The following is a 144,179-nucleotide window of genomic DNA, read 5'->3' as shown; positions in this document are numbered from 1 at the left end:
TTTATAATATTTTGTTATAAACATTTATTTATTTTCATGCATGAAAGGTTACATACAGAAATACACTCCAGTTTGAAGTCATTTTTACAGCATATCAGAGGCTACCTACATGAGATTATTACCTGGAGTGACCTTTCTCCGAAGGCCCAGCAGAACATTTGTCAATTTAGACCAATTACCATGGCCCTCTAAAAATTGGCATCAAATAAAAATGGGGATTTACTTTCTAACTAATTATATGCACAGAAGGAGCAGTAGATTCCATAAGAATTCTGAATATTGCACAGAACTAAGGAAATTGTGAGGCTGAGTTACTAATATTGGACACCGCTCAAGAGCATAAGTAAAACAGCAAACCCAGGCTTGATTTCTATAGATTATAATTTGCAACCATCCCCGGGGTAAAAGGTTCTCCAACATTAGAGGCAGAGCTTTCAAAGTATGTAGGGGGGACCTACCCAATATTAGGTAGCAAATGTAACCCAATATTAGGTAGGACCCCCAGTATAGATAGAAAAATGTGCCCCCAGTATTAGGTAGGCTGCCCACCTCCCCCCAGTATAGGTAGAAATATGTGCCAATAGTATTAAATAGGTTGCCCCCAGTTTAAGTAGTCAGATGTGCCCCCAGTATTAGGTGGTACCCCCAGTATTAGGTGGCCCCCTCCACAGGTAAGATAGCCAGAGGTACCCCCATTATTATGCAGCCCCCTCCTAATATATAGCCAAAGGTATCCTAAGTATTAGATGCCCCCTCCCCAGAATAGATAGCTAGACATGCGCTCTGTATTAGGTAGCCCCCCTTCTCCCCAGTAAAGATAATTAGATGTGAACCCAGTATTAGAAAGCCCCTCTCCCCAGTATAGATAGCTATAGTTCAAAAAGATACAGCGCTCACCGCCCTTCCCGTGCAGTTAATTTGTATGCAGCTAGCTGCCAAGTAGGTGAAACCCAAAGACTCCACTCAAAGCAATAAAGTTTTTAAATACAGCATCGCATCCAATGCTTTCCTTTCAACGTTGTCACCTGTTCAAAAGACCTTGATAAAAGAGAGAAATATATGCACATAGCGTATGAACCTTTTAGCACAAGTACACCCTGTGTTATCAAACACACTGTGCAAGGGATTTCAATCACCACATGCAGGTTGGGGGTCACACTCCCCCCTTCGTTTCCCTGCTCACCGTCACTCTATGGGCGCCCATAGAGTCACGCCCATAGAGTGACGAAATGCGTAGGGCGGAGCTTCTGAACACGCACGCTTGCTAGAACATACACAGACGGAAACAGCCGGCGCCACAGCAAGGAAGCCTGGAGGGCGGTATGCGGCTTTATGAGATATGCCTTATTGATTTTACTATCTGGTACGCATATATTTGTGTGGGATTTCAACTATATTAAAGAAGTTTTTTACGCTATGTGGAGGCGGATGTTCTTATGTTTTATAGAGTAAACCGTTGGTGGTTATTGATGTGCCTGTATTCAAGCCTATCTTTGGTGAGCAGGGAAACGAAGGGGGAAGTGTGACCCCCAACCTGCATGTGGTGATTGAAATCCCTTGCACAGTGTGTTTGATAACACAGGGTGTACTTGTGCTAAAAGGTTCATACGCTATGTGCATATATTTCTCTCTTTTATCCAGGTCTTTTGAACAGGTGACAACGTTGAAAGGAAAGCATTGGATGCGCTGCTGTATTTAAAAACTAAATAGTATAGATAGCTAGATGTGCCTCAAGTATTAGGTTGCACCCTCCCCAGGATAGATAGCCAGATTTGCCCGCAGTGTTAGGTAGCATCGATCCCCATTATTGATAACCAGATGTGCCCCCAGTATTAGGCAGCCTCCTGCTCAGTATAGATAGCCAAATGTACCCCAGTATAGATAGCCAGATGTGCCTCCAGTATTAATAAAAGTCCAAAATATGGAAGTCTGTGCACACATGTCCTCTTGACTCATTTCCAAACCTCTGTGTAAAATTCATCAAAGGAAATCAATACAAAAAAATATAGCATGATACTATATAAAGCGCAATGTCCCAACAGCAGACTCTTTCCACGTGCTGATCGCTACCATCCTGAAGCTCCCACCAATGCATTTTTAACTAACCTACTTATCAGGGGCTGATTAGTACATCCATAAGCTTTGAACAGTGTTCACACTATATGATGCATTTGTGTATCCCTTTGAACAAATGCATGTTTTAAACATATACCATAAGCAATAGTGTCCAGTTTCAGCCACAATACAATACAATAGAGTGGAAAAGCACACGCGCCATCTGCAAAAATGTCATATAACACACCACACATCAACACTTTACTCCACTGTGAACAATAAAGGGAAAGTCTTGGATGATGCCTTGCAGATACAATGTACGGTGCATCAAAACTGACAGAAACGTGCATAGAGTGAGCCAGCCCTTAGAGGCCTTGTGTTTACATGGAAGAGGAGTGCTTTAACATAGAATATTAACATATTCAGCCGTACTCATAGCTAGCCCAAGGACAAGCGTACACCCAGACTAGAGTTTCAAAGGGAGCAGAGATGCATAATTTTCTAAAAAGTTTATTTAACTATTTGCAGAATATATTTATGACTTAAAATTGCAAATTGCAGCATACACCTCTAAACACTGTTTACATACAAAGATAACAGCACTTCCATTTCACTGCCTGTGACATGAGAGTTGGTATTAAAATAGTATAATGCAAACCAGAATATTAATGGTGTGACAAACAAACATGCACACGGTTATATATAGCAAACCAAAGAGTTGAACCATTGTGTGCTTTTTTGCAGATGACAGTAGTTTAACCATGATAACAGGTCAGGAGATTTAAAGTCTGACAGTCTGTTTCTCCCTGGAACAATTCAATAAGGTTTAAAATAGCGTTGTGCACAATGTTGCATTGCATTCTGCAGCTGTTCATTAAATTTTCCAGAATAGCTTGTAAAAAGTCTGATTTCTGACATTGGTAGTAATTCTGATCTAGGCTCATTGTCAAAGCTGTAAAACCTCCTTCAAATTTACCGTTGAAAGCAGCATGCTGCACAGTGCTCATGCTGTCTGACCATAAAGAAATAATACTATTCCTCTTTTGTTTTATCATCCTGAGAATAACCCCTGGTGCAAAAACTTGCACAAAACAATGCTGCAATTATAAACACTGCATTTCTAGCTGTGGACATACAGGAATTTTGTTTTTTTTAAAAATTGCTCCATACCATCCACTCAACTGCAGATAAAGGTGTCCATTCAAAACACAAAGAACGATTATGATTGCCATTTAGGATCACAAGAGGCCACAATTATGCTTAACTGCTGTTGGACCAACGGCTCTAGTCCCTTTAAAGCGGACCTAAACTCAGAAGTCCCCTCTGCTTTAAAAGCTACACAACATTATAATAACCTTTAAACAAAAAGCATTTCTTTGTTACAGCTGATACAAATATTAAAATAAATCTACACTGTTTCTACTTCCTGATTCATGGAAGCAGACATATTGGTAACAGTCTGTGCTTTCAAATGGGCTTATCTGCCATCTCTGCCATAGGCAGTCATGTGACACAGGTGAAAGATCAGATTACAACGTGTGATTATACACAAATTAGGTGCAATTAGACTAAACTCTCTAAATACATACAGGGTGCATTTCTCTCTTTTTTCCTTCTGTCTTGTGCAAGAGTTCAGGTCCACTTTATAGACCTGAACCTTTTTTTTCTTTTTACATCTCCTGATCACTGTGAGCCAATCACAGTTATCAGGAGGTCAGGAGCCAACATAAACTGCTCCTGACAGAGTTACAGAGCTCAGCTGTCTTTAGACAGCCGAGTTTAGTGCTGACGGGAACTTGCTATTGCACCCCATGTTTGGAATCGGACTGCATTAGAACTACGCTGCATTAGGCTTAGGCAGCCACGAGTGCAGCCTAGTTTTAACTACAGCAGTCCTGAACCAGTTACCATTCCTTGATGCTAAGCTGTGTACACATGTGAGAGAAAAAATCTTTGGAAAATAAAGAATCAATCTGCTGCATACATTTGGCAGGAAGGTTTGAACAACAGATTGTTCTACTGATGGTGTAAACATGCAAAAATGAGTTCATGAAAAAGACCCGAGAATTGTTTCTGTAGTCCATCTACTACCTTCTTTTTCTCGCTTTTGCTATACAAACAAAAGTTAAGAAATATGTGATGATCTCATACACACCTTGTGGAAAGGACATTTATCAGCAGGACGTATGCACCGGGTTGGGTTTGAGAGATTGAGAGACAAATATCCAGGGTTGCTCGGGTAGTACTTTTTAAAACCCGCCCGGATCCAGGTACCCAGATACCCGGATCCGAGTTGGATATCCGGATCCGACCTTGGGGATATCCGAGTGAATTTGGATATCCGACCAAATTACCCGCGGGTACCTGACCTATTCGGGTATCCGGATAGAAAAACCGGAAGTGCCCTTTAAATAGCTTTAAAAAGGGGTTTTAGGGTAAGTGATGCATGTAGCATCATGTTTTTTTTAAAAGGAAACACTAATTTATTATTTGGTGGACATAAAATGAAAAAAATAAAAAACAGCTGTCAATTAACATAAGGACTAGGTTCCAGACAGTGGACGTGCAGCCCGCATTGTGTCCAAAGTCCAATCGCACAACTGGGACATGACAGTTTTTAGCCCAGACACCTCCAAAAAATGACACCGCAATTGTGTTTTGGGTAAATATAGGTGGTGGTATCAGCAGCAGTGGCCTGCGGCACTGTGGCGGTGGGAGCCAGCGCCAGCTTGCTTCAGCCTCTTGAACTCCTCATGCTCAACAACATGTTTTTTGGCCAGATGGGTGATGAAGCTGGAGGTGCCATACTTGTAGGGGTCACAACCTCTGCTCATCTGTAGTTTGCACACATTGCATATGGCAAACTTGCTGTCCAATGAGGGCAGAGTGAAAAACCGCCAGATTGGGGATTCCCCTGCGGCCTGAATGGGATGCTGCGGCTTTTCTCCCTGTGGCGGTTGGGGGTTGAGTGGTGCGGCTGGTGGTAGTGGCAGAAGGATGTGGTGGGTCCCGCATTCCACTGCCACTGTCTGCAATGCAGATCCTCCATGCCAATCCCACCGATGCATCCTCCTCCTCAAAGTCAGAGCTGACATCCCCATCCTGTGGATGGTAGTCACGGTCCTTCATCCCATCATCAACATCATACCCCCCCCCCCCCCCCCCCTCCTCAAAACCCAGAACATCCTCCTCAAACTCCTTGCGGCTAACAGCCCTGAGTTCAATTGTGGCGCCTGGAACGAAAAGCTCGCTGACTGAGGGTAGGCTGCCCGCTGGGGTCGACACTGACACGGCAGACCTTCTGAGGGTGGTAGTAATGTTGCTCCCTGTCCTCTTGCCCTTGCTGCCCCTCCCCCGGCTGCCGGTGCCAGCAGACATAGTACAACTTATACGTGATGTTGTCACCAGATGATGTGGGGTACTTTTACTTTAATGAAATCGGGGTTGGACTTTAAATCAAAACAGCATGGAGTGACAGACCACAGAGTAGAGGACAGACAGTGCACACTATCTGTCTAACTGTCACACTGACAATGCTCAGCACAGCAGCACTGTAGTAATCTGTAGTAAGCTAACACAGTACTACTCTCTCTAACAACTAACTGCAGTACTAACTAACTACAGTATATAATACAATACAATAACACAGTAATCCTATTCCCTAACCCAGTGGTTCCCAACCTTTTCCGGCCCGGGGAACACTGTCTGACCAAATTTTTCTCCGGGGAACGGCGCGGGGGGGGGGGGGGGGGGATGCGGCCCCCGGTTGTTTGCGCGACCTAGTCAACAGTGCCGTGCGCAGCAGGCTATGGGGAGGGGGCCTCGGGTGCGGCTGCATAGCTAGCATAGTTTCCCCAGTGTAGGGAGTTTAGTTGCCTCAGTGTAGCTAGTATAGTTCCCTAGTATAGTGCCCCAGTATAGTGCCCCAGTATAGCCAGTATAGTGCCCCAGTATAGCCAGAATAGTGCCCCAGGATAGCTAGTATAGTGCCCCAGTATAGCCAGTATAGTGCCCCAGTATAGCTAGTATAGTGCCCCAGTATAGCCAGTATAGTACCCCAGTATAGCCCCCCAGTATAGGTAGTATAGTGCCCCAGTATAGCCCCCCAGTATAGCTAGAATAGTGCCCCAGTATAGCCAGTATAGTGCCCCAGTATAGCCCCCCAGTATAGCTAGTATAGTGCCCCAGTATAGCCCCAGAATAGTGCCCCAGTATAGCCAGAATAGTGCCCCAGTATAGCTAGCATAGTGCCCCAGAATAGTGCCCCAGTATAGCCAGTATAGTGCCCCAGTATAGCTAGTATAGTGCCCCAGTATAGCCAGAATAGTGCCCCAGTATAGTGCCCCAGAATAGTGCCCCAGTATAGCCAGTATAGTGCCCCAGTATAGCCAGAATAGTGCCCCAGTATAGCTAGTATAGTGCCCCAGAATAGTGCCCCAGTATAGCCAGTATAGTGCCCCAGTATAGCCAGTATCGTGCCCCAGTATAGTGTCCCAGTATAGCCCCCAGTATAGCTAGTATAGTGCCCCAGTATAGCCAGAATAGTGCCCCAGTATAGCCAGAATAGTGCCCCAGTATAGCCAGTATAGTGCCCCAGTATAGTCAGTATAGTGCCCCAGGATAGCCAGTATAGTGCCCCCCGCCCGTCCCCGCCGCTGTTATTACCTTAACAGCTGCCGCTCCTCCCCTCTCCGGCGCGTGTATATTCAAGCAGCGTATCTCCGGCTGCTCTGTGTGAATGCGGAAGGGAGCAGGGCAGCGAGTTCCTGTAACGGCGATATGTATCGCCGTTACTATGGAAACCAAGCCCTGCCTCCTGCGCATCACACAGAGCAGCCGGAGATACGCTGCTACAATAAACACATGCGCGGGAGAGGGGAGAGCGGCCGCTGCTAAGGTAATAGCAGCGGCGGCCGCGGGGACGTTCGGGAGGGGGGGATAAGAGGACGGCACACCAGGCAACTAGTGTGCCGCGGAACACTGGTTGAAAAACGCTGCCCTAACCTATACTGTCCTGCTGGCCTGCACAGCACACACAGACACAGACAGGACCTAACTGAGTGAATGAAATCAAACAATTACACTAGCTAGCTAAAAAAAACAATAGAACAATAGTGTAGTGAATGTTTTGCACTCAAAGCTTTAGGTTTATCACTGTATATAGGCAGCACTTGCTAAGCCAACAGCACTGGAGCAAGTCTGTCAGTGATCAGCCAGCCAGCCACACAAGCAAGGACGATCTGTCTCATCATGCCAGCCCTCCTTATTACACAGGGGGGGCTGGCCAGGGTTCCCTTCTGTGATTGGGTGCCAGGGCTTAGGCTGGGAGGCCTCTGATTGGCTCAATGAGGTCAGGTGGGGCTGGCCAGAGTTCCCCTCTGTGATTGGTTGCTAGGGCTTCTGCTGGGAGCCCTCTGATTGGCTGGGAGCCCTCTGATTGGCTCAATGACATCATCTCCCTTGTTACAGTACCCGAATCCGGATATCCGTCGGATATCCGCGGGTACCCGCGGGTATCCGGATTATGCGGCCAGATACCCGGATAGAGCCCCAGGTATCCGGAATCCGGATCTGACCGGATAGCGGAAAAATGGTTGGATACCCGGGTTTACCCGGGTACCCGGATCCGGATGAGCATCCCTGCAAATATCTTTCTTCACTATTTTTAGAGGTCTTTTATAAACTTTTTTGCAATAATTATCTGATAATTTGTCGTTGATCATCGTTTTCGTAACATGATGACATATAAATGTGTATGTACAGTCTCAATCCTACTTAGAAAGCGTGGGTGTATCTGTTGAGTGAACTTCAATCTAACTGGTGTGAAAGAAGAAACACAGAATACCAGGAGCGCCAATGTAGTGTAGCAGTTACAGAAAAGAATAACAGCTTGGCATAAATCACTACTTACAAAACTTTGTTACTAAAAGGCATCCACAATGATAACCAAGTGCAATGATAAGCAAGTGGAGAATGCTGTCTCCATGCGGATTTGTTGACAAATATTTTTGGTACTGTTGTTGGCCACTCTCCAATGAAAAATAAGAACCAGTGGACATAATAAATCTCAGGAGGGAGCCCCTATATGCGGGAACGCCCTGGGATGGGTGGGAGGGGGTGCCCCAAAAACTTGTATAGAATAGGACTGTGTACATAATCTATCTTATCTCAAGTGAGGGGGTAGGGTATTAAAACACAATTTTATTGGACACTTAAAAAGACAAAGCATTTCACTGGTATTACCCGCTTCTCTGCTCAAGCTCAAGATCATTTATGGAGTGCAATTTATGTTGGATGAGTTTTTGATTATTGAAATGTCTTTTTGTAGCCCCTTACACACTTCTAGGAGTTATGAATGTTCACCTTGAGCTTGCTGGGTAATCTGTAACTCTGGGAGCTTCAAGTCCTACATGCTATGCACTGATGGGGATCAACCATTCTGAAACAGTCTGTATGCATGTTGGATTATCATGGCTCTGAAAAATTAACAAGCTGACACCTTATTGCATTCCAACAGTTCTGGGTGTTTGGCTAGCTTGCAGGGACAACAAAGCAACAAAGAATGATTTGCATATTCAGGAGTGATGCATTGTGGGAGACATCATATGCTCACTCCAACCTGAATTATGGCAAATACTTTCTGTTTTAAGAAGGCAAACTTTTGCTTTCATTATTAAAATGATTACCTGTTTTTATAGCAATTAATCCAGATTGCTTGATTTACTGATTATTAATTTGTATCCTATTTTTGTTCACTGTTGGTAGTTTATTGGCATATCATTCCATTTGTTGATTGGGTAATTGATAAAGCAATTTGATCCTGATATATCTAGCTTAATGAACTTGTGCAATTTATTTAGGATGCAAATTTAATTGATTGATTTTTCTATCAATCTAATTGTTCAATTAGCCATATGAAGTCTATGTAATTGTTAATGTTATAGTAAATGTATATTGTGATAAACACTGGACTCTGTAAATTAAGTTCATTGCTATTCACAGAAAAATGACAAAACATGCATAAAAATCCATACAAAAATGAAAAAAATGTGCACAAAAGTTCCTATCAAAATAACCCAAAAATGCAAGTGCAAATGTGTTAACATAGGAAATCGCATGCAGAAATTGCTATGAAAAGTTTAAAAGGCCCTTTCAGCAATCAGAAATTACTGCGAAAATGACCATTTTCCTGCAGAGTTGATTCTATCAGTACAAAAATGTTATACTCTGCATTTCATAAGTGTATAACCTTTGTCTAGAAAAATTATTGAAATTCATAATCTGTCCTTAAGATTATAGTGTAATTTACTAGACCTGCTGTTATGGTGAAAAAAAGCCTAATTGTGGACTCACCAAGTAAAACAGGATTCTCACAATCGTGTGAATAACCCATAACATCAAAGGATGATGATCAATGAGATGCTGAATCAGCGCCAAATACAGTTAGTAAGAGCGCCTAGTGCACCTGTTAATTTGGGGAAGGCCATGGCCCACTATGTAGTTATCGGCAATGGCGGCAGTGGTGGGTGCCGTTTGCGGCACCAAGTGCCCGATATCAGAACCACTTTGGCAGACTCACAGCCGCTGCGCTCCACAGCGCCTCCCTTTCGCACATACACACAGCCACTGCAGCCCAGTTTTCTGCAGCAGCTGCCCCACTTACAGGCTCACCGTGTTAGAATACGTTATTTGGGCGCAGGGGGACAATATGGGCACTTCCTTATGTGCACTCATGAGATGCTACTAATTTATGCAAAATTGAAGCAGATTATATATAAATGAATAAAGCTTGAAATTGCACCTGTAACTGCTGCATTTAATAAGTTAATTTCTAAGTTGCATAAAACATAAAATTTGCATTATTTACATTTCATTGACTATCTTCAGTGATGACACATTTGAGGACTCCAGCTGCATTGACCCTGCCCTTGATAAAACACAGTGGACCAACACCAGCAGCTGACATGGCACCCCAGACCATCACTGACTGTGGGTACTTGACACTGGACTTCAGGCAATGTGAGGTGATACGTAGTGTGTGAGCTTCTTATCCTTTGACATCACTCACCTGAGAACATTACTCAGGCGAAAACTAGCTATTCATCTGAGCGATGCTCCTAAGTGCCCTGTGATTGGGAACATCATTTTGAGCTGTGGTGCTGTCCTTAAGCACCAAGGCACTGCTGCCTTGCTGTTCCAGGAGATCCATTGTCCACCACAGCTGTCCACCCCATCTGCCACTAGAGCCAATAGTCTGTCCAATGAAAACTGCACTACAGGAGGGAGCAGAGGGAGGGGTGGGAGAAGATTATTTGATAGCTCTATGCAGAGAAATAAACTTGCACTCTGCTTATAGGCTTACTTTGTGTACAGGTCTCTGGATCATGACCTTTGCAGAGGGAATATGTCTGGAATAGCTGCATCAAATATGAAAACTGTGCCAGTAATGGCATAGCCCCCTATTTACCTTTGGTAAAAATGAAAAATCTAAGAGGGTGGACTATGGGGTGGACTAAACCACATCTTCCCTGTCTAAGTACATATTTTTATGTCAAAATCAACACAAACTGCATTTTTAATTGTTTTGTCCAGCATTTTTTAGTTTTCTACTAGAAACTATTAAAAAAAACCTCGCCTGCTGAAAAAAAAATCAGTACCAAGATTGGATAGGAAGAAGATAAAACAAGATGATAGCTAAACAAATTTTCACATCTCCAAAGTCTGATAAAAAATTATTTTTTTCTTCTGAAGCTGAAATGGTTAATGGGGAAATTTAATAACCCCAAATATGTGCTCATTGAGGATATCATTCCGTTTTCTATTAAGCTGTGTAAGCAATTTATGGGCACTAAGGTGGAATATCTTTGGTTGGTAGAATAAAGGCTAAAGAACAAATTTCCAACCCCTGCTGTGCAGCTTAATGGCTGGCGTTCTCTCGCTGCTTTTCTGTCATTTGCAGCCCTTTACCAGCTTTGCTTGCTTTCTCTTTCCTACCAACAACTACAGTTATGTTTTCCGAGCAATGCTAATTCTTATTGTTTTGTAAGGCAAAATCACACTTATTCCACCACACGGGCCAGTATTTCCAAGGCCGGTTCATCGGTGCCAGACCAGCAGGTACACCACTCCTGCAGCACACTGGATACAATTCAAGAACGGAGACGGCACACCAAAGGTTCAGCATACACCTGCATTGGAGCAGACAAAAGTGCAAGATACACACTTCTAATTCTTATTGTTGTTCTCTACATACAGCACATGCTCTTCGATTTAACCCCCTTTGGCAACCTCTACATACATACCACCTGAATGTTCATTTAGTGTACTGAGACAGTATACTAGATGCGACTAAACAGTGGTACTCCAGCTTCCTGATAGGAGTACCCCATTCAGGATGATACCTAACGTTAGGTACTTGCATTGGTAATGCATTTACAGGTAAGAGCTCTTATTTTTCAGACAAAACCATACAGATATAGTATTGTATACAGATATAGTATTATATGTTACTATTATTTCTACTTTTGGATATTCAGGTAACATTTCTCTACTTACTAGATGCTTTTTCTTTCAAAATAACACTGGTTGCCAGGGTCCACTGCTAGTGGCATTGTTGTGGGATCATTTATTGGCACCTGTTGCAGTGGCAACTTGCTATTATTTATTAGAACCATATTCTGAGAAGACTGGCTTATGGAAATAGCATCTTCTGATTCTGATTAGGGCATATATCCAAGAGAGAAATACTACACACTTAACCTCAAGCCATGAAAATATTTTGAACTTAAGCCTAAATGGGTTTCTTTCATTGAATTAAGAAAAACAGCATTCATATGAAAAAATAAGAAGTGATGGATCCCAATATTTCCAATTAAAATATACAATAAAGAGAAACTGAAAGACCAGTCACTGAAGAAAGCAGCAGTGGCTAAGGGTTGCAAAAGATGGCCAACAACTGTTTCATATTATTTCTCATGCTCCATCAGGACAATCATCTCTATCAAAAAAGTTAGCTCTCCTCTTTTTTGTCAGCCTTTATAGTCTGGAGAAATACTTTCAATTGTTTTCAGATCTCTGGGGCATCTACAACCCACTTTACTTTTATTGGTATAGGGGAATGTGTGTGTGTGTGTATGCTTCTCAAATTGCAGCACACACAACATTACATTAAATGTAGCAATCATCACCACCCACATAGGAATGCAGCAGTCCTTTCTTCCCACATAAGAATACAGAAGTCATTACCTCCCACATAAGAGTGCAGAAGTTATTACTTCCCAAATAAAATGCAGCAATCAGTACCTCCCACATAAGAATTCAGCAATCATTACCACTACCTCTGACATAAGAATTAAATCATTACCTCCCACATAAGAATGTAGCAGTCATTATCTCCCACATAAGGATGCAGAAGTAATTTATCTTACATAAGAATGCAGTAACCATTACCTCTCACATAGAATGCAAAAATCATTACCTCCACATTAGAAATACAGAAATCATTGCCCCTCAAAACCAAGTGCAGTCAAAAATTACAACATAATGCAGCCACAACCAACCCCCCCCCCCACCACCACCACCACCATATGTAGCACATAGTCACCAACCCCCAACCACCCCTTACCATATAACATGTAAGCCACTCCCCATCCCCCACCTAAAACTAGAAAGAATTTCTCAATTCTGTTTATTTAGCCATTTAAGAAGAACATTAAGCACAGCCTGTAGGTCAAATCATTTTTTATGCATACTGAGCAGGGACAGATCAGTCTCTGTTAAACTTTAGGCAAAATGTATCATCCATACAGGGAGGAGCAGGGTAATTTCTAAGCATACAGAGAAAGGCAGCGTTCACAATTATTCTCAATTTTTCTGTACGCCATTTCCTGCATGTACAAATCTGCATGATCAATTTTTGGCAATTTTGTGTGTGTTTATGCAAATTTACAGAATGCAAATTTGTGTATACCAATGACGGTAATTTACATTAAAATGCACCTAACTTTAAATTCACATGTGAACTTTCACACGAAAGTGCAATTTTTTAACATTTCCTTCGACTTGCACTAAATGAACTACCGTAAATGTAATTTGCACATTGCACACACAAAAGAGAAATATCCCAAAATGCATATTGCACATAAGCTCACAAAAAATGCAATTTACACTGCAGTAAATTGGATGTGCGGTCAATGTGATTTTGCAAATTGCATAGTAATTTTATTAAGTGTGAGTTGGCAAAAAGACTATCCCTTGCCCCTAATGCATGTGAGTGATAGAGGGATGGGGAGAGAAGTCTCAACTGCTGTCTGTTCAATCAAATTGTACACTCACCTCAACCTCAACCAGCCTAGCTCTGTAAAAAGTAGGGCAATGCACAAAATTATTTGCATTGCTAATTAATGTAAATGTATATCATATGCATTAAAAGTTAGGAAGCTTGGCCTCTGTGGTGGTCTTTTGGGTGTGAATTTAGCCTCCCATACACAATAATACATTTCACAAAACTGCTGAATTGCGCAAAACTATAATATTTCAGTGTAGATTTAATGGGAACCTGAAGTGAGAGGGATATGGAGGCTTACAGATTTATTTTCTTTTAAATGATGCAAATTGTCTGGCTTTTCTGCTGATCTAATACTTTTAGCCATAGTCCCTGAACAAGCATGGAAATCAGATGTGTCTGACTAAAGTTTGACTAGATTAGCCGCATGGTTGTTTCAGGTGTGTGATTCAGACACTACTGATGGCAAAGAGATTAGCAGGATTGCCAGTAAATTGTATTGTTTAAAAGGAAATAAATATGGCAGCCTCCATAGGAACCTCATGTAAGGTTTCTTTGAGGGCCCTTTAATACATGCACAGACTGACAGGAATTCCAGGGATGTACTTCCTGTCCACCAGGGAGTACATCACTGAACGGGGCGGGCCTATGTATATGACCCTGTCAACACACTTTGGCTATCATTCATAAAGCATTCCCGAATGCTGAAAACAGCTGACTTTACCGAGCACTTAGCAAAATGTTAATTCATAAAAGCTGTTTCCGCATGAAAAGCTGACATTCCGGAGCAGTGCACCAAAACCTGCCAATGGCAACTACAGACAGTGTCAGAGGTGCAAGAAGGGGATGGGGAAACAGTTTGTTAATAATTATCACTATTCAAAGTATCTATAGAAGTAATTATTATGATCACAGGACCAATAGGGAGCTAATGCTGTAGGTGAGGGAGGGCCATTTGAAGCCCCTCTGGCCCAAGGGCCCCGATTCAGTCGCTACCTCGGCACCCCCTATTGCTACGCCCCTGTAGATTATCTCAACACATGTCACTAAATGTCAAATCATAAAGATTAGAGCAGGCGGTATTGATACGGAGAATACCACTCCCTTGGAAGAGGCGATATGCATGCGGATAACAGCTAAGTTAATGGAGACAGACCTCCCAGGCAGCAGCAGTGAAAACAGAACAAAAAAGGCTTTCCAGAATACCCAGGCTGTGTTTTTTAACCTCTTGGGTACCTGTTTTCATATGATTTTTACAACAGAAAGCCTGCATGTGTAACATTTCTTGGAGTTCTTCTAAGCTGTGGCAATTAAATAGATTGTTTAGAAAGACTAATAGATAGATTCAGCACAGATTCAGGGCAAACAGAGGCAATTTTAAAAAGAATGCACATCTAAAGGGAAGCTGGAGCTGCCTCTTCTATTGTAACGCTGTCTCTGGAGTCGAAAATATAACAACTCAGGCAGCTTCTCGTGATACCGCCAGCATAGAGCCGGCCTATTTCGGGAAATCACCGCACTTCTATCGCAACTGTAAACATTTTTATGAATTAGCACACAGAAGTCTAAAATACCGAATGCTGTATTTTCCGGCCCAGATTTTTTTACCGAACATACTTTTATGAATGATAGCCATTGTCACAGAATCATTTAAAATACTGAATCGTGTGGTGCGGTAAACCCATGGCAAACTGCCATACCATGGGATCACCGCACCGCACAAATGTAAAAGCAGCCAGTGGAAGTTGGCTACTTCAGTCAACACTACTACTGTGATTCTTAATAAGCGTCTAGCCTAAGAAGAGCTGTTTGGGAAATGAAACGTGGAACAGCATGGCTTTACATATCTATCAGCTGATTAAACAAATCACGTGCTTCTCCATGAGTTATGCTAGACATGACCATCACTAAAGTAGTTTACATGATGATAACCTCTAAGGCTCCAAGGTACAGTTTAACCAACTGCTTCCGTTATGAAAAATTACAGGTGTATTTATAAAATAGTTATAGAAAGTATGATTTTTCTTGAATGTGAAATGATTCCTGTTTGACAATATTTTGTCAGTTTCTCATGCATGAACATGCCACACCATGTACAAATACAATGATCTTACATATCTGCAAAAACACACCTTAGTTAGTTACCTCATCTACCAGTTATCAAGCTAAATATGTGCAAATAGATTTTTCAGCCCATACATTTTATGATAGCACTATCTGCACTATCTAGCCAGGGCACTATCTGCACAGAGTTTGTATGTTCTCCCTGTGTCTGCATGGGTTTCCTCCGGGCTCTGGTTTCTACCCACATCCCAAAAACATGCAGATAAGTTAATTGCTTCCCACTAAATTGGTCCTAGACTATGATATATACATAGACATATGACTATGGTAGGGATTAGATTGTGAGCCCCTCTGAGGGACAGTTAAGTGACAAGACAATATACTCTGTACAGTGCTGCGGATGTGGAATATGTTGGAGCTATATAAATACTAAATATCAATAATGATTAAATATATGATACAAAAGTATGAATATACAATGAGTTCTTTAAATAAAAAAGCTAAGGTGAATTATGTTGATTTCACAGAAAAATAAATGATGTACTTAAAAAAGTAGGGTATTTCAAAAAAATTATAATTTAACAGCTGCTTCTTTAAACAAATAAAGAATATTTGAGTTTCACTACATAGTAACTTCATGTAGTTCAGTGGGCTCACTGCTGACTGTATGAAATGATGCAATGCAATGGACTGTTTGTTGGTCAATCTTCTTCCTGCATTACAGATGTTGAATACAATACAATTTTGTATACAATTTCTAATTCCAGGAATGGATGATGTGTCAATACTACCATCTAGTGGCGGCAATGGGAAGCAGACGTGTGCTGTGATACACTCCCTCCAGCTGAAAGTCTGGTTCAATGTACAGACATTAAATGCATTTTTACGCATGTTTCTATACAATATTTGTTTATTTTTAATGTTTGTTGGTGTGCAACCTTTGATAAACACCTCCATGATTACTATATCTGTATAACTGCATATGAAAATAACATCCATTATTTCTAAACACAAATATTGTACGTGAAATTAGTTTTATTACCATAGACTGTCAATGGGATGCTTAAAAATCCAGTTTGTATGCAATTTGTATGCAGCTTGGAACTGTTATAATCAAATGCACTTGCTACATTTGACTGAGCTAGTTTCAAGCTGCTACAATTTGCATTCCATTTTTATTTATTTATCCAAAACTAACAAAAACAGCTCAGCTCCACTTTATCCCTCTTTCTGCTTTAACAGCACACTGCTTTTAAACACTCTTCTGTCTACACAGCAACCTGCACCTGACTACTTTCCCACCTGCACAGTGCCCTGCACCTAAATACTTTTCTGCCTGCACACCAATCTGCGCCTGGCTACTTTTCTGCCTGCACACCACCCTGCACCTGACCACTTTTCTGCCTGCCCACCACCCTGCACCTGACTACTTTTCTGCCTGCCCACCACCCTGCACCTGACCTCTTTTCTACCTGCCCACCACCCTGTACCTGCCCACTTTTCTGCCTGCACACCACCCTGCACCTGACTACTTTTCTGCCTGCACACCACCCTGCACCTGACCACTTTTCTACCTGCACACCACCCTGCACCTGACCACTTTTCGGACCACACACCACCCTGCACTTGACCACTTTTCTGCCTGCACACCACCCTGCACCTGACAACTTTTCTGCCCGCACACCACCGTGCATAACCACTTTTCTGCCTGCACACCACCCTGCACCTAACTACTTTTCTGCCTGCACACCACCCTGCACCTGGCTACTTTCCTCTCTGCACAACACCCTGCGCCTGACCACTTTTCTGCCTGCACACCACCCTCCACCTGACCACTTTTCTGCCTGCACACCACCCTGTACCTGACCACTTTTCTGCCTGTACACCACCCTGCACCTGGCTACTTTCCTGTCTGCACAACACCCTGCACCTGACCACTTTTCTGCCTGCACACCACCCTGCACCTGGCTACTTTCCTGCCCACACACCACCCTGCACTTGACCACTTTTCTGCCTGCACACCTCCCTGCTACCTGACCACTTTTCTGTCTGCACACCACCCTGCACCTAACCACTTTTTTGCCCGCACAGTGCCCTGCACCTGACCACTTTTCTGCCTGCACACCACCCTGCACCTGACTACCTTTTTGCCCACACACCACCCTGCACCTGACCACTTTTCTACCTGCACACCACCCTGCACCTGACCACTTTTCTGCCCACACACCACCCTGCACTTGACCACTTTTCTGCCTGCACACCACCCTGCACCTGACAACTTTTCTGCCTGCACACCACCCTCCATAACCACTTTTCTGCCTGCACACCACCCTGCACCTGGCTACTTTCCTGTCTGCAAAACCCCCTGCACCTGGCTACTTTCCTGTCTGCACAACACCCTGCACCTGACCACTTTTCTACCTGCACACCACCCTGCACCTGACCACTTTTCTGCCTGCACTCCACCCTGCACCTGGCTACTTTCTAGTCTGCACAACAACCTGCACCTGACCACTTTTCTGCCTGCATACCACCCTGCGCCTGACTACTTTTCTGCCCACACACCACCCTGCACTTGACCACTTTTCTGCCTGCACACCACCCTGCACTTGACAACTTTTCTGCCTGCACACCACCCTGCACTTGACAACTTTTCTGCCTGCACACCACCCTGCACCTGACAACTTTTCTGCCTGCATACCACCCTCCATGACCACTTTTCTGCCTACACCACCCTGCACCTGGCTACGTTTCTGTCTGCAAAACCTCCTGCACCTGGCTACTTTCCTGTCTGGACAACACCCTGCACCTGACCACTTTTCTACCTGCACACCACCCTGCACCTGATCACTTTTCTGCCCACACACCACCCTGCACTTGACAACTTTTCTGCCTGCACACCACTCCGCACCTGGCTACTTTGCTGTCTGCAAAACCCCCTGCACCTGGTTACTTGTCTGTCTGCACAACACCCTGCACCTGACCACTTTTCTGCCTGCACAACACCCTGCACCTGACCACTTTTCTGCCTGCACACCACCCTGCACCTGGCTACTTTCCTGTCTGCACAACACCCTGCACCTGACCACTTTTCTGCCTGCACACCACCCTGCGCCTGACAACTTTTCTGCCTGCACAACACCCTGCACCTGACCACTTTTCTGCCTGCACACCACCCTGCACCTGGCTACTTTCCTGTCTGCACAACACCCTGCACCTGACCACTTTTCTGCCTGCACACCACCCTGCGCCTGACAACTTTTCTGCCTGCACAACACCCTGCACCTGACCACTTTTCTGCCTGCACACCACCCTGCACCTGGCTACTTTCCTGTCTGCACAACACCCTGCACCTGACCACTTTTCTGCCTGCACAACACCCTGCACCTGACCACTTTTCTGCCTGCACACCACCCTGCGCCTGACAACTTTTCTGCCTGCACACTACCCTGCATAACCACTTTTCTGCCTGCACACCAATCTGCACCTGGCTACTTTCCTGTCTGCACAACACCCTGCATCTGACCACTTTTCTACCTGCACACCTCCCTGCACCTGACCACTTTTCTGCCTGCACACCACCCTGCACCTGACAACTTTTCTGCCCACAAAGCACCCTGCACCTAACTACTTTTATGACTTAAAGGAATACTATCGATGTATGCATTTATTTTTAAATGCTGTATGTTGTAGCACACATCAGGGCAAGTACTAGAAGGAATTTGATTCCTCACACAGCTGTTCCTCTCAGCTGTAAAATCCTCCGTCAGTTTTGGCGTCAGTGTTGGATACAAAATGTATCTAATACTGACTGCTCCCAGAGGGCTAGACCATGTCTGCACAGGGGAGTTGCTATCAACTCCTCAGTTTATAGTTTAATTATCACCTTGCTGAAAGAATCTTGTTGATATGGTGGTAAGGGGTTAAAGATTCTAGCAATGTGTGTTTATTATCTTTGCTTCTCTTGACTGATAAAGATACTAATAATGCTAATTGTAAACAGTGATCTGCCCCTCTCAGCAGCTTGTAAAGTGGATGCAGCCTGGAGTGAATCGCCTCAAGCAGACAGCCAGGCAAGCAGTCTGAGTGTAAACACAATAGCTAGTTTTATTCCAGCAATATTACAGCTCATTTAGTTACCTGTTACCACCTCAGATCAGCCTATTTCTCCTCATGTCTGCTGCATGCTGTGAGTGACACAGTGAAATATATTTGTGAGCTGTGTGACAGAGTAACCAAGCAGCTCAGGGTGACCCAAACTACTATGAGCTGTGTGAGAAATGAATTTTTAAGCAGGGATAGCGAGAGAGAGCCCTGGGTGAATAAATAAAGTGCCCCTAGCACTAGTGGTAATGTGTACACTAATATAGAGTATTAAAAAAAAAAGTCGTTTCAATCGATAGTACTCCTTTAAATATCTTTCCAAGCAGCATATTGGGCATGTGGCCAACACTATAGATTAAAAATAGCATGCATGCACTTCAAAAACTTACCCAAAGTGCAGCTCACAAAGTCTCGGGACATGCCCCATGCAAATCACCCAACTGCTGAGGTTAGCCGTTTGCAAAAAGCAGCATATCTATTCTAAAAATAGCCAAGGTGCTGGGGACAGCTGGCTCAGGATAGATTTGGAGGTCACCACAAAGCTGCTCCATACCAAGGTGACTGAGCCTTATTAACTCATACATATCTTTATTTTATAGGTTCTGATCAGGCCCAAATTTACCTCACAGGAGCCTATAGGCACAGATGTCCTGGTCCTTACAAATCACCAACTAATCATACTGTAAGTGTGCTGGCTGTCCCAACTGTCACTTCTCTCTACCTTCCTTTGCCTGTCATAGGTAGTTACAGGTTCCCCTAAGTATAAGGTAGCCAGAAGAACCCTCAATATTAAGTAGCAAGAGGTGACCCTTAGTATTAGGTAGCTAGAGGTATCCTCAGTATTCAGTAGTTAGAGGTGCCCTTGACAAAGATAGATATTGTTGGTGGAATGCTGAGAGCAGGGTCAGTAACCTCCCATTTAAACTCTCATCAGTACTCCGCATAGGGAAGGAGGGAGGGAGGCACTCAGGGAGGGGAGTGAGCTGCCTATCCATCATCAAGTGCCTGTAGGCACATGCCTAGAGTGCCTTATGGTAAATCCGGCCCTGGTTCTGATTATGTCTTCAGAGTATTGCATACCAAAATAAGCCCTCCTGCTCCTTCTCTGTAGACACAAATTCTGCATTTAGTAGTCTAAAAAGTTTCTTAGTGGTGTTTAACCACTTGAGGACCGTGGGCTTTACCCCCCCACTTAAGAACCAGGCACTTTTTTTCCATTCAGACCACTGCAGCTTTCACGGTTTATTGCTCGCTCATACAACCTACCATCTAAATGAATTTTGGCTCCTTTTCTTGTCACTAATAAAGCTTTCTTTTGGTGCTATTTGATTGCTCCTGCGATTTTTACTTTTTACTATATTCATCAAAAAAGACATGAATTTTGGCAAAAAAAATGATTTTTTTAACTTTCTGTGCTGACATTTTTCAAATAAAGTAAAATTTCTGTATACATGCAGCACGAAAAATGTGGACAAACATGTTTTTGATTAAAAAAACCCATTCAGTGTATATTTATTGGTTTGGGTAAAAGTTATAGCGTTTACAAACTATGGTGCAAAAAGTGAATTTTCCCATTTTCAAGCATCTATGACTTTTCTGACCACCTGACATGTTTCATGAGGGGCTAGAATTACAGGATAGTATAAATACCCCCCAAATGACCCCATTTTGGAAAGAAGACATCCCAAAGTATTCACTGAGAGGCATAGTGAGTTCATAGAAGATATTAATTTTTGTCACAAGTAAGCGGAAAATGACACTTTGTGACAAAAAAAAAAAGTTTCCATTTCTTCTAACTTGCGACAAATGAAATCTGCCACGGACTCACCATGCCCCTCTCTGAATACCTTGAAGTGTCTACTTTCCAAAATGGGGTCATTTGTGGGGTGTGTTTACTGTCCTCGCATTTTGGGGGTGCTAATTTGTAAGCACCCCTGTAAAGCCTAAAGGTGCTCATTGGACTTTGGGCCCCTTAGCGCAGTTAGGCTGCAAAAAAGTGCCACTCATGTGGTATTGCCGTACTCAGGAGAAGTAGTATAATGTGTTTTGGGGTGTATTTTTACACATCACACAAAAAAATAAAAAGATTGTCATTTACAGAGGTATTTCTCCCACCCAGCATGGGTATGTGTAAAAATACACCCCAAAACACATTATACTACTTCTCCCGAGTACGGCGATACCACATGATTGGCACTTTTTTGCAGCCTAACTGCGCTAAGGGGCCCAAAGTCCAATGAGTACCTTTAGGATTTCACCGGTCATTTTTGTTTCAAGACTACTCCTCACGGTTTAGGGCCCCTAAAATGCCAGGGCAGTATAGGAACCCCACTAATGACCCCATTTTAGAAAGAAGACACCCCAAGGTATTCCGTTTGGTGTTTGGCGAGTTCATAGAAGATTTTATTTTTTGTCAAAAGTTAGTGAAAAATGACACTTTGTGAAAAAAAAAATCAATTTCCGCTAACTTTTGACAAAAAATAAAATCTTCTATGAACTGGTCATACACCTAACAGAATACATTGGGGTGTCTTTTTTCTAAAATGGGGTCAGTTTGTGGGGTTCCTATACCGCCCTTGCATTTTACGGGCCCAAAACCGTGAGTAGTCTGGAAACCAAATGTCTCAAAATGACTGTTCAGGGGTATAAGCATCTGAAAATTTTGATGACAGGTGGTCTATGAGGGGGCGAATTTTGTGGAACCGGTCATAAGCAGGGTGGCCTTTTAGATGACAGGTTGTATTGGGCCTGATCTGATGGATAGGAGTGCTAGGGGGTGACAGGAGGTGATTGATGGGTGTCTCAGGGGGTGGTTAGAGGGGAAAATAGATGCAATCAATGCACTGGGGAGGTGATCGGAAGGGGGTCTGAGGGGGATCTGAGGGTTTGGCCGAGTGATCAGGAGCCCACATGGGGCAAATTAGGGCCTGATCTGATGGGTAGGTGTGCTAGGGGGTGACAGGAGGTGATTGATGGGTGTCTCAAGGTGTGATTAGAGGGGGGAATAGATGCAAGCAATGCACTGGCGAGGTGATCAGGGCTGGGGTCTGAGGGCGTTCTGAGGGTATGGGCGGGTGATTGAGTGCCCTAGGGGCAGATAGGGGTCTAATCTGATGGGTAGCAGTGACAGGGGGTGATTGATGGGTAATTAGTGGGTGTTTGGAGGAGAGAACAGATGTAAACACTACACTTGGGAGGTGATCTGATGTCGGATCTGCGGGCGATCTATTGGTGTGGGTGGGTGATCAGATTGCCCGCAAGGGGCAGGTTAGGGGCTGATTGATGGGTGGCAGTGACAGGGGGTGATTGATGGGTGGCAGTGACAGGGGGTGATTGATGGGTGATCAGTGGTTTATTACAGGGAAGGACAGATGTAAATAATGCCCTGGCGAATTGATAAGGGGGGATCTGAGGGCAATCTGAGCGTGTAAGCGGGTGATTGGGTGCCTGCAAGGGGCAGATTAGGGTCTGATCTGATGGGTAACAGTGACAGGTGGTGATAGGGGGTGATTGATGGGTAATTAGTGGGTGTTTAGAGGAGACAATAGATGTAAACACTGCGCTTGGGTGGTGATCTGATGTCGGATCTGCGGGCGATCTATTGGTGTGGGTGGGTGATCAGATTGCCCGCAAGGGGCAGGTTAGGGGCTGATTGATGGGTGGCAGTGACAGGGGGTGATTGATGGGTGGCAGTGACAGGGGGTGATTGATGGGTGATTGACAGGTGATTGACAGGTGATCAGTGGGTTATTACAGGGAAGCACAGATGTAAATATTGCACTGGCGAATTGATAAGGGGGGGTCTGAGGGCAATCTGAGCGTGTAGGCGGGTGATTGGGTGCCCGCAAGGGGCAGATTAGGGTCTGATCTGATGGGTAACAGTGACAGGTGGTGATAGGGGGTGATTGATGGGTGATTGATGGGTAATTAGTGGGTGTTTAGAGGAGAGAATAGATGTAAACACTGCGCTTGGGTGGTGATCTGATGTCGGATCTGCGGGCGATCTATTGGTGTGGGTGGGTGATCAGATTGCCCGCAAGTGGCAGGTTAGGGGCTGATTGATGGGTGGCAGTGACAGGGGGTGATTGATGGGTGGCAGTGACAGGGGGTGATTGATGGGTGATTGACAGGTGATTGACAGGTGATCAGTGGGTTATTACAGGGAAGGACAGATGTAAATAATGCCCTGGCGAATTGATAAGGGGGGGTCTGAGGGCAATCTGAGCGTGCAGGCGGGTGATTGGGTGCCCGCAAGGGGCAGATTAGGGTCTGATCTGATGGGTAACAGTGACAGGTGGTGATAGGGGGTGATTGATGGGTGATTGATGGGTAATTAGTGGGTGTTTAGAGGAGAGAATAGATGTAAACACTGCGCTTGGGTGGTGATCTGATGTCGGATCTGCGGGCGATCTATCGTGTGTGGGTGGGTGATCAGATTGCCCGCAAGGGGCAGGTTAGGGGCTGATTGATGGGTGGCAGTGACAGGGGGTGATTGATGGGTGATTGATAGGTGATTGACAGGTGATTGACAGGTGATCAGGGGGGATAGATGCATACAGTACACAGGGGGGGGGGGTCTGGGGGGGGGTGTGGGGAGAATCTGAGGGGTGGGGGGGGTGATCAGGAGGGGGCAGGGGGCGGGGGGGGGGTAAAAAAAAATAGCGTTGACAGATAGTGACACAGAGTGATTGATGGGTGATTAGGGGGGTGATTGGGTGCAAACAGGGGTCTGGGGGATGGGCAGGGAGGGTCTGAGGGGTGCTGTGGGCGATCTGGGGCAGGGGGGAGAAATCAGTGTGCTTGGGTGCGACATAGGGTGGCTGCAGCCTGCCCTGGTGGTCCCTCGGACACTGGGACCACCAGGGCAGGAGGCAGCCTGTATAATACACTTTGTAAATATTACAAAGTGTATTATACACTTTGTATGCAGCGATCGTCGGGTTAACATCCCGCCGGCGCTTCCGTATGGCCGGCGAGATGTTGCGGCGGGTGAGCGGAGACAGGCGCCGGCGGAGGATCGCGTCACGGATGACGCGATCGCTCCGCCCATGCCCCTACAAGGACCGCCGCCATTTGTCTATACGGTGGTCCTTGCGGGGTCCACTTCCCGGCCGCCAATTGTCAATACGGCGGTCGGGAAGTGGTTAAAATCTCACATTTGTTATAAGCTCACTAGGGTTTAACATGAGCAATTGTTGGCAGTGAAGCAGGTCCTTAATGTAATTGTCACATTAATGGTTGCAAGGGTTGTCTCGACCAAGCGCAGGTTAAATCTATAGTTCGCCTCCTTACACTGCTCTGTGCCACATGCCCCACACCATCAGCCTTCCTCCCCCTCCATAGCAACAGAACACATAATTAGCCTACGGGCTAGTGACCCATCTGTACGGAGCTGGGCCCAGAACTATTACCCAAGAGATCAAGTCCAAATCTTTGCAGGCAACATTAATTGTTCATGTGTATGCACCTTAATTACTCATCTCTTAGCTGGTGAACCACATGCATTGTCTGAGAAGAAGGTATGTGAAGGGTCTAAATTCCTCTAGAAGCCATGCCAGGCCATGGTGGTTATGTAGCTGTGTATTAATTAACATCTAGTGCAATTGGTTTTTATACAAAACATACATTTTCCACAGTTTAACACATTCAGTTACAATCCAATACTATTTATTTCTAAAATCTGCACAATAATTTATCCAAATCCTTCAAAAATGATGCATCTGAAATATCTGATGGCTCGCTGTCATCAGAATATGTATAACAGCCAAAATACGTTTTACAGTTTTTATACAAAATGACTAAAGTTGAGGTTTGTATTTGGTTTTAAACCCTCGCTTGTATTCACAGCTATCCTGCACTAAACCCTTGTCACTGCTGCATAGCCCCAACATGTATCTCCTTCTCTGCCTGTATAGCCATACTGCACTTTTCGTATTCTCTGTCTGCACAGACACACTATAATTCACCATTCATTTGCACATCCAGTCAACACTTAATCATTTATCTGTCTGTACAGCCATTGAGAGCTATGACACATGAATGGCATGTGGTAGAGACACGTGACTGGCTATTATAGAAGTTTATGGAGCTGCAAGTTGTATTCTACAATTACTACAAAGTACATTTAGTAACTTTAGTAGCAACTGAGGTCATCTATAGGTACTACAAGTCTTGGCTGCATCTTACCCATGCATTACACCCCTCAGGCCTAATTCCCACTATTGTTGAATGCCAACAGTTCCCAGTTGTTCCTTTCACTGGGTGAGCATTGGGGTTAGGCTGGAGAAAATGCAGATATGAGAATTCAATAGGAGCATTCACACTAGTGTTTGAAGTCAATGTCTGATTGCAGTTGTTTCAGTGGGTGCTACCTGCAGCAACTTTTGGTCAACTTTCAAACCTATGCAGGGAGTAACAATAGTCCACGTAACCCCGACATCCCAGGGTGCCCCGAAGCTAACGGGGCCTGATCCTGTCACTGTGCAAGGTGTAGAGCCGCAGCATCATCATACATTACCTTGTAGTGGAGCAGTATGTCCTTACTCCTCTCTACCCATAGGATCCCTAGGTGACCTAGGTAACACATTTTTGCTACAATAGGGTTCTCCATTGATATACCAACCAGAACCTTATCCAGGCATGCCAGGCGTGCAGCCTGAGTGGTCAGAAAAGGATGGCAGGAAATGTGTGGCAACCCTTCCTTAACCATTCCAGACCACATGTTACCCTTTCCTCAGGTGTTACCGCTTCCTCAGGTGCCCTGATACAGGTGCCTGATACAGCTGAGCCCATGATCATTTTCTGTTTTAGATAAGCCTCCTCATCTCTCAGTGCAATCTGGCCAGTGGGGAAAGGACTCTTCCTCATCTTTAGGCCATCAATAAGAAAACTGGAGTAATGAAATGGTGGGAGGACTTATTGTAGAATCTGGAAACCATCTTTAAGGGGTTTCACTGAACCTCTAGCAGCTTTCCTGGAGCAAAGTACCCCATTCTTATATCACTGTAGTTATGATATATGCACTCATCCACAAGCACTTTCTTTCTCTGTGCATGTGCTGTTTGGAACTTGCATATGTGCAGTTTAAAATCACTTGTCACCGCTCGGGGAAACTTTTGGGAGCAGCATCAAGAGGCTAAGGATTAGGTAATCTAGCCCGCCATGGGATTAAATCAATAGATTTTTTTTCCCACTTCCAGGGGTGCTTTAAAGTCTTGTTATAAATGATAAATTGATGGGAAGTACAGGAAGTAGTTATGGCAAACTCTATATCTGCATTTAAAGAGGGTTTGGACGCTTTCCTTGTATTGAAGGGCATCCATGGCTATAATTTTTAGGTAATTCCCGGAAGAGTTGATCCAGGGATTTATCTGGAGTCAGGAAGGAATTTCTCCCTTTTAATGCTAATTGGCCCAGGTCTTGTAAGATATTTTGCCTTCCCCTGGATCAACTGGGATATATGTGCAGGTTCAGGGTGATGTGTTATTTTTTTTTTTTTTTTTTTTTTCTGGTTGGACTTGATGGATGAATGTCTTTTTTCAACCAAACTAACTATGTAACTCTGATAGTTTAAAAGAATATTTTTTTTACAGTTTCAAATATAGTGATAAAATGCTAGCACAGCTTTTTTGTCCCTAAATACTGCAAGTATTGAGTTGCTGAGTGCTGAGTTGTTATATTCTTATAATGGAGCTGAAGTACAAAAATGTTCAGCACAGTGCTTTACCTGTTTTTTCATGTCCCTGGAAAAGTGATCAGAATGACTGGTCATGTGATAAGAATGACTGGTCATATGACCACTGCAATTTAATCAAAACAAAACAAAACTGTAATTGTGTGAAGTGTAAACTAAAACAATCGTTTAAACCCTGACATTGAATTTAAATAATACAAAGACATGTCAAATATCAAATCTTAGAAGTAGTTTTGATATATGAGAGATCTGAATTTAATACCAGCAACAAAAGATTAGAAACACTGTGAAATGCTAAAAATAAACACCTTATGGATGAAACATCTCATAGCTAATTAGCTTATTTGGCAGCAGGTCAGTAACAGGATTGGGTATAAAGAGATCATCCCTGAGAGGCTGAGTCTCTTAGAAGTAAAGATGGGAAGGGAAACAGTGAAACATTGTTATTGCAGAGCCATAATCTACAAATCCCATTTTTCTAGATGTAATGTTAAAGAATGTTGAATGTGGAGATTTCATCATCTACAGTTTCTTTGCACATGACATACATGAGCAGTACTGAGTATGGCAGTATTATCAATTCCTCATAACACCAGTACTCACCCTCACAATCGTATCTCCTGAAGCAATTACATCTAAACAATTCCCTGTATGTGTTAGAGAGCAAAATATGTTATCTGGGGAGCCAGTTGCTAGAGCTGTGCAGGTCATACTCAGGAGCTCCCACCTGAGATCAGAGTCCTCTACCTCTCTTCCGTCTACCCTACTATTCTCTTGGGCCTGTGTTCATTGCATTTTCCCACTGAAAACCTGTGGAAGATGCTGTACACACTCCTGTGTTTCTGCACACCCCATTGTGACTTCACTAGAGCAGTGTTCCCCAAGCCTGTCCTAAAGTACCACCAACGGTGCATGTTTAGTGAAAATCCACATAGGTAGTTAATTGGCTCTGTTGAGACACTAATTGCCCCACCTGTGAATGTTTGTGGTTTCCTGCAAAATATGTGCTGTTGGTGGGCCTTGAGGACAGGGTTGGGGAACTCTGCACTAGAGGACACCACAATGTCCTTTCAATATTTTCTATATCTCTCTCATCATTTTCTTTTTATAGACCATACTACCTGACTATTCAATACATCCTCTGGTAGCTTCTGAGCACTGAGCAGGCCAAGGGATACATTTTTTGTTTTGTTTATTTATTTGGAGCCTTTTATACCATGCTAGTAAGTTAAAAAATATAAAACTTTCTGCAAAATAAACAATATTTTAAATAAATATTCATAGAATCCAGAGAAATGTGGGCATGTAAAGCATAAGAATGAAAGCCAATATTGGATGAACATGATCTTTGAGGCTTCAGGCGTCACTGCACTAAAACCATCCTCCATTTCAACATCTTCAGTAGTTTTTATCCCAGTCCATGTCACAGGTTGAAATGTATATGCATTTTTTTAATTCAAAGGATTAATGTAACGATTGGTGTAGCAACACAGACGTCTGATTATTGTGTGATCTGCAGTATCACCAATAATGTAGACACTATACCTGATTATGTGGTGATCTGCAGAATCACCAATAATACAAGTATAGCTAACAGATATACTGAGTGTATGGTGTTTGGTGCAACAGTACTGAATAGTTTTACAAGACCTCACCAGAGGAGCTGGTGGGTACTATCAGAAGCACCTCACCAGTGACAAGGGCTCACTGGTGAGTAGAGTGGTCAGACAGGCTAGGATCGGTAACAGGCGGGCATAGACAGTACAAAATCGGCAGGCAAGAGAGTAGTAATATACAGGCAGAGTCAGCAACAGAATCAGATGGGCCGAAGTACAGAATCGATAAGCAGGAGCAGAGGTCAGAGGTGAGCCAGAGTCATACACAGAATATCAAGTAATAACAATAGTACAATAATCCTAGTCTTGTGTGAAATCCCTGGTTTCCTACCAGATCAAAACACACCGGATACTGTCTAAGGTCTGAGCGCTCACACAGAGTATTCGCAACAGCAGACAAGTTGCAAGTGATTCCTGAAGGCTTAAAAAGCAGAGGAGACCCCACGGCTGCGCCCACTCCAATCAGCCAATCAGGAGCGCCGTGAGTCTCCTCTGACGTCAGCCGACCAGCCGGTCAGCTGACGCGCCTTCTCCCAGCATAAAGGTCCTGTCTGTGCGCGCGCTCGCGCAATACAGCAACCCTATGAGCAACAGACAATCCCATCCTCGGTGTGCTAAACGCCGGAGGAACGGGTGAACCACCCACCACGAAAACCGAGGCAGCTGTGGAAGTCCCCGCAGCTGTCTCTTCAATGAATATTACAGTACCCCCCCCCCCCTCTTGAGGCGTGGACTCCGGACACGGTCTACCAGGTCTGATATGAACCTCTACCTTAGATACCTCCGCATCATACATCATAGGGAGGGGGGGAGAGGAATCCATCTGCACAACAGACTTTACCCGAGACACATGAGAAGATCTAACCCCTCTCAATCTGGAAGGCAGTGCTCACGCTATGTCACCTGGCGCAACCTCCCATTCCTCAAACCGACTTCCAAGTTTCTGCTGAAACAGGCTTAAAGTAGAAGCCTAGTCTTCCCGAATTTCAGCAGCAGCAAGGACCACTTTCTCAGGAAGAATGCCTACCGGGGTAGTGGGCTGTACTGCCTCAGGCTCAAAACATCTGGACAAAGCATCTGCTTTAAAGCGGATCCGAGATGAAAAATTAACTATAACAAGTAACTTGTCTATATATCTTATCTAAAGTTTAGATAGTTTACACAGCAAATCTAGCTGCGGGGCGTGGCCTGCATGGCAGACTGAAGAGACGCATGGCACAGAGCTCCGCTGCCTTTACTTGAAATAATCCGTTGTTACTTCGTGAAATCAATGGGAAAACGGCCCATACTTCTTCCACAGACCTACTAACATACCAGGATGAAACTGGCAGACTGGTGTGCACCTCCAGAGAGGGATTTGGAGGACACAGACCCCACCGCCTCTGCCTGGGATCCGGCGCCAGGCCCGTCCAGAGGAGAAATCTTGCCGCCCCGCCCGTCACCATACGGCTGTCTCATGGCTCAGCAAGCCAAGAATAATAAAGAGAAGGGGGAAAAGAACAAAGGGCTCGAACCTCCTGCTACCCCGAGTACCAACAAATCCAGAACTAAACAAGATAAGGAGATGGCTGAGACAGAAGCTACAGATGATGCGGAAAGACCTCCACCATTCGTGGAGGACATCATGGAGGCAATTAAAACATGTCAGACGACCCTGACAAAGAAAATTGAGCACGTAGAAACTGGCATGGGCCTCATTAGACAGGATATGTTGAAAATCAGGTAGACTTACCGAGGTTGAAAGGCGCACCTCGGACACTGAGGACCCCGTGGCAGAACACCAACAGAAAATTCCAAGCATGGAGAAGCGCATCAAAAACCTGGAGGACCGTGCAGAAGATTCGGAGAACAGGAATCGGAGAAATAATCTTCGTTTGCTGGGCTTGCCGGAGGGTAAAGAGGATAAAGATGTTCCAGCCTTTGTAGAGACACTCCTCCGACAACTACTGCCCGCCGACACTTTCTCTCCATTCTTTGTGGTGGAAAGGGCACACAGGATACCAAGCAAACAGGGTCCTCCTGGAGCTCCGGCACGTGTCCTCATCTTTAAAATACTAAATTACAAGGACAGGGATGCAATTTTAACAGCGGCTCGCCAGGCAGGAGAATTAACCTGTGAAAACTCCCGATTTATGCTGTTCCCAGACTACACGACCGCCACACAAAAGCTGAGGAAAACCTTCATCCAAGCAAAAGCCAAGCTGAGAGAACGCAAAATACCATATTCTATGATTTTCCCTGCCAAGCTCAGGATCCAGCACGAGGACCAAGTTCATTTTTTTTTAAAAGCCTGCGGAGGTGTTTACATGGCTGGATTCAAATCCGGAGCAGTCTGAATGACAAGGTTTGCCTCTGTCTACTCGGCATACATATCATATTGTAAGTACCAGCCATTAGGCTGAATAGCTTCAAGACCCAAATAAGACAGTACACCACCTTATGAGAACTCTTCACTGCCCCTACATGGTCTCACACCCCCCCGAGCATATGGAAAGATCTCACAAAGGATCGCTGTATGTGCTCTGTTACTCTCGACCGTTAATATACTTCTCTTATTAAGTGGCAGGGAGAGGGGCTTGCTACAGATTACAGACCTATCTAAGTTACTGACAGCGCCAGAACACCTCTTAAGATTAATTCCCTGCATAAAAGATATAAATATGTTAGCTATTGACTAATATAAACTTTTGACCGTGTTCTATATCTCGGGGAAGAACTTTAATACTATGGAGTCCCCTCCTATATGCACATTTAAACTTGGAACTATGGCGGGACTTGTATCAACATGGCGCTTAGGCGCGAAACGAGACTGTTACATCATTATGCTGCGGAGATTGATCCGTTACCTCTGGTCATGTGTCTGCTATGCCGCACATAAAAATGTTACACACTAGGCTGACGAAACTAGAGGTTCCACTATATAACACTAAACTCAATGCGCTCTTATATGTGGAAACGGTACCGAGCTTAATGTATATAAGCTTTGTTCAATTAGGTGCTCTTTCTAAGGAGAGATACGGAACCTCTAATAACGAACAATCGTAAGCCTCCGTCGGCCTTAACCACTTGACGACTCAGCCTTTACCCCTCCTTAAGGACCAGCGCTTTTTTTTCCATTCAGACCACTGCAGCTTTAACGGTTTATTGCTCGGTCATACAACCTACCACCTAAATGAATTTTGGCTCCTTTTCTTCTCACTAATACAGCTTTCTTTTGATGCTATTTGATTGCTGCTGCGAGTTTCAGTTTTTATTATATTCATCAAAAAAGACATGAATTTTGGCAAAAAAATGATTTTTTAACTTTCTGTGCTGACATTTTTCAAATAAAGTAAAATTTCTGTATACATGCAGCGCGAAAAATGTGGACAAACATGTTTTTGATGAAAAAAAACCCATTCAGTGTATATTTATTGGTTTGGGTAAAAGTTATAGCGTTTACAAACTATGGTGCAAAAAGTGAATTTTCCCATTTTTAAGCATCTCTGACTTTCCTGACTACCTGTCATGTTTCATGAGGTGCTAGAATTCCAGGATAGTATAAATACCCCCCAAATGACCCCATTTTGGAAAGAAGACATCCCAAAGTATTCACTGAGAGGCATAGTGAGTTCATAGAAGATTTTATTTTTTGTCACAAGTTAGCGGAAAATGACAGTTTGTCACAAAAAAAAAAAAAAAAAAAGGTTTCCATTTCTGCTAACTTGTAACAAAAAAAAAAATGAAATCTGCCATGGACTCAACATGCCCCTCAATGAATACCTTGAAGTGTCTATTTTTCAAAATGGGGTCATTTATGGGGTGTGTTTACTGTCCTGGCATTTTGGGGGGTGCGGAATTGTAAGCACCCCTGTAAAGCCTAAAGGTAGTCATTGCACTGTGGGCCCCTTAGCGCAGTTTGGCTGCAAAAAAGTGTCACACATATGGTATCGCCATACTCGGGAGAAGTAGTACAATGTGTTTTGGGGTGTATTTTTACACATACCCATGCTGGGTGGGAGAAATATCTCTGTAAATGACAATTTTTTGATTTTTTTTACACACAATTGTCCATTTACAGAGTTATTTCTCCCACTCAGCATGGGTATGTATAAAAATACACCCCAAAACACATTGTACTACTTCTCCTGAGTACGGCGATACCACATGTGTGGCACTTTTTTGCACCCTAACTGCGCTAAGGGGCCCAGAGTCCAATGAGTACCTTTAGGATTTCACAGGTCATTTTGAGAAATTTGGTTTCAAGACTACTCCTCGCGGTTTAGGGCCCCTAAAATGCCAGGGCAGTATAGGAACCCCACAAATGACCCCATTTTACAAAGAAGACACCCCAAGGTACTCAATTAGGAGTATGGTGAGTTCATAGAAGATTTTACTTTTTGTCACAAGTTAGCGGAAAATGATTTTTATTGGATTTTTTTACCAAGTGTCATTTTCCGCTAACTTGTGACAAAAAATAAAATCTTCTATGAACTCACCATACTCCTAACGGAATACCTTGGGATGTCCTCTTTATAAAATGGGGTCATTTGTGGGGTTCCTATACTGCTCTGGCATTTTAGGGGCCCTAAACCGTGAGGAGTAGTCTTGAAACCAAATGTTTCTAAATGACCTGTGAAATGCTAAAGGTACTCATTGGACTCTGGGCCCCTTAGCGCAGTTAGGGTGCAAAAAAGGGCCACACATGTGGTATCGCCGTATGTGGGAGAAGTAGTACAATGTGTTTTGGGGTGTATTTTTACACATACCCATATTGGGTGGGAGAAATATCTCTGTAAATGACAATTTTTTGATTTCTTTACACACAATTGTCAATTTACAGAGATATTTCTCCCACCCAATATGGGTATGTGTAAAAATACACCCCAAAACACATAATACTACTTCTCCTGAGTACGGCGGTACCACATGTGTGGCACTTTTTTGCACCCTAACTGCGCTAAGGGGCCCAGAGTCCAATGAGTACCGTTAGCATTTCACAGGTCATTTTGAGAAATTTGGTTTCAAGACTACTCCTCACGGTTTAGGGCCCCTAAAATGCCAGGACAGTATAGGAACCCCACAAATGACCCCATTTTACAAAGAGGACATCCCAAGGTATTCTGTTAGGAGTATGGTGAGTTCATAGAAGATTTTATTTTTTGTCACAAGTTAGTGGAAAATGACACTTGGTAAAAAAAAACCAATAAAAATCATTTTCCGCTAACTTGTGACAAAAAGCTAAATCTTCTATGAACTCACCATACTCCTAATTGAGTACCTTGGGGTGTCTTCTTTCTAAAATGGGGTCATTTGTGGGGTTCCTATACTGCTCTGGCATTTTAGGGGCCCTAAACCGTGAGGAGTAGTCTTGAAACCAAATTTCTCAAAATGACCTGTGAAATGCTAAAGGTACTCATTGGACTCTGGGCCCCTTAGCGCAGTTAGGGTGCAAAAAAGGGCCACACATGTGGTATCGCCGTACTCGGGAGAAGTAGTACAATGTGTTTTGGGGTGTATTTTTACACATACCCATATTGGGTGGGAGAAATATCTCTGTAAATGACAATTTTTTGATTTCTTTACACACAATTGTCAATTTACAGAGATATTTCTCCCACCCAATATGGGTATGTGTAAAAATACACCCCAAAACACATAATACTACTTCTCCTGAGTACGGCGGTACCACATGTGTGGCACTTTTTTGCACCCTAACTGCGCTAAGGGGCCCAGAGTCCAATGAGTACCGTTAGCATTTCACAGGTCATTTTGAGAAATTTGGTTTCAAGACTACTCCTCGCGGTTTAGGGCCCCTAAAATGCCAGGACAGTATAGGAACCCCACAAATGACCCCATTTTACAAAGAGGATATCCCAAGGTATTCTGTTAGGAGTATGGTGAGTTCATAGAAGATTGTATTTTTTGTCACAAGTTAGTGGAAAATGACACTTGGTAAAAAAAACCCAATAAAAATCATTTTCCACTAACTTGTGACAAAAAGCAAAATCTTCTATGAACTCACCATACTCCTAATTGAGTACCTTGGGGTGTCTTCTTTCTAAAATGGGGTCATTTGTGGGGTTCCTATACTGCTCTGGCATTTTAGGGGCCCTAAACCGTGAGGAGTAGTCTTGAAACCAAATGTTTCAAAATGACCTGTGAAATGCTAAAGGTACTCATTGGACTCTGGGCCCCTTAGCGCAGTTAGACTGCAAAAAAGGGCCACACATGTGGTATCGCCGTACTCGGGAGAAGTAGTACAATGTGTTTTGGGGTGTATTTTTACACATACCCATATTGGGTGGGAGAAATATCTCTGTAAATGACAATTTTTTGATTTCTTTACACACAATTGTCAATTTACAGAGATATTTCTCCCACCCAATATGGGTATGTGTCAAAAATACACCCCAAAACACATAATACTACTTCTCCTGAGTACGGCGGTACCACATGTGTGGCACTTTTTTTGCACCCTAACTGCGCTAAGGGGCCCAGAGTCCAATGAGTACCGTTAGCATTTCACAGGTCATTTTGAGAAATTTGGTTTCAAGACTACTCCTCACGGTTTAGGGCCCCTAAAATGCCAGGACAGTATAGGAACCCCACAAATGACCCCATTTTACAAAGAGGACATCCCAAGGTATTCCGTTAGGAGTATGGTGAGTTCATAGAAGATTTTATTTTTTGTCACAAGTTAGTGGAAAATGACACTTGGTAAAAAGAACCAATAAAAATCATTTTCCGCTAACTTGTGACAAAAAGCAAAATCTTCTATGAACTCACCATACTCCTAATTGAGTACCTTGGGGTGTCTTCTTTCTAAAATGGGGTCATTTGTGGGGTTCCTATACTGCGCTGGCATTTTAGGGTCCCTAAACCGTGAGGAGTAGTCTTGAAACCAAATGTTTCAAAATGACCTGTGAAATGCTAAAGGTACTCATTGGACTCTGGGCCCCTTAGCGCAGTTAGGGTGCAAAAAAGGGCCACACATGTGGTATCGCCGTACTCGGGAGAAGTAGTACAATGTGTTTTGGGGTGTATTTTTACACATACCCATATTGGGTGGGAGAAATATCTCTGTAAATGACAATTTTTTGATTTCTTTACACACAATTGTCCATTTACAGAGATATTTCTCCCACCCAATATGGGTATGTGTAAAAATACACCCCAAAACACATTGTACTACTTCTCCCGAGTACGGCGATACCACATATGTGGCACTTTTTTGCACCCTAACTGCGCTAAGGGGCCCAGAGTCCAATGAGTACCGTTAGCATTTCACAGGTCATTTTGAGAAATTTGGTTTCAAGACTACTCCTCACGGTTTAGGGCCCCTAAAATGCCAGGACAGTATAGGAACCCCACAAATGACCCCATTTTACAAAGAGGACATCCCAAGGTATTCTGTTAGGAGTATGGTGAGTTCATAGAAGATTTTATTTTTTGTCACAAGTTAGTGGAAAATGACACTTGGTAAAAAAAAACCAATAAAAATCATTTTCCGCTAACTTGTGACAAAAAGCTAAATCTTCTATGAACTCACCATACTCCTAATTGAGTACCTTGGGGTGTCTTCTTTCTAAAATGGGGTCATTTGTGGGGTTCCTATACTGCTCTGGCATTTTAGGGGCCCTAAACCGTGAGGAGTTGTCTTGAAACCAAATTTCTCAAAATGACCTGTGAAATGCTAAAGGTACTCATTGGACTCTGGGCCCCTTAGCGCAGTTAGGGTGCAAAAAAGGGCCACACATGTGGTATCGCCGTACTCGGGAGAAGTAGTACAATGTGTTTTGGGGTGTATTTTTACACATACCCATATTGGGTGGGAGAAATATCTCTGTAAATGACAATTTTTTGATTTCTTTACACACAATTGTCAATTTACAGAGATATTTCTCCCACCCAATATGGGTATGTGTAAAAATACACCCCAAAACACATAATACTACTTCTCCTGAGTACGGCGGTACCACATGTGTGGCACTTTTTTGCACCCTAACTGCGCTAAGGGGCCCAGAGTCCAATGAGTACCGTTAGCATTTCACAGGTCATTTTGAGAAATTTGGTTTCAAGACTACTCCTCACGGTTTAGGGCCCCTAAAATGCCAGGACAGTATAGGAACCCCACAAATGACCCCATTTTACAAAGAGGATATCCCAAGGTATTCTGTTAGGAGTATGGTGAGTTCATAGAAGATTTTATTTTTTGTCACAAGTTAGTGGAAAATGACACTTGGTAAAAAAAAACCAATAAAAATCATTTTCCGCTAACTTGTGACAAAAAGCAAAATCTTCTATGAACTCACCATACTCCTAATTGAGTACCTTGGGGTGTCTTCTTTCTAAAATGGGGTCATTTGTGGGGTTCCTATACTGCTCTGGCATTTTAGGGGCCCTAAACCGTGAGGAGTAGTCTTGAAACCAAATGTTTCAAAATGACCTGTGAAATGCTAAAGGTACTCATTGGACTCTGGGCCCCTTAGCGCAGTTAGACTGCAAAAAAGGGCCACACATGTGGTATCGCCGTACTCGGGAGAAGTAGTACAATGTGTTTTGGGGTGTATTTTTACACATACCCATATTGGGTGGGAGAAATATCTCTGTAAATGACAATTTTTTGATTTCTTTACACACAATTGTCAATTTACAGAGATATTTCTCCCACCCAATATGGGTATGTGTCAAAAATACACCCCAAAACACATAATACTACTTCTCCTGAGTACGGCGGTACCACATGTGTGGCACTTTTTTTGCACCCTAACTGCGCTAAGGGGCCCAGAGTCCAATGAGTACCGTTAGCATTTCACAGGTCATTTTGAGAAATTTGGTTTCAAGACTACTCCTCACGGTTTAGGGCCCCTAAAATGCCAGGACAGTATAGGAACCCCACAAATGACCCCATTTTACAAAGAGGACATCCCAAGGTATTCCGTTAGGAGTATGGTGAGTTCATAGAAGATTTTATTTTTTGTCACAAGTTAGTGGAAAATGACACTTGGTAAAAAGAACCAATAAAAATCATTTTCCGCTAACTTGTGACAAAAAGCAAAATCTTCTATGAACTCACCATACTCCTAATTGAGTACCTTGGGGTGTCTTCTTTCTAAAATGGGGTCATTTGTGGGGTTCCTATACTGCGCTGGCATTTTAGGGTCCCTAAACCGTGAGGAGTAGTCTTGAAACCAAATGTTTCAAAATGACCTGTGAAATGCTAAAGGTACTCATTGGACTCTGGGCCCCTTAGCGCAGTTAGGGTGCAAAAAAGGGCCACACATGTGGTATCGCCGTACTCGGGAGAAGTAGTACAATGTGTTTTGGGGTGTATTTTTACACATACCCATATTGGGTGGGAGAAATATCTCTGTAAATGACAATTTTTTGATTTCTTTACACACAATTGTCCATTTACAGAGATATTTCTCCCACCCAATATGGGTATGTGTAAAAATACACCCCAAAACACATTGTACTACTTCTCCCGAGTACGGCGATACCACATATGTGGCACTTTTTTGCACCCTAACTGCGCTAAGGGGCCCAGAGTCCAATGAGTACCGTTAGCATTTCACAGGTCATTTTGAGAAATTTGGTTTCAAGACTACTCCTCACGGTTTAGGGCCCCTAAAATGCCAGAGCAGTATAGGAACCCCACAAATGACCCCATTTTACAAAGAGGACATCCCAAGGTATTCCGTTAGGAGTATGGTGAGTTCATAGAAGATTTTTTTTTTGTCACAAGTTAGCGGAAAATGACACTTAATATATATATAAAAATACCCATATTGGGTGGGAGAAATATCTCTGTAAATGGACAAATGTGTGTAAAAAAAATCAAAAAATTGTCATTTACAGAGTGATTTCTTCTACCCATCATGGGTATGTGTAAAAATACACCCTAAAACACATTGGTCTACTTCTCCCGGGTACGGCGATAGCACGTGTGGCACTTTTTTGCAGCCTAACTGCGCTAAGGGGCCCAACGTGCAATGACTACCTTTGGGCTTTACAGGGGTGCTCACAATTTAGCCCCCCCCCCCCACATGACAGGACAGTTAACAAACCCCACAAATGACCCCATTTTAAAAATAAGACACCACAAAGTATTCCATGAGGGGCATGGTGAGTTTATAAAAAAAAATATTTTTTGTCACAAGTTAGCAGAAAAGGATACTTTGTGAAAAAAAAACAAAAAACAACAATTTATGCTAACTTGTGACAAAAAACAAAATCTTCTATGAACTCACCATGCACCTCACGGAATACTTTGGGGTGTCCTCTTTCCAAAATGGGGTCATTTGTGGGGTCTGTCCTGGCATTTTAGGGCCTCTGCAATCATTACATGTATGGCCAGTATTTCTGCTATACTCCTTATATTGGGCATACAGGTAGTGCATTCTGGGCTGAAAGGAAAAATGAACGGCAAACATCCCTTCATTCGCATCGATCAATGTGGATGAACAAATATCTGCCAAAAAATGTGAAACAAAAAGAAAAGAAAGAGGGACATAGGAGCTGCCACCCCAAAAATCCAAACCCACCAGCTCGTATGCCCAGGCAAACCTGATTTATTCATCCATATCGATCGATGTGAATGGAGAAATCATTGCTTGAGTTCTTTTTTGATACAAAGTGCTTGCCAAAGCATATGAACCCCAACACCGCTCCTCGGCCCATATGCCTCGGCAAACGTATCTTTTTTACTGTGGAGGAGAAATCTCGTCCTACAGCGCTGCATGCACTGATTTTGTGTAACCTGACAGAAGCGCAATGCTTCTGTCAGGATGCACCATCAGTGCTGCAGCTGATTGGTCGGTCGGTCTGGATAGAAAAAAGAGAGAAGAAAAACGAAAAAAACAAAACAAAAAGGAGGGGAAGGCGTCCGCCTGGACATAGGAGCTGCCACCCCAAAAATCCAAACCCACCAGCTTGTATGCCCAGGCAATCCTGATTTATTCATCCACATTGATCGATGTGAATGGAGAAATCATTGCTTGAGTTCTTTTTTGATACAAAGTGCTTGCCAAAGCATATGAATCCCCAACACCACACCTTGGCCCATATGCCTCGGCAAACGTATCTTTTTTACTGTGGAGGAGAAATCTCGTCCTACAGCGCTGCATGCACTGATTTTGTGTGACCTGACAGAAGCGCATTGCTTCTGTCAGGATGCACCATCAGTGCTGCAGCTGATTGGTCGGTCGGTCGGTCTGGATAGAAAAAAGAGAGAAGAAAAACGAAAAAAAAAAAAAAAAAGGAGGGGAAGGCGTCCGCCTGGACATAGGAGCTGCCATCCCAAAAATCCAAACCCACCAGCTCGTATGCCCAGGCAATCCTGATTTATTCATCCACATTGATCGATGTGAATGGAGAAATCATTGCTTGAGTTCTTTTTTGATACAAAGTGCTTGCCAAAGCATATGAATCCCCAACACCACACCTTGGCCCATATGCCTCGGCAAACGTATCTTTTTTACTGTGGAGGAGAAATCTCGTCCTACAGCGCTGCATGCACCGATTTTGTGTAACCTGACAGAAGCGCAATGCTTCTGTCAGGATGCATCATCAGTGCTGCAGCTGATTGGTCGGTTGGAAAAAAAGAGAGAAGAAGAAAAAAAAAAAAAAAAAAAACAAGCAAGCAGCAAAGCACTTCAATAACATTAACTTTTTAAACTTTATTAAATATGTTCAAACCAAACAATAACATTGGTAACCAAATATTAACTTTTTTGCTTACCTGTTTTTTTTTTTTTGTTTTTTTTTACCTGCGAGCTGAGGATAAACTTCTCCTCCCCCATGGGTCAATGTGCAAAGTGCAAATCGCACAGATATGTGGCGAAGTACATTATGCATTCTGTCCCAAGTGAAAGGAGAGGTTTCTGGCAGGCCAGTGTATTTGGATCTCTCAAAACCTGATGTTTGGGTTCACACTGCATACTGGCCTATCCGGTCGGTCGAGCCCGCCGCACCGTCTCGCCCAAAATAGATATTCAGAGAATACCACAAGAGTAGCATTCGGCCTAGTAATTAACTGCGTCGCCGTAGACTAATATGACTTCCGGGCCGACCCAAATTGCCGCAGAAGCCACGCAGTAACGGAGGCATGCACTAGCGTTAAGTCAAGCATTTCCGGCGTAGGGGAGGACCGCAAAGTGTGACTTTTGCTAGGCAATTTGCCCTAACGCATCGCGCCAGTGTGAAATAGCACTGAGAGACCCTTGTGTGCCTACTGCTGTGTCTGTAGTTCCCTAGGTTCTAAAAGTGTGTCTTCTCGTGGTACCTCTCATAACACTCCCCTAGGCATAGGCCAGGCTGGTCAGGACAGCGGGGACAGTAAACGGGGGTGTCACGCCTTATTCCAGCCTTGCTGCAGACACGACATCTTTTTCTGGGGTTGCGTTGAGTTTGGGTACTGGGAATCGGGTAGGCGTAATGCCTTCCATGCAGCCGGCTAGTTGCATTTGGGGGTTGGGCTCTGGCACCTTTTGGATAGAGGAGTGCCGAAACAATGTCTTCCTGGAATTGAAGGAAAGATCCAGTTCTCCCAGCCTTACTGTAGAGAACAAAGCTGTTGTACATCGCCAATTGAATTAAATACACAGACACTTTCTTATACCAGCGTCTGGTTTTCCGGGAAATTAAATAGGGCCCTAACATCTGGTCATTGAAGTCCACCCCTCCCATGTTGGCATTATAGCTGTGGACGGCGAGGGGCTTTTCAATGACCTCTGTTGCCCGTGTAATTTGTACTGTCGTGTCTGTGTGAATGGTAGACAGAAGGTAAACGTCCCTCTTGTCCTTCCATTTCACCAAGAGCAAGTCATCGGTACACAAGGCGGCCCTCTCCCCCCGTTGAAGTCTGGTGTTAACGAGCCGTTGGGGGAAGCCCCGGCGACTAGGCCGCACGGTGCCACAGCATCGGATTCCTTCTAACTTTAAGTGCTGAAAGAGGGCCACACTTGTGTAAAAGTTATCCACATAAAGATGGTACCCCTTCTGGAACAAGGGTGACACCAAGTCCCACACAATCTTTCCACTGCTCCCCAGGTAGTCAGGACATCCGACCGGCTCCAATTTTGAGTCTTTTCCCTCATAGACCCTAAAACGAGATGTATAGCCTGTGGCCCTATCACAGAGCTTATACAGTTTCACCCCATACCGGGCGCGCTTGCTTGGGATGTACTGTTTGATGCCAAGGCGCCCGGTAAAATGTACGAGGGACTCATCTACACAGATGTTCTGTTCAGGGGTATAAGCATCTGCAAATGTGGATGACAGGTGGTCTATGAGGGGCCGAATTTTGTGGAGCCGGTCATAAGCTGGGTGGTCTCTTTCATGACAGGTGTCGTTGTCATTGAAATGCAGGAAGCGCAGGATGATCTCAAATCGCGCCCTGGACATGGCAGCAGAGAACACGGGCATGTTATGTATTTGGCGTGTAGACCAATAAGAGCGCAATACATTTTTTTTAGTAATACCCATGTTGAGGAGAAGGCCCAAAAAAATTTTAAGTTCGGAAACTTGGAGTGGTTTTCACCGAAAAGGCTGGGCGTGGCAGCTTTTCGGATGGGCGGTTATAAATTGTGTGGCATATAGGTTGGTCTCAGCCACAATTAAGTCAAGGAGATCCTGGGTGAGGAACAGTTCAAAAAAGTCTAGGGCCGATCCTAGTTCAACTGTCTCCACCTGGACTCCAGACTGGGCGGTGAAAGGGGGCAGTATGGGTGCGGCGGGATCAGGGGAATGCCAATCAGGGTTTGCCAGCACCTCTGGAAAACCAATGGGAGTACGGGCCCGTCTACTTGGTGGCTGCGGATCGGATCTTAATTCACGTACCACCGAACCAGTTTCTACTTCCAGGATGGTGTCCGCCACTTCATCAGGGTCTTCTGCGGAAGTACTGGTGTTGATAGGTCCAGGAGATGCTGCGCTGCTGGTGCATGCCTCACCAAGTAAAATCAGATCAGCGCCACTCTGCTGCCCTTGAGACTGATCTTCCGCCACCTGCAGTCCAGTGACATGGGGTGTGGTACGCCTGGCTCTAGCCGGGACCTCAACCTCGTCATCGGAACTATCGGTCAGAGAGCCACTGCTGTCTACAGGATCGTACTCTGAACCTGAAGATTCGTCGAATAAGTCGACCCAATCATCCTCATCCGACTGGTCCATGTACCTGTAGATGTCTTCATTGGAAAACCTCTTTTTTGCCATGGTGGCCTGCTAAATTTAGGAGGTATTCCTCTGAGACTACCCAGGAAAAGAGCACCTACCTAGCGAAAGGGAGTACTTGAGAGGTAGAAAGCTGTGGTCACTGAGTTTAGATTAAAAAAAAATCAAAACTGATGTTTACAGTGCCACAGTGTTTTTTGCAGTGATCAGAAAAAAAAATTTCTGTCACTGCGGTGGGGCAGGCTGAACGCAGTGCAGGCGAACGATCAGGTCTGATCGGGCAAACACTGCGTTTTTTTGTGGATCCTAGTGACCCTAATATAGATCTGACTGTGATCACTAATAATCACTTACAGATACTATATAGTACCACTGCTGATTAGCGACAGTGATGACGCTAATTAGTGACTGTGGTGCAGTGGGCTGAGCACTAACAACCCTTTTGCTTAGCTAACTGGCCTAACTGTTTGTTACCACTAGTGATACTAAAAAAGTTTTTAGATCACTAGGATAGTGATAGTGATGGTGAGGGGGGGGGGGGGGGGGGGTTGGGGATCAGAGAGCAATCACAAATAATCAAAAACAATCACGAGACAATTACAACACAATTACAGCAATCGGCGCAATCAAAGCCAATCACGGACCAATTGAATCCAATAACGCGACAATCAAAAACCAATTACCTGACAATTGAAGCCAATCACACGACAATCGATGCTAATCACAGGGCAAAACAGCCAATCAGTGGGCAATTGGCACAATCAAAACCAATTACGGGCAATTGAAGCCAATCACGCGCCAATCGATGCCAATCACAGTGCAATTGAGACAATTGTAGCCAAACAAAGCACAATCAAGCCTTACAGACAGGAGATAAGATACACAATGGCAGGGGGGAGAATATACGCAAGCAATGCACTAGTAAGGTGTGGGGAGGATCTGAGAGGGTGGGTGATCAGAAGCCCCTAAGGGGTAGTTGGGGGTCTGATCTGATGGATAGGAGTGACAGGTGGTGACAAGGGGTGATAGATGGGTTATTGATGGGTGATAAGTGGGTGTTTACAGCAGGGAAAAACAGATGCAAACAATGGACTGCTGATGTGATCAGGGGGGGGGGGGGGGTCTCGGGGGATCTGAAAGGGTGGGTGGGTGATCAGAAGCCCCGGGGCAGTTGGAGGTCAGATCTGATGTGGGGCAGTGACAGGTGGTGACAAGGGATGATTGACAGGTGACTGATAGGTGATTGACAGCTGATCAGTGGGCGATTACAGGGAGATAGATAGTATACAGGGGGGGGGGGGTCAGGGGTGGGGGAGATCTGAAGGGGTGGGTGGGTGATCAGATACCCCTAAGGGGTAGTTGGGGGTCTAATCTGATGGATGGGAGTGACAGGTGTTGACAGGGGGTGATAGATGGGTTATTGATGGGTGATAAGTGGGTTTTTACAGGGAAAAAAAGATGTAAACAATGGACTGCTGATGTGATCAGGGGGGGGGGGGGTCTCGGGGGATCTGAAAGGGTGGGTGATCAGAAGTCCCTAAGGGGCAGTGGGGGGTCTGATCTGATGTGGGGCAGTGGCAGGTGGTGACAAGGGATGATTGACAGGTGACTGATAGGTGATTGACAGCTGATCAGTGGGCTATTAGAGGGAGATAGAGATATGCAGTATACAGGGGGGGAAGGAGGGGGGGGGGAGATCTGAAGGGGTGGGGGGTGATCAGATAACCCTAAGGGGTAGTTAGGGGTCTGATCTGATCAATAGGAGTGACAGGTGGTGACAGGGATTGATTGATGGGTGATATGGGGGGTGGTTAGGTTGAAGCTGCGTGCTGCAGGGGGGTACAGGGGGGTGTCTGATGGGTGCTGCGGGTGATCGGGGGGTCTGTGGGGCTCCTAAAGTGTGTGTGTGTGTTGCTATACTGTGCCTGCTCTCCTCGCTGGTGGTCGATCGCTAAGTGTGACCACCAGCGGGAGGCAGGCAGTATAATACAGTTTGTTACGTAAACAAACTGTATTATACTTGTTCGATTGGCCAATTTGAATGTTTACAGCCCGCCGGCGCTGCTGATTGGCCGGCGGGCTGAAGTCACATGGGGGCCGAAGAGTGTGACGTAGCGATCGCGCAGCTGTAGCCGCGCGATCGCTCGTTAATTAGGCTGCAGCAGGCGACGCAATACTGCGTCGCTGGTTCTGCAGCTGCCACTTTGCCGACGCGCGGTATGAGTGCGCGGTCGGCAAGTGGTTAAAGGGAAGGTTCAAGCAAAATAAAAAAATGAGTTTCACTTACCTGGTTCTTCTACCAGCCCCATGCAGCCATCCTGCGCCCTCGTAGTCACTCACTGCTGCTCCAGTCCCCCGCTGGCAGCTTGCCGACCTCGGAGGTCGGCGGGACGCATTGCGTACATTTTTACGCATTCCTGCTAGTCCAGGAATATAAACACATACAATTTACGTGTTACTGGTTCATTGCGTAAATTTTTACGCATTGATCCAGTAATGCGTAAAAATGTATGTGTTAATGTTCCTGCACTAGCGGGAATGCGTAAAAATGTACGCAATGCGGTCCGCCGACCTCTGAGGTCGGAAAGCTGCCAGCGGGGGACTGGAGCAGCAGTGAGTGACTATGAGGGCACAGGATGGCTGCATGGGGCTGGTAGAAGCCCCAGGTAAGTGAAACTCATTTTTTTATTTTGCTTGGACATTCCCTTTAAGATTAAAACACACTCTACTTATGAAGGAACTCTATTGTACCTATGATATACATGTGAGGGTGTCCGTTAATAATTGCATCGTCAGGGGCTTGTTGGGGACGGGAGTGGTGAGACCTGGCGCGGCTGACATATATTACTGTTGTGCCGGCTCCCCCTGCTCCTGCTCCCAAAGGTGCTTAGAAGACTATGGCTCTGCTGCCCGGTGTAATTAGAGATCAGGGGAAGGTTATGTATTTTACTGGATTAGACGGACAGTGGAGAAAAATACTTACTACAAGGTTATATATGTATTATAATATTAGATCTCACTGTACTCCAACGCACCCTGAGAATGTAAATACTAGCAACCTAGAAATTTGCTTTCACTGCATGCAGTCCTATAATAACTCTATTAATGCTCCTAATATCCCTATTAACACTAGTACCAACCGCCAATTAGCTGACAGAAATCATGATAGCCGAACTAATGTCTGATAGCACCTTTTCCTTTATAACTTACTCACTGTGCGGGGCACTGGGTGTATCAATAGACACTAGAGGGCGCCAAAGACTAGCATGTATAGCCTAATTAATTGAAGCATGGAATTAGAAATCTCTCGCTCTGTCTCCGTAGTGCTCGTAGGTATACTTTAATGTGGTGAAACACAGACTAACAAAACCTTTGACTAACGTACATCCTTACTCTATATCTCCTTACATCTACACACAATATCATTATACTAATACCTTTATACACAGAACTTACTATCATACGTGTAGGGAATTAAGGTGTGAGACAGGGGCGTAGCAATAGGGGTTGCAGAGGTAGCGACCGCATCGGGGCCCTTGGGCCAGAGGGACCCCGAAGGGCCCTCCCTCTACTACAGTATTAGCTCTCTATTGGTCCTTTGCTCATAATAATAACTTCAATAGATACTTTGAATAGTGGTAATCCTTAACAAACTGTTTCCCATCCTTTTCTTGCACCTCTGACACTGTAGTTGCCCTTGGCAGGTTTTGGTGCGCCGTATAAATTGTTACGTATAGAGTGCTTGGGGGGGCCCCATTGTAAAACTTGCATCGGGGCCCACCGCTCCTTAGCTACGCCACTGGTGTGAGACCTGGGGGGCACTGTTGCTGTTTATATTTGGGTTGACAATTCGACATGCAGTTATGTATTTAACCATAGGAAAAAAAGAGATTATGCTCTTTCTCTCGCAAACCATGAGTGTATCATTTGTCGAGGTCATGTTGAACCGGTTAAAATGTATTGTTTGTAACATAAAGTTATAACCCCAATTACGATTGGGAGTCCTATCGGCAGCGGAGCTCATGTCTGCGTGAGCTACCCTCAAACGGAGAACTAAACAACACTCCGATTCTTGGTTACAGTTTGTGTTTTGGGAATAAATATCCCTTGTTGGGATATAGGGTGGGGGGTCTTGGTAATATGGTTCTATTATACATTGGGGGGGGGGGAACCTCTCTCACGGTCTTGCTCTGCACGGTTGATCTAAGATCTTGCTCTGAATATACATTTATTAAACATTTCTTTTTTTTGAAAAATGGCATTGGCTAACACTTGCAAAATACTTTCATGGAATGTAAGGGGGCTTAACGATAAATTTAAAAGATCACTAGTGTTTAATTATCTCAAGCAATATCAACCTGATGTCTGTGTTTTACAGGAAACACATCTAACAGGCAGTCGGGTCCTAGCCCTTAAAAAACCCGGATAGGCAGCTGCTATCATGCCACGTATTCCTCTTATTCAAGAGGAGTTAGTGTCCTGGTGCGTAAAACACTATCCTTTCAACTCCTACATCTTAAACTCGACACACACGGAAGGTTTGTTGCCCTACATGCACTATTTCACATGCAAGATATATTGATTGTTGGAGTGTACCTGCCACCCCCTGCTGCGGTTAATATACTTGATAATCTAGCACCCATGATAGCAAATTGGGCTCCTGAAAAGATACTCATAGTAGGGGACTTCAACATGGTCTTGCAACCACAGGACAGACAAAAACCAAACCTAAAAGAACCTAAAGAATTTCAATCCTGGGTAGTGTTGGGCGAACACCTGGATGTTCGGGTTCGCGAATGTTCGCCGAACATGGCCGCAATGTTCGGGTGTTCGCGCCAAACTCCGAACATAATGGAAGTCAATGGGGACCCGAACTTTCGTGCTTTGTAAAGCTTCCTTACATGCTACATACCCCAAATTTGCAGGGTATGTGCACCTTGGGAGTAGGTACAAGAGGAAAAGCTTATAGTTTTTGAGAAAATTGATTGTAAAGTTTCAAAGGAAAAAATGTCTTTTAAATGCGGAAAATGTCATTTTTCTTTGCACAGGTAACATGCTTTTTGTCGCCATGCAGTCATAAATGTAATACAGATAAGAGGTTCCAGGAAAAGGGACCGGTAACGCTAACCCAGCAGCAGCACACGTGATGGAACAGGAGGAGGGCGGCGCAGGAGGAGAAGGCCACGCTTTGAGACACAACAACCCAGGCCTTGCATGAGGACAAGAAGCGTGCGGATAGCAATGCATTTTGTCGCCATGCAGTCATAAATGTAATACAGATAAGAGGTTCTGTAAAAAGGGACCGGCAACGCTAACCCAGCAGCAGCACACGTGATGGAACAGGAGGAGGCGCAGGAGGAGAAGGCCACGCTTTGAGGAGCAACCCAGGCCTTGCATGAGGACAAGAAGCGTGCGGATAGCAATGCATTTTGTCGCCATACAGTCATAAATGTAATACAGATGAGAGGTTCAATAAACAGGGACCGGAAACGCTAACCCATCACAGATGTTCATTGTTCATGTTACTTGGTTGGGGTCCGGGAGTGTTGCGTAGTCGTTTCCAATCCAGGATTGATTCATTTTAATTTGAGTCAGACGGTCTGCATTTTCTGTGGAGAGGCGGATACGCCGATCTGTGACGATGCCTCCGGCAGCACTGAAACAGCGTTCCGACATAACGCTGGCTCCCGGGCAAGCCAGCACCTCTATTGCGTACATTGCCAGTTCGTGCCAGGTGTCTAGCTTCGATACCCAATAGTTGAAGGGTGCAGATGGATTGTTCAACACAGCTACGCCATCTGACATGTAGTCCTTGACCATCTTCTCCAGGCGATCGGTGTTGGAGGTGGATCTGCACGCTTGCTGTTCTGTGGGCTGCTGCATGGGTGTCAGAAAATTTTCCCACTCCAAGGACACTGACAATACCATTCCCTTTTGGGCACTAGCTGCGGCTTGTGTTGTTTGCTGCCCTCCTGGTCGTCCTGGGTTTGCGGAAGTCAGTCTGTCGGTATACAACTGGCTAGAGGAGGGGGAGGATGTCAATCTCCTCTCTAAAGTCTCCACAAGGGCCTGCTGATATTCTTCCATTTTGACCTGTCTGACTCTTTCTTCAAGCAGTTTTGGAACATTGTGTTTGTACCATGCAGTCTAGCATGAATTGAGCCATGTGTGCCAGAGTCCTGCCAGAATCCTCATCATCCTCTTGTGAGCGTTGTGATAGTTGTGATGCATCATAGTCGTCACCTTCTTCCTGGTCTGCTTCTGCTGACCATTTGCGCTGAATTGTGGAAGTCCAACGTGCACCGCTCTGGCCCTCGTCAGTGGTGGCATGAAATTCCTGCTCCAACTCCAGCTGTTCCTCCTCCTCTTCTTCGTCATAGCTGCTGGGGCCAGCGTTTCCTGAGGCAGATGGCCTGATGTTGGTATCATCACGCTGATCGTTTTCTCCTTCAGATTCCCCCAGTTGCATCATGACAGCTGTTTCCTTGATTTTCAACATTGACTTCTTCAGTAAACACAGCAGTGGTATGGTAATGCTGACTGAAGAGTTGTCACCAGGGCCGGATTACCGACCAGTCAACAGAAGCACCTGCTTGGGGCCCCATCAGGGTTGCTAACCATCCGTTTTTGATACTTGTCACCATCAAAATGTGTGTGGCAGCCGGCCCTGCGAATCCGAACGAGCATTTGTGCTTTGCTACACAAGCAGGGCAGGCTGGTTTTCAGACGCTGAGCCAGTAACGTCATGTGTCCTGCCGTCCTCCTCTGTCCCTCCTTCCTTCCAATCATCTTTCATCTGCACAACACTCTCCACCAATGAGTGAAGAGAGAGGCAGCCAAGAGCCCACCCACATATGCCCGGGACGGCAACCTACTCGAGTAGCGTGCAGGACATGAGTGCAGTCAGTGTGGGCTGGAGATGCTCATCCATCCTCCTCTTGTTCTACACAGCAGCAGGGAATCACTGTAAAGTGTCAAATGGACAGGGAGAACGATCTGTATGACTGCCTGTCACTACATCTAGCTGTGGCCAGTGGGAGGAAAAACGGAACAGGAGGTGTTTTCCCCCAGAGCTCTGCACTTTTCACCTGAAGCAGAGCAACCCAGCAGCGAGTGACAGGCTGTAGTCTGGAGCCTGTGTCTCCTCTCCTGCCCTGAGCTGCCCGTATCTGATCCTCCCCTCCCCCAGTGCACAGGCACAGACCGAAGAGGCAACCTCATTTTCTGCAGCCTATACTGACAAGTGCAAACACTGCTTCATTCTCTCATATGCATCCACTTCGTGATGTGTTGCTGCTGCATATGAATTTATCATACAAATGATTTATATGAATTTAATGTATTGAAGTTGTTTGAAATGAGGATAGATGCTGTAGTTGAGGTCATGTGACATGAATTGGATTAACAACTCAGGGCATTTGATATGGTTATCATAACTGAGGATTATTTGATTTGTGTATCACATTCATTGCTGATTTTACTGTATAATCTTTATAAATTAATTGTTGAAGAGCATTAGTCACTTTATCCCGAGTCTTTTCTCCATGATCCTGTCACTTTTTTGTCAGCACTTTTCTACATCTGTGCACTAGTTAGTTTATTCTTTACTAGGCATAAGCCATCCCGTTTATAACAGGTGCTAGGGCTCAGTCGTGACACCACCACCTTGCCCATGCTGCCCCTTGCATCCGTCCGCCTGCGTGCCACACATGTGCAGTAGCTCAAACGCAGAAATACGGGGACAGGAGAGGACGCAGGGACACAGGGATTGTATTATAGAGGATTCTCAGTAGCCTTCGCTGGTACTTTTTCATTGTACTAGTCACTTTACTTTTTCCGAGGGGGGCCCAAATTGTCTACTTTGCTTAGGGCCCCATTTGGCCTTAATCCGGCTCTGGTTGTCACTGCTCACAAGCAGCGTGAATTGCTCAAAATTTTGGAGGACTTGGCAGAGGTCCAACATGTTGGCCCAATCGGATCCACAGAAGCTTGGCAGCTGTCCGGATGCGCCTCGGCCGTCATGTACTGGACCACTGCACTCTTCTGCTCGCAAAAGCGGGCTAGCATGTGCAGCGTAGAATTCCAGCGCGTAGGGACATCACACAGCAAGCGATGGTGGGGGAGATTGAAGCGCTCCTGCATCTTGGCGAGTGCCCCCGAAGCAGTACTGGAATTTCTGCAATGTTTGGCCACTCGTCGCACCTTCAACAGAAGATCGGCCATGCCTGGGTATGTCCTCAGGAACCGCTGAACTACTAGGTTCATCACGTGCGCCAGGCAAGGGATGTGTGTCAGCTTAGCCAACCTTAAAGCGCGAATGTGATTACTCCCATTATCACACACAACCATGCCCGGTTTCAGGTCCAGCGGTGCCAGCCACAAATCCGTCTGTTCCTTTATTCCCCTCCAAATTTCCTCCCCTGTGTGCTGCTTATCCCCAAGGCAGATCAGCTTCAGCAACGCTTGCTGACGCATGCCAACAGCTGTGCTGCACTGCTTCCACAATCCTACTGCTGCTGGGTTAGCATTTCCGGATGAGGTACAGCTTTGAGATGCGTTGGAGGAGAAGGAGTCAGAGAGGTAGGTGCTGCTGTTGTTGTTATCCAGTGGGAGGGACGGCGGTGCAGCTGTTTGTGGCGTGGGCAACACCCGCGCCGTAGCAGGTGAGGAATCGCTGCCAGGCTCCACAAGGTTCACCCAGTGCGCGGTAAGGGAGATGTATCGACCCTGGCCGAACGCACTCGTCCAGGTGTCAGTGGTGAGGTGAACCTTGCAGGCAACGGCATTCTTCAAGCTTCGGGTTATTTTGCTGACCACGTGCTCATGCAACTCAGGCACTGCAGAGCGCGCAAAGTGGTAGCGGCTGGGAACCACGTAACGTGGGATGGCCACTGACATCATGCCCTTGAAGCTGTTTGTCTCCACCACTCGATATGGCAGCATTGCGCAGGCCAGAAGCTTGGCTATGCTGGCTGTTAATGCCACAGCCCGGGGGTCATTTGCTGGCAATTTCCTCTTGCGCTCAAACATCTCCGAGACAGACAACTGAACCGTAGGGCTGCACACTGAAGGGCTGTTGGTTGTTGTGTTTGATGAAGACTGGGAGACCTCAAGAGCACTATTCCGGAAAGTGACAGTGTCAGCGTCGTCTGATGTTTGTGAATGTTGTTGTGAACCACGCAATGGCCGGGCTACTGCTGCTGCTGAGGAGGGTCTGGTGGTGAGTCTGGAGACCCCAAGGGAGGCAGTGTTGCTGGTACCCTGTCCTGCCGCGTTTGCCCACAGAGTGGGATGTTTGGATACCATGTGGCGGGTCATGCTGGTGGTGGAGAGGTTGTTAATATTTTTCCCCCTGCTCAGGCGGGTCTTGCACACCTTGCAAATCACCATGGTACCATCCTCACTGCAGTCTTCAAAGAAAGGCCAGACTTTGGAGCACCTGCCTTGCTGGCGATTTCTGTTTGCGCCTCTTTTGCTTCTCACTTGAACTTCCACGCTTGTGGTGCCTGAAATTTCGCGCCGCCTACCTTGTGGCACAAGGTGAACTAGTGCAGCAGTGGGTTCTTCAACAGACTCATCTGTGCTGCTACGACGGCGATGTTCTCCTTCACATACAAAATCTGGGTCTGTGTCCACATTGTCCAAACCCTCCTCTTCCATCTCCTCAAACTCGTCATATGTGATTGTGGGCCGCCGCCGTGGAGTAGAGCTCCCCAGAACAACCTCTGCGCAGCTCACTTCAACGTCGTCTTCCAGATCTTCTCGGCCAACCTCCTGCAATTGAAACCCCTCCTGCCCAACTTGCTCTGGGATTTGGGTTTCAAAGTCCTCGGACTCGCCTTGCATTTCAGTGCACGGTGCATTTCCCACAGTAAATGGTTGTGAATCCGGGCACAACATTTCTGGCTGTTCCATTGACCTTTGAAAGGTGAAAGTTTGTTGGGCTGGGAATAGCTCCTGCAAATACCCCATTGTGTCCTGAGGAAATTCTTCGGACTGGTTATTTGGCAGTTGTGTGCGTGGTGTCGCTGCCGGTTGTGTCAGCTTTGTGCCCACTGGCTCCTTGTAACTGGCTGAGGACTCGGACCTCGTGCGTGATGTGCTGGTGCTGCTTAACCCACTGCTGGACGCTTGAGAGGTCATCCAATTAATTATCTGGTCCTGTTCTTTTGGATTTGTGAGGGTTGATTTCCTGGACAACATGGGCGGTATTGAGTTGGTTTTCTTCGGTGCTCCACTGTGGCCTGTACGTGAACCGTCAGGGAAAACACCTCTTCCCTTGCCCCTCCCTCTTTCACAGGATTACTTCTTCATTTTACTTATCCTTAAAGTACACGCTGACTGGCAGCAGTACAGTGGCAGTACAGAAATGCTATATAGTGGTGGGTGAGCGGTGTACTACTATTCCCAGCAGCGACACAGATCACAATGCTATACAGTGGTGGGTGAGCGGTGTACTACTGTTCTCAGCAGCGACACAGAGCACAATGCTATACAGTGGTGGGTGAGCGATGTACTACTATTCCCAGCAGCGACACAGAGCACAATGCTATACAGTGGTGGGTGAGCGGTGTACTACTGTTCCCAGCAGAGACACAGAGCACAATGCTATACAGTGGTGGGTGAGCGGTGTACTACTATTCCCAGCAGTGACACAGAGCACAATGCTATACAGTGGTGGGTGAGCGGTGTACTACTGTTCCCAGCAGCGACACAGAGCACAATGCTATACAGTGGTGGGTGAGCGGTGTACTACTATTCCCAGCAGCGACACAGAGCACAATGCTATACAGTGGTGGGTGAGCGGTGTACTACTGTTCCCAGCAGCGACACAGAGCACAATGCTATACAGTGGTGGGTGAGCGGTGTACTACTATTCCCAGCAGCGACACAGAGCACAATGCTATACAGTGGTGGGTGAGCGGTGTACTACTATTCCCAGCAGCGACACAGAGCACAATGCTATACAGTGGTGGGTGAGCGGTGTACTACTTTTCCCAGCAGCGACACAGAGCACAATGCTATACAGTGGTGGGTGAGCGGTGTACTACTATTCCCAGCAGCGACACAGAGCACAATGCTATACAGTGGTGGGTGAGCGGTGTACTACTATTCCCAGCAGCGACACAGAGCACAATGCTATACAGTGGTGGGTGAGCGGTGTACTACTATTCCCAGCAGCGACACAGAGCACAATGCTATACAGTGGTGGGTGAGCGGTGTACTACTGTTCCCAGCAGCGACACAGAGCACAATAGCTCTCAAAACTCTTCAACTTCCCACCTCCCTTGGAGGTATGGCTGTTTCTAACTTTAAAATATATTTCTGGGCAGCAGCAATGGTATCAATTAGGTGGTGTTTGCTCAAGACAGTAGAAATACAGCTACAACGCTGGAGGCAGCAATAGTAGGCTCCCTAGAGGGACTCTCTCTTTTACCATTCAGGGGACCTAAAGCATATACTGAACTGCCCACTCCTATGAGTCTTACTGTACTTTTAAACTTTGGGAAACTGCGAGAAAGAAATTCAAACAACCAGATACATATTCACCATTTACTCCCCTATGGTGTAATCCTTATCTACTACATTTCCAGAGCATCCCTGACCCCATCTTATGGGCAAGATTTGGAATTAAATGGCTTACACACGTTATTACAGATGGTAGACGATCCAGCTTTAATGACCTCAAACAAGAATTCTCATTAAATAACAAAATGTTCTTTAGGTACCTTCAAATAAAACATGCCGCTAATTCTCAATTTCCTAACCCTATCACCTTAAAATCAGACCCAATAGAAGCTTTACTACTACAAAAACATTTGGACTCCCCCCTCTCAGCCATATACTCAACCCTTATAGACATCGTATCTCCCAGAGTAGATAAGGCCTTTTGGGATTGGTGCGCGGATGTACCCGACCTCGAAGAGTCTGAGTGGAGAGATCTGTTAGAGGACACTGGATCATACCTCATCAATATTAAAGATAGGCTCATTCAACTGAAATGTATCTACAAAATTTATTACACCCCCATAAGATTGGCACGTATGTATCCTGACAGATCTGATTGCTGCCCCAGATGTGGACAAGCTTCTGCAAATTTCATCCATATGGTTTGGATGTGCCCCCACTTACAAAACTACTGGACTCAAATCAATACTTTTCTTCAAAAAATATTTGAGAGACCCATAGTCATTAGCCCTAAGACTCACCTACTGGGAATAGCGGGAGATATTGCCCCCAACAGGAGACTGTTGATATTATGGGACTTGCTGTGCTACTTTGCCAGGAAAACTATTATACTGCAATAACGGATTGGGTAAGAGTGGTAAACTTGGTCCTTCCATTCTACAAATTAACGTACATACAAAGGAAATGTCCTCTTAAATTTGATAGCATTTGGACCCCGTGGATCGAATACCTTAAAGAGCAAGGTGTTGACTATGATGTAAGCAATTAATTAAGTTCATTGGTATATACTGTTGATAATTGACCGGTAGAGAGGAACCGTGAGAGAGGAGGGTGGCTGGGGAGGGGGGAGGAGGGGATACCATGTTTATGTTTTATGCTCTATTTGTATGTTTTTATAAAAAACGATAAACATTATTTGTAAAAAAAAAAAATCTAGCTGCAAACAGCTTTAATAGAATAAGAATATTTCTTCCTGTGATACAATGACAGCCGCCATGTTGTTTGTAAACATTACACAGAGGCAGGCTTATCTGTACCTTGAGCCATCAGCCTAATCCCCTCTCCTCCTCCCTCCTCCCCTCTGCCTCTGAAATCAATGGCTAGTAACACCTCCCCCTCCTCCTGTCCAGACTGAGCTCCCATGAGCCCTTGCTACTGTCTGAAAGTGCCTTGGCTCTCTGAAAACTTGTGGGAGTGGCTTATTTAGTTTATAGGGAATTAGAGCATTAAAACAAAAACAAAAAAGTATTTGGCTTGAGGAATGCCCTATAAACAATAGGAAAGGAACACAATTATGCAATGAGTAAAAGTTCATCTCAGATCCACTTTAAGGTTTTTACTACCCGGTCTGTAGGTAATAATGAACCTGAATCTCATAAAAATTAGGGACCAGCGAGCTTGCCTAGGACTAAGACGTTTAGCTCCTTCAATATACTCTAAGTTCTTGTGATCAGTATATGGGCCAGTGTCTTTTTGATGGAGGGCTTTGCTTATTTCAGCAAGACAATTCCATGTAGTATGTTTTAAGGTAATAATTCACAGTTTCTGCATTTGCTGTGTTGTCTTTGTACTATTATTTGTTAAAGGAACACGATCGATTAACATTTTTTTTTCAATTGAGATAAGAATAGTTTGGGAAGTGTTGTTAAGTACTGGTGTATACTTTTAAATGTTTATCTTTTTGTTTACTGTTATAAAATTCCTTTCACACTTACTGAAGGCATCTGAGGCAAAATCTGACGGGACTACTCATTCATGAAGGGAGGGGGGGTTGCTTCACACTGCATCTGTTAACCCTGTGTGTGAGAGAAAGCTCTCAGGCTGTCTCTCTGAATGAGCTGTCTGCACTCAGCAGGAAGAGCAGAGGAAATGTAACTTGTTTGTAATTGTATGTGAAATCTGACACCCCTTTTCATATGCAGTCTGACATGCAAAGAACAGTGTAATATTGAAGTAACCCTTTCCAAATGAAACATTCCAACTGAACTGAAATCTACACACAATGAATTAAAGCTTTAGCCTCTGATATTTAATAGGAAAAGTAGGAAAATGTTTACACAGCTACTTAGACATTATTTGTACATTGTCATTTTAGAACACTTGGTTTGATAGTGTTCCTTTAAATATAGGGCTTACACGATTTTCTATTTTTATTTACATTTTATTCAGGGTCCTAGCTTTTTTGGAAACGGGGTTGTATACTCAGAGCCTAAAGAATAAACTGTTTTTAACCTTTATTTTGTCACCCTGGCATGGGCAGGGCAGGGCAGGGCATCATAATCCTATCTGGGTTAAGCTTTAAACCCTAGAGCAATAGAAAACACACTATAAAACAGCCACATATAGTATAACAAACATTTTCTTATGTCTATTATATATTTATCCTTATATAAAAATATCAGTTTATTCAAGAACATAAGGTGAACAATTTTTTGATTACCCATCACGTTTTCCCCAAAACTTGAGCAAAACTTTTTATTTATTGTGTGTATGTAACACAGTTCAAGACACCTACAAATGACAAATACACAAAGGGTATTGCATCCTCTAACTAACTATACACCATGAGAATAAAGTGGCAGACATGATGGCCTTTCAGAAGATGAATTATATTGATACATGTGGAAGCCTTCTCCCATATGAAAGAACCGTCCATATCAAGAGCATTGTGGAGGAAATGTCCAGAATATTTCTGTGGCTGGTCAAGCTCAGTGACTTTAATCTGTCTTCATCCAGTTTTTTCTTCTAATCAAAGTTGTAGTAAAGACAAAGTGCAAAGAACATGGCAAACATCTGTGAAGAGTAAATATTACACATTAGATGGCTTCACACTATAAATTATAAAGTTATTGTGTCCTTTCTTTTATTTTTTTTATTGCATTGCTCATCCGAATAAAGGTGGCCCATACAAGTTACAATTTTTCTGTTAGATTTTCCACAATTCAGTGAAAATGATTAGCTGTACAAAAAAAATCAAGAAGTTGTTTTCTTTTTTTATTTATTTGACTGAGAAATCTGGTTGAAATTTCCCATTTTTAAATTTTTTTGAGATTGGACATACTGGGAAATTAAGACCAACTTTACAAAGAGTTGTATGGTATCAGAATCAGAATCAACTTTATTCGCCAAGTACGGCAGGCGCCGCACCCGGAATTTTTTGTGGACACACGGCATAGCAACATCAGCATGGTACAGATAATAGCTACATAGACATGACAGCAATCTGACAGACAGTAACAGCAATTGGCATAGAGCATGTAATGCAAAAAATTGGCATAGCAATTGGCAAAAATAGCAACATCAACATGGTACAGATCTTAGCTCCAGAGACACCATGATGTCCATTAAACCGACAGCAGCAGCTCATAGTTCAGACGGGCAGGTCTATATTATGGAAAGCACATTGTATGGTGACATATGGTGCAGCGCGGCCAGCTGGAGACATGCGCATTTCTGCCATGGGAGGCCGAGGAGGATTAGGGGATGTCAGTTTGGGAGAGTGCATGCATTGAGTAGGACAACTGCCTGGGGAAAGAAGGAGTTTTTATGCCTGGTGGTTTTGGTGAGAATGGATCTATAGCGGCAACCTAAGGGAAGGGGGTCGAAGAAGCAACTGCCTGGGTGGAAGGGGTCTTGAGTGATCCTGTTTGCCCTGGATCTCATTCTAGAAGAATGAAGGATGTCCAGGGGTGGCAGGGGTGATCCGATGATCTTCTCAGCAGCACTGATTACCCTCTGGAGTTTGTGCTTGTCCCTTGCGTTAGCCCCGGAGTACCAGACGATAATGGAGGAGCAAAGGACAGACTCGATGGTGGCAGAGTAGAAGCTGATCATTAGCTCCTGCGACATCCTAAACTTCCTCAGCTGCCTGAGAAAGAACAGCCTCTGCTGGGCTTTCTCTTGAATTACGGAGGAGTTCTCATCCCACTTCAGGTTGTCCGTAATGGTGGTTCCAAGGAACCGAGCGCTGTGTATTCTGGAGACCTCAGTACCGTCGATGGAGACCGGACTGGGAAATGGGGCATTTCTTCTGAAGTCCACAATTAGTTCCACAGTTTTTGCCGTATTTAATACGAGTTTATTTTGCTTGCACCACCTGAGGATCCGCTCAATCTCCTTGCGATATTCATGCTCCCTGTTTTCGTCTATGAGGCCTAGTATAGTGGTGTCATCCGCAAACTTGATGACCTTGACAGAGTCAGCGGATGAGGTACAGCTGTTCGTGTACAGTGAGAAGAGAATTGGGGACAGCACACACCCTTGCGGGGCACCAGTGTTGGTAATTCTAGCACTGGAAGAGCAGCCGCCAATCCTGACTAGCTGCAACCTGTTAGTAAGGAAATCTTTGATCCGGGTGCACAGATTAGGGTCAACTCCGAGTCGTACCAGGTTTTCATACAGGATTGTCGGACAAATGGTATTAAAAGCGGAGCTGAAGTCCAGGAGCAGGATCCAGGCGTAGGAGTTGGGTTTATCCAGATGATCCCTGATGTGTGCTAGACTGATGTTAATAGCATCCTCTACGGACCGGTTGGCCCTGTATGCAAATTGCAGAGGATCCGTTTTGGTGTCGGTGTGTCCCTTCAGATAGGAGAGAACCAGTCTTTCGAAGGTTTTCATGATGATTGGAGTTAAGGCGACCGGTCTGAAGTTGTTTAGATCTGTGGCACCTGGCTTCTTGGGGACCGGTATGATATTAGCTTTCTTAAAGCAGGAAGGGACCTTGCACACTGTCAGAGATTTGCTGAAGATTGAAGTTAGGATTGGGGCTAGCTGGCTTGCACAGGTTTTCAGGCAGGTTGGGGATATGCCGTCCGGGCCTGGAGCCTTCCTGGTGTTGAGCCTCTGGAGTTGCAGTAGTACGTTGGCCTCCCGGACAGTTACCGGTGCGTGGAGGGCAGTGGCAGCTTGGGGAAATGTGGCAGGAGGCTCCCCGGGTGGTGATGAGATTACTAGGTCCTCGGGGGTTGGTGGGTATGTGATCGAACCTGCAGTAGAATTTGTTGTGCTCTCTTCGGCTAGCTCGATGCTAGGAAGTGTGTGTTGAGGAGGGGGCTTGAAATTAGTGGCTGCCCTGAGGCCTTTCCAGACATCCCGTATGTTGTTGGACTGAAGGTCCTTTCTTAGTTTGTTTGAGTAATCCCAATTTGAATTTCAGCTCTCGGTTCAAGGAGTTTCTGGCCTCCCTGAACTCCTCTGGGGTACCAGATTTGTGTGCTTCCTCTTTGGTTTTCCGTAGGTGGTGCAGCCTGCCATTAAACCAGGGCTTGTTGTTTGGGAAGACTTTGACGGTCGTCGTTGGGATGTATGTCTCCTCACAGAAGCGGATATAGGAGGTGACAATCTCCGTCCATTTATCTAGGCAGGGAGCTTCCAGGACCGGCCAGTCAGTGCTGTCAAAGCAAACTTGTAGTTGACCCTTAGCCTCCTCAGTCCACTTTTTAACAGTCCTGACCATCGGCTTGGAGGTTTGAAGGAGCCTTCTGTAGGTGGGGATCAGGTAAATTAGTCAATGGTCGGAGTTGCCTAGGGCAGCCCGGCGAGTAGCCTTGTACGCATCCTTGAGGACCATGTAGCAATGGTCCAGGGTGTTTTGGCTCCTGGTGGGGTAGGTGATGTGTTGTTTGTATCGAGGCAGCTCCTGGCGAAGGTTTGCCTTATTAAAATCTCCCAAGATGATGAAGAGAAAGTCCGGGAAGGAGGACTCCCACAGTGACCGCAGGGCATTCTTGGTGTCCGCATCCGGAGGGATGTAGACACCTGCTAGGACGTAGGAAGTGAACTCCCTTGGCGAGTACTGAGGCCTGCAGTTGATAACTAGAAGCTCAACGTCTGGAGTGCAGCTTTTGTGCAGGATGGTTGTGTTGGAGCACCAAGCGTTGTTGATGTAAAAGCAGATTCCACCGCCCTTACTTTTCCCTGAGAGAGAGGGGTCACGGTCTGCTCGGAAAAGACTGAAGCCTGGTAGGTTGAGGGAGTTGTCTGGGATGTTGTCATTTAGCCAGGTCTCAGTGAAGCAGAGAACCGGGGAGTTGCCTTCGAGCGAGGGTTTGCTCCCAAGTAGAAGAAGCAGCTCGTCTAGCTTGTTCGGAAGGGAGCGGACATTTGCTAAAAGGATGGCTGGGATGGGAGATCGTATGTATAGATTATCAAATTGTACTGAACCTGAATAAATTGTATGTATGTAACAATTCCATACATAGCAAATGTTATTTATTGTTGTATAAACAACAAAAAGGATGGATTTCTGAAAGAGTGTGTGTATACATATATTTAAAAAAAAAAGAAAATGGTATGTAATGTAAAAATAATATATATGAAAACGTGATTTTTTTTTGCATGCTCTCACTGTTCTTTGCTGCAGGTTAACCACTTGAGGACCTAGGGCTTTCTACCCCTTAAGGACCGGCCACTTTTTTTCCATTCAGACCACTGCAGCTTTCACGGTTTATTGCTCGCTCATACAACCTACCACCTAAATGAATTTTGGCTCCTTTTCTTGTCACTAATAAAGCTTTCTTTTGGTGCTATTTGATTGCTCCTGCGATTTTTACTTTTTATTATATTCATCAAAAAAGACATGATTTTTGGCAAAAAAATGATTTTTTTAACTTTCTGTGCTGACATTTTTCAAATAAAGTAAAATTTCTGTATACATGCAGCGCGAAAAATGTGGACAAACATGTTTTTGATAAAAAAAAAACCCATTCAGTGTATATTTATTGGTTTGGGTAAAAGTTATAGCGTTTACAAACTATGGTGCAAAAAGTGAATTTTCTCATTTTCAAGCATCTATGACTTTTCTGACCCCCTGTCATGTTTCATGAGGGGCTAGAATTCCAGGATAGTATAAATACCCCCCAAATTACCCCATTTTGGAAAGAAGACATCCCAAAGTATTCACTGAGAGGCATAGTGAGTTCATAGAAGATATTATTTTTTGTCACAAGTAAGCGGAAAATGACACTTTGTGAGAAAAAAAAAAAAAAGGTTTCCATTTCTTCTAACTTGCGACAAAAAAAAAATGAAATCTGCCACGGACTCACCATGCCCCTCTCTGAATACCTTGAAGGGTCTACTTTACAAAATGGGGTCATTTGTGGGGTGTGTTTACTGTCCTGACATTTTGGGGGGTGCTAAATTGTAAGCACCCCTGTAAAGCCTAAAGGTGCTCATTAGACTTTGGACCCCTTAGCGCAGTTAGGCTGCAAAAAAGTGCCACACATGTGGTGTTGCCGTACTCAGGAGAAGTAGTATAATGTGTTTTGGGGTGTATTTTTACACATACCCATGCTGGGTGGGAGAAATATCTCTGTAAATGACAATTTGTTAATTTTTTTATACACAATTGTCCATTTACAGAGATCTTTCTCCCACTCAGCATGGGTATGTGTAAAAATACACCACAAAACACATTATACTACTTCTCCTGAGTACGGCGATACCACATGTGTGGCACTTTTTTGCACCCTAACTGCGCTAAAGGGCCCAAAGTCCAATGAGTACCTTTAGGATTTCACAGGTCATTTTGAGAAATTTCGTTTTAAGACTACTCCTCACGGTTTAGGGCCCCTAAAATGCCAGGGCAGTATAGGAACCCCACAAATGACCCCATTTTAGAAAGAAGACACCCCAAGGTATTCCGTTAGGAGTATGGTGAGTTCATAGAAGATTTTATTTTTTGTCAAAAGTTAGCGGAAAATGACACTTTGTGAAAAAACACAATTAAAATCAATTTCCGCTAACTTGTGACAAAAAATAAAATCTTCTATGAACTCGCCATACTACTAACGGAATACCTTGGGGTGTCTTCTTTCTAAAATGGGGTCATTTGTGGGGTTCCTATACTGCCCTGGCATTTTAGGGGCCCTAAACCGTGAGGAGTAGTCTTGAAACGAAATTTCTCAAAATGACCTGTGAAATCCTAAAGGTACTCATTGGACTTTGGGCCCTTTAGCGCAGTTAGGGTGCAAAAAAGTGCCACACATGTGGTATCGCCATACTCGGGAGAAGTAGTACAATGTGTTTTGGGGTGTATTTTTACACATACCCATGCTGGGGGGGAGAAATACCTCTGTAAATGGACAATTGTGTGTAAAAAAAATCAAAAGATTGTCATTTACAGAAGTATTTCTCCCACCCAGCATGGGTATGTGTAAAAATACACCCCAAAACACATTATACTACTTCTCCCGAGTACGGCGATACCACATGTGTGGCACTTTTTTGCACCCTAACTGCACTAAGGGGCCCAAAGTCCAATGAGTACCTTTAGGATTTCACAGGTCATTTTTGTTTCAAGACTACTCCTCACGGTTTAGGGCCCCTAAAATGCCAGGGCATTATAGGAACCCCACTAATGACCCCATTTTAGAAAGAAGACACCCCAAGGTATTCCGTTAGGAGTATGGTGAGTTCATAGAAGTTTTTATTTTTTTGTCACAAGTTAGCGGAAATTGATTTTAATTGTTTTTTTTCACAAAGTGTCATTTTCCGCTAACTTGTGACAAAAAATAAAATCTTCTATGAACTCACCATACTCCGTACGGAATACCTTTGGGTGTCTTCTTTCTAGAATGGGGTCATTTGTGGTGTTCCTATACTGCCCTGGCATTTTAGGGGCCCTAAACCGTGAGGAGTAGTCTTGAAACCAAATGTCGCAAAATGACCTGCGAAATCCTAAAGGTACTCATTGGACTTTGGGCCCCTTAGCGTACTTAGGGTGTAAAAAAAAGTGCCACACATGTGGTACCGCCGTACTCAGGAGAAGTAGTATAATGCGTTTTGGGGTGTATTTTTACACATACCCATGCTAAGTGGGAGAAATATCTCTGTAAATGACAATTGTTTGATTTTTTTACACACAATTGTCCATTTACATAGAAATTTCTCCCACCCAGCATGGGTATGTGTAAAAATACACCCCAAAACACATTATACTACTTTTCCTGAGTACGGCGGTACCACATGTGTGACACTTTTTTGCAGCCTAGGTGCGCTAAGGGGCCCAACGTCCTATTCACAGGTCATTTTGAGGCATTTGTTTTCTAGACTACTCCTCGCGGTTTAGTGCCCCTAAAATGCAAGGGCAGTATAGGAACCCCACAAGTGACCCCATTTTAGAAAGAAGACACCCCAAGGTATTCCGTTAGGTGTATGGCGAGTTCATAGAAGATTTTATTTTTTGTCACAAGTTAGTGAAAAATTACACTTTGTGAAAAAAATCCAATAAAAATCAATTTCCGCTAACTTTTGACAAAAAATAAAATCTTCTATAAACTCGTCATACACCTAACAGAATACCTTGGGGTGTCTTTTTTTCTAAAATGGGGTCACTTGTGGGGTTCCTATACCGCCCTGGCATTTTACAGGCCCAAAACCGTGAGTAGTCTGGAAACCAAATGTCTCAAAATGACTGTTCAGGGGTATAAGCATCTGCAAATTTTGATGACAGGTGGTCTATGAGGGGGCGAATTTTGTGGAACCGGTCATAAGCAGGGTGGCCTTCTAGATGACAGGTTGTATTGGGCCTGATCTGATGGATAGGAGTGCTAGGGGGGTGACAGGAGGTGATTGATGGGTGTCTCAGGGGGTGGTTAGAGGGGAAAATAGATGCAATCAATGCACTGGGGAGGTGATCGGAAGGGGGTCTGAGGGGGATCTGAGGGTTTGGCCGAGTGATCAGGAGCCCACACGGGGCAAATTGGGGCCTGATCTGATGGGTAGGTGTGCTAGGGGGTGACAGGAGGTGATTGATGGGTGTCTCAAGGTGTGATTAGAGGGGGGAATAGATGCAAGCAATGCACTGGCGAGGTGATCAGGGCTGGGGTCTGAGGGCATTCTGAGGGTGTGGGCGGGTGATTGAGTGCCCTAGGGGCAGATAGGGGTCTAATCTGATAGGTAGCAGTGACAGGGGGTGATTGATGGGTAATTAGTGGGTGTTTAGGGTAGAGAACAGATGTAAACACTGCACTTGGGAGGTGATCGGACGTCGGATCTGCGGGCGATCTATTGGTGTGGGTGGGTGATCAGATTGCCCGCAAGGGGCAGGTTAGGGGCTGATTGATGGGTGGCGGTGACAGCGGGTGATTGATGGGCGGCAGTGACAGGGGGTGATTGATGGGTGGCAGTGACAGGGGGTGATTGATGGGTGATTGATAGGTGATTGACAGGTAATCAGTGGGTTATTACAGGGGAGAACAGATGTAAATATTGCACTGGCGAATTGATAAGGGGGGGTCTGAGGGCAATCTGAGCGTGTAGGCGGGCGATTGGGTGCCCGCAAGGGGCAGATTAGGGTCTGATCTGATGGGTAACAGTGACAGGTGGTGATAGGGGGTGATTGATGGGTGATTGATGGGTAATTAGTGGGTGTTTAGAGGAGAGAATAGATGGAAACACTGCGCTTGGGTGGTGATCTGATGTCAGATCTGCGGGCGATCTATTGGTGTGGGTGGGTGATCAGTTTGCCTGCAAGGGGCAGGTTAGGGGCTGATTGTTGGGTGGCAGTGACAGGGGGTGATTGATGGGTGATAGGTGATTGGCAGGTGATTGACAGGTGATCAGTGGGTTATTACAGGGAAGGCCAGATGTAATTAATGCACTGGCGAATTTATAACGGGGGGGGGGGGGGTCTGAGGGCAATCTGAGCGTGTGGGCGGGTGATTGGGTGCCCGCAAGGGGCAGATTAGGGTCTGATCTGATAGGTAACAGTGACGGTTGGTGATAGGGGGTGATTGATGGGTGATTGATGGGTAATTAGTGGGTGTTTAGAGAAGATAACAGATGTAAACAATACATTTGGGAGGTAATCTGACGGCGGGTTTGCGGGCGATCTAATGGTGTGGGTGGGTGATCAGATTGCCCGCAAGGGGCAGGTTAGGGGCTGATTGATGGGTGGCAGTGACAGGGGGTAACAGGGGGTGATTGATGGGTGATAGGTGATTGGCAGGTGATTGACAGGTGATCAGTGGGTTATTACAGGGAAGAACAGATGTAATTAATGCACTGGTGAATTGATAAGGGGGGATCAGAGGGCAATCTGAGCGTGTGGGCGGGTGATTGGGTGCCCGCAAGGGGCAGATTAGGGTCTGATCTGATAGGTAAAAGTGACAGGTGGTGATAGGGGGTGATTGATGGGTAATTAGTGGGTGTTTAGAGGAGAGAATAGATGTAAACAATGGATTTGGGAGGTGATCTGATGTCGGATCTGCGGGCGATCTATTGGTGTGGGGGGGTGATCAGATTGCCCGCAAGGGGCAGGTTAGGGGCTGATTGATGGGTGGCAGTGACAGGGGGTGATTGACAGGTGATTGACGGGTGATTGACAGGTGATGGACAGGTGATTGACAGGTGATCAGGGGGGATAGATGCATACAGTACATGGGGGGGGGGGGGGGTCTGGGGAGAATCTGAGGGGTGGGGGGGGTGATCAGGAGGGAGCGGGGGGCAGGGGGGGGATAAAAAAAAAATAGCGTTGACAGATAGTGACAGGGAGTGATTGATGGGTGATTAGGGGGGTGATTGGGTGCAAACAGGGGTCTGGGGGTGGGCAGGGGGGGTCTGATGGGTGCTGTGGGCGATCTGGGGCAGGGGGGGGGGGGAAATCAGTGTGCTTGGTGCAGACTAGGGTGGCTGCAGCCTGCCCTGGTGGTCCCTCGGACATTGGGACCACCAGGGCAGGAGGCAGCCTGTATAATACACTTTGTAAACATTACAAAGTGTATTATACACTTTGTATGCGGCGATCGTCGGGTTAACATCCCGCCAGCGCTTCCGTATGGCCGGCGGGATGTTGGGGCGGGTGAGCGGCGCCAGGCGGAGGCGGAGGATCGCGTCACGGATGACGCGATCGCTCCGCCCATGCCCATACAAGGACCGCCGCCAATTGTCAATACGGCGGTCCTTGCGGCGTCCACTTCCCGGCCGCCAATTGTATATACGGCGGTCGGGAAGTGGTTAAATGTCAACATTTAAAGCTTTGTGGCCCCAATCCTTACTTACAACCCCCCCACCCCCCGATAATAAGTACCATCCCTTGTCTCATCCTACAGATGACAGCAGGCAACAATTCATGTTTGCAACCCCTAAAGCTACCCTACACAACTTAAATGAACTTTGTAACTAACAATGAACTCTCTTGATAATGCTCACTTACATGAGTTCACAATTCTTTTAAAGGGACACTATAGTGAAACATTTTAAAATTTAAAATATGGGCAAACATAGACAAATAAGAAGTACGTTTTTTCCAGAGTAAAATGAGCCATAAATGAATTTTCTCCTATGTTGCTGTCACTTATAGTAGGTAGTAGAAATCTGACAGAACCGATAGGTTTTGGACTAGTCCATCTCTTCATAGGGGATTCTCAGCAAGACTTTTATTCTTTAGATATTTTATTCTTAAAGATATTCCCTAAAAAGGATTTATACAAAGATGCTGGCCAGCTTCCCTGCTCACTACACAGTTTTTTGGCAGTTGGACAGAGCAACTGCCATTCACTAAGTGCTTTTGAAAATAAATAAATCCCTAAGACTCCCCTATGAAGAGATGGACTAGTCCAAAACCTGTCACTTCTGTCAGATTTCTACTACTTACTGTAAGTGACAGCAACATAGTAGAAAAGTAATTTATGGCTCATTTTACTCTGGAAACAATGTACTTCTTATTTGTATATGTTTGCACATATTTACAATTTTTTTGCCATAGTGCCCCTTTAAAGACAAGAGTTCTGAGTGGAAGAGTTGTTCTTTGCAAAAATATTTTTTCATCTGGTAGCTCAATTTATGAATTCAGTTGAATATAGTGCTTCCAATGACAGGGAAATGTCATCAGGAAAATTGTGGCATGAATAGCAATAGGCTCACACTATAGACACACACAGGCTCACACTATAGACACACACACACTCACACTCATGCATTCAAAAGTTTTAGGTACCCGCACTTCTGGTAAAAAAAAATGCTGTGAAATGTGTAACTTTCAAAAATTGTAAAATAAATATTTTTATTTAATAGTTAACCTACAAAGTGCGTAACTAGAAAAAAAAACAAATCATGTCAATGTCTGGTGTGATCACCTTGTGCTTTTAAAAGAGCATGACATTCTTAAAGGAACACTATCGATCTACATATTGTTTTCAATTGAGATAGGAATTGTTTGGGAAGTGCTGCTAAGTACTGTTGTATACATTTCACTGGCAACCTCTTTGTTTACTGTTATCAAAATACTTTCAAACTTTACTGACGCCAAAACTGACGCAGAATGAGCCATGAGGAGAGGGGAAATTCCCCTCACACTTGATCAGTTAACCCTGTGTGTAACTCTGTGTGTGTGTGAGAGAGAGAGAGAGAAAGCTCCCAACAGCTGCAGCTTCTGTGTCCTGTGTTTCTGACTGAAGTGTGTGAAGAGAGCAGAGGAAACTGGTTATGAACATTTGTAATTGTCACAGCTTTTCATACTGTTTTTGCTTTCAGAGAAAAATACTCTGTAGTCTGATATGCAACACTGGCTGTGCATTTAAGCAGACACCCCTTCTGCAATTGATTTGGCCCAATATAGCTAAATCCCAATATAGCTAAAACTCTCAATAAATTAAAGCTGTTGCCTCTAATATTTAACAGGAAAAGTAGGAAAATTTTTACACAGCTACTTAGACATTATGTGTACATTGTAATTTAAGAACACTTGGGCATTGATAGTATTCATTTAAGAGCAATCACTTGAAGAAGGGTAGAGGAACAAAATGTGTGCTCTCTATTATTTAATGATAATTATGAAATATAGGGATTATTTCCATGTTTTCAGTTGAGCCTCGGCTTTGTGTTTTCTAGTTGAACATTTGAGCATAGTTTGCAGATTTCTGTTGCTGTTTTAGTGAGTTTCTGGAGTGAAATACAATAAACCTCCCTAGCAGAGGTCCACAAATATGAAGCTACATTTGCCCATAGATGAGGTCCACAGAAATGTAGCTGCTCCTGCCCCTAGAGGAGCTCAATGAAAGTGCAGGTGCTTCTGCCCCTAAAGGAGGTCAGTGGAAGTGTAGCTGCTCCTGCTTTTAGAGGGGGTCAGCGAAATTTGAGTGGTATAAAGGTTTTCGGAAAGTGAACAAAAACTTATTCTCCACAAAATAAAATGAACAGGAAGTACTACGTACAGCACTTAGTTCTACATACATTTTAATGCACTTTTAATGCTAAAAATTGGCTGTAATGGTAAGTACTGAGCAAACATCTGCAAAGTTATGTCTTTGTTAGATATTCTTTGAAATAGTTTTTGTAGATTTAGTGCAAAGTCTTCAGATCTCTTTAACCACATCACCTGAAGCATTGAAGGGTTAAAATGGGCATGTGTGTGCGTGCTCCCACGGTGCTCGGTGGATGCTTATTGGATGGATGTTTATTTGCACTAATTAGTGCACACATTTAATTTTTATAAACTTTCATTTTGCATGAAAGGGAACCTAAACGGAGAAGGATATGGATTTTTCCTTTTAAAATAATACCAGTTGCCTGAATCGCCTGCTGATCCTGTGTCTCTAATACTTTTAGCCACAGCCCCTGAACAAGCATGCAGATCAGGTGCTCTGACTGAAGTCAGACTGGATTAGCTGCATGCTTGTTTCAGGGTGTGATTCAGCCACTATTGCAGTCACAAAGATCAGCTGGACTGCCAGGCAACTGGCATTGTTTACAGGAAACATCCATATCACTCTCAGTTAAGGTTCCCTTTAAGTACCGGTATAAAACTTACCTCAATTCCAAGAACACCGAAACCAACAGCAGCTGCCGTGTTAATGTACTTCTTCAAACTTTTGGCGATGGTAATAAAACAACCCTAAAACACAATAAAATTTAAAAAAAAGCTGCACAAAAGAGTACCACATGTTTAAAGGGAACCTTAACCATCGCATAAAAAAATAATTTCACTTACCTAGGGCTTCTACCAGCCGCCCCGTCCCACGCTGCTCCTCAACGATCCTCCATTCCCTCGCCGCGGCTTAGTTTTGGTTCTGCCAACTAATCAGTCAGCAGTCCACTGCGCCTTTTCAGCCCTGGCCATGCACATCCTTGCACGCATTCATGGCGGAATAAGCATCCTGGGCAGGCACAGTATGCGGCTTTCTCTTACTGCGCCTGCGCAGGGCGCTCTCGCTGCCGTGAATGCGTACGCGGATGCGTACTCCTGGGCCACACAGGCGTAGTGGACAGAACCTAAACTAAGCCATGGCGAGGGAACGGAGGATCGTTGAGGAGCGGCGCAGGACAGGATGGCTGTGGGGGGCTGGTAAAAACCCCAGGTAAGTGACACTTTTTTTATGTGACGGTTAAGGTTCCCTTTAACATACAAGGGGTTACAAACTTATGTCAGAATCATGTTCTAGGAAGGATGTGTGCAGAGGCATCACTACAGATTATGGGGCATTTTGATGGGACCCCTAGCTCTAGTATAGCTTGAGCAATAGTATCCTCATCCATTGCTTTAGATTGCAAGCCTTTGGCAGCCCCCTCCCCTTAGTGTGTCCTTCTTAATCTTGCAACCCCAGCAATGACACCCTTCTCGTGAACTAACTCAAACTTGATTTGCTGTGTCTCTGTAAAATGTATCTTATACCCTGTTTGCATGTGTAATCTTGTACTATGTTGTATAACCCTTTGCTACCTCTCTGTCTGTCACCCCTTGTTTACATTGTATGTATCCCTATTTATTGTCCAGCGCTAAGTAATATGTTGGCGCTTTATAAATAAAAATAAATAATTATAATGTATGTGAGTTAATATGGTAATGTGCAATCACTTACAGCACTTAGTGCAGAAAGTGCATTGAGGAAGAGATATATTTTTGTCCTCTACAGAAGCAGAGCCTGCGGGAATCCTGTGTTGGACAGTATGCCTCTTAAAGGGAACCAGAGACGCCGAAATCCTAAAAAGAGAAAAAGATTTTATACATACCTGGGGCTTCTTCCAGCCCCATAAGCCTGCATCGCTCCCACGCCACCAACCTCCGCTTCCTGGATCCCTTCACTTCCGGCGGACGCGGCCAAATGTCCGCATGAGCAGGGTCTCCTTCCATACCCTTACGCGTGCGGCTGCGCAGTATGCAGCTGCACGCATATGGGTATGCCAGGAGCCCCTGTGATGCGGACAATTGACCGCGTGCTGCCGCCGACTGGCCGACTGGCCGAAACTATGGGACCCGGTACCGCCGGATACAGGAAGCGGAGGAGGGTGGTGTGGGAGCGATCCGTGCGTATGGGGCTGGAGGAAGCCCCAGGTATGTATAAAATCTTCTTTCTGGGGCCTCTGGTTCCCTTTAAACACATTATTAGAAATAATAATTTGCTGCAGTCTTGTGACTAGTTACGTCACTTATTCACTGGGAGTAACTCTACCTTATTCAAATAGAATGCAAATAGAGTAAAGAAATACTGGAATACATAAGATATCTTCCCTGCAGACTTTGCATCCATAACTGCTTTACAGCGCAATTGAATGATTAAGTGATTTGCTGTAAAGGTGGCCACTAACGATACAATTCGCAGAATGATCCTTAATTTCCGATCATTTGTATGATCGATCAGTAACGATCGTTCGGTACCATTTACGTACGAAAATCTTTTAACCAACCTGATCAGATTAATGAAATCAATCTGATTTACAGATCGATCCGTCAATCTGATCTGATTGGTTAGGAGATTTTCGTCTGTTAGTAATCCCTTTTGGCAAATTTTATCGTTAATGGCCACCTTTAGTGATGCAGTTTGGAGACAAACTGGTCTCCCAATTGAACTTGGGTCCATGACAGCTGCTATATCTTCTATGTCAATTGCTATGCCCTAAGAAAGCATGTCAGATATTCTGCTGTAGCTGCTAGCTTTGTACTGCCTGATGCAATACAAATGTAGCTTTCATACTGCTCCCACTAATGGTCTCCCATGACCTATTGCCAATCAATATATTGATGGTAAGATAAATGTCATTGTTTTAACTCATTTTCATTCGATTCAGTGTCTATGTTTTTTGTATTTATTTTTTTCTGAACTTTTGCCATTTTACTATAAGGTGCATTGAGTAAATACAGCTGGAAAAAAGTATTGCAATAATATATATTGCAATAATTCAGGTTGGAGTGAGCTCCGAGATGTCTCCCACAATGCATCACTGCTGAAATATGAAAATCACCCATTGTTGTACCTGTAAGCGTAACACACCTCCAGATCCACTGGAATGCAATTACCGTATATACTCGCAAGCAAGCCGAATTTTTCACCCCCCAAAAGTGGCCCAAAAGTTGGGGGGTCGGCTTGTTTGCGAGTCATGGGTAGGTGGGTGGGTAGGTGGTGCCCCTCTCCGCTCCCCCCGCGGCCGCCGCTGCTATTACCTTAGGCGGCGCCGCTTCCTCTATCCCCGTCCTGCTCCGATAACTAACTAATTCACAGCAGCGCACCCCCCGCTGCTGTGATGACGGAGGAAACCATAGAGAGCGGCTCCCATAGTAATGGCATCGCCGCTACAGGAAGCCGCTCTCTATGGTTTCCTCCGTCATCACAGAAGCGAGGGGCGTGCTGCTGTGAATTAGTTACCGGAGAAGGACGGGGATAGAGGAAGCGGCGCCGCTTAAGGTAATAGCAGTAGCGGCCGCGGGGGGGATTGGGGAGGGGCACTAACTACCTACCCACCCACCTACCCATACTGGCACTATGCTAGCTATACTGGGGCACTATACTAGCTATACTGGGCACTATACTAGCCATACTGAGCACTATACTAGCTAAACTGGGGCACTTTACTAGCTATACTGAGCACTATACTAGCTATACTGAGCACTATACTAGCTATACTGAGCACTATACTAGCTAAACTGGGGCACTTTACTAGCTATACTGAGCACTATACTAGCTATACTGAGCACTATACTAGCTATACTGAGCACTATACTAGCTAAACTGGGGCACTTTACTAGACAAGACAAGGCAAATAACATTTATATCGCGCTTTTCTCCTGGCGGACTCAAAGCGCCAGAGCAGCAGCCACTAGAGCGCGCTCTATAGGCAGTAGCAGTGTTAGGGAGACTTGCCAAAGGTCTCCTACTGAATAGGTGCTGGCTTACTGAACAGGCAGAGCCGAGATTCGAACCCTGGTCTCCTGTGTCAGAGGCAGAGCCCTTAACCATTACACCTTCCAGCCATACTAGCTATACTGAGCACTATACTAGCTATACTGAGCACTATACTAGCTAAACTGGGGCACTATACTCGTTATACTGGGCACTATAGTAGCTATACTGGGCACTATACTAGCTATACTGGGGCACTACCTACCCATACTGGGCACTATACTAGCTATACTGGGCACTATACTAGCTATACTGGGCACTATACTAGCTATACTGGGCACTATACTAGCGATACTGGGCACTATACTAGCTATACTGGGACACACTAGGGGAATAAGGCGGCCAGCATTTCCTACCCCCGGCTTATATGGGGGTCAATCATTTTTCCCTGTTTTTTCAGGTGAAAGTTGGGGGGTCGGCTTACATGCGGGTCGGCTTGCTTGCGAGTATATACGGTATGTGTCAACTTGTCTAACAAGCATTCAGACTGTTTCGGATTGGTAGATCCTCATCAGTACATGGCATGGATTAATGTGGCTCTATGGGGTAGGACTTGAAACACCCAGAGTTACAGCACTGGGAGACATGTCAGAACTCACTCCAACCTGAATTATTGAAAACACTGTTTTAAGAAAGCAAACTTTTGTTCTGCATAGCATTTTAGTAAGTGGGCTTTTTGGTCCATTGTAGCCCCTTTCACACTCCTAGGAGTTCTGGTTCACCATGAGCTTGCTAGGTACTCTGTATTCTCAGAGGTGATTCTCTTCTATACTCACTGGTATAGTGTATGTGTATGTATGTATGTGTGTGTTTTCTTTACCTGATCATTAGTGTAGCCGGGGGTATTATCCAAGCATTTTTCTTTGTCTTTGATCTCTGTAGATATAACAGGGTCATCCCGTACGCAGCAGGCTTGCGGCCATGGAGCAGATGGGTAGTGCTCATGAAAGTATGAGTTGTTACCAAAGTCACTCAGGCCAGAAACACCACAACAAGACAGCTAAAGCAAATAAAAGATACAAAGTAGTTTAGTTTTATATATTAGAAGTTGACTGATCTCTGAAAAAAGCCTCTACTTATCCCCATTATTTTCAATCTGTCCCAAAGGTAGTAAATTAATAAACAGCCCCGCCTCCCCCTTCTTCCCTTCTCTGTCTCTTTACCTGTTTATGTTTATGGTTTGGTTGCACTATATCACACCTTTTTTTTTTTTTGGTAGGGTAGGAGGCGCCCGGTAGGATAATTCAGATCTATGTGATTCTATATGGTAGGTACAACATTAAGGAAACAAAATGGTGTGATCCTACCTTCTAGATGTCCCTTATAGGAAATATACAGATCAAGTCGTATACTTGTATAATTGAAGTATATTTGGGGCACAGACAACGCGTTTCACGGTCAAAACCGCTTCCTCAGGTCAATAGAGGTGCCTTAAAAGTTAAAAGATAGCATACAGCGCTCAGGCAAAATTGTTATAACACATAGTAATAAATGAGATACATGTATAATATAGCATATAAAATATATAAAATATAATATAAAATATAAAACAAATGCAGTTATGTATGTGCTATATCAGAATCTGACCTATTGGTTCATAAAAACACTATATTTCATCACTCAGGCGCAACACTGTATAATAATAAATGAGATATATATTTAAAAAAACATATATATAGTATATGTAGCAGATAACACATAAAACATAATATAATAAAATATATAAAATAGTTGCATAAGAAGGAAAAAATATAGTATATAGGGCATGTAGCAAATAACGTTTGATGGGTACAGTTGGAATGTGTATTTATATATGATAGTTGGATTATTGCACAAATAGATGCAGTTAAACTCACACTGTATTGGAATCTGATATGTTTGTGTACAATTACACTATATTTTTCTATGACATGTAACTTCTAGTACTTTTGGTAGAAGTACGAGCGTAATAAATATCTAAAAAGATATATCTACAGATAACATCTATCCATTGTATGTTCTATAATGACAGAAGGACTATAGGGCTAAGGTGCACTCGTGTTATGCAGGGCAAAGTGTGAATATTACTCATTAGACCTTGTGGACAGTAGGGGAGAGATATTGTGGGCAGTAAGGCGGGAGAGTAAGGGTGGTTGGTACGGGACCTTACCTAAAGTGGCTGCGCTGGCTTCTTGCGGCGAACCCCGCGTGACTAGGCTGACGTCACCCAATCACGTGGGTACTTCCGTCACGTGTACCAGGATTAGCCACTAGGCTGGATGGTCTAGAGGATACGGCGGCCATTTTGGTTGAGGGATGGTATCCTATCCATACGGTGAGCCGTGTAGCTCAGCGTATGTGGGGTAGGGAGGGGGGCGGATGTGGTGTGTATCAGGGACAGCCAATGGGCTGTATGGACTGGGGGAAGCGGCGGCCATCTTGGTTAAGGGATGGCGCCCTGTTTATGCAGTGAGCTGGGTAACTTAGCATATATAGGATGGGGAGGGAAGGCAGTAATCTAGATAGTGGCAATGCCTTCTCTGTGTATTAGAGAATTGTAGCCATATAGGTGGGGGGCCATTTACCCTCATTGAACAGGGGAACCTCGATTAAGGGTTTAGAAAAATGCACCCTCTAGGGGAAAGAAAGAGTAACAATATATAGTAATAAATAGGTAATGCCTATTCTATTTATGTTTAAATATATATATATATATATATATATATATATATAAGCCAAGGGATGAGCAGCACAAACCGATTTTTATGCAATACTATGCAAAGCATGCACGCAGCACTGGAGAACCCCAATCTCCATAAGAAATATATAAATACAGAGGGTGCTGCAGCACACAACAGGAAAATAGTGACAGGGGCTCTTGGTTACGCTTTAACGCGTTTAAGCTCACCAACTGCGCCAAAGTGTCCCCGATCTGGTGAGTCCTACTCTAACCAGGCAAAAATGCTCGTTTTTATCAGCGTTCTAGTGGGAACCATGCCAAAAGCCCAGGGGTCAGCTAAATGGGAGAAATGAAATTAAAAACACCTCACCTTCTACTAGCTACTAACTGAACTATGAGCACCGCTCATTTATATGCTTAACTGTGCTAGAGATGGGTGTGGTTATGCACGCTCACAGGGGAAAATAATATAAGCCAAGGGATGAGCAGCACAAACCGATTTTTATGCAATACTATGCAAAGCATGCACGCAGCACTGGAGAACCCCAATCTCCATAAGAAATATATAAATACAGAGGGTGCTGCAGCACACAACAGGAAAATAGTGACAGGGGCTCTTGGTTACGCTTTAACGCGTTTAAGCTCACCAACTGCGCCAAAGTGTCCCCGATCTGGTGAGTCCTACTCTAACCAGGCAAAAATGCTCGTTTTTATCAGCGTTCTAGTGGGAACCATGCCAAAAGCCCAGGGGTCAGCTAAATGGGAGAAATGAAATTAAAAACACCTCACCTTCTACTAGCTACTAACTGAACTATGAGCACCGCTCATTTATATGCTTAACTGTGCTAGAGATGGGTGTGGTTATGCACGCTCACAGGGGAAAATAATATAAGCCAAGGGATGAGCAGCACAAACCGATTTTTATGCAATACTATGCAAAGCATGCACGCAGCACTGGAGAACCCCAATCTCCATAAGAAATATATAAATACAGAGGGTGCTGCAGCACACAACAGGAAAATAGTGACAGGGGCTCTTGGTTACGCTTTAACGCGTTTAAGCTCACCAACTGCGCCAAAGTGTCCCCGATCTGGTGAGTCCTACTCTAACCAGGCAAAAATGCTCGTTTTTATCAGCGTTCTAGTGGGAACCATGCCAAAAGCCCAGGGGTCAGCTAAATGGGAGAAATGAAATTAAAAACACCTCACCTTCTACTAGCTACTAACTGAACTATGAGCACCGCTCATTTATATGCTTAACTGTGCTAGAGATGGGTGTGGTTATGCACGCTCACAGGGGAAAATAATATAAGCCAAGGGATGAGCAGCACAAACCGATTTTTATGCAATACTATGCAAAGCATGCACGCAGCACTGGAGAACCCCAATCTCCATAAGAAATATATAAATACAGAGGGTGCTGCAGCACACAACAGGAAAATAGTGACAGGGGCTCTTGGTTACGCTTTAACGCGTTTAAGCTCACCAACTGCGCCAAAGTGTCCCCGATCTGGTGAGTCCTACTCTAACCAGGCAAAAATGCTCGTTTTTATCAGCGTTCTAGTGGGAACCATGCCAAAAGCCCAGGGGTCAGCTAAATGGGAGAAATGAAATTAAAAACACCTCACCTTCTACTAGCTACTAACTGAACTATGAGCACCGCTCATTTATATGCTTAACTGTGCTAGAGATGGGTGTGGTTATGCACGCTCACAGGGGAAAATAATATAAGCCAAGGGATGAGCAGCACAAACCGATTTTTATGCAATACTATGCAAAGCATGCACGCAGCACTGGAGAACCCCAATCTCCATAAGAAATATATAAATACAGAGGGTGCTGCAGCACACAACAGGAAAATAGTGACAGGGGCTCTTGGTTACGCTTTAACGCGTTTAAGCTCACCAACTGCGCCAAAGTGTCCCCGATCTGGTGAGTCCTACTCTAACCAGGCAAAAATGCTCGTTTTTATCAGCGTTCTAGTGGGAACCATGCCAAAAGCCCAGGGGTCAGCTAAATGGGAGAAATGAAATTAAAAACACCTCACCTTCTACTAGCTACTAACTGAACTATGAGCACCGCTCATTTATATGCTTAACTGTGCTAGAGATGGGTGTGGTTATGCACGCTCACAGGGGAAAATAATATAAGCCAAGGGATGAGCAGCACAAACCGATTTTTATGCAATACTATGCAAAGCATGCACGCAGCACTGGAGAACCCCAATCTCCATAAGAAATATATAAATACAGAGGGTGCTGCAGCACACAACAGGAAAATAGTGACAGGGGCTCTTGGTTACGCTTTAACGCGTTTAAGCTCACCAACTGCGCCAAAGTGTCCCCGATCTGGTGAGTCCTACTCTAACCAGGCAAAAATGCTCGTTTTTATCAGCGTTCTAGTGGGAACCATGCCAAAAGCCCAGGGGTCAGCTAAATCCATACGGTGAGCCGTGTAGCTCAGCGTATGTGGGGTAGGGAGGGGGGCGGATGTGGTGTGTATCAGGGACAGCCAATGGGCTGTATGGACTGGGGGAAGCGGCGGCCATCTTGGTTAAGGGATGGCGCCCTGTTTATGCAGTGAGCTGGGTAACTTAGCATATATAGGATGGGGAGGGAAGGCAGTAATCTAGATAGTGGCAATGCCTTCTCTGTGTATTAGAGAATTGTAGCCATATAGGTGGGGGGCCATTTACCCTCATTGAACAGGGGAACCTCGATTAAGGGTTTAGAAAAATGCACCCTCTAGGGGAAAGAAAGAGTAACAATATATAGTAATAAATAGGTAATGCCTATTCTATTTATGTTTAAATATATATATATATATATATATATATATATATATATATATATATATATATATATATATATATATATATATATATATATATATATATATATAAAAACATGAAGTAATCCTCTTGATTATCCTGATGAGGGGATCTTTGTATGAAACAGATCTAAAGCTCCAATAATTCAGTATCCTCTGATGTTAGATGAGGGGACTTATTTGGAAATTGTAATGAAGCTGAGACCATGTTATCTATGTGATATATTAATGAATTTATCTAGCAAGATCTATTGGGAGAGTAGTATCCTATTGTTTGATTTTCATATATTTGTGTAGTGCTTGAGACATACATACACATATACACCCATATCCACATGTGCACACATGCTATTGTGTGCCGTAGAACATACAATGGATAGATATTATCTGTAGATATATCTTTTTAGATATTTATTACGCTCGTACTTTTACCAAAAGTACTAGAAGTTACATGTCATAGAAAAATATTGTGTAATTGTACACAAACGTATCAGATTCCAATACAGTGTGAGTTTAACTGCATCTATTTGTGCAATAATCCAACTATCATATATAAATACATATTCCAACTGTACCCATCAAACGTTATTTGCTACATGCCCTATATACTATATTTTTTCCTTCTTATGCAACTATTTTATATATTTTATTATATTATGTTTTATGTGTTATCTGCTACATATACTATATATATGTTTTTTTAACCTCCCTGGCGGTTTATTTATTTTGCCAGGGAGGCTGCAATGTGGTTTTTTTTAAATTAAAAAAAAAAATATTTCATGCAGCCAACTGAAAGTTGGCTGCATGAAAGCCCACTAGAGGGCGCTCCGGAAGCGTACTTTCGATCGCCTCCGGCAATCGAAAATAACAAGATAGGCCACAATGAGCGGCCTATCTTGTTTCGCTTTACTCGTCGCCATGGCGACGAGCGGAGTGACGTCATGGACGTCAGTCGACGTCCTGACGTCAGAGCCGCCCGATCCAGCCCCTAGCGCCGGCCGGAACTGTTTGTTCCGGCTGCGCTGGGCTCGGGCGCCTGGGGGGACCCTCTTTCGCCGCTGCACGCGGCAGATCGCCGCGGAGCGGCGGCGATCGGGCAGCACACGCGGCTGGCAAAGTGCCGGCTGCGTGTGCTGCTTTTTTCAGAATGGAAATCGGCCCAGCAGGGCCTGAGCGGCGACCTCCGGCGGCATACCCCGAGCTCAGCTCGGGATTACCGCCAAGGAGGTTAAATATATATCTCATTTATTATTATACAGTGTTGCGCCTGAGTGATGAAATATAGTGTTTTTATGAATCAATAGGTCAGATTCTGATATAGCACATACATAACTACATTTGTTTTATATTTTATATTATATTTTATATATTTTATATGCTATATTCTACATGTATCTCATTTATTACTATGTGTTATAACAATTTTGCCTGAGCGCTGTATGCTATCTTTTAACTTTTAAGGCACCCCTATTGACCTGAGGAAGCGGTTTTGACCGTGAAACGCGTTGTCTGTGCCCCAAATATACTTCAATTATACAAGTATACGACTTGATCTGTATATTTCCTATAAGGGACATCTAGAAGGTAGGATCACACCATTTTGTTTCCTTAACCTATTTTGGTTCCTGGACGTAGTTTCTACGTCCAGGAACCATGCGCGCTACCGCTCGCTCCCGCGGCCGATCGCGCGCGTGCACGCGCACTCCCGGCCACGGATTCGGTAGCCAGGGAATCAATGTATCGGGCTATGGTGCCCGATCATTGATTCCTCTCCCCCACTGAAAAAGCGACAGCTTCTCTCGGAAGCTGCGCCTTTTCTGGCCGTTCCCTTCCCGATGCGTCACTGTAAGCGTATGTTACGCTTAGAGTGACGTCATGTAAACAAACTCATGGCCGCCATCTTGTGGCCAAAAAGTAATACTACACCTGTAAAAAAAAAAAATTTAAATTAACACACATTTACATTATAAATCTATTGTTTACCTCCCACCCTCCCAAAACTACCCAAATAAAATGTTTACTATAAAAAAAACAAAACATTACAATAAAAAAAAAAACATGTAAATATTTACCTAAGGGTCTAAACTTTTTAAATATCAATGTAAAGATGAAATATTTCTATGTTTTTTTTATTTTAAACTTGTAAATAGTGATAGATGCAAAACGGAAAAAATGCACCTTTATTTCCAAATAAAATATTGTCACCATACATTGTGATAGGGACATAATTTTAACGGTGTAATAACCAGGACATATGGGTAAATACAATACATGAGTTTTAATTATGGAGGCATGTATTATTTTAAAACTATAATGGCTGAAAACTGAGAAATAATGATTTTTTTCCGTTTTTTCTTATTCTTCCTGTTAAAATGCATTTACAGTAAAGTGGCTCTTAGTAAAATGTACCCTCCAAAGAAAGCCTAATTGGTGGCGGAAAAAACAAGATATAGATCAGTGCATTGTGATAAGTAGTGATAAAGTTATAGGCTAATGAATGGGAGGTGAACATTTCTCACGTGAAAACGACGGAACCTGAATGGGTTAATGTTGTACCTACCATATAGAATCACATAGATCTGAATTATCCTACCGGGCGCCTCCTATCCTACCAAAAATCAGTTAGTACCCCTTGATCCAAGGGGAAGATCAACGTCGGAGAATCTCCGACGGATCTACCTTCTTTGGGGAGCGACCAAAAGAAGAACAAAGGCCGAGTGGGGATGGTATTTCCCCACCAGCGAAAACGAGTGGTTGCCTCAATCAGCAACCCACTCTTGTGAGTATATTACTTACTGTCTTTATAAAAGTAATCCCGTACATAATAACGTGCTGCACCAGATTGGGCTCCCGGACCCCCTGTGTTTTTTGTCTTCTACTAATACTATATCACACCTTTACCCTTTAAGAGTTGGTGTGCATTTGTTGTTTTCTGATTAAATGTGTACCAGGCTCTCAATCATCAGATAATACACAGTTTTTAGGATATATGTACATCTATTGTTTATATATCTATATTGTCACGTTTGTGATTTCATTGACAAGTTATGGCCTATGGCAAGCCCTTTGGCTCGCTATGCATTTTCTGAAGAGTGTCATTTGTGATTTCCATCTTTGTGGACCCAGTTTCTGGGTCCGGCTATGTTCATTTAACCTTATAGTTTTTATTACTATACATATACCTTTGTAGAGTAACAAGGACTGTGTATTGCTTTTCCTCTGACTTGTTCAATAAACTTTTATTGTTAAAATTAATAAACAGCAAGCACCCCTGGTTCGTGAAATAATAGAATTGCCTTATCCATCACTAGGGCTAGTTCACACTAAAGGTGCCCATACATCTAACGATAATGGGCAGATTCGACCAAGAGACAAACCTCTCTCCAAAAGAATCGGAGGATTTTGTCGCATTTGTCAATCGTCCCGAAATTGCACACTGATCGAGAAAGTAGGTATCACGCTGGTATGTGATGAGATAGCGTATAGGTAATATCAGTATCACGTTAGTACGTGATGAGGTAACGTACAAACATAAATGCAAACAATGGTACAAAAGCGTAGTCTAGATCAGGCTGAGGTTGTATACAAGTCAGAGATATCGAGGTACAGAGTAGCTAAGCTAAATCATAGTCAATAATCAAGCAGAGTCATACAGGTAAATCAGATGTCAGTCATATAGAAAGGATCAGGCAGTAACAAAGTCAGGGACAGGCCGAGTCTGTAACGAAATCAGATGGCAGCAGTACAGAAGGGCTTGACAAGAGCGAGGTCAAGAGGCAAGCAAGAAGTCGGTACACAGATAAATTACAATTGGATGTTACAATAATAATATTACAAGAATATATATATAGCCGGGGACGCCGCTAGAGGATGTCGGCAGTGAAGCCCCGCTGCTCGCCCGGACCACGCCGGAGATGCTGCGGGACCTGCCGTTGGAAGGTAAGAATGTTACAGTTGGCCCAACATCTTGCAGCATGTGCAATCAACTTATGCAACCAATTTTGTCCCGAAATTGGTCGTATAGTCGGTTGGGCATGCACTTAGCGGCACCAATTTTCATTTGATTTTAATGATCGTATCGGATGGTCGATCAGTGGCCAAGTCGCCTGATGTATGGATACTCTGGCCCGCCTCCGGTTCACTTCTGGAATTCAAAGTCTGAAAACCACTGCACCTGTGTTGCCTTGTCCTCGGTCCCACTGATGTCACCAGAAGCGTACTGCGCAGGCCCAGTATGGTCTGTGCCTGCGCACTACACTCCTGGACATCAGCGGGAGCGAGGACCCGGCAACGCAGGCGCAGTGGTTTTCAGACTTTAAAGTCTGAAATTCCAGAAGTGAACCGGAGGTGGGGCCGGAGCTTGAGTGGGTGGCTGCGCAGGCACAGGATGTCTGCAGGAGACCATTAGAAGCCCCGGGTAAGTTCAACTCATTTTCCCCCGACCCCCCTACAGTATTCCTTTAAAGTGTACTTGAGACCAAGAGAGGAAAGGATTTTTACTTACCTGGGGCTTCCTTCAGCCCCTGTATTCCATCTGCTCCCTCAATGTCCACCTGGTTCCCTCCACAGTGACGCTAAAATCTCTGTAAAGTCCATGACTCAGCTGAGTTCTTTTGATCAGTGTAAGAATTAATTTTAGAGTTCTTCAGGAAAATAGGATTGCGGCACATTACTGACCCCATCTTTCAGTTCACAATTATTTTTCCCATGTCAATCGGTGAAACTTTTAAAATCTGGAGTGACAATAAACATTTACATAAACATTTGATAAACATTTGAATCCTTTGTCCTCTTTGCAGGCTGATATGCACCAGGGAATTCAAAGCCTCATAGCACATGAGCATAGACCTTCACCCCTAAGCAACACCAAACCACATGGTGCATAATATTTGGAAGTACTTTGTAGGAGGTAAGCACTGAAGCCTTCCATTCTCCTTCCCGGAGCACCTTGTGCAAGGCTTTGAACAAAGGGCAAATCCACACCTCTGGAGATTTGAAGTGTAACTTATGCTGGACCATTCAATCCTACTTTAGCAGGAGCAGCCAATTTATTTAGCAGTGCAAGTGCTCCAGTTCAATTTATTTTAGCATATTTTTTTATTACTTATTTGTCACATTTCCTTGCTTCTAATTAGTACTGCTGTAATGTGTATTTATGGCCACTTGTGAGTAGGTGGCAATGTGAGACAATAACAGAGGACTTCTGCTTTCAGTTTCTATATTTTCTGCTAGCAGAGAAAGAGCAAAGCAATCCAAGAATTTACAGTGCAAAGAGTGACTGACTAAGGTTAAAGTAAGTGCACTTATCTCTAGAGATTGCCCGAACGGTTCGACCGTAAACTAGTTCGTGCGAATTTCGGTGGTTCGCGTTCGCAAACGAACGCGAACTTTATGGCGGTTCGACCCGCCTCCTATACTACATCATTAGGGTCAACTTTGACCCTGTACACCACAGTCAGCAGGCACATTGTAGCCAATCAGGCTACGCTCCCTCCTGGAGCCACTCCCCCCCCCCTTTTAAAAGGCAGGCAGCGTCAGGCATTTTAGTCACTCGTGTGCCTGCAGTAATTAGAGAAGGGAGAGCTGCTGCAGACTCACATAGGGAAAGCTTAGTTAGGCTCACAGCTGGCCCTTGGCCCCTTGGTGGTAATTCCTACTGTGCCACTGCCAGGCCCAGCACATTCAGTGACTACCTGTGTGTGTGACAGGTGCAGATTTGTAATACCCATCACTGCATATAAATACCTGTTGTTCACAGTGCACCCACCTACCTACGTGAGCGCACGCAGTGTCACTGTGCCTGTTCGGTACCTGTGTGTGTGTGACAGGTGCACATTTGTAATACCCATCACTGCATATACCTACCTGTTGTTCACAGAGCACCCACCTACCTACATGAGCGCACGCAGTGTCACTGTGCCTGTTCGGTACCTGTGTGTGTGTGACAGGTGCACATTTGTAATACCCATCACTGCATATACCTTCCTGTTGTTCACAGTTCACCCACCTACCTACGTGAGCGCACGCAGTGTCACTGTGCCTGTTCGGTACCTGTGTGTGTGTGACAGGTGCACATGTGTAATACCCATCACTGCATATACCTACCTGTTGTTCACAGTGCACCCACCTACCTACGTGAGCGCACGCAGTGTCACTGTGCCTGTTTGGTACCTGTGTGTGTGTGTGACAGGTGCACATTTGTAATACCCATCACTGCATATACCTACCTGTTGTTCAGTGTACCCACCTACTTATGTGAGCGCACGCAGTGTAATATACCACTCTGTTAACTGTTAACTGCATCTGTGTGACTGTACATTGTATTCGTCAAGTCAGTGCATACCTTTCACTTCATTTCCCCCCCCCCCCCGATATGGACAAGACAGGTAGAGGCAGAGGCAGACCCAGAGGAAGGCCACCCGGCAGGTCTGTTCGAGGTCATGCTGATGTGATTTCGTGCGGCCCTGGACCAAAGTACAGTGCTCACAAGAAAGCACGTCACATCAACTCCTAAGATTGTCAGAACGTGGTTGATTATTTAACACAGAACACCTAATCTTCCGCATCCACCAGTGCTACTACTAGCACTACATCCATTCCATTTGACACTTCGCAGGAGTTATTTGTTGGGGAATTAACTGATTCACAGCCAGTACTGTTACAACAAGATGAAGGCGCTAAGCAAGTTACACCACCTCATATGTCTGAGTTAGGCAACACTATGGACGTAACGTGTAAGGAGGAGAATGATGAAGTACTTGCTGTTGGTGCAGTTTATGAGGTGTCTGAGGCAAGCGAAGCTGGGCAGGATGATTATGATGATGATTATGATATGGATGTCATGTGGGATCCTAAGAGACAAGATGACCAAGGGGACAGTTCAGAGGGGGACTCAGAGATGAGTAGGAGAAGACGAGTTGCTGAAAGAAGCAGGGGGAGCTCGTCGTCAGAAACAGCTGGTGGCAGTGTCCGGCACCATGTATCGCCACCTATGGACAGCCAGCTAACATGCCCTTCAACGTCAGCTGCTGATGCCACCATAGTGCCATAACCCCAGGGGGGCTCAGTGGTTTGGAAATTTTTTAGTGTGTCTGCCTTAGATCAGAGCAATGCCATCTGTTCTCTCTGCCTCCAAAAATTGAGCCGTGGAAAGGTCAACAGCCGCGTAGGGACAACTGCCTTACGAAGGCACGTGGAGAAAAGGCACAAACAGCAATGGAAAGAGCAAGAGAGGAAAAGCAGCACACAAAAGAAAAGCCACCCTCCTTCTCCTCTTCCTCCTTCAGGTGCATCATCTTCAGCCTCTTTCTCCCTTGCACCTTCACAATCACAGCCACCCTCCACTCCGCCTCTCACCTTGAGTGGTTCCTGCTCTTCTGCCCACAGCAGCAGTCAGGTGTCAGAGAGGGAAATCTTTGAGCAGAAGAAGCCAATTTCTGCCAGTCACCCCCATGCCCAGCGTCTGACAGCTGGCTTGGCAGAACTGTTAGCTCGCCAGCTGTTACCATACCAGCTGGTGGACTCTGAGGCCTTCCGTAAATTTGTGGCCATTGGGACACCGCAGTGAAAGATGCCAGGCTGCAATTATTTCTCTAAAAAGGCGATACCCAAACTGTACCGCGAAGTTGAGAGGCAAGTGGTGTCATCTCTGGCACACAGCGTTGGGTCAAGGTCCATCTGACCACGGATGCCTGGACTGCCAAGCACGGTCAGGGCAGGTACAATACTTACACAGCCCATTGGGTCAACCTTGTGACCGATGGCAAGCAGGAAGTACATGGCTGTGCAGCGGACCAACTTGTGACACCTATACGGCTTGCAGGCAGGCCTGCTGCTACCTCCTCTCCTTCTCCTCCTACTCCTCCTACTACATCCTCTTCACTGTCATCCTCCTCCTCCTCCTTGGAGCTCAGGGTTGTTTTGTTTATGTTTGATATGTTTTGTTAAACTTGAAAATTTTCAATAAAAAGAATTTTCAAAAAAAAAAGTGGCAGCGCAATTGTACTGGTGCTGCGATCTCCTCTCCAGCTACACAGCTCCAGCTCCCCAGGGCCTATGCTGCATGCCAGGTACGACGGTGTCACGCCATCTTAGACATGTCTTGCCTCAAAGCGGAGAGTCACACTGGAGCAGCTCTCCTGGCTGCTCTTAACAAACAGGTGGATCAGTTGCTGACCCCGCACCAACTGGAGATCGGCAACGTGGTGTGTGACAACGGCATCAATCTCATTTCCGCTTTGAATTTGGGAAAGCTGACACATGTACCCTGCATGGCACATGTGCTGAATCTTATCATTCAGAGATTTGTGTCGAAGTACCCAGGCTTACAGGACATCCTGAAGCAGGCCAGGAAGTTGTGTGGGCATTTCAGGCAGTCTTACACGGCCATGGCACACTTTGCCGATATTCAGCAGAGAAACAACTTGCTGGTGAGACGCTTGATTTGCGATAGCCCGACTCGCTGGAATTCGACCCTCCTTATGTTCTCTCGCCTGCTACAACAGGAGAAAGCCGTCACCCAGTATCTCTACAACTACAGTAGAAGGACACACTCTGGGGAGATGGGGATGTTCTGGCCCAAGAACTGGACGTTCATGCAAAATGCATGCAGGCTCATGCGGCCGTTTGAGGAGGTGACCAACCTGGTGAGTCGCAGTGAAGGTGCCATCAGCGACTTGATCGCGTACGCATTCTTCCTGGAGCGTGCCGTGCGTAGAGTGGTGGATCAAGCTGTGGAGGAGCAGGAACAGGAGGAAGAGTTGTGGGATCAATTCTCATCAGAACAAGATGTTTCCTCAACACCTGCGGCAGCACAGAGGGGGGAGGAGGAGGAGGAAGAGTCATGTGGGGAAGAGGAGTCAGACTCGTATGATGAGGAAGGTGTTTTTTTGGAGGGGGAGGAGGAGGCGGCGGTGGCGGCAGAAGAACAACCGCAGCAGGGGCTTGTGCTGCTCAACGTTCCCGTGGTATTGTTCGTGGCTGGGGGGAGGAGGAGAACTTACCTGATGTCACTGAGGAAGAGCAAGAGGAGATGGATAGTACGTCTGGATCCAATTTTGTGCAGATGGCGTCTTTCATGCTGTCCAGCCTGTTGAGGGACCCCCGTATAAAAAAACTCAAGGGTAATGAGCTGTATTGGGTGGCCACACTACTAGACCCTCGGTATAGGCACAAAGTGGCGGAGATGTTTCCAAATCACCTGAAGGCAGAAAGGATGCAGCACTTGCAGAACAAGCTGGCAGCTATATTTTACAATGCTTTTAAGGGTGATGCACAATACAATAAAGGTACCACTGCCAGTAATCCTTCTCCCATGTCCATGTAGACAAGGACAGGACGCTCCAGCGATCTCATGGTGATGTCGGACATGCGGACATTCTTTAGTCCAACGCCTCGCCTTAGCCCTTCTGGTCCACCCTCTACCAATGCCTGGACCGGCAGGTAGCCGACTACTTGGCCTTAAGTGTGGATGTAGACACTGTGAGCAGCGATGAACCCTTGGACTACTGGGTGTGCAGGCTTGACCTGTGGCCAGAGCTGTCCCAATTTGCCATCCAACTTCTGCCTTGCTCTGTCTCAAGCATCTTGTCAGAAAGGACCTTCAGTGCAGCTGGAGGCATTGTCACTGAGAAGAGAAGTCGCCTAAGTCACAAAAGTGTTCAGTACCTCACCTTTATCAAAATGAATGAGGCATGGATCCCGGAGGCCTGCTGCCCGCCTAAAGACTAAGTCAGTCCCCACACACAGCATCTCTGCCTTCACGCCATGTGACTACCTGCCCCAAGACTAAGTCGCTCCCCACACAGCATCTCTTCCTGCAGGCCGCTTGACTGCCTTCTCCGCCACCACCAACAGGGTCCAGGACACCAGGCGGATTCCTGAATTTTTAAGAACGCTGCTAGCAGCTGCCACTATAATAATTTTTCTGGTGCATGTACCTGCCTGCCTAATTTTTCTGGCTGCACTGCAGCTGCAACAACAAAACAAAAGGCATGTACATGTGCCAATTCCCCTTCGTGATCGTTACCTTGCCGCGGTGAAGGGGCTTGCGTATCACAAAGAAGCAATGACCGCCGGCTATATGGGTGTCTCAGGTGGGGGGGGGGGGCACACCCAAGATAATAAGGTCGTTGCTTCATTGTGGACAGACCCAATTCGATCAGCTGGACAGTCACTGTTGTTCTATCATTGAGCTACCACAGCCCGGCGACCATATGGGCTTGAAAACCGCCATGGCCTGCACTCTCACTATGGTGCACACCAGTCCAGCACGGCCTTCACTACAAAAACAGCTGTTTGCAGTGCGTTACATGGTGAGTTTGGTGTGTGAGTGTGAAGCAGTACTCTAATTACACTCCCTGATTGATGTATACACATGCAAGATGTTTTAAAGAACTTTAGGCCTCCAATTTAGCATGCAATGTGATTTCTGCCCTTAAAACGCTGCTTTGCGTCAAATCCAGATTTTCCCCCAGGACTTTTGGCATCTATCCCACTCATCCATGCCCCCTCCAGGTGTTAGACCCCTTGGAACATCTTTTCCATCACTTTTGTGGCCAGCATAAATGTTTCTAGTTTACAAAGTTCGCATCCCCATTGTAGTCTATTGCGGTTTGCGAAAGTTCGCGCGAACCGTACTTTTGCGGAAGTTCGCGTTAAAGGTTCACGAAACCGAAAATCGGAGGTTCGACCCATCTCTAGTTATCTCAACCGAGATAACTCTATTGAAGCTACTAATGTGTTAAAATCAAGGGTGATCCCAGATATAGGGTTAGTAAAAACACACACAGACACCATTTAAAATTATCTTAACTAACAATAAATTTCTTATTTTTATCAATGTCCCCATGCCAGTATACTGAAGATCAAATCAGAGATCACACTTTGTCAGGTGACAAGGCAATCAGCTTCACTGAAGTGCCAGAGACAAGTACCTGCGCAAAAGCATGAAAGCACACTAAGGGCCCTTTTCCATTGTGTGCGTTTGCGATGCTGAATCACAAAATTACAAATTCGCTAGTGGTTTTTAAATCGCTAGGGTTTGCTAAATAACATAGGAATCGCGGTAGGTGTTTTCCACTACCGCAATTAGATTTTTACCAAAGCGCGATCGTGCCTCGAAGCGATTTTTACAGCGATATTGCTATGCAAAGCATTGCATAGCAAAATCGCAATCGCAGAAAAAAAATAAGGGACTTGTCGAATCGCTAGCGCTTAGCGCAAGTGCTAGCGATTGCTAGTGGAGAAGAGCCCTAAGTAAGCTCACTAAATGAATAATCCTGCAGGTTAGGTAATGTGCTGCAGGAAGGTTCATTTGCTGCACAGTGATTGGAAGGGTTTAAGGTAAATAACTTACAGCAATCATAAGGGTGTTCCACGTTTGGCTGAAAACTTCAGAAGAGTTATCTCCTTTGTAATACATCTGTATCTCGGACCGGAAATGTTCTTCCTTGATCTGCAAGGAAATAAAATCCAGAATCAGAGTTCTTCAACATATAGAGCAAATATAACTACTACATATGAAATGCAGAACAGCTTTGCAGCTGGTTCATTAAGATTGCTTACCTTCTTCTGAAAAGTCAAGGCCAGAATTATACCAACAAGTTCCACAGTGAAGAAAAGCAAAATTAACAAAAAGAACTGCAAGAGAAAAAAAAAATGTGAAATTATAAGTGGAATATGCATTAACAAAATACACTAAACAAACACATAAAGATTCAGGGCCCATTTCCACTGAGTGGGTATTTGTATTGCGAAAATTCGCATTAGTATGGAAAGCAATGCAATTTCAGTGGAATTGAATGTGTTTTTTGTAGTCTGTTCCGATCCGGGAAAAATTGAAAGCCTGATCTGGTAAAGTATGTTATGTAAGATTAAGTAGCACATATACTCACATATAAAAGACTAAGTAAATGTTTATAGGGGTCTACTAGTCATCATTAAGGTAGGCTGACACCCACTATATACGTATACATTGATTATATTACCACTGACTTATTTGGGCGCCTCCTAGACCTTTTCCTTTATTTCTTGGTATGGACACGTTGTCATATTCTGGTCCTGCAATGTGAACCCCACCTTGCAGGGTTGTCCCAGTTTCAACACAGTGTGGTTCTTTTTAAAGTAAACCTCACGTCTACATAAAACAGAGACTTTGTAATCACCCTACAGGCTAACAGCCAAACAGGAAGTGACGCTCACTACCTGTTTCAGAAATACAGAAATGCACGGAAGCATATTGTAAAAAAAATGCTTCCATACATGCGTGCTGCACCACCGCCGCCATCCTTTTTTTAAATCCCTGCATCGCCATAGACTCTCATGCCTTCCGGTCTGTCGCATGTCACCGCAGGTCGTCGCAGAGGTTGCGCGGCAACGTAGGCATGCACTCGCGGTAGATCAGCAACTTCCTGCGCACCGCATGCTGTATGAAAGCACCCATAGGCTTTCATTGGCACAGCAGTGAGGTGAGTTAGAATGGCCCACCACACCAGTGTGAAAGGCCCCTATAGAGAAGTGTGCAATGTGGTGTTTTTATCACAGTAATACATACACAACTAGACTAGTTGGATTAGAAGTACCTTAATTCTATTATTATTGGGTTTGAACAAAATAAAGACTGTAATAAATCAAAAGCTTGCTTTTTTATCTACTGGGTCAGCCAGTAAATATAATCATTCTGATGCACAACAATCTGCCTTTAGGAAGTAAAAGAAAACTAAAACTTCTGTGAAAATCTTGATAAACACACACAGAGTCTTTAGTAAATCATGATTGCAAGGTTTGAAGATCAGATTAGTGCACACTGAACACACTTTGCTGGTAATCAAGTGGATCATTCATATTCCTTGTTGAATTATTTAAATGTGGGTGAATAGTTTAAAATATTTTCAATCTAACATTTGACGTATAATGAATATTTCCACAATGAATGTAACTCACCAGCAACAGAATTGGTTTATTTTTTCGAAGTGCTCCAAAACATCCAAGGAATCCAAGCAGAGACAGAGCCAGACCAACAAATAGTAGGATATAGCCACCAGCATTTAGTAAGGCATTGGAGTTGAAAAGGTTCTGGAATCCATCAGGATCAACTACAATCCATATGCCAACTCCTAGAAGGCAAACTCCTCCCAACTGCGGGGAAAGTATTGCAGACTGTTAGGGAATATTCCTGGATAGGTGATAATACATCTAGTATACTGATTGTTTCCTATAATTACACATGTTGATCAACTACTAACATATCTTCATAAAAATGTAAATATAGATAATAATTGAAGTATGCAAAGGATAAACTAGGCACCCATGCCAGCAGAGAAAATCAGCAGTAACATTTATTAGAAATGAGAACACCATAAAAAGCTGACGTGTTTCTGCTTAAGCCACGGTCATTGTTCAAATACTATTGTTTAATAAATAAAGAATAATGTGTTCTGATACTGTAATTAAATTAGTAACAAAAGCTCATCACATTAACGCTTTAAAACCTTTTTGAGTGTCTGTAAAAATTATTTTAATTTACTCAAACGTTTAGAATGAATGAAATAAAATAAATCAAATATTTACACAATTGCATACATATGTTATAGTTGATTAAAGCATCATGTAATATTTAGAAAGCATTCATATGCAATTACAGAGCACTCCTAAGAAATACAGATAAATTATATATGCACCAAAGGGTACGTAAGATAATATTACTCAAAACAGGAGGTACTTAGTAAACACCATTTTGCCTAAAGGAGTACCTCCTGTAATAATGTGGAGAAATTCTGGTCTAGGATATAAATTTTTATTTGGGAGTAGGGAGATGCCAGGAGACGGCTCTCCCTGCACTAGGGATAATCTTGGGGAATATAAAAAAATAAGTTCCCTTACTGATTACCTAGGTAGAAAAACAAAGTTTTGTAAAGGTAATACCTTTTAATGGCTAACACAGTGCAGAAACTTTTTTTTTCCTACTAATTACCTAATTTCTTCTTTTGTGAATGTAATTCGGAGTCCAACTTTTGCCAGGATGCAAATTATGGTAATTCTATTGTGGCACCAGAATCTGGCACAGCGTTTGTGCCAAGCAGACACTGAAAATATCTGTTTCAAAACTGATAGTTTCGGGTCAGTGTTAACCCTGAATTTTAGCCTTTCATAGTACTAAGTTTAGTGCTGGCGAAAAACAAAGAGAACTTTTTAATGCAATTGATTTCACAACTGCAAAAAAAAAAAAAAAGCAATTACTTGATTCCTTGAAAAACACTTGGAAAACATTCCCTATGAATTGACCATTGTTAGAATTACGGTTTGCTTTAGCATAGATGACTCTATTTTATTGAAATTATCTTAACATGTGTGTTTTTTCTATACCAATGCACTGCTGTCACGTCATTTCAATATTTAATCATTTTCCAAAGGAAAACAACTAGAGGTTCCAGGGCCCATCCACAGTGATTATCAATAAAAAAAAAGTGCTATAATTTGTATGAGTTTGTGTTATTATTAGTAGGTATTACCACTGTAATAATTAATCAGCAAACAGTCTTGTGCACATTTATAAATATTGTTTTAGCCTGGATGTTCACTAGCTGTTACTGTATATTCCTGAGGTTTATACTTACAAATATAAGTCCATTGAAAAGGAACATCATATATTTCATGAAAAGTAGCACACCCATTTTGTGCACGTGGTTTCACCTGTAAAGCAAGCACAATCAGTCACTGATTAATTTTAAATACAGTACTAACTTCCAATATCCTGGATTATTCCAATATGCTGGCCTTTTTTAGGCACAATTGTACATCTTTAAATTCCTTGTAAACCATTTTTAGCTGCATAATTATGTGTAAATATAAAGTATTTTTTCAAAGTGAGGGTAAAAAATAACAAGGCAATACATAATGGCGATATATTGTAATCCGGCATTACATAACGTTCATTGCCATTTCTAAGATAACAATTTTGTATGTGTGGCCATAATACTGTACCATTACTAATGTATGTTGTAAATGTTTAATAGTAGGTGCTCTGTTAAATCTGTATAAAGCTTTCAAATATGCTCTTTCATAGCAGCCAACCACTGGCTTTGACAGAGATTGACGTTACTCTAACTGGTTGCTTACCACTTTTACTGGTTGACTGCCAAGCAAACGAAGAAGATAAAAATAGGGATTTTCATTTTTTACTTCTGTTTTTCTTTTTTGACCCATGGAGTCTCTAATTTACCAACACAGCAACAAGTAAAACAAAACAATATATATATAGGTATGCAAAGTTGTAATTATTACCCAGAAGTATGGTATATACCATATACCAATTATATCATTGTATACTTTATTTATCAGATTGTGCCAAAAGTTACTAAAGTGTGAGATGGAAAAGACTGAGGCTCACAGTTTGATAAAGTTCCTATTTGAAGGGTAATAGTGCCTGGCAAATTCATGATGAGATGATGGCAGTTTATGGGAATGATTGCCCATCTTGACACTATTGTGAGGTGGGAAAAAATTCCAAAGTGGTCACATGTCCCTCACAGATGAGCAAAGACCTGGAAGACCATCAATGATGGCTGATGCTGACACAGTGAAGAAAGTGAAGTGTTTAATCCTGGAAGTCAGATGAACAACCATCCAGATAATCATGAATGAAACTGGTCTCAGTTATGGTAGTGTGTGGGAAATTATTTGCTGAACTGCACATGTCTAAGGTGTCTATGCACTGGGTTCCATGCATGTTTGCTAACCCATTTCCAGCAACAAGCACAGGATGACCTTTCAAGACAGATGTTTATGCACTTGGAACAGAATAAAGAGGATTTTTTGGTTGGGCACTATTACCCTTCAAATGCAGGAACTTTATCATGCTGTGAGCATCAATCTTTTCCATCTAACAATTTAGTCATTTCTGGCACAATCTATAAAAGAAATAAAGGATACAATGAGCTGATTTTCTCAAAATCATGTACTTAGGAACCAACGATGACACTGACAAAATGGCATACGCATACATGTAAAAAAAGTGCCTGGAAAAAGGGCAGAGGGGAATGCTGCTAGTAGAATATTGCTAAACTTAGTGAAATTCTACCACTACTTTTTGATAGTAAAATATCGGTAATGTCTTCCGATATTTTACTATGGCTAAACTTAATCCTATTCTTACACAGAACCCTTCCCTGGTAATACCTAACCCTAAGACCCCCCTGGTGGTGGCTAACCCTAAGACCCACCCCTGCTGCTGCCTAACCCTAGGACCCGGCTGATGGTGCCTAACCCTAAGACCCCCCCATGGTGCCTAACCCTAAGACCCCTCCCCCGGAGGTGCCTGACCCTAAACAACCCCCCCCCACCCCCGGTGGTGCCTAACCCTAAGATTCTCCCCTGTTGGTGCCTCAACCTAACCCCCTTGGGGGTGCCTAACCCTAAATACCCATTGTAAAGCTATCCACCACCCGCCCTTCCGCAATGCCAAGATATGCAGCTATGAAGGTTAGCGGCAAGAGAGGGCAATTTCTGCAGACAGGCTTGTGGGGTAAAAAAGGGCTTGCAGATAACTATCAGAAATTGCTCCCTCTTGCTGCTAATCAGGCACCTCCAGGCACCAAAATTTACCTTTCATAGCCGCATATCATGGCTATTCTAAAAGTCGCGATTTGCAACAAAGAAGGTAAAATTCAGTGCCCTGAGGCGCCTGCTAGCGGTCGCTGCCGTGCACCCAGATTTCCCTATGATGCCACAAAATGCAGCATTTATTATAGGCGCCTATGGCAGCGCCGTTTTACTGAAAAGGCTCCAGCGCCCTTTTTTCCTGCTTCTGACAAAATGTTATCAATATACCATAATAACCTCAGAGTGATAATTAAAACTTTACAATACCCGTAATGATATCTTATCAACCTATGAGGGCCAATTATGGTGGTACAGGGGTATGTGTTAATCAATAGCGGTGTGTAATGATCTGCTCTGCTGTCTGCACAGGCAGGCAGCTTTTTGACCATTTGTCAGGTCCTTATGCTGCAGGTCCCTGGAAAGGAGACCTGTCTTCACTCTGCAAGTTCCTGACTTGCTGTTCTGGTGAGGGATTTGCATCCACTTGTCATGCAAATTGCTTATCTGTTTCCTTTGAAGGCTTTCAGTATAAATGCCATTTCCTCCCAGAATTCCCTGCTGGTCATAAAGGTTTGGTTCTGCTGGACTTACCTTGAGTTACAGCCCCTCTGCAAATTGTTTGCTAAATATTGTCTTAGAATAGTTATCATTGGGAGTGCACTAGCATTCCTGCTAGCGCAGTCAGGTTGCTTATTATCTGTATTGCCTAGTCCTGTCTTGTCTGTTTGGATTGCATTCGCCCGAGCGGTAGAGGCGGTGGATCCTTCTGTACTCTGTCTTGGATTGTAAGCCAGCGCAGCGGTTGCTACTGGTTACTCCTTCTGTCTGTCTGTTTGGATTGCATTTGCCCTAGCGGTAGAGGCGGCGAATCCTTCTGTACTCTGTCTTGGAGTGTAAGCCAGAGCAGCGGTTGCTACTGGTTACTCCTTCTGTCTGTCTGTTTGGATTGCATTTGCCCTAGCAGTAGAGGCGGTGGATCCTTCTGTACTCTGTCTTGGAGTGTAAGCCAGAGCTGCGGTTGCTACTGGTTACTCCTTCTGTCTGTCTTGTCTGGAACGAACGCTTGCTGTTGTCCGGGTGAGGCAACCGATTAGCAAGCGTTCGCGTTCTCTGTTTACTTTCATTTTTCCGTGTTTCATTTGTTAGCTAGGGTTGGTACGTTTTGTCACTGTTGCGCTTAATGTGCGGTGACCGTGCCGTGAACGCGCTTTGTCGCTATTGCGCTTAACGTGTGGTGACCGCGTTTAGCTAGTCCTGTCCGTTCCTTCGTGTTGGATTGCAGTTTGCTAATTGGTTCTGTCTTTATTCATTCTATGTTCTGTCTTTGCTCTGTCTTGCGTCTCTGCTAGCGATCGCCATTCTTGCGATTGCTTTCTCGCTTTGGTCTTCGCTGTTGTATGTCAACCGTCGCTGGGTGGCTACTAGATTGGCGGACATACATACATTCTGTCTCTGTGCTCACTCTCTCGAGTGGCTATCTTACCCTGTTTTGCTTCACTTCGTACAATCTCCATCTGGCATCTGTGGTAGTACAGAGACCAAGTTCCTCTGTACTCCACAGTTCCATCTGCCGGTTGGAATTCCTCTCTGCAGGTATATTTGCACCAAAGCTGGGTTCCCTTATCCAAACGCTTGTGGAGGGTTTCCGCAGTGTCAGCACACATGTTGTGCGCTGACCACGGAGATAATTCCTCAATTGTTACAGTATGACCAGCCAAACCAAAATTCCCAGTGTAGAGGGAATTTCCGATTTGTACGATGTTGTTGAATATGGTTCTTGTACCTTTAAGAGGTTTAAGAAACTAGACTCTGAAACCAAAGAGGACTTTCTTTCTGAATGTGTAAGATTCCTTCTGGCCTCTGCATTTCAAATTACTGATTCGTCCACGTGGGCTCTCCAAATAGCTTATGTTCTATTGCAAGGAGGTCTGTTTCAGTGGGCTTATGAGATTTTGAAAAGCAATTCCTGGAATGATAATCCTTATCAGTTTCTTACATTAATTTTTTCCCACTGGTTTAAACTGCCTTCCTTACCACCTATTGTTGAGGGGTGTGTACCTGCAAACCAATCAGCTGTTCTATCCATTCCATGCAAAACCATTCAGTTTGATAATGAATGCAGTAATAGCTCCCTTGCATATAGACAGCAGCCACTTAAAGCAGCTAAGTCTAAAAGGAGAAAGTCTAGGAAGGCTTCCCAGCTGAAAGATCCGTTGCCCATAGCAACTACAAATAAAAAAATTGTTTCTGTAAAGTCTGAAATTTGGAACACACTTGAATGTGATGAATCCAGAGAAACTTCTCAGTCTCAGGTTTTATTACCCCAAGCAAGAGCATATGTGGATCCTATGTTAGGCTGAATTATTCAGTATATTAAAGGAGTAAGAAAATCTATGCATGTTCCTGATCCCAACCCGTATGAGTGTTACCTTGATACAGGGTTGTTTGAGCCTCCATTTGCTCCATGGGAGATTGGGGCTTTGATTGAGGGGTTCGAGATTGATTGGAAGGCGTTTTGCGATTTTTACATCGCAGAAAGCAAAGAGATTCTTAATGCTTGTATTAATTCTGTGTACACTTTGATTGAATCTGGTGAGTGTGACGAGTGTTTTGTGGATCCGGTGATTTGTGTGTGTGGCAGACGATTTTGTATGAATTGCACACACACCAACCAATTGACTCCAATAAAGAGACAACGTTGTCGGATGATTTTTCCTGCCTTTCTGGGGTAAAGCAAGTGAGTTTAAACTCGGTGCGATCTGATGCCTTTTCCTCAGGTGTTCCTGAAAATTATGATCAACATGAATGTGTCAGTTTTGTCAAAGATATGTGGGATCCCTTGTCAATTAAAAACAGATCTTTTTCTCCCAGTAATTCTTTAAGATCCTCCATCTATGATCCTGCTATGGGGAAAATTCCTAAACTATGCAACCTCAAGAGTAATGTTAATGTGACTAATAAAGTTTCCCATGCTGTTGTCGCAATTTCTTCTGCAAATAATTTGATGCCTCACTCTGTTCACACCTGTGAAAGCACATTGCCAGATGAAAATTGTTCAAATATTCCTGTCCTGGACATTCTACAATTTGGTCCGCAGATTTCGGAGGCTTGCACTTTAGATGCTTCAGTTTCACAACCTAAAGCGATCTTGGATTCGCGAATTTTGTGTTCTGACTCCTCAGATTCGACATTGTTAGCCGAGTCTAAGGGTGAGACAGCGCTTTGGTTTTGCGAATCTGATACTGAGGGATCTTTGCTTTGTCCGGGGAATGTTTCTGTGAGCCTGCCCTGTACCATGAATGACACTGTGATGTCCACTCGCACGGACATTTGTGAGTCCCTTTCTTGCTCTGAAAAGGGTGCTGACTTTCCACCCTGTACACTGGATGAGTCAATGTTGCCTTGCATAAAATCTCCTGCAGTGAGCCCAGAGGCTCGTCTAGGTATTGCAACTATTCTCACCTGTTTTTCTGCCATTTTGGAATTGCAGTCCAGTTTGACTGCTATGCAGGATTCTGCGTGCAGTGAAACTAGAGTCAGGGAGTCAGTGTTTGTTTCAGTAGATATTCCTGTGCATCCTGTTCATGAGAATGAAATTCAGTCTCAGCGTATTGTAGAACCATCCCTGGGACATCTGCCCTGTCCGCAGAATGTATTTGATGTTTTGCCCTGTAACATGGATAGTTCAGAATCCTTGATTACTTTGTCAGAAAACTTGGGGAATGATGTTCCTGAGGTTTTGTTTGATGTTCTGGAGGTCTCTGAGTTCCTATCAAAGAGTGCAGAACTTTAAGGAGATGCCTTCTGCCCCCCAGGTCCCTCTGAGGTATTGCCCACTTCAGTAGGCATTGCTGTTATGCTGACTACTTTTGCAGCTCTTGTGGAGCTTCAGTCATGCGTAGTCAACGATGAGTTTTTGTTAGATACAATTACAGTCATAGAGACTTCTAAGTCTGAGTCCAAGTCTTCTTTTGAAAGACCAGTACTTGTGACCACTACTCGTGATGATTTTTTTCTGCCCAGTCCTGGTTTTGGTCTTGTCGTGACTGACTCTGAAGTTTGCAGTTCCTTGACATGTCCAGAAGTTTCTCTTGTACCAGTGTACCCAGATGCGCTCTGTGAGCCAGAATGCCCAAGTGTGTCTCGTGTGCCAGCATGCTCATATGCTTCCTCAGTGGAGACATGTTCTGATATTGCCTGCCTGCCTGCATGCCCAGAAATGGTTCCTGAAAGCCCTGATCTTGATGGTTGTCCTGGTAACCCTGAATCCGGAATTGTCATAGGTTCCATAGGGGTTAATGATAGTTCTCCATGTGAACCTAAAGAGCATTCTGGCCTCTTGGGATCTCTGCGGAGCTTCAAGGTGTTCTGGGAGATTCTGAGAAAAATTTATCTTGGTACCTTCGATTGGATCAAAAGTGGCTTCTGTGTTGATAGGGACTATTCTAATGGGTATTGTGGGAGGTTTGGTATTTTTGGACGGTCCCTGGAAGGTGGTGGGTATTGCTCGGAGAGTTTCGATGGGTTCTTCTCTGGCATTCGCAGTTCTGATGGGTGTCACGCTGAGACTTGTAGTACTGATGGGCATGTTTCGGTGGGTCCTGCCTCCGATGAGTTTGGTTTCGGGAGGATTGATTCTGGAATTTGGCCTTGTCGGGCTGCCCCGACCTTCATGAGTCTTCAGCCAGACTGTTTTGTTGGAAATGTCAGTTTTGAAGGACGTCTGGAAGCCGTCCCTAGAAGGGGGGGGGTACTGTAATGATCTGCTCTGCTGTCTGCACAGGCAGGCAGCTTTTTGACCATTTGTCAGGTCCTTATGCTGCAGGTCCCTGGAAAGGAGACCTGTCTTCACTCTGCAAGTTCCTGACTTGCTGTTCTGGTAAGGGAGTTGCATCCACTTGTCATGCAAATTGCTTATCTGCTTCCTTTGGAGGCTTGCAGTATAAATGCCATTTCCTCCCAGAATTCCCTGCTGGTTATAAAGGTTTGGTTCTGCTGGACTTACCTTGAGTTACAGCCCCTCTGTAAATTGTTTGCTAAATATTGTCTTAGAATAGTTATCCTTGGGAGTGCACTAGCATTCCTGCTAGCGCAGTCAGGTTGCTTATTATCTGTATTGCCTAGTTCTGTCTTGTCTGTTTGGATTGCATTCGCCCTAGCGGTAGAGGCGGTGGATCCTTCTGTACTCGGTCTTGGAGTGTAAGCCAGAGCAGCGGTTGCTACTGGTTACTCCTTCTGTCTGTCTGTTTGGATTGCATTTGGTAGAGGCGGTGGAACCTTCTGTACTCTGTCTTGGAGTGTAAGCCAGCGCAGCGGTTGCTACTGGTTACTCCTTCTGTCTGTCTGTTTGGATTGCATTTGCCCTAGTAGTAGAGGCGGTGGATCCTTCTGTACTCTGTCTTGGAGTGTAAGCCAGAGCAGCGGTTGCTACTGGTTACTCCTTCTGTCTGTCTGTTTGGATTGCATTTGGTAGAGGCGGTGGAACCTTCTGTACTCTGTCTTGGAGTGTAAGCCAGAGCTGCGGTTGCTACTGGTTACTCCTTCTGTCTGTCTTGTCTGGAACGAACGCTTGCTGTTGTCCGGGTGACGCAACCGATTAGCAAGCGTTCACATTCTCTGTTTACTTTAATTTTTCCGTGTTTCATTTGTTAGCTAGGATTGGTACGTTTTGTCACTGTTGCACTTAACGTGCGGTGACCGTGGTGTGAACACGCTTTGTCGCTATTGCGCTTAACGTGTGGTGACCGCGTATAGCTAGTCCTGTCTGTTTCTTCGTGTTAGATTGCAGTTTGCTAATTGGTTCTGTCTTTATTGATTCTATGTTCTGTCTTTGCTCCGTCTTGTGTCTCTGCTAGCGATCGCCATTCTTGCGATTGCTTTCTCGCTTTGGTCTTCGCTGTTGTATGTCAACCGTCGCTGGGTGGCGACTAGATTGGTGGACATACATACATTCTGTCTCTGTGCTCACTCTCTCTTGAGTGGCTATCTTGCCCTGTTTTGCTTCACTTCGTACAATCTCCATCTGGCATCTGTGGTAGTACAGAGACCAAGTTCCTCTGTACTCCACAGTTCCATCTGCCGGTTGGAATTCCTCTCTGCAGGTGCATTTGCACCAAAGCTGGGTTCCCTTATCCAAACGCTTGTGGAGGGTTTCCGCAGTGTCAGCGCACATGTTGTGCACTGACCACGGAGATAATTCCTCAATCGTTACAAAGTGGATCTTCTCTTTTATATCAAGCAGCTGACATCTATTACAAGTCATTATTGAAAAGGATAACATATATTGACACAGTTCTTCAGGGCAGTTCTCCAAAAGGCTCCAAGGATTCCATCATGCAGCAATATCACAGATTAGTTTGTAGAATGGAAATCCTTTATAAAGTAAGGCTAGTCTAGATCGGCAGCCCAAACCCCACATCAATCTCTAACCTTAACACCACCCAGTTGTATGTTCCACTGGCCAGCAGATGGATCCACATTCCACCACCTCTCCACATCAGTGGAGCACAACTCCGCATGCAGTACAACTCAGCGGATACCAGCCATGGGAAACACCAGCTCCAATTAGTGTTTGTTGAGCATGCTGATTGCCTATCCCTTTGCCACCTGCTCAGCTGTTCCAGTGACAACACTGTGAATAGCAAGCCCTTTCACACTGCAGCTCCCATCCAGCACTGCGGCGGCACACAGCCACGGTGAATCTGATCACACACACAGGCCCATATATAATTCTCCTGAGTTTTCTCCTAGGTGATATTTTCACACCTTTGTCATAAAATGCCTTTTAAACCACCAGCAGGCAAGAAAATACTGAAAATAATTCAGTTTTTTCAATAAATTTGCATTTTCAATTGTAAAATGCTTAAAAGTTATTTTAACGAGAATATGAAAATTGTCTCCTAGGACCTCCGGAGAAAACAATAATTGCGTATAGGCCACAGTGTCTGGAGTTTTGGTTTAGTGACGAGGGAATTCTCAACAGCGTATCTGCATCATTTTATGGGACTTTGTCATCATCCACCCCTGTGCAGAGCAGCTCTTTGTTTGAAGCTATAGTGTCAGGCCTGTAGGAATATCCACTCACGAATCAGCTCCAATGCCCCAATCTACCTCCACACGCTTCACCCTATCTGGTGCGTCCCCGTTTGAACGAGAGGTAGGAAGACAAAACCTACCGGACTTCGGTTACACCCAGGCCTTTAGTGTGCAAGGTATTAGAGCTGAATGCAGGGTGAGCAAATAAACTTCCAGGCCTAAACAAGAACACAGAGTAGCAAAGTCTAGCAACAGGCTATCACGGGCAACATGCAACTGTCACAGCAAGGTTTAAATACTGACACATCACCAATCAGTGGCCGGCCAAATGCAAACAACAGCCAATCACATGCAGGCATTAATCCTGTTTAAGTATCAGCTGACAGAGAGATCAGCTGACACAGGTGGCAATACATGTCAGCTGACTAACCAGTACTGACCAGCAAAACATCCTGACTATGTGTCAGCTATAGCATACTTGTTAAGGGCATCACCTCTGATGTAAGAGACCAGGGTTCAATCCCAGCCAGGGTCAGCATCCATTATATTTATAAAAATAAACCCCTGCCTAAGTGTCAGCTCACTATCCTGTCAGCTGACACTACCTCTGTCACCACCTCAGACCATACCGCGGCCGAGAGGAGGAAGACATCTGCCCACTGGTATGCACAGAGCGATCCCCAGTGCGCGCGTCACCAGTGGAAGACGGCTGCCGACATGCGGAAGTGCCAGGACGCGACCCGCTCTTGGCAGAGATGGCCGCGTCACTGGATCCCGGAGGTAAGTCCCTTACATATAGATTGAATCCATCCTGTCACTGCATTGCTTTAGCAGTCTATAAGAATATACAGCAGTATCTCATTAGGACTAATGAAATACAGGATCTTCTCAAAAAATTAGCATATTGTGATAAAGTTCATTATTTTCTGTAATGTACTGATAAACATTAGACTTTAATATATTTTAGATTCAAATACACACAACTGAAGTAGTTCAAGCCTTTTATTGTTTTAATATTGATGATTTTGGCATACAGCTCATGAAAACCCAAATTTCCTATCTCAAAAAATTAGCATATTTCATCCGACCAATAAAAGAAAAGTGTTTTTAAAACAAAAAAAGTCAACCTTCAAATAATTATGTTCAGTTATGCACTCAATACTTGGTAGGGAATCCTTTTGCAGAAATGACTGCTTCAATGCGGCGTGGCATGGAGGCAATCAGCCTGTGGCACTGCTCAGGTGTTATGGAGGCCCAGGATGCTTCGATAGCGGCCTTAAGCTCATCCAGAGTGTTGGGTCTTGCGTCTCTCAACTTTCTCTTCACAATATCCCACAGATTCTCTATGGGGTTCAGTTCAGGAGAGTTGGCAGGCCAATTGAGCACAGTAATACCATGGTCAGTAAACCATTTACCAGTGGTTTTGGCACTGTGAGCAGGTTCCAGGTCGTGCTGAAAAATGAAATCTTCATCTCCATAAAACTTTTCAGCAGATGGAAGCATGAAGTGCTCCAAAATCTCCTGATAGCTAGCTGCATTGACCCTGCCCTTAATAAAACACAGTGGACCAACACCAGCAGCTGACATGGCACCCCAGACCATCACTGACTGTGGGTACTTGACACTGGACTTCAGGCATTTTGGCATTTCCCTCTCCCCAGTCTTCCTTCAGACTCTGGCACCTTGATATCCGAATGACATGTAAAAGTTGCTTTCATCCGAAAAAAGTACTTTGGACCACTGAGCAACAGTCCAGTGCTGCTTCTCTGTAGCCCAGGTCAGGCGCTTCTGCCGCTGTTTCTGGTTCAAAAGTGGGTTCATGCTTCCATCTGCTGAAAAGCTTTATGAAGATGAAGATTTCATTTTTCAGCACGACTTGGTACCTGCTCACAGTGCCAAAACCACTGATAAATGGTTTACTGAGCATGGTATTACTGTGCTCAATTGGCCTGCCAACTTTCCTGACCTGAACCCCATAGAGAATCTGTGGGATATTATGAAGAGAAAGTTTAGAGACACAAGACCCAACACTCTGGATGAGCTTAAGACCGCTATCGAAGCATCCTGAGCCTCCATAACACCTGAGCAGAGCCACAGGCTGATTGCCTCCATGCCACGCCGCATTGAAACAGTCATTTCTGCAAAAGGATTCCCGACCAAGTATTGATTGCATAACTGAACATAATTATTTGAAGGTTGACTTTTTTTGTTTTAAAAACACTTTTCTTTTATTGGTCGGATGAAATATGCTAATTTTTTGAGATAGGAAATTTGGGTTTTCATGAGCTGTATGCCAAAATCATCAATATTAAAACAATAAAAGGCTTGAACTACTTCAGTTGTGTGTATTTGAATCTAAAATATATTAAAGTCTAATGTTTATCAGTACATTACAGAACATAATGAACTTTATCACAATATGCTAATTTTTTGAGAAGATCCTGTATTTTAGGCTACTTCTCTGGAACCACCAAATACATGGACGCCGGATTTCCAGCTACTACCCAATCCCTGGAAAATAGTGGGTACAACTGGCTGTTACTATAATAGCCCACCACATTAGGCGATACATCAGTTCTGTGCCTCTACACCTGCGTGTATTTGCTTCTGACACAAATCAATTTGGGTATCAGCTGAAGCTGATCAATACAGCTGATACACTATTATCAGCTTTGTGGCTGTGCTTCTGCTGGAGTTCCCAATGCTTTTTCCCATCAATCAAGCATTTCATCCAGCATGCCTTCTCCCAACCGTAAAACATGGCGGGGTTCTGTGATGATCTGGGGTGCTATTTCTTGGAAATCTGCCAGGATTCCATGATTTCCCTTCATGGAAGAATTAACTGCCGAGACTATTTAGGAATTTTGGGCGACCAAGTTCATCCTATGGTTCAAGAACTGTTTCTGGAGGGGAATGCCATTTTTCAAGATGATAATGCCCCTAATCCATACAGCTAGAATTGTAAAAGAATGGCACCAGGAGCATTCTAATAAGGTTGAGCATCTCACCTGGCCACCACAATCCCCAGACGTCAACATTATTGAGCATTTATGGGCGTTATTAGAGATTCAAGTAAGAAGTCGATTTCCGCCGCCATTGTCTCTAAATGAACTGGATGGTGTTTTAACTGAAGAATGGGCTACAATTCCTTTGGAAACAATTCACAATTTGTATGAATCAATAACTCGGAGAATTGAGGCTGTAATTGTCACAAAAGGTGGACCTACACCATATTAAAATATATTTTGTTGATTTTCAAGGTGTTTCCTTTATTTTGTCCAACCCCTGTATATTGTACATACTATTCACTATCTCATAAGTTTATTTTCACTTCAGGTTCACATTAATGTATTTTAGTGGTGGCCAAAATATTAGCAATACGCTTAAACTCAGTTATTTTATCCCTGGTGCATGATGATCAAACTGGTTTAATGCCAGGTAGGAACACAGCCATTAATATCCGGCAATTATTTTCCAATATACAGTGTAAACACACGAATATGGGTCAAAGAGCAATTGCCTCTTTGGATATGGCTAAGGCCTTTGACTCCGTGGAATGGACCTTTCTATCTACTGTCCTTGCCAGGTTTGGTTTTGGGGAAAATTTCTGCAAGTGGGTCAAAATTTGATATACTAACCCGACTGCACATGTATGCACCAACGCATGGATATCAGATGCATTAGAGCAAGGAACAAGACAGGGCTGCCCCTTATCCCCCTTACTGTACGCTTTAGTGGCAGAGCACACAGGCTTAGAATGCACCCAGATGTAATAGGCTTCCGTACCCAGCATACAGAAGATAAAGTCAGCATGTATGCGGATGATACAATTCTGTACCTAGCAGACAGTGGTCCCTCTCTCTCCTCTGCGCTGGAAGACATAGATGAGGCCAGCTATTATTCTGGCCTGTGTGTCAACAGATCTAAATCAGTAATACTATTGATAGACACTCAAGACAACTCCTCCCCTCCAGCTCACATTCCACTACAAACAGTACAAGCATTTAAATATTTGGGAGTGCAAATTAATTAGGCTCCTAAACATTATCTCACAAACAAATTATATGGTCTAATTCCCCTTGTGCAGTCGCGCTGCAAGGCCTAGTCTAAACTCCCCGTCTCTGTGATTGGTCAAACAAACCTAATCAAGATGGTATTGCTCCCCAAAATCCTATATATACTACACCATTCACCCATATACATCCCTCAGCGGTTCTTTAAACGTCTCAGATCGGTGTTGCTTGCCTTTATCTGGAACAATGGTAGAGCCAAATTGCGTTGTTCCCTCCTTCAGAACCCAAACGATATGGGTGGGATATCTTTTCCATCATTCCACAAATACCATTTAGCATCCCAGCTACAGCAAATGGCCGCTTGGTTCGTAGTTCCTCATGCAATTAATGCGGAGACACTGAGTTATGACCCAGATCCCCACAAGGAAAGCCTGGCATTCGATATCCTTACCTCCTCCTTGTCCAGGGAGAGGCAGAGCAACAGTATTCTAAACCAAACCAATGGGGTATGGAAGTGCATACGTAAAGAATATAGTCTTGAGGGATATGACTATCACACTCCCCTGTGGAACAACCCTCTCTATGTCAGAATTCCTCACTATACCTGACCCTAAATTCTGGATTGGTAATGGAATTGTATTCCTAGGCCACATTCTAATTAATGGCCAACTGTTCCCTTTTGAGTCAATGAAAGCCAAATTTAAACTCCCTCACAGACAACAATTTAGGTATTCACAGCTACGACCTGCCTTCACGAGTCAATTTCAGCACCTTCCCCTTAAAATTTACACCCTCCTCATAATGGATATAATCTCCAAAGGACCCAGCCCTCACCTCATAGGAACCCTTTACAAAGAACTAATTAGCAACAAAGCCCTGGAACGTACTGCCCCATCTAGGCAAAAATGGGAGGCATTGAGATAGCAGATGATGATTGGGATGACGCCTTGCTGGCAGTGAAAAAATCTACACCCTGTATACGAGACCGTATTACTCAACTATACATTCTGCATCAAACATACCGTAAAAACCGGCTAAGCTACATACATTTGATCCCTCTTCGTCAGACACATGTCCAAAATGCCAATCTACCTCTCCATCCTTTCTTCATTTAATTTGGGGTTGCCCACACTTATCCAACTACTGGACACAGGTCACAAAATTCTTTCATGATAAAATGGGCTGCCCTGTCCCGCTGGACCCTATACTATGTTTATTGGGAGTCATGCAAGATGAGGGTCTGGGCTCTTCTTTAAAGACCCCCATGACTATTCAGTGTTTTTGGCTAGACAGGAGGTGGCGTGCAGATGGCTTGCGCCCATGCCCCCTCTGGTCGCCAACTTGATAAAAAGAGTAAATAACTCCCTACCATATAAGAAACTTATTTATATCCACAGAGGCAGGGCCCCTAAGTTCCACTTAGTCTGGGATAAATGGAAGAACTGATACATAGCCAATCCCCTCCTATACAACCACCCCACTTACATACCACTACCCACTGCCACTGTTACATTTGTACCCTGAGCCTCTACGCTTCCGCAGAACAACCATTAAATATGAGTCTAATTGTCACGCCTCCACAGTATACCTTCCAGTTTGCACTGTCCACCTTGAATAATATATGTGCTGCTCTGTAACTGACAACTAACCCTTGTGATATCTTCATAAGATGTTTTATACCGTTAGTATGTCTGTATACAATGTTTATACGTATGATACCTTAGATTCATGCCTATGTACACGTTACACTTTTCTGATGTATTACCGTTTTTGTACTCAATAAAGCCTTGTTTTGTTAAAAAAAAATGTATTTCAGTGGCATCACATTTGTTTTCTGTATTTGTATGCAATTTGTATTTTGTGATTTTTCTGCATTTTAAATGTGCATAGCAGGTTTGCTTTTTTTGTGTGAGATTTGTGTTTCAATGCAAGTCAATGGCAAAGCAGGAGACTTGCATGTTGCACGTTTTTGCATGAAAAAACAACCCCTGATTTTAAAAATAATTACATACATGTTTATGTAAATTAACATCAATAGTATGCATGGAAAAATGGTAAAATTTAAATTTGCACACGCACACAAAATTGCAAAATTGCGCATGAAATTCTGAAGAGGGAAGGTGGATGATGCAGACAAGAAAGTTGTCCCTGCAGCGGAAAGGACAATAGAAAACAAAAGTGCTGATTCAATGCTTGTTGTTTAGTAATAAGTCTTAACATATGAGTAAGGACTGTTTTATACTACACACAATTTGCATTCTGTTTCTGAATGCATGCAATATGCAAAACATAAGGACATTAGCAAACCTCGGCTCTTCATGCTCACTAAGCCAGCACCTATTCAGTAAGGAGTCCTGGGCTAGACTCCCTAACACTGCTACTGCCTACTGAGTGCGCCCTAGTGGCTGCAGCTCTGGCACTTTGAGTCCACCAGGAGAAAAGGGCAATATAAATGTTATTTGTCTTGAATTGTCAAATTAGTCTAAAATCAATGAGACCATTTTATACCAGTGTGATCCAATTACAATCCCAACATCTGTAACTCTGATCTTGATCCCAAACATCCGTAAATGTCATTGTAAAGCAACTGAAGTGATGCTAGATTGTGGCATGAGACAATCACTTAAAACCCAATTAATGATTGAGCAATGAAAGTCTAGCATCATTATTGTACTTGCTTAGAAATGGAGCAAAGTGTCAAGCTATCAGTACCACTGTCACTTCTGCGTACTACACAGGTTAAATAATCTGGTACAACTTGAGGCGAAAGTACACTTGTACTTAACAGTAGAGTGGGTACGAGCCCAGAGATACACAGTCCGCTCCATTCTGACAATCTATCATTTCAACTTATGTTCAACTGAATGGTCAGAAGCATCAAAATGGTGTCCACAATATACATTGACACTTTTACCTGATCTATTGTTCCATGCAGCTTTCCATGGGTCCCTGTAAAGACTGATTAATGGGAAATAGGAATTAGTCCGCAAAATTTACAGTCAGATTTGTGGCTAAGGGTCTGTTTCCGCTACACGCGGATTCTGGATGCAGAAAAACTGACTCTAATGAATGTCTATGGGCCTGTTTCCACTAAATGCGATTTTTCTGATGCAAATTTCCCATAGGCATTCATTGGAGTCATTTTCTGCATCCAGAATCCGCATGTAGAGGAAATAGGCCCTAATTTGGCTCTTTTGTTAAAGTGAACCTCCGGACTAAAAATCGACTCAACAGCACTGAAAAGGCTTAGTGTTTCTTTAACAGTTTCACAGCATCAGAACTTTGTTTCTCCTATACAAGCCTCATTTTTAGCTGCACAGAAGAAAACTGCCCGGGCTTTTTTCCCCTGATGCTGTGCAAAGCATGATGGGATTTCTGATGTTGTTGTTCTCTTTCTGCTGTTTTGGAGCAAATTTTTTTCTTTTACATTTTGAATTTGACATTTGAAGCCTATCGTGTGCTGCTGGGAGGGGTAATCAGGACACAGGACAGTTGGAACTGTGTCTGCTGCTCCCTGTCACCTCCTTTCAACAAAAAAGATGGCTGCCCCCATGACAAAGATGGCAGCCCCCATGAATCACAAACATTTGCCCGTTCTTTTAAAACAGGGTGGGTAAGAGATTATATTATCTATCTATTCTAATTAACATAACTAATGTAACTTGATGACAGTATGTTTGTTTAGGCTGAAGTTCCCCTTTAAGGCCCTTTTCCACTAGAGGCGATTGCGATTGCTGAATCACAAAATCACAAATCGCTAGCAATTTTAAAATCACTAGGGTTTGCTAAATAACATAGGAATCGCGGTAGGTAATTTCCACTACCGTGATTTGATTTTTACAAAAGTGCGGTCGCGCCGCGAAGTGATTATTGCCGCGATTTTGCTATGCCATGCAGTGCATAGCAAAATCACAATCGCCGGTAAAAAAAAGGACTTTGCTGAATCGCAATCGCTAGCGTTAAGCGCAAATGCTAGTGATTGCTAGTGGAAAAGGGCCCTTAAAGCTAATGCTTTGTGAATCTAAGATAACATTTGCCATGAGATGGATTGTTTGGGGGAGTTGCCTATTTCCTTTTTGTACATCCTATGGTGTGTGCCTCTGTATCCTTGAAAAGCAATCAGACCATGTAGAGCCTGCCACTAGAAATCAACAGGAGTAAGGACATTTTCAATCCTTTATAAAGGAGAGAGTGGGAGGGTTTTCTCATTCTGTTTTCTGCCTTTACTCTAGCTGTAGGCAGAGAGGGATATAGGGAGAGTTGTATTGCATTGACAGGGCCAGTGGGTGTACTGTATAAAGATAGTAGTACTGATTAGTTTGTTGGCTGTACATAATATGCCCAAGTAAAAGCAGTCAGTCTCTGCATTTCTGATATATCACTGTGTGGATTTGATTTTTGCCTGTGTGTGTGTGTGTTTTATTGTTTCATTCTATCATTATAAATAGAATATTAATACTGTCCACATGTGTATGAAGTGCCGGGAGGAAACCCACGCAGGCACGGGAAGAACATACAAACTCCATGCTGATAGTGCCCTGGCTGAGATTTGAACGAGGGACCCAGTGCTGTAAGCGAGTGTGCATTTCCACATGATTGTTCCCTACCACTGTTAAAGCGGTATAAAACCCTGACATAATATTCAATAAAAACATGTTTTCCTACTTTTTATCTGCCATACGGTTAGCATAATTGCTTTTGTGCATAAGTATTATTATTCATTCAAGAATTATACGTTCCCAAAGTACACTTTTTTTACTCTGAGAGCTTACTTTGCATTTTATTCATAACTGCTTTATTCGTCGTCTACCTTAAGCATAAATGCTTTCTGATGCTTTCTGATTGTCTCACTGTCTTTAGGAGACCTGGTACTGTCAGAAAAGGATTTGTTTACATTCCTCACTTGATACAATTAAACACAAGATAACATTATCTGCAAGTTCGGATGCGTCCAGCTCTGCTGGAAAGGAAGCTTCTAAGGTCTGTGTTAACCCTTTGAATGCTGTTCTAGTAAAAAAAAATGCTGGTTGTGTATAATATGCTGTAAATAATCTATTAGAGCAAAGTAGAAATGCTGGGTTATATTCCGCTTTAATGTAAATGTTAATATTGTGCACATTTGTACATAACTGTACATCATTTCCACTTAACTGTGTGTAACACAGCCTTGATGCAGTGTAGTGTGAAACCTGCCGACCACAGAGGATAGTTTAATCCAGTGGCGTAGCTATGGAGCTATGGGCCCAGGTGCGAGTTTTACATTGGGGCCTCCCAAGCACTCTATACGTAACAATTTATATGGTGCAACAGAACCTGCCAAGGTCATCTACTGTATTAGAGGTGCAAGAGGAGATTGGGAACAGTTTGTTAATGATTACTACTATTCAAAGCATCAATATAAGTGATTATTACCACCACAGGACCAATAAACAGCTTATGCTTTTGTTTAGGAAGGGCCCCATGGGGCCCCTCTGGCCCAAGGTCCCCAGTGCGGTCGCTACCTCTGCAACCCCTGTTGCTACGCCACTGGTTAAATCATGCGAGGAGTCCAGTGTGGAGTGATGCCCACCAACCTGACGACATACATCAGATAGTTTCAGCTTCCACATAGGACTCAACCCTCCAGAATGTAGAATACAGTTCGATATTTATAAATCCATAGCGGTGATACAGCAAACAAGAAAGCACAACGTTTCGGGCAAAGGCCCTTTCTCAAGTGCTCAAGCTATCTGGAACAACCATATGAATATATCAAATTGAACTTGGTTTTATTGGGGTTCTGTATGTTACTCTTGTGTTCGTTTAGTCTGGATTTAATATCTCTTTTAGTCTGGTTTACATAGGCAAACCCACAGGGGCATTTGATGCAATAGACTACCCCCTTAGTGTCACATGGTGCAAAATCCTTAAGGAGTATGCAGCACAGACATCAGGATGGAGGTATGTGAGTACCTATCCCTTACAGAGTGCTGCTGAAAGCACGTCTCTTGACGGCCAAACAGAGACTGTGAACTTGTTAGAGGGGGCTGAGCACTGCAAACGGGCAGATGTGTTGGCTAATAGAGATGAAATAGTAATTAACATCTCTGACAAAGTGTTATCCCCAGTGGAGTATGCAGTATTAAATAAGGGGTTGGGCTTTATACCTACTTCTGGAATCAACATGTTTGATGTTAAAATGGATTTATTTAAGTACGCCAAGAATGTTTGCTAGAGGGTCTGGCATAGTTTGAATAGACCTGTAAGGGCCGCTGGAGCTTTGGACACAGGTGTACATATTAGTGTACAGGAGATCCCGACTTTTTCTTGCAGACCCTCAGTGTGCCAATGGGGGCACCATATGCACCTAGTGTAGCCAACATTGTTATGTCTGATTTTGAGACGATACATTTCCTTGGTGCAGAGTCCCCCGTTGGCATCCGAGGATACTGCAGGTTCATTGATGACCTATTTTTCGGATTGTCAGGCACTGAGGAGGAGTTGTGTCAGTTTTTCAGGACAAATAATGAAAAATATGAGACTATCAAATTTAAAATGGAATATAATGCCCAGACCTTGCATTTTTTGGATGTAGAGGTGAGGAAAAGAATGGGATATTTTGAAACTGACTTGTACAGAAAGGAAACTGATAAGAATGGCTATCTGCTTGCTAGCAGCTGCCATCCTAGGCCATTAATTAATGGGCTCCCTAAGAGCCAATGGGCTTGATTCACAAAGCGGTGCTAACAGTTAGCACGCAGGTGGAAAGCCCTTTACCACGCCTAAACTCAGTTTAGGCATGATAAGTTTAGGTGTGATAAGTTTAGGCATGATAAGTTTAGGTGTGATAAGTTTAGGCGTGATAACTATAGCACCAACTGGGTTAGCACCGCAGTGCACAGCTGATTAAAAGTTTTGCGCTAGCAAAGTCTGGTGCACTTCGCATAGAGTTTAATGGCGCTGCTTTGCGTGCAGGACTTTGCACGCAATCTAAACTTATCTAAACTTATCACGCCTAAACTTATCACGCCTAAACTTATCACGCCTAAACTGGCTTTTCCCCAGCGTGGTGCAATGGTTATCACGCCTAAAATCTCTAACTGGGTTAGCACCGCTTTGTGAATCGAGCCCAATATCTCAGAATAAGTAGGATTACTTCCTCTGATAAACTGTACTGGAAGCAGACGCAACTCCTCACACAGGATTTTATACAAAGAGGCTATAGCGAGAAAAAATGTGAGGAAATAGCAGCAGAGGTGGGAGGATTAACAAGGAAAGATTAAGGATATACAACAGAGACAAACAGGAGAATATGAATGATGTAAGTCTTGTTACTACTTTTTGCAGAGAATCCTCTACCTTAAGAGACTCGATTTCGAAATTCTGGCCGGTGATTGAGGCGGATCCCCAGTTGTCTACCATCTGTAGGACCCCACCTAGAATTGTGGACAAAAGGGGTAAGTCGATTAGGGACCATCTGGTCCGAGTCGACATTGGGAGATCTAGGGGACCCACACAAAGGTTCTTGGGACCTCCGAGAGTGGGCACCTTCCCCTGTTTACACTGCCAACAATGTAATAGCATCATTAGGGGTCCAGAAATTCATCACCCATGACAGGGTACTCCTATACCCCTTAAGGATATTGCCACATGTGACACTAAGGGGGTAGTCTATTGCATCAAATGCCCCTGTGGGTTGGCCTATGTAGGCCAGACTAAAAGAGATGTTAAATCCCGACTAAACAAACACAAGAGTAAAATACAGAACCCTAATAACACCAAAAGTGGGGAGGGGGAAACCAATCGGGACCCCCCTTTAGCAGGACACTTTAGGGAACATAATCATAGTGTCAGTCAATTAAGGTGGTTAATTTTGGAGGTAGTGTAGTTTCAGGAAGGTAGTGATCGGAGAACCACCTTACTTAGACGTGAGGCCTGGTGGATGGAGAAGCTGGGGACTCAGTCACCTTATGGCCTGAATGAAGACTTCAGTCTTAGATGCTTCCTTTGATTTCAGGAGCTGCTCTCTAGCCCTTTAAGGGTTAATGTACTTTTAAGGATGTGCCTGCCCTCCAAATGTTTGGGTGTGGTGTGTAAGTTCAATTTGATATATTCACATGGTTGTTCCAGATAGCTTGAGCACTTGAGAAAGGGCCTTTGCCCGAAACGTTGTGCTTTCTTGTTTGCTGTATCACCGCTATGGATTAATAAATATCGAACTTTATTCTACATTCTGGAGGGTTGAGTCTTATGTGGAAGCTGGAACTAACACAGCCTTGATCCCTCTTTAAAGAGGAACGCCAGTGAAATTAATGTAATGAAAAAGTTTTTCATTTTTACAATAATTATGTATAAATGATTTAGTCAGTGTTTGCTCATTGTACAATCTTTCCTTTCCCTGATTTACATTCAGACATTTATCACAGGTGACATTTTTTACTGCTGGCAGGTGATGTCAGTGGAAGGAGATGCTGTTTTTTTTTTTTTGGGGGGGGGGGCAGTTGGAAACAGCTGTTATTTCCCACAATGCAAGAAGGCTTCCACAGTGTAATGTCAGGACCTCAGAGCTGTGAGGCGCTGACATCACACTGTGGGAGGGGTTTCACCACAAAATCAGCCATACAGAGCCCCATGATAAACCATTTGGAACCACCAGAAAAGGAAAAGATTTCTCATGGGAAAGGGGGTATCAGCTGCTGATTGGGATGAAGTTAAATTCTAGGCTACGGTTTCTCTGTAAGTACTGGTACCACATTTGCTATATTCTAGTCTACTAGCACCATATTTTTAAAGACCTAGAAATCACTGTTGTCAGAACTTCATGAAATCATAAGTTAAGTTAGCAGGTCCTAGAGATTTACATAACAGTAGTCTAAAACTTTGTACATACCTGCAGTTAATATCACCAGGGAGGGCAGGACTCGGTCCCTCGGCCAACAGTTTGGGGCTCAGCTAGCGATGTGCTCTGTTTCTATATGGAAGAGAGGGAGGGACAATGTCATGGTGCACAACAGAGCCAGTGGGGCGAGTTGGAGAACAATGGCCTCAACCATCAACACATTGAAGGTTTCAGTGGCCACTGTACATACACTAGATTTTCTGCAGGCTGCCTCTGAAAACTAATCTAGGGTGTGTACGAGGCTTAACTGTATCACTGTTGGAGCTATCAGTGCTATGGTCATTCACAACATCCATGTAACCCTTAGAGCCAGTTTCCACTACACAAGGTGCAATGCGGCTAGAGTTGAGCTGAAATTTTCGTAATTTCGCATTACTATAATTACGCATGCGAAATTTGCGATTACGATGCGAAATTAGCGTAGCGAAATTGCCATTAAAATCGTAATTGAAAATACCGTAAGCGTAATTTTCAACGCGAAATTTCGCGTTTCGTTCATGCCGTAATTTCGCATTAAACGCTACCGTAATTTCGCGTTAAACCGTAACGCTCTGTATAATATAAAAAAGCCGCCGACTTTAAGGGTTAATAGCAAAGCCCCCTTAAATGCTAAGAGCCTCAAATTTGGAGAATATATTAAGGAGATCAGGAGGAATAAGAGGAAAAAAATTTTTTTCAAAAAGACCTTATAGTTTTTGAGAAAATCGATGTTAAAGTTTCAAAGTAAAAATGTATACATTTAAAAACCCGCCGACTTTAACGGTTAATAGCAAAGCCTGCTTAAAGTTTAGGAACACCAAATTCCTAGGGTATATTAAGGGGATCAGTGGGAATAAGAGGAAAAATTTTTTTTCAAAAAGACCTTATAGTTTTTGAGAAAATCGATTTTTAAGTTTCAAGGGCAAAAATGTCTTTTAAATGCGGAAAATGTCAGTTTTTTTTGCACAGGTAACAATAGTGTATTATTTTCATAGATTCCCCCAAGTGGGAAGAGTTTTACTTACTTCGTTCTGAGTGTGGGAAATATAAAAAAAAAACGACGTGGGGTCCCCCCTCCCAGACCTCTTTAACCCCTTGTCCCCCATGCAGGCTGGGATAGCCAGAATGCGGAGCACCGGCCGCGTGGGGCTCCGCACCCTGACTATACCAGCCCGCATGGTCCATGGATTGGGGGGTCTCGGAAGGGGAGGGGCAGCCAAGCTTTCCCCTCCCCCTCCGAGCCCTTGTCCAATCCAAGGACAAGGGGCTCTTCTCCACCTCCGATGGGCGGTGGAGGTGGAGGCCGCGATTTCCTGGGTGGGGGGTTCATGGTGGAATCTGGGAGTCCCCTTTAAAAAGGGGTCCCCCAGATGCCCACCCCCCCTCCCAGGAGAAATGAGTATAGAGGTACTTGTACCCCTTACCCATTTCCTTTAAGAGTTAAAAGTAAATAAACACACAAACACATAGAAAAAGTATTTTAATTGAACAAAAAACATAACCACGAAAAAAGTCCTTTAATATTCTTAATTAACCATTAATACTTACCTGTCCCTTTAAATAAATGATCCCACGTAATATCCTCGGAAATGTTCTATCAGTTACAATGTAACAAAGTTATTGCAATGTAACAACTTTGTTACATTGTAACTACGCCGCACCCGACGTCACTCGCCGCCGCCACCGCGTCTGCGCTGCAGGACCCGACAGAGCTCTGAGCTATATAGCTCAGAGCTCTCTAAGCATCTTTGTATTTGGGCTCCAAGGAGCCCCATTGGTCCTTAGCAGACCAATGGGGTTCCTTCTGATTTGAAGGAACCCCATTGGTCTGCTAAGGACCAATGGGGCTCCTTGGAGCCCAAATACAAAGATGCTTCTCAGAGCTCTGAGCTATATAGCTCAGAGCTCTGTCGGGTCCGTGCAGGACGCTAAGTCCCCGCCGGCTCCGCTGCCCTCCCCGCCTCTCCCACATGTCACCCACATGTCACCCACATGTGGGTGACATGTGGGTGACAGATGTGGGCGGGGTGGACAGCGGGAGCTGCGGGGACTTAGCGTCCTGCACGGACGCGTATGCGGCGGCTGAGCGGCGAGTGGCGTCGGGTGCGGCGTAGTTACAATGTAACAAAGTTGTTACATTGTAATAACTTTGTTACATTGTAACTGATAGAACATTTCCGAGGATATTGCGAGGGATCATTTATTTAAAGGGACAGGTAAGTATTAATGGTTAATTAAGAATATTAAAGGACTTTTTTCGTGGTTATGTTTTTTGTTCAATTAAAATACTTTTTCTAAGTGTCTGTGTGTTTATTTACTTTAACTCTTAAAGGAAATGGGTATGGGGTACAAGTACCTCTATACTCATTTCTCCTGGGAGGGGGGGTGGGCATCTGGGGGACCCCTTTTTAAAGGGGACTCCCAGATTCCACCATGAACCTCCCCCCCAGGAAATCGCGGCCTCCACCTCCACCGCCCATCGGAGGTGGAGAAGAGCCCCTTGTCCTTGGATTGGACAAGGGCTCGGAGGGGGAGGGGAAAGCTTGGCTGCCCCTCCCCTTCCGAGACCCCCCAATCCATGGACCATGCGGGCTGGTATAGTCAGGGTGCGGAGCCCCACGCGGCCGGTGCTCCGCATTCTGGCTATCCCAGCCTGCATGGGGGACAAGGGGTTAAAGAGGTCTGGGAGGGGGGACCCCACGTCGTTTTTTTTTTATATTTCCCACACTCAGAACGAAGTAAGTAAAACTCTTCCCACTTGGGGGAATCTATGAAAATAATACACTATTGTTACCTGTGCAAAAAAAACTGACATTTTCCGCATTTAAAAGACATTTTCGCCCTTGAAACCTAAAAATCGATTTTCTCAAAAACTATAAGGTCTTTTTGAAAAAAAAAATTTTCCTCTTATTCCCACTGATCCCCTTAATATACCCTGGGAATTTGGTGTTCCTAAACTTTAAGCAGGCTTTGCTATTAACCGTTAAAGTCGGCGGGTTTTTAAATGTTTACATTTTTCGTTTGAAACTTTAACATCGATTTTCTCAAAAACTATAAGGTCTTTTTGAAAAAAAAATTTTTCCTCTTATTCCTCCTGATCTCCTTAATATATTCTCCAAATTTGAGGCTCTTAGCATTTAAGGGGGCTTTGCTATTAACCCTTAAAGTCGGCGGCTTTTTTATATTATACGGAGCGTTACGGTTTAAGTTTAACGCGAAATTACGGTAGCGTTTAATGCGAAATTACGGCATGATACGACTGTAATGCGAAAGTTACGCGAAAATTACGCTTACGTGAAATTTCGCGAAATCCTTCTTCATTACGATTATGTACTTATGGCCATAATCGTAATTACACTAATTACGCGAAATTTCGCAAAATCGTAATTAGGTCATTACGCTCATCTCTAAATGCGGCTACATAGCCACATTGCACCGAGGCCAAACTGTAACCAATGCACGGCAATGGAACCGTTTCCATTGTGTGCTGGTTATGTGGAGCGGTGCGGGCGATCCAAGAATCTGCAGCATGCTGAAAATTCTCAAAGGGCCGCATCTGCCTGCATCCACGTCCCATCTCCTCCATTCACTTCCGCATCAGGCGATCGGAAGTCATGCGATGCAGCTAGGCAGTCGCACTCGCATCACTTCACAAATGGATCAACAAAGAGTTAACTAATTTGAGAAAGAAGTGAGAGGAATATTTATTTCCGTTGAAACAATCCAAATTCCCTGGCTTTCCTCCTGATAATCTGCCACTAATATTTTTAGCCATAGATCCTGAACAAGCATGCAGATCAGGTGTTTTTGACTGAAATCTGACCCGATTTGCTGTATGCTTTTTTTAAGTGTGTGAGTCAGACAGTACTGCAGCTAAAGAGATCAGCAGGACTGCCAGGCAACTGGTATAATTGAAAAGGAAATAAACATAGCAGTTTAACCTCAGGTTCCCTTCAGGTGAGCCCACATACTCAAACCTTTTTGCTCTTGATATAATTTAATCAAGTTTTCAGATTCTATTTAATTTTTATCACCCATCAAAGTGCCATGTTTTAGTTTCTTTTTAGTTACTGCTTTAACAAAATTTGAGCAAAAAGTTTTTATTTTAAATATTTTGTCTGTTTTCTTCCGTTTTCTCCCTTCCCTTTTTCCAACCTGAGCATCACTTAAAAATCTACAACTGCTGCTCATTGCTGTGGATGAAAAGGTTATATTTGTCTGTAATCTATCATCTGGATACTAGCTCAGACAGAGACTAAATGGGCAACAACCCTGGTGAGCACACCTCTGTCTCTAAAACAGTCCACTGGTATGTTCAGTTTGTTGACTCACTTGCAGGTATTTCCCACTTCCTGTTTCCCCTTCTTTTAAAGTAGTATGAGAACAGTAGTATGAGTGCAGCCAAGGAAATAGAACCAGGTATAGTTATTTGATGCCCTGGCAGGCTTGTCACATTCCTAATTATCTTTAACTTATGTAATGCATATGCCGCCATATGACACATAGGAGATGGAGTCGGAAGTGATGGTCAGAGTAACATTTGCACTGATGGGTTATGGTATCACATTTACTTACCTGACTATGCTTACACTGCTTGCGCATTTTCTCAGAAACATATTGATTACTATGATAAGAGGACATAATGGCAGCACTTGTTATTATAGGAAGGGAGTGGGGGTGAAAAACAACACATTGTGTTATTGGGGACCTATAGGGAGCACTTATTAGAAGTGGTCTCTGTCAGTGTGCCCTGATCTCAAAGTGTGGTCCTGAATCTCAGCTTCTGTCACTGTGTTTTCGAATTTCCTCCCTAGTTCCCCTCCTTTCTTGTGGTGTTTCATTTTGGTGATAGAACCATGCTTTAGCTATGCAACATGCTTCTATTATCACTCCCCCAATGCTCAAAAACGCTTACAGTAATTAAAGGACAACTGAAGTGAGGGGATATGGAAGCTGCCATAATGATTTCCTTTTAAACCATGCAAATTGCCTGGCTGTTCTGCAGATCTTCTGCCACTGATTATTTTCGTCATTGAGCCTGAACAAGCACACAGATCATCAGATTTTGACTTAAATTTGACTGCATATGCAACACGTTTGCATCAGATACTACAGAGATGAAAGAACAGCAGGACTACTCCTCTTAACACCTAACCCTAACCTCCTATATGACGGTTTACCTATTCCTGATGCCTAACCTCAGCGCTGCATAATATGTTGGCGCTTTATAAATACAATAAATAATAATAATAATAACCTCCTGTCAACATTCATTTATGCAGAAAAAAAATAAGCATCCCAATCCTTCAGAGGATTTTCCAACCCTAGTTCATGCCTTTATCACATCACTGCTGGACTATTGCAATGCCCTCTATGTAGGCCACCGTCAGTACAAAATGCTGCCACAAGGCTGTTAACAAGCCAATCCCACCATTGCCTCATAACTCCAACCCTTTGCTCACTCCACTGAACACCCATAAAATAGAGAATCCTCTTCTAAATTGGAATTCTAACATGAAAATCTGATTTGTTGTAACTGTCACATCTCCTACAACCTCAGATCAAAAGGATTGAATAACTTGAACACCCCCAGACTCCATCTCAAAATCTTTGGACAAAGAGCCTTCTGTCATGCTGCCCCTACCCTTTGGAATGCCTTGCCAACCTGTGTCCAATCACAAAAAATTATTTACATATAATCATAATATAGATCAATTTTTGACACGTATCAATTGAAATTATAATCAATGCGGCTCATTGCGCCACAGATAAATGATCACGATCAAATCTGCAAGCGAAAATCAATGCGTGTATGGCCAGATTAAGTTTAAAGGAAACCAGAGCTGAGGGATCCTAAAAATGTTATACTCACCTGGAGCTTCCTCCAGCTCCATAAGCATGTGTGAGTCCCTCGCCGTCCTCCCGCAGTCTGCATTTCAGCCGCGATCAGCCCCGGTAATTGGCTCAGTCGTGTCAGTCTGCGCAGTAGCCCAGACTGATCCCAACTGAGCCTTTTACCGGGGCTGATCGTGGCTGGACAGCAGACCGCAGGAGGACGGCGAGGGACTCACACATGCTTATGGAGCTGGAGGAAGCTCTGGGTGAGTATAAAATCTTTAGGGTCCCTCAGCTCTGGTGCACTTTAAGTCATGATGAAGGGGAACACAAGTAAACAATATCCTGCCAGGGGAGTCCCAGATCTTTGCAAGCACACAAAATCAGTTTTACATTAGAAAGATGAGCAAACGCACTGAATTTTCTGATAGATTTCTGACCAATTTGATCTCTTGTTCCTACATATACAAATGATTAACATACTGATTTTGAACATTTTATCAATCAACAGTTTATTCAGACATGTTGGAAAATCTATGTGGAAGAGGGTGAGGCAAGGGGCTGTGGGAAATGTATGGCCCATACCTTGCACTGCATTAAACAGTACAACACGTGCAGTTAAAGTGATTCTCAATAGATTAACTCTATCTGCTGTAGGGTAGAAGTAGATCACTATCTGATTAAATTCCAGTTAGATAGGGATCGATCAACTTTGCATACCAAGCCATAATCTACCCATGTATGGATAGTTTAACTGTATTATTATTTAGAGGGTAAATTGTGACTAAGTGTATGTATAATTACATTTACCTCTGATAAGGACCACTATCGCGAATATTTGTAAAACTTAAAAAATACATGTGTAATAGTTGTTCATTTGCCCCAAAGTAAAATTCACAAGGAACTAAGGAACATCCGCCACTCATGCAGTTACCTCTGGCAAAGGGACAGGGTCAACGATACACGTGAGGTATCGGGAGATGTCCTGACGGCATGCTTGGGGCTCTAGTGTGAGCGGACATTACATTTTTCTGTTGCACTGCACTCTATTTGACTGCTTGCAGGAGGTTATTGACAAATTGTAACGATTCGGTGCTGCAACTCAGACGTCTGTTCATTGGTGATCTACAGTATCACCAATAATACTAGTATAGCTAGCTGAGAGTAAGGTGTGGTGTTTGGTGCAACAGTAGAATAAATGGATACATCTCACCATAGGAGCTGGTGAGTACTATCTGCAACAACAGTGCTAGACCTCAGCAGCGGAGCTGGTGGGTACTAGCTGCGAGAACAGTGCTAGACCTCACCAGAGGAGCTGGTGGGTACTAGCTGCAACAGTATAGACTTCTCCAGAGGAGCTGGAGGGTCTATCAACACAAATAACAATACCTTTACCAGAGGAGCTGCGGAAGTACTAATAATGAGAGAACTAAAGAAGTTTGGCTAAACCTTACCAGAGGAGCTGGTAAGGTACTGACAGTACAAATGACTGAATAGTTAAACTAGACCTTTCCAGAGGAGCTGGGAAGGTAATAGCAGCACACGTGACTGAATAGTTTAGCAAGACCTTTCCAGAGGAGCTGGGAAGGTAATAACAGTCCCTGGAGCTTATACTAGTGAGTCTGAACCTCACCAGAAGAGCTGGTGGGTTCTAATGGCCAGAGCACCTCACCGGTGGCTAGGGCCCACTGTTGAGTAGAGTAGTCAGACAGGCAAAGTACGATAACAGGCAGGCAGAGACAGTACCAAAACGGCAGGCAAGAGAGTAGTTAATATCAGACAGAGTTTCAGCAACTAAAGGCAGAAAGGCAGAGGTACAGAATCATTTAGCAAAGCAAGGTCAGAGAGTAGCCAGAATCATACACAGGTTATCAGAAATACAATGTAATAATACCTAACTATAGATAGATGTATATTGCAAACACTGCATATACATCTATCATCAACAGGAACCTCACAAGGTCTGAGCGCTAACACGAGTGTATTCGCAACAGCAGACGAGTTGCCAATGAAAAGTGAAGGCTTAAGAAGCCGAGGAGAGCCCAGCGCCACGCCCCCTAGCAATCAGCCAATCCTAGCTGTGCGAGTCACTGCTGACGTCAGCCGACCGGCAGGTCAGCTGACGCGCCTTCTTCCAGCATAAAGGTCCTGTCTCCGCGCGCGCACGCGCGATACAGAGACCCTATGAGCCAGAGACAATGCTTTTCCCGGCGTGCTGGACGCCGCCAGGATGGATAAGGCCTGTGAACAGGGAACAAAGGCGGCTGCGGATCTATCTTGCGCATCCGCAGCCGCCACAGTTTCAGACGTTACACAAATGTTTTGATTGTGATCCCGGGACACCATCACGTGTACCTGTGTATATTATAAGTTACTGTTTTTAGTCTGCTGTATCCTACCAGCTCAGCTTGGATTTTGAACAGTTATTTCTAAATATGGATTTGTACTGTATATACAGATTGATTGTAGCTCCATCCCCACCTTTCTTTGATTTTAATTGTTTTTAATATTTTGAAGCATAAGTCCCTAAAAAACCTTTTGCTTGTACAATATCAAGATCAACTATTGATTTATGGCCATGGATGTCACTCTAAAGTTGTATGGTTGATGTATTCATCCATGACAATCTATTTTGCCTTTGGTCTCGTTCTTTATGGACAATGGATCTGACATATTTTGACCTCCTCACTTGGAATTCTCATGGATTCCTTTATTTTTAAAAGCACTCCCCTGGATGGCAGTTCCCATTCCAAATGCCAGAAAAGTGTGCACAGGAGGAGACTGGGAAAAATTGACAGTAGGAAGTACCCAAAATAGTAATAAAAATAAATAATAAAATACAGTAGAACCGAGATATAACATCAGCCTACCTTCAGTGAGACTAATCAGGAATATTTTACAAACAAACTTTATTCAGCACACGGACTACGTGTGTCACAGCTTATAGCCACTTCATTAGGTCAATAATGTACCGAGACCAATAGTTAAGGACCCTGGGGCACCCTATATACACTGCTAAAAAAAAAAAGAGAACACTTAAACAACACACTGTAACTCCAAGTCAATCCCACTTCTGTGAAATCAAACTGTCCATTTAGGTAGCAACACTGATTGACAATCATTTTCACATTTTTCTCTTGGATATATCACAATGGTACATGCTAGGCTGGCTTCAGCATGTAGCATTGTAGTGTGTTGTGTTGGTGGTATAATGGTTAGGATAGCAGCCTACAGAGCGGTAGGCCTGGGTTCGATTCTTAGCCAATGTATGTGAGTTGGCTTTTGAAATTCTACAATTCCCTAAGCAAGCTCATTTTTCTCTTGGATATATCATAATGGTACATGCTAGGCTGGCTTCTGCATGTAGTGTTGGTGGAGGTATAGTGGTGAAGAGAGCTGTCTACCAAGCACTAGACCTGGGTTCAATTCCTGGCTAAGGTATGTAAGCTGGCTTTTGAAATCCTACAATTCCCTGGAAGACAAGACCCTCCTCACTCCGGGAGGAGGGAGGAAGGGGAGAAGGAGAAAAAGCACTATGGGAACAGGCAATAGGTTCTATGGGCTACCATTTAGCATAAATAAGATTACATTTGCGATTATTTTAATTTTTCCGCCGGAATCCGGAATTTCTCAAAAATCCGGCTGATTTTTCATAGCGCCGGAATTCAGCGCTGTCGGAATCCGCGAATTCCGGTGGAACGGAGTTTGCTCTTTCCGATCATCCCTAATTAATACACACACATACAAAAGAAAAAAAACGGAAAGCTGCAATTGCTGATGCCAGATTGTCTTCTTTTCTGCAGAATTACTGGCCCCTATTCAATTAACCCTTCTCTTGAGTTTTCTCCCAAAAGATATTTTCACACCTTGTTAATAAAATACATTTTAAGGCACTAGCAAGCAAGAAAACACTCAGTTTGGCTCCATGTGGAAATTTAAAATTGCACAAGGCTTACAGTAACTGTTTTGTGAATCACTCACCGCAAAAAAAAATTAAAGGGGCCATTTCAAACAACAAGAATCTTGTGGATACATATAACATTGACAAACAAAAGCAAATACCAACTATGCATATCCATAAATATGTGGGAGAGTCCCACAGTTTTGCCTGTCTCAGCTGTCTCAGCCTGAGGCCCCTTTGATTGTTGTGGATTCTGATAAATGCTAAACAAACAGTGAATACATCCACAATGGGACACATATCTGGATGGCCAAGGTGATGGAGAATGAATATACTAGGTTTTGCGTACTGAGAAACAGCTGCTAAACTTTGCACAATGCTGTAAACAACTGGGGCAAAGGAAGCTAACATAAACACCCGTGCAACTGCATAGGTTCTTTGCTTTTGGCTAGATGTGCCCTGTGAGTTCCTCGCATACAAGATATCAGCTTGGCTGAGTGAACCAACATTTTTCTTTTGCTTTTAAATTTGAAGAACCCAGTGTAGGTTTACATGGCTTTTATGTTCTCAAGTGATCTCAAGCTGTGGAGAACCATATAAACCAGACCAATATAAGTGAGCAGGGGCATAACTACAGGAGAGCAGCCCCTGTGCAGGGGGCCCCAGAACTGTACGGTGGCCTCAACTACTACTTCACTCCCTTTTTCAGCCTGTATAGTTAAACTTGTGAACTCAGAATTTACAATGCCTCTGTGACAGTCTAACTCCCAGGTCTGTGAGCATTGTGTAAACAAGGAGTCTTATCTCAGCCAACAACCTCCCAGCCCATTTAGATGTTCTGTTTCACTTAAGGCATCTTAAAGGGGTTCTATGTGGGGGTGCTCAGGGTAAAAACAGACACTTACCTGGGGCTTCTATCAGCCCCCTTTAGCAGTCATGTCCCACGCCGTGCTCTTCCCATCCGCCGTTCTCCACCGCCGGCTCCGGTCTAAGCATGCTCTGCTAGCTTCAGCTTGTGTCATCAGAAGCGTACTGAGCAGGCACATTACAAGAAACCTTCGTACTGTGCCTGTGCAGTAAGCTTCCAATGACGCGAACAGGAGCACGCATTATTCGTCTGTGTTAGACGAACAATTGCCCGGTGCCGGCGCCGGGGAACAGCATATTGGAGGAGGATGGCGTGGGACATGACTGCTACAGGGGGCTGATAGAAGCCCCAGGTGTCTGTTTTTACCCTCAGCACACCCCCACAGAACCCCTTTAATGAGATGTATTTATGCTTGAAAAAAATCTATGCGTCCCCTTTTGATGTTGCATGTATATAGCTGTCTGTACCATCAGCTTGCAAGTATACAGGATTGAAGCCCAATGAAGGCTGCAAAGCCGAAAGCTTGCTTACTCTTATTCTTTTAAGTTAGCCAATAAATGGTATCATCCTGATTCAAAACATCTTGCTTTTACTGATGGCTAACACGGTACAATACCCTTCTGATACAGTATTGCATCCTTCAGATCAGATGTTTTTGTGGCTACACTTGTTATGGGTGTGAAGATTACAATGTCCACACTTGTTTTATGACCCCTGCAAGATGGGCCCCCAGGCTGTGAGGGTCACCACGGGTAGGCGAGGGAAAGGGTGTGAACATTGGAGGGCCCCTTCAAAGGTTTGCTGGGAGGCACTATGGTTTGTAGTTACACACCTAACTGAGTAACTGAGTAAGAGTGCTAGATAATATTGAGCTGAGTACAAATGTGGGATTTGCAGTTCAATGAGCTGACCTGCTGCAAAGGTTTTATCAGCTCTGGTTGTCTTAATAAACTGGTGAAAGTGCATTTTATACCCCTTACCAATATGCTAAAGGATCTTTAGTGGTAGTATGTTGTGTAAATAAAAAAGTGGGTCCCTGCTGGGTAACCTCAGGCTGCTCTAAGGTACAAGGCTGGATTTGCACCCCCACCCCAACTTTCTTGTGGCTCCTTTTCCATATGCAGCAGCCTTCTCCCATTTCATATGAAGCCCCCACTTCCATGGTAAGCATCCATTTGCAGCATCACCCTGATTTCTATAACAGGTTCCTTAGGAAGCAGCTCCACTGTTCCAAGTGTTCCAAAGAATACATTGTTATTCCATCCATGTATTTGTGCAGTGCATGACACTAGGTGAGTGGCAGTCATCAAACAATGTCCTTAAGTCTAAGTAATGCTAGCACACTGATCTTCAACACACCAATTTTTATTGTGCCAATCCCTGTATAGTTACCTACAATTGCATTGGAAGCCTTGCAGAGTTTCCGAAACAATTGTCTGTAACTATGCAGAGATTGGCACAATAAAGATTGGTAGGATATAGATGGCGCTTATCTTCCATGTTTTGCTCCCCATTTACAGCCAGCTCTTCTGTATGCAGCAACCCCTCTTCCATGTCCAACCTCCCCCTTTGGCAGGAGCCACCCAAGGTCCGGGACTTTGTGGCCTTTCCAAAAATCATGCCATGAGTAGCTAATGCTGGTTAGCAGCCTATGCATAATGACAAAGCGAGGGATTTCCTGTTCCACTATTTGCTAGTATCAGTAAAATCACATTACAAAATAACAGAATAATACACAGCAACATGATATATGGATACAACATTCTAGATAAACATTTAGCTTAATGAATTTTAATCATCATTATTATTATTATTATTAAGTATTTATATAGTGACAAAATCTTCCGCAGCGCTGTGCATAGTATATTGTCTTGTCACTAACTGTCCCTCAGAGGGGCGCACAATCTGATCCCCACCATAGTTATATGTCTATGTATGTATCGTGTAGTGCATGTATCATAGTCTAGGGCCAATTTAAGGGGAAGACAATTAACTTATCTGTATGTTTTTAGGATGTGGGAGGAAACCAGAGTGCCTGGAGGAAACCCACACAGACACGAGGAGAACATACAAACTCTGTGCCTTGGCTGGGATACAAACTGGGGACCCAGTGCAGCAAGGCGAGAGTGCTAACCACTGCGACACCATACTATATTAATAGCTTTAGGCTGTACTTGTGTTGAGGTCTATAAACTTAATGTTACTAGCTCTTCATAAAATAAATGGATTTTACTCAAAAACTTCAAATAAATGCTTAATGCTATACACCTTCAATGTAGAGTAGAGTTGCTGAAATAATAGCACCCTTAATGAAGGCACATGTTGTAATATCCTTTGAGGGTACCGAGGACCTTACATACACCATAGCTGGCACTTAATTAACATACAGAGAGCATACCTTGCTACACTTGTTCAGTGCAAATGTATGTTTTTAGAGAAAAATACATATCCTGTGCATAGTCAGATAAATGATAAGTGTGCTAAGTAAAAATTCTCTAGATAGGAGGATGTAGGGGATATCATAGTAAATTACACTTACTTCTCTGTTCTGTCTCCAAAAAGAGATAGATCTTCAAAGTCCAGGCTCCTCACTACAGGGCAATCCCTGGCCACCACTCTAAAAAAGCCCAAGACTACTTATCAGCCACTATAGATGTCTAGGGAATTATGCCGACAACTGGGCCTAGAGAGAGCCACTGGCCGGAAGTATGCATCACCCAGAAGCCAGTTCCTTGTAGATGCAGATCAGTGAATCCGGAGCATGGGGGTGTGTACAGTTCATGCCACTACTCCCTCCAATCAAAACATCATTTCTTTTTGTAGCTGTCCTTTCATAAATAAAGTATCCTCCACTAAATAATAATGCCTATCTGCATGAAACATCAAATATGAGGAAACTTATTTCAAAACAAACATGCAGTTCTTACTAAAAATCTAACGTATATGAACATATAAACATCAAGCATTCCGGACTATAAGTAGCTTCTTAATACCATCAGTTGATTCTTTAAGCCAGCACAAGTAGGGTCCAGTTACTCTTTTTCCGGAAGGTAATACTTGCTGCATTCACCGCTCAACAACTATCTCGATTTGCCACTCTAAATTCTGATGTCATCAATGAATAATATCTACAATATGAACAACACTTGAATAATTACCTTAAAATATGCCTGTGTGTCCTTTCTAATCCCACAATCCAATAGCGTTCCAGTTTATTCTTGTCTGCAAATCCAGCAATGACATTATGTCCAACTCGCCATCCTCAGAAGAGGGGAAGATCACTTGGGTGTTCTCATGAATAGGCAAGTCCTAATTACCCAGGAACAAGATCTAGCTTTTACAGATATTGATGGGTCACAGGAAAACAGCTGGAGGTCTGGACAGGAGAGATGTTCACAATGCAAGACGTCATTAAAAAGTAATATACTGGAGCACAAGTAGAATCTGACCTCATTGTGGCAAGTTGTAGTTTAATTAATTGTACCACCCTTTACAGCTTGACTTCAGTATAACAGGTGTCCTTAGTGTAACAATGAGGCTCTAATCAATATTCAATGATCTTCCACTTAAATATTTATGCTTACAATTTGTTGATGATGACAAAACTCCAGGGGAGTTCCCAAAACTGGGCAAATAACCAAACATTACATATTTCCTAAGTTGAAGAGATACTCAAAGTTAATTCCAATCGTATGTGCAAAATTATAACACCATACAGTTGAAACTCACTTTCACTACTGAATGGCTAGTGAATTTACAAAGTTGATTTCGAAATAGCATTTGGTGTTTCAATTGAACTAAAAATCAAAAGGTAATTTTGCTTTGATTTTTTCAGTAATAAAACACAGACTGGTAAATGGGCATTTTGGGGCACATTTAGCATTCTGAAAAACCCCCATATTATGTTAAATAATGAACAGAACTGAGCTTTATAATGGCAGCTCAACAGCACAGTAGTACCTTATTAAAACAGTAGTCTTATTTCCATCTCCAATTATTAACATAAAAGGTACTTCATACTGTTTTAAAACCATAGTTCAGCCTCCCATTTTTGTATTTTATTTCTTAAGTTATTTATTTTTAAATATGATAATAAATTTGTATTAATTAGCAATGTACGCAGTTTTGTACATTGCACGTCTGTATGTTTTTGCAATACATAAATAAATATAAAGTGTCTAGCTGGCTTCTAGCAGGCTGCATTATTATTATTTATATAGCACAGATATCTTCCACAGCGCTGTATAGAGTCATGTCACTTAACTGTCCCTCAGAGGGGCTCACAATTGAATCCCTACCATAGTCATATGTCTATGTATGAATCAGTATGTATCGTAGTCTAGGGCCATTTTTTAGGGGAAACCAATTTGCTTATCTGTATGTTTTTGGGATGTAGGAGGAAACCAGATGGCACAGGGGAAACCCATGCAAACACGTGGAGTACATACAAACTCCATGCAGATAGTGCCCTGGCTGGTATTCAAACCGGGGACCCAGCACTGCAAGGCAAGTGCGCTAACCACTACGTGATCGTGCTGCCCATAATGTAGCCAGCATGCAGCATCTTCTTATTTACAGCAGAGTGATAGTTTTTTTTTTCCCAGCAAAAGCAGGACATCTGACCCACTGCACCTTCCCCCACTCCTGAGTGAGAGTAGCTGTTTGTAGCCAGCCTATGACTACTGCGTTGCAGTCCCTCTTTGCTCATGGTGTAATAAAGCAGTTAACCCTTCACACACCGTCCTAACATAAAACGTATATGTACCTCTCATGACCCTACTCAGCCTAGCATACAAAACATTTCTTCATTGTTCTTTTATTTAATCTTCTTTATAATATAATTCGGGAAGGTATGGGAAGAGTAAATGCTTTGTTAAATGGTGAAGTGGCAATGTCATCCAGAGCTATAGTACTGCAGCGCTGGCCACAAAGAGTTAATCTCTGGGCAGCAGCAGCAAGAGATGAGGTGGGCAGGGTCATCTCTGTATTCACAGTAAAAGACTGGCTGCTGCTCCCTGCCCCCTACCATCTTTCTATGATGGCCTCCTATAGGTAAGGGGGGGGGGGGGCAGATACAGTAACTAAATTCTTTGCCATAATCAAACAACTGCAAGCACACATTATGCTTGGTGTACATCTAAAAAGGGAGCCACAAGTTCAGGGCACTGGAGAAAGCTGCTAATAGAATATTAGTAAAATTAGCAATATTAAGTTATTGGGCAATGGGTACGATAGTAGAATATTGGTATTTGTTACCAATATTTTACCTAACTCTCACTTGATCTGTCCCTGTATTGATCACTAACCCTAACAGACCACTTAGCCCCACCCCCACACTTGTGCCAATATCCACCAATATCAGCGCCGCCTTAACATTGCAGTTTATGCTGTACCCATTTTACCAAAGTGCTGTTGGCGGCCACAATACCTACTTCAATGCCTCTGGTTCTGTAGTTAGACGTTTCAAACTATCTGACTTCTAATCAGAGGACTAGTGTGTGTATGAGCATACAATTACAGTAGAGTCATTAGATACTGAGATCCACTCTAAGGGTACTTATAGGGTACTGTGGCAAAGGTGGTAAATGATAAATATCAGATAGATAATGAACATTAACCACATGAAAGATGAAATGAAAGAAGCCATTTGTGTCAAACTTGATCAACTATCCCCAAACAGGGGAGGGGATCTTCAAGATCTTCAACACTGCTTGTTATTAACAAACAATGCAGTTTTATCTAGTGTTCTTTTCCACATCTCATCCACATTTTGGAGAGAGCATACACCCTCAACCAGGCACTTAAAGAGAAGCTGAGCCAAAGCTCGGGTACAGAAACACAGACTTACGTAAAAAGAGAGAAGCTTCTGGATCCTAATGAGGCTTCCCTGGTCCTCTTTGCTCTTGCCGCATCTCGCCGGGACCCTACTTAACATCAGGGCCACGCTCCTTTTCTGGCATGAGTGCGACTGTGCTACACCCATGTGAGCACAGCCACGCCTGCACACTAGCATGGGGCTGCTCATGTACAAGCATCAGTTTTCTTTGGGTGGGAGGTCAGTGACAGAGGACGGTGTGATATAGGATCTCTATAGAACCTCTATAGGATCCAGAGGCTTTCCTCTTCTTAGGTAAGTATGTCTATTTATACTCGAGTTTTGCCTCGGGTACACTTAGAACAAATAACATCTGCATAATAATATCACTCAGCTAGACTGTTTAGTAAGGTGACTACCTATAGTTGCAAAATGCATAGGAATCTCCTTCACTTATAAGAACTCTGCACCAGATATGAAACACGTAGAACAGAAAAATTGTATCCATATAAAGCTGCTCTATTTTTTCTGTGGATTCACTGAGAGTTTTGGGGTTGATGTACATAACAGCGGTAATATTGCTGTGCACAGACAGCGCAGAACAATATTACCCTTACTACTGCCAGTAAGTTATGCTATTAGCGTGACCCACATTACTCGAGTAGTGAAATTGTTACTACAGTAAAGCGCATTACTAATGGTAACGCTCATTAGTAACACGGGTTACAGTACCAATGATCACGCCGCTCGAGTACTGTGGGTCACGCTAATAGCATAACACACTATACTTACTGGCGGAAGTAAGGGTAATATTGCTGTGCGCTTTCTGTGTACAGCAATATTACCGCTGTTATGTGCAATAACACCATTGTTACAAAAATCAGCATTGTCATGGTCAGTTACCTGTCCTGATGTGGCAGCTGGCTCAAACCGATGTCCGTAGGCATCCTTGGATGTCCCGTTGGGCTTCTATGCATGGGGGGCTGGCGGTTTCAGTGTTGTACAGTCTAAACCTGGGCGCCATTGGGCATTGGCATAAGTGTTGTGCGCATGTGCACGTGTATGGGTGTCTGCATGTACACTGTACGTGACCTTGTTATTTTGCAGGCATGTTGTGGCTTGCGTGTTTGCACTTGCATGTGCGTGTGACACATTTCGTGCCAAATAGCCTATTTCAGTTGGGAATGAACCATTTTCCAGTGCTGTAGAATTGCAGCTTGTCTCTGTAGTGTGTTCTCCCATGAGCCTGGTCTGTATGACTACTTGATTACTAAATGATGCATTGTACGACTTTTCCCTCTGTTTCCAACCTTTGCCTGTCTGAGGACCCACTTTGCCTTGTGATCTAGCATATTTACTTCCTGACACTTGCTTTATTTGATTGGTTAGAAGCATTGCTGCTACATCACTTTGGGTGAACGGCCGATAGGTCAGATAGTGATTTTCTATAGCATTTATACCGGCATCTTGCCAATTCATATTGAGGCCTGAAATAGCACCTTAGAAGGTGGTGTTAAACCCGGCAACACATGCTTTAGTACTTTAGAACTGGTCTTGTCAGTTACCACACACCTCAATGATGGCTAATCTACCGGGACCATAGTTAAGTACAGGGTGGTGCACAAAAGACAGTCCCGGCTGCCTGTAATAAGTTGAAGTGTACAGGCAAATGCCATGCGCCTCTTATTCTATGTCTGCTGTGTGTGTCCTCCCCAATGGAAGCCTGTGTTGCCTGCATATGAGAGTATTACCCATCCAGCAGTAAATGCAGGTCACACAGGCTTCAATAAAGCTGAAGAGGGCATACACCGCAGGTATCAAGTAAGAAGTGCACAGAGACTGGCCAGCGTTTACCTGCATATTTGTACTCATGACTGTCAGGCTGGTCTTTTGCCCGTCACCCTGTATATTGTTTCCTATGAACTTTATATGCCGTTCCATCAAAAGGAAATATATTTAATCCATAATCATTTTCTAACCATTTATTACTTTATATTCCTAGCAGGGTTTGTTGCGCATATGTCACTTTGATTCACAAAACAAGTGTGTTTATATTCATTTATTAATCGGACAATCATTTTGCACAGTGTGTTTTTGAACCATGGTACATTTTTAATCACCGGAAGCGGTTCAAAAATTGAACCACCAAAGTGATTAATTGGTATACAATATACGAGGTATTGTGATGCTGCAAAATGTTTGTTTTGAAATGGTTTTATTGTATTTACTATTATGGATTAACAAAGGTTTGTATATACTATTGATTTATGGGTTGGTGCTGCTTTTGGCCATTCTGTTTTATAATATTGTATAGAAAAAGGCTTACAAATCATAGCTCCAAATTGACATATGTATGTTTTTCTGTGCTATGTTGGCAATGGTAGTCAAGCATCAATTCTTCTGCTGACAGAATATACACAAATACAACACTGACATTAACCATGAACTAGAACCAAACTTTTCAAATTATCTTCCAGGCTTTTAAATATGTAATTTTTTCAGTTAAATGCCATTTTAATAATTGTAGTCAGACTATAACAAGTATATGGAATGCTGTTGTTAGTAATAGAAAGTACTAAAATTGGTGTGTATGATTACCCAATGTCTGAAATTGACTTTTGCAATTGCATTGTAAGCACAAGCAATTTATTTTGTGGCTTCATATGTTCAGATTGCTTCTACTAGGAAGCCCTAATGACAGCATTTATTTTCAATGTTTACACCCTTTTCATAATAGCTGTTTACTGGGTTTGACAAAGGATGTTCAATATTGAGACAAGGTAATACTTTCGCTCAGACGGTCCTCATGACAATAAGTTGATAACTGCCATTGATTTTAAAAATTACAGAATTTAAGGGCAAATGAACACTTTTTAAGTTGGTTTATTATAAATAAATTGAACATTTCTATTTTGGTTTACATTTGCACAAGTGAATATGACTTAAAATTATATTTTGGGATTTTTGCGTGTGCTTGTTCCAAATATAGAAACTAAATTAGGGAGCTTGTACCCCAAACAACAAAATTAGGGGACATGTCACTCATACAACAATTAGTCTGCATATACCCCTCATAGTGGTTGGCCAGCATGTCACACAAAAACAAAGGCAGAGGGCATGATTCACAAAGCAGCGCTAAGTGTTTGCGCTGCTGTGAAAAACCTCTTAGTGCCCCATAAGTAGCTTTGTGCGTACTAACGGCTGCACAGAGCTACTTTGCGCACAGCCCCTCTCAGCATGCGCGCAGCACGGCTGGACGGTATGGCGCATCGGGTGCCCCCGAAACGGCATTGATGCGCTGCTTCAGTGGGCACCCGATGCGCTGTTTTCATCGCACCAGGTGCGACATTTACAGGGTAGCGGGTGCGACTTTATCGCCACACCGCGCACTAACAACGGCCAGCCGCGCTGCGCGCGCACTGAGCGGGACTGACAGTGATGTGTGGGCACAAACTACTTAGTGCGTGGTTTGCGCCCACTAAGTGATAGGGCTCACTAACCGGCTTAGCGCCGGTTAGTGAATCAAGCCCAGAATGTCCCCAAACAATAAAGTTAAGTTTTATGTCCCCAGATAAGCATAGTGCTCTAATAAATCTAGCTAGCATCCCCCAAAAGTTTAAACAGCATGTCCTTCAAAAATGTTTAGGAACTAGGCAGGCTGATCCCTTCGTTTCAACCTTTGCCTCTCTTGTTGTCCCTTTGTTAGGATAATCATCACTGGGGCCCTTGTATGTGAGGTAATATTAACACAATATAATGAATCAACCCGAAGGGCATTTTCTCCTCTACTGTTCCCAGAAGCAGAGGCAGTACTTATACCCATACTTCACTTATGGAGCAATCGGGAAGCACCCTGTTGGGGAACCTCTCTAAAAGGTTTCTTGGAATTTCTACCAAGGGTTTTTTATTGGTCCAATGCACTGACTAATGAAAATCTAGTCTGCTTCAAATCCACATTGGTGAGTTTAGTTAATCAATGTTCTACTGATATGACCAGTAAAAAATCTCCTCAGGAGGGTATTTCATTGGTCCACACCAAATAACTCAATAGGGAGCCACAGCAGGAGATGCTTTTGCTGATACTCCCTTTAGCGTAGTTTCACAGAGATGAAGCAATAGAAGTTGAATCTTCAATCAAGATTTTAAGAAGACTCCTGGGGATTAAATATTTATTACATATAATTAAAAGATTAAAAGATATATATATATATATATATATATATATATATATATATATATATATATATATATATATATATATATATATATATATATGTATATACATACACCAAAGTGTTTTGGACTGTGTCAGTGTTTTCAGTGGCGTAGCAATAGGGGGTACAGAGGTTGCGACTGCATCCGGGCCCTTGGGCTCTCCCTCAGCCACAGTATTAGCTCTCTATTGGTCCTATGCTGGTAATAATCACTTCTGTAGATGGTTTCTAGTAGTAGTAATCATTACCAAACTGTTCCTCATCCCCTTCTTGCACCTCTGACACTGTGGTTGTCCTTGGCAGGTTTTGGTGCGCCGTATCAATAGTTATGTATAGAGTGCTTGGGGGGGCCACATGTAAAACTTGCACTGGGGCCCATAGCTCCTTAGCTATGCCACTGAGTGTTTTCATGCACTTAACTTTGTGCAGGAATGGATAAGGGATAGGGTAGCAATGCTGAAGCAGGTAAAAAGGCGCCACAATAGGTGGCAACATTAATAGCCATGGCCAGTAGAAATAAGCAGTAATTTGGGTCCCTGAAGGGCCCGATACAATAGTGCGCTCATTATTTGTAGCCCCAGTTTCCATAGTGGGCGGCCCCAGTGCCAGTTGTTTTAAGTTACCACCAATTTACTGCATATTACCGCTAAATGCTTAAAAATACTGGCAGATAGGATTAGGTGGCAGGTTAGGGTTAGGCACCGGCTGAAGGGAGGTCCTTGGTGTTAGGCGTTGCCGGAGGGGGGGTTATGGTTAGGCACCGCCTGGGGTCCTTAAGGTTAGGCATCGCTAGGGGGGATTTTAAGGTTAGGCATTGACAGGGGCAGTCTCAAAGTTAGGTAGCGCCAAGGGGGGTCCTTAGGGTTAGGCATTGCTAGGGGGATCGATTAGTGTTAGGCATCGAGAGGGAGGGCCCATGTTAGGGTAAGGTTAGGTCATAGTAAAATGTTGGTAAAGATTACCAACATGTATTACCAATAATATCGGAATTAACTAGTAAAATTTGCTTGTCTGCTTGTTAGCATCAATCTAGTCAGGGATTTATTAGCAGATCATATAGTCAGCATGACCTTGGTCAGCAGTGTATACATTTAAGGGTATAAATTTAAAGGGTATTAATTTTAAGCGTACTTTAGACAAACCGAATTATACCAGAATTATTTAATCTACACTTGGAAATCTCCATGCTCATCTGTAATGACCTCATGACACTCTTCTCTTCCAGGTATGCAACTGTTTCATTTTCCTGGCTGTATGCTTAAATTCTAAATTCTGCATCAATCTGCTTTTATGGTATGCAACTGTTTCATTTTCCTGGCTGTATGCTTAAATTCTAAATTCTGCATCAATCTGCTTTTATGGTATGCAACTGTTTCATTTTCCTGGCTGTATGCTTAAATTCTAAATTCTGCATCAATCTGCTTTTATGGTATGCAACTGTTTCATTTTCCTGGCTGTATGCTTAAATTCTAAATTCTGCATCAATCTGCTTTTATGGTATGCAACTGTTTCATTTTCCTGGCTGTATGCTTAAATTCTAAATTCTGCATCAATCTGCTTTTATGGTATGCAACTGTTTCATTTTCCTGGCTGTATGCTTAAATTCTAAATTCTGCATCAATCTGCTTTTATGGTATGCAACTGTTTCATTTTCCTGGCTGTATGCTTAAATTCTAAATTCTGCATCAATCTGCTTTTATGGTATGCAACTGTTTCATTTTCCTGGCTGTATGCTTAAATTCTAAATTCTGCATCAATCTGCTTTTATGGTATGCAACTGTTTCATTTTCCTGGCTGTATGCTTAAATTCTAAATTCTGCATCAATCTGCTTTTATGGTATGCAACTGTTTCATTTTCCTGGCTGTATGCTTAAATTCTAAATTCTGCATCAATCTGCTTTTATGGTATGCAACTGTTTCATTTTCCTGGCTGTATGCTTAAATTCTAAATTCTGCATCAATCTGCTTTTATGGTATGCAACTGTTTCATTTTCCTGGCTGTATGCTTAAATTCTAAATTCTGCATCAATCTGCTTTTATGGTATGCAACTGTTTCATTTTCCTGGCTGTATGCTTAAATTCTAAATTCTGCATCAATCTGCTTTTATGGTATGCAACTGTTTCATTTTCCTGGCTGTATGCTTAAATTCTAAATTCTGCATCAATCTGCTTTTATGGTATGCAACTGTTTCATTTTCCTGGCTGTATGCTTAAATTCTAAATTCTGCATCAATCTGCTTTTATGGTATGCAACTGTTTCATTTTCCTGGCTGTATGCTTAAATTCTAAATTCTGCATCAATCTGCTTTTATGGTATGCAACTGTTTCATTTTCCTGGCTGTATGCTTAAATTCTAAATTCTGCTTCAATCTGCTTTTATGGTATGCAACTGTTTCATTTTCCTGGCTGTATGCTTAAATTCTAAATTCTGCATCAATCTGCTTAATTATAAGTGTTAATAATTGGGGCTTCTTCCTGTGGTACCATTTGCCTATTTCATTTCATTAGCCACAATTTGCATATCTTTAGACTGGCCCTGCCCCTGTGTGGCTAGAGTCTAGTGTCTAGTATATTCACAGCTGCAATCAGTCTGCTTGTTAGCATCAATCTAGTCAGGGATTTATTAGCAGATCATATAGTCAGCATGACCTTGGTCAGCAGTGTATACATTTAAGGGTATAAATTTAAAGGGTATTAATTTTAAGGGTACTTTAGACAAACCGAATTATACCAGAATTGAGCCAGAAGGGAACAGAAGTGAACTAGCACAAAATTCTGGGCTGCTGATTTTCTACACCCTGCATTGAAAGACCTCAAATACCATATTGAACATACACCACCTAAACATACAGCCAGCTAAATTTAAGCACTGCACACCCGCTTACCAAACTACTGATGGTTTCACCGTGCCTCACCAACCACACTACTGCTGATCTTCGCTGGCTGCTCCACTGCTGAACTCCCCATCAACTGATCCATCGCCTACCTCCAGACAAGCTACTTCATTACCATCCAGACACCCCATCTACCAATCACACACAGCTGGATTTTTTGCCATCATTGATGTTCTGCCAACTTCACTGCTGATCTCCTATGGACTGCTCCTTACCAGATTGATTATTGATGCAACTTTGCTGAACCCCTTCAGCCACATCATTGGTGACATTTACCTCATTTTGGTCTAACTGCTGTCCCCCTGTCTATGCTTCCACTCTCCACACCCCATCCTACCTTATCCCATCAGTACAAAATGTTTCCTCCTATTCACTCCCTTACCCCTCCACCATTTCCTAGCCATCTCCCTCCCCATCTCGCTCTCCCCCATCACCACATGCTCTACCTCCACCTCCTTCTACACCTTGTCCCCCTTCTGTTTCCCCGCACCCTCTCCCCTTTTGTCCTTAGACTCCCTTTTGGCCCTCAACCCCCATGCACCTCCCTTCCCTCCCCCCCAAACTCTACCCACACACCCCCTCGGCATAACCTTATTCCTATCCATCCTACCCCTAGGCATTCGCTCCGTGTTTCCTGTGGCCTCTGGAATGCCAGGTCCACCTGCAATTAGCTGCTCTCTGGAAATCGCTCCCTCCAGCCACCAGACTCGCCCCACTTTTAATACCTTCACACAAGCTCTCAAGACTCACCCTTTCATGCTCACATACCCCCCTACACCAGCACCATAACATGTTCTGTTAGACACCCTCTCAACAGATGCACCTATTGTTTCCACCCCCACCCTTTAGATTGTAAGCCTCTGGCAGGGCCATCTCCCTTAGTGTTTCCAGCTTGATTATGCAATCTTACTGACAACCACCCCTCTTGTGGACTAGAACAGTCTCTATTCTGACCTATGACACTGTATTATCAAATCATTTGCATGATCTTGTTTTGTTGTGAGTTTCCTGTATGTTCTACCTTGTATGTTACCCCTTTTATCTATTGTGCAGCGCTGCGTAATATGTTGGCGCTATATAAATACAATAAATAATAATAATAATAATAACATTTCTGTTATTTTACCAATATTCTACTAGTGGCTATCTCCAGCAAACTTTCAACTTCTTCCATAGGACAACCCTAAGGCATAGAGTTAGTATAGTGCTAGTTACTCCACCCTCTCCTCAGAAAAGGGTGTTTAGCAAATTGCAAGAGAGGGAGGAGGATTTCTACCTCAGCCAAGGTGGTAAAAGATGCTGGGGAAAGGGGGACGGGGCCGGCATGGCTGATTTTCATGCTTTAGCTGTAACACTGTGATAGTTTACTCCAATTAGGCAAGCTTGTTAATACCTACAACTAAATTGGGCTCCAAGACTGACAGGAACTATGAAACAACAATTTAAAGCAAACACGAATTAAACTTTGATGTACTTGAGACAATGGGGTTGATTCATTATAGAGCGCTGCTCCAGCAGCGTGAGTTAAAAAACAACTTGCACCCGCTATGCACGCTACACGCGGTCTTGCAGCGTGGCATGCCTTACTTAGTAATGTGTGCTGCTTACATAGCAATGCGCGTTCCTTTAAATGCCGGGTGCTGCTGTGAAGTATCACGACTGCGATACTTCATAGTGTACCACTATTATGTTAATTAACATAGTTACTATCATAGTAACAGCCGCATCCGGGATTTATAGGAGTGCGCATTGCTATGTAAGCAGTGTGCGTAACTAAGTAAGGCACCCTATGCAGCACGACCATGCATAGCGTGCATATCGGCTGATAGTTGTTTTTTAACTCGCGTTATAATGAATCAAGTCAACCTCATTGTCTGCCGTCTTCTACATTATAGCATAACACATGTTATACAAGCAACTTGCAACTTATGTATATAACATGCATTGCGCTACTGGTGAAACACTCGTTGTGCAATTCGCATCAATGCTAGCAAACTTTACGTGCACTGTGTGTGTATGCACATTTTACAGTTGTTCAGTCAATCAATCTACAAGTACTCAGTTGTTTTATTCTAAAGCTTCAAACAACCTCACTGCACAGAAACACTGCTCAGCTCCTGTTTTATGGAGAGGAAGGACAAGTGAGCAATACCTCATTGTCTGATTTTCAAAGAAAGTTCCTGCAAGAACAATCCAACCAGATAGCATGTTACTAGAGAGCATGTTACTCAGATAGATAGATAGATAGATAGATAGATAGATAGACAGACAGACAGACAGACAGACAGACAGACAGACAGACAGACAGACAGACAGATAGATAGATAGATAGATAGATAGATAGATAGATAGATAGATAGCATGTTAAGCTGGCCATACACTAGGCCGATTACCCGCCGATCGACAGCAGATTCGATCACTGGGATCGAATCTTCTGTCAAATCGTTCACGCAACACGCTAATTTTCGATCTATTTCGGCCCGAAATAGATCAGTCCCGTCGAGCGCTCCGTGCGGGAAATTACCGTCGATCGCCGCGGGTAAGGAGCGCATCGCTAGCGGCGTACGACCGACGCAGGTATACATTACCTGAAGCTGGCTCCGGCATCTTCTCCGCATCCCCTCCCGGCTTCCGGCTGGCATCTTCTCCGCATCAGCTTCCGCATCCCGGCTTCCAGCATAACTTCCTGTGTCACTGCAGTGACAGCGGAAGTACAAATAGAGGGCGCTCTATTTGAACTTCCGCTGTCACTGGAGTGACAGAAAGTTATGCCGGATGCCGGGATGCGGAAGCTGATGCGGAGAAGATGCCCGCCGGGAGCCAATGCGGAGAAGATGCCCGGGACCAGGCTTCAGGTAATGTATGCGGGGGCCCGGGGGGCGACAGTGGCAGCTCAGCAGATTGTGATCGGTTTCAGGCTGAAATCTATTCACAATCTGTTTGCAGTAAAGGTGGCCATACGATCCCTCTCTGATCAGATTCGATCAGAGAGCGATCTATCTGTTGGTCGAATCTGATGGCAAATCGACCAGTGTATGGCTACCTTTACTCTCAGCCAGATACCAGAAAATCAAGCACAGTCTGAGCAGCAGTGATGAGCAAAAATGTTTCTAATGCACTTATTTGAGCCAAACTACAAACAAAAGTTGGGATTAGCAAATCAAAGCAGCTGACCCATTTAAAGCGGACCTGAACTCAGAACTTCCTCTCTGCTCTAAAAGATATGCAACAGCAGAACCGTTAAAGAAAAACATTTCTTTGTAACAGCTGATACAAATCATGCAATAAATCTGCAGCGTCTCTACTTCCTGCTTTCATAAAAGCAGACATAGGGTTAACATCCTGTGTTTACAAATTAGCAGTGGTGATTAGTTACAGATGAGGGTGAATTAGGCTAAATTCTCTAAATACATACAGGGTGAATTTATCTCTGTGTCCCTTCTGTCCTGTGCAAGAGTTCAGGTATACTAACCAGTATCATACTCATATGAAAAACAAAAATTAAAATAAAAATTTGCTTTCCTAAAACAGAAAGAATTTGCGATAATTCAGGTTGGAGTGAGCTCGAGATGTCTCCCAGGCACCACTGCTGAATATATGCAAATTAACCATTATACTCATATGAGTTACATACTCAATTATTTGTTAACCCTGTTGTCCAACTCCCAGATGCAGCTAATGAGCATGTTAGTAGGATTTTTGTTTATAACTACTCAGCAGTCATTCAGAGGCAGGAAATCAGTACAAGGCAAACCAGTTAATACATAAAAACAAATCAAAGATGGGGGTGCAGGGAATGAAAAATTCTTGTTCTTATAGCAGCTGCAAATCTGGTGAGCTTTACATGTGTCATTGTAACACAGGTACCTTTAGCATTTACAGCACTGTAAACTGATTCTGTTTACTTGACCTTTGTAAACGAAGGTGTCAAGTTCTAGATTGGGAAGACAACTGCATTCTCAGCAGAGAGAAATACAGAACCACAGCAGCAAAGACCAGGAATGAACAGGATGAAGGATGGATGCCAATGTCAACAACAGCAAAGTGGAAACACAGACACAACACAAAACCCAGGAAGTGATGGAAAGGAAATACCGTGCACAGAAAGGATGAAAACAGTAAATAGATCAGACATACTGTAGACTAGTCAAGAATAAGAGGTCTGCAGTAATAGTGAGTAATATACTTATAGCAAAAGGACACACTCACAATAAATAAAAAGGGCATGAAAACTAGATAGACAAGCAGGGAGGAAAACACCGCTCACCACTCTGCCGTACTTCACCAGGAGCAGGAGTAGGCACAGCCAAGCCGACTAAATACATGAGGAAAGGACCCGCTCAAATGGATGAATAAAAGTCCGATTTTTATTGGAAAGACATCAGTATTGGACAGACAGGCATATTAGCTAGCAATCGCTCCTTAATCATAGCTATGATTAAGGAGCGATTGCTAGCTCCGTTACGTGTGAGCTAATATGCCTGTCTGTCCAATACTGATGTTTTTCCAATAAAAATCTGACTTTTATTCATACAGTTGAGTGGGTCCTTTCCTCATGTATGAAAACTAGATAGTCTATACACAAAGCAGAGAGCTGACGTGGATGCAGAATGGAAGCAAGGGACAAATAAGCAATAAAGAAGGAGGGTCATAACTTTCCTTCTTTTGAAGAGAGAGTGAGGCTACATACACAGTCACCGTTGCATTGCGTTCCCTGTGACAGTGGGAACAAAACACAACGGATCAGGACAGCTGCACCGCATGTTATGTTCTCATTGCGCCCGGTATAGTGAAGCATGCAGTCAATGAAAAGTATGCTTCTTTTATTCTGTTACCACTCAAGATTGGTGGTAATGCACTGCATGCAATGCGTTACAAAGCCTCAACCCATTATACCACAATGCTCCCGCCTTTCTGTGAATGCCGTATAGGTGGTGCACTGCAGTGCAGTAAGCCGCGTTACAAGGCACCTGTTATACCACACCACAACACACCACTGTGAATGTGGCCTCACTCTTGGATGCAAATCATACATCTTCAAAATTAACATCTTATCAATCATCTCTATTAGTGATGAAAAAGGATCAGTGGGGCTGTCTGGAGGTGTGATGAAGACATGGTAGGAAGTATGGTGGGGCATGTATTTTGCCCAAATAAGTATGTGCTACAAAGGGTCTCACTTCTCCATTTATAAAGTTATATACAGAGTCCATCAGCACACCAAATTGGATGCAACCCACTTTATTGTGCAGTATCCCACATTAGAAAAACCGACAACTGTTTCAAGCCTCGCAGGGTCCCCTTTATCAAGGTGCGTGATACCACGCCTTGTCGTTTTTTCTGATGTGGGATACTGGTGCATTGCATCCAATCTGGTGTGCTGATGGACTCTATTTGTATATTGCACTTGGTTTGACATTGCCTATGTCATTTCATCAAGCACCCAGCACTTGATGGAGTGCCTGCTTCACTTTACTCCTTGCATTTTATAAAGTTGGGAGGTATGAAAATCATATATAGACACAGTTAAAGGACCACTCCAGGGAAAAAAGTAAGCAGTTAAAATCTGACAGAACCAACAGGTTTTGGACTAATCCATCTCCTCAAGGGGGATTCTTATGGTTTTCTTTGTTTTCAAAAGCATTTCCTAGACAGCAGATACCAGCCAGACTCCCTATTCACTTGCACACTATTTTAGCAGTTAGACTTAGCAACTATATTTCAGGAAATACTTTTGAAAGCAAAGAAATCCCAGAGAAGCCCCCTTGAGGAAATGGACTAGTCCAAAACCTGTCAGTTCTGTCAGATTTTACCTGTTTATTTTTTCGCTGGAGTGTTCCTTTAAAATGCATCAACCACAGGTATAAATAACCCAAAGGCAGTT

The 144,179-nt window shown here is 43.7% G+C and overlaps 1 protein-coding gene across 3 annotated transcripts; it reads right to left on the bottom strand.

Moving 5' to 3' along the window:
* Window positions 1-57,155: 57,155 nt before the first annotated feature.
* LOC137544430 (tetraspanin-18-like) lies at window positions 57,156-128,757 on the bottom strand. 3 transcript variants are annotated; one of them, XM_068265506.1, is made up of 10 exons: window positions 128,531-128,757; window positions 114,781-114,861; window positions 108,826-108,869; window positions 92,880-92,955; window positions 91,207-91,401; window positions 89,830-89,904; window positions 89,621-89,719; window positions 73,598-73,777; window positions 69,414-69,497; window positions 57,156-57,454 (listed from the first exon to the last, which is right to left on the bottom strand). In XM_068265506.1, exons 4-10 carry the CDS (start codon window positions 92,934-92,936, stop codon window positions 57,407-57,409), a joined length of 738 nt encoding a protein of 245 aa, XP_068121607.1. In that variant the 5' UTR covers window positions 92,937-92,955; window positions 108,826-108,869; window positions 114,781-114,861; window positions 128,531-128,757; the 3' UTR covers window positions 57,156-57,406. The 3 variants fall into 3 exon arrangements, with proteins under 3 accessions (XP_068121607.1, XP_068121606.1, XP_068121608.1); XM_068265505.1 differs by lacking the exon at window positions 108,826-108,869; XM_068265507.1 differs by lacking the exons at window positions 108,826-108,869; window positions 114,781-114,861.
* Between the last annotated feature and the right edge of the window lie 15,422 nt (window positions 128,758-144,179).

The sequence above is a fragment of the Hyperolius riggenbachi genome, chromosome 2 (assembly GCF_040937935.1).
Source record: "Hyperolius riggenbachi isolate aHypRig1 chromosome 2, aHypRig1.pri, whole genome shotgun sequence".
In the NCBI taxonomy this organism is placed as follows: Eukaryota; Metazoa; Chordata; class Amphibia; order Anura; family Hyperoliidae; genus Hyperolius; species Hyperolius riggenbachi.
Note: the sequence above shows the minus strand (reverse complement) of the source record. Positions and strands in the feature narration are given on the sequence as shown.

Coding starts and splice junctions, on each gene's coding strand:
- LOC137544430 (XM_068265506.1), bottom strand. CDS start 92,936: ATGGGTGTGCTACTTTTCATGAAATATATGATGTTCCTTTTCAATGGA. Junction 89,720..89,829: donor CCTTGACTTTTCAGAAGAAG/GTAAGCAATCTT, acceptor ATTTCCTTGCAG/ATCAAGGAAGAACATTTCCG. Junction 69,498..73,597: donor CCGGCTACACTAATGATCAG/GTAAAGAAAACA, acceptor ATTGTGTTTTAG/GGTTGTTTTATTACCATCGC.